The 131,975-nt window shown below is 38.9% G+C and overlaps 2 protein-coding genes, 1 long non-coding RNA gene, 1 other non-coding gene and 1 pseudogene across 6 annotated transcripts; 2 read left to right on the plus strand and 3 right to left on the minus strand.

The window, feature by feature from the left end:
- Nucleotides 1–8,905: 8,905 nt before the first annotated feature.
- Nucleotides 8,906–35,149, minus strand: Whamm (WASP homolog associated with actin, golgi membranes and microtubules). The gene is made up of 10 exons (XM_047535919.1): nucleotides 34,413–35,149; nucleotides 30,908–31,081; nucleotides 22,360–22,510; nucleotides 21,068–21,237; nucleotides 19,383–19,548; nucleotides 17,373–17,560; nucleotides 15,038–15,124; nucleotides 14,694–14,789; nucleotides 11,731–12,211; nucleotides 8,906–9,454 (listed from the first exon to the last, which is right to left on the minus strand). The coding sequence occupies exons 1-10, from the start codon at nucleotides 34,995–34,997 to the stop codon at nucleotides 9,162–9,164; spliced, it is 2,391 nt and encodes a 796-aa protein (XP_047391875.1). The 5' UTR covers nucleotides 34,998–35,149; the 3' UTR covers nucleotides 8,906–9,161.
- Nucleotides 27,907–28,257, plus strand: LOC124971928 (COMM domain-containing protein 6-like; annotated as a pseudogene).
- Nucleotides 35,150–40,048: 4,899 nt separating the features above from the next.
- Fsd2 (fibronectin type III and SPRY domain containing 2) lies at nucleotides 40,049–79,463 on the plus strand. Its single transcript, XM_047535931.1, has 13 exons — nucleotides 40,049–40,194; nucleotides 51,910–52,621; nucleotides 52,744–52,839; nucleotides 55,808–56,038; nucleotides 57,368–57,390; nucleotides 59,160–59,281; nucleotides 65,905–66,060; nucleotides 67,425–67,559; nucleotides 68,052–68,202; nucleotides 70,675–70,808; nucleotides 73,414–73,546; nucleotides 75,102–75,278; nucleotides 77,929–79,463. Exons 2-13 carry the CDS (start codon nucleotides 51,983–51,985, stop codon nucleotides 78,179–78,181), a joined length of 2,250 nt encoding a protein of 749 aa, XP_047391887.1. The 5' UTR covers nucleotides 40,049–40,194; nucleotides 51,910–51,982; the 3' UTR covers nucleotides 78,182–79,463.
- Nucleotides 42,257–87,055, minus strand: LOC124971932 (uncharacterized). 3 transcript variants are annotated; one of them, XR_007106402.1, is made up of 6 exons: nucleotides 87,014–87,055; nucleotides 82,756–82,875; nucleotides 80,501–80,536; nucleotides 79,815–79,870; nucleotides 44,774–44,877; nucleotides 42,257–43,715 (listed from the first exon to the last, which is right to left on the minus strand). It is a non-coding gene; the product is annotated as an uncharacterized LOC124971932 (long non-coding RNA). The 3 variants fall into 3 exon arrangements; XR_007106404.1 differs by having other exon boundaries at nucleotides 44,774–44,929; XR_007106403.1 differs by lacking the exons at nucleotides 42,257–43,715; nucleotides 44,774–44,877 and adding an exon at nucleotides 64,958–66,042.
- LOC124978519 (small Cajal body-specific RNA 15) lies at nucleotides 81,339–81,465 on the minus strand. The gene has a single exon (XR_007107499.1). It is a non-coding gene; the product is annotated as a small Cajal body-specific RNA 15 (non-coding RNA).
- Nucleotides 87,056–131,975: the final 44,920 nt, after the last annotated feature.

Raw genomic sequence — 131,975 nt, forward strand, 5'->3', positions numbered from 1 at the left:
CATGTATATTTTTAAAACTTTTAATATAAATTGCCTCAAATTGCCTCTTAAAGATGGTTCCAAATTATACTTCCACCATCTGTATGAGAATGTCCTAATCCCTCTTCAACACTGGGCGTATTGATTAGGATATGGGGGCGGGGAGCTAAAAGTTTAAAATTTTTGATTAAAATATGACCGTCTTTAGCAAAATATATAGGTGTATACATGTGTATTTGTATATATATCTATAGTCATATCCTCTGATCAGTCTTGTCATAAGGCATCTAGTAGTTTCACTGATTACTGAGAGGTTTTTTTTTTTAATAAGTAAAAAATTTTAAGTGATATGTATGGCTTTTAAAAAATGTTCAGACAAAAAGCTTTTTTGTCAAATATTTTCCTTTATAGTTGTTATCTTTGCTGTCATGCTTATGAAGGTCTTTCCTAGTCTAATTTCAAGATTATATAAATAGCCATCAATAATTTGTTCTTATACATTTATCAGTTCTTTTTAATCAGTTAAATCACTGACATATTTGAAATTTATTTTCTAAATTGCCCCAGCACTGCTTATTTGGAAATCTATCATTTCTCTATTGCTATGAAATCCCATTTTTACCATATATCCAGTCCTTTTGTTGGGTGCCTATAATATGCATTCTACCCTGAAATCTGCTTCTGAGCTTGCCCTTCTGGTTCCTTTCCACCTGTACACTCTAACACTGGTACCACATTGTTTTGATCATCATAATGTTAAACTAAATGTCCCCATTAGTTAAGCTTTGAAAAAAAATTCCCAGTACATTTTGCATAATAATATTTCCCAAAGATGTGTGGGATCATTTTGTAATGCTTAGAAGAGTTAGAAATTAGATTATATAAAATTTACATATTACCATAGGACTAACATCTTTTATATTTTCTCATACACTGAATTTATATTTTTTAATTTTGCATCTTTCAGTCTATTTTTTTTCTAATAAAGGTAATTTTTGTAGTTGTGGTTACTGTTGTCAGTTCGTCCATTGTATTTTCCAGCTGCTTATTGTTAGTATGTAATTACACCATTACTCTTTAATGAAAGTCAAATCCATTGATTTTCTAATATAAAACATTATATAAAAGTTATGTAGATTTAAAGATGAAAAACAATGTAGCAAATGAAAGTTCCCATAATTAAAATCTCTCTTCCCCAACATAAATAATCAACAATTGATACACAGCCCTCAAATTTTCACCCTAAAATATATTCTGTCATTTGCTGATATAATACAACCCTTCTGCTACTTGCATTTTTCACTTTGCAATAGATCATGGACATCTTCCTATGTCAGTAAGCATCAATCTACCTCATTTTGACCTCTGCATAAAGAGTAGTGTATGGTTGTATGCAAATTTATTTAACTTGGGAACTGGTTATTTTGTACCAGGCCAATTGCTAAATTCTTTTCATCTCATTGTTAATTCTTTTTGCCTTTTTCAGGTAGGTAAGTTCTGGTTAGTGATGATAGTTTGATTTCCATATATTTTCTTCTCTTAGAACATTGACCAACACTTTTAGAGGAGAGTTAAATAGTGCATATATAATTGTGCTGGTATTGTACACTCTTCTTCATATGTTTTTTCCTTGTGAGACTATTTCTAGTGTTTCTTCAAGAGTGTAAATTTAACTTTTGGTGTAAGACATTCTTAGTATTTGAATTAATATTTGTTTCTAATTTGCTAAAAATTTTATCAGTAATGGATGTTGGGATTTTAGTGACTTTTTCATATCTGTCAAGATGATCAAAAGACTTTTCTCTATTCTGACTTAAGATGAATAATTTTAATAGATTTGCTAATTGTTAAGCCCTCCCTGCATTTCTATAAAAACCTGATATCGTCATAAAACATTATTCTTTTAATATACATCTTCTTTCAATGTTAACAGTGGTTATTTATGATAGGTTGGTCCAGGGTGGATTTTTATTTTGTGTTTCTTTTCTGCATTTTCTGATTTTTCTACAGATACTGTGTATTATTTGTATAATTAAAAAACAAGAGCTTTACAATGAGAATATATTCTGGATTTGGTTTGCTCATTTTATTTTGGAAATTTTTGTATCTTAATAAGATGAACTGTTGGGATTTTTTTCTGCTGTCTTTGTCAGTTATTTTTATGTTCTTTAAAAAAAAAAAACTTGAGAAACTCTCTTTTTCTATGCCCTTAGAACAACTTAAATAAATATTTAGAATTTTTTGCTCTTTGAAGTTTTTATAACATATATAAAACTGTCCAAGTCTAGTGCCTTTTTAGAAAATAGTTCTTTGATAATTTTTTCAATTTTTTCCACATTTATTGTTTTCTTCAAACTGTCTTCCTGTTCTGTAAGTTTCTTGGTAATTTAATATTCCTAAGTAATGATTCTGTTAAGATTTTCAAATCTGTTGGATTGGAGTTGTTTCATTCTCCTTTCTCTCTCATTCATAATGTTGTGTTTGTGCTTTCCCTCTTTATTCTTATTAGTTTTTCCAGAACTGGTCTATTTTATTAGTCTTTCAGAAGATTCTGAGATTTATACCTGAATTTATCATTTTATGATTTTTATTTGGTTTTGCTTTTATTAATTCCTTCCTTAATTTTTTTTTATTTTTCTACCTCCTCATACTGATTGCCACTATAACTTTTTCTTGCCTAGTAGAAGACACAGTTACTAGCATTGTAAACCTATGACTTTTCCTCTATGTATTTATAGCTCTTAAATTTTTATGTATGGTGTTCTGTTATAAATAATTTCTCATTTCAGATTTAACTTTATTTTATACTGAAGAGTTATTTGAAATTATAGAATTCCAGATAGTCTGGTATTTGTTGTTGATGCTTTTAACATTTGTTACAACTTCTAGTTTTATTGCCTTGTCAAAGAGGGTATGACCTGTATAGTTTGTGCATTTTGGAATTGATTGGTGTTTTCCTAGGACTTCATAAATTCTTAGTTTTAATAAATATCCCCAGGAAACTGGAAAAGATATATTCTCTGAAGGGAACAAAATTCAATCTGTATATATTAATTTGACCTTATTAACTATAATGTTACAGACCTTTAATTTTTGCCTACTTTATTCTTTAAAGACTAAGAAAGATACATTGATTCTTGCTTCTATTGTATTCATCTATTTCTCTTGTGTATCTAACAATTTTTGCTTTATGTATTTCTCTTTCATGTTACTTGGCATAAGATCTTTTTATATTTAAGGGAAAAGTTACTTTCCTTTGAAGATTTGTGTATCTTTATAAGCTTTACCTGATTTTATTGTAATAGAGTTGTTTATGTAGAAATACATAGTTCAGTAAAACGTTTGTGTCTGTTTTTAAGCTGACAAAAATCTTTAAGGAGCCCTTTGTGCCTGAACAAGGTATTTCGGAAGTTCTTGATGTCCCCAAGTAGGCTGGTGTCCTCTGAGGCCACTTCCTGAGCCAAAGCAAGGGTGGCTGTGTGGGGTGAAGCATACTACTTGGGAACACAGTGAGGCTTTTTTGTTTTGTTTTGTTAGCATACCAGCATTTCTGGCTCAGTCTTTGGGCAGCCTCACACATGGGGTGCTTAGGGGATGCCTGCCCTTTGGCTGATCACATTCTGCCCCATTGAGACCACACTATAGCTTTTCTCAACCCAGGAGGTGGTTTCCTTGTTCAGAGGCCAGCATTCCGAGCAGAAGGCAGCAAGAGTGTATGCTTTTGTGCCTGACTGCAGGAGAAAAAGTGAATCTCAGAGCCTCATCTTACCAAAAGAGATTTTTCCTGTTTCAGCAGGTTATTCACATGGCAGAGTCTGTGCCAGGCACAGATCCACCTTTTCCCAGATGTGTGTAGGAAGTGTGAATGCATCTTTCATTCCTGTTCTGCTTGAGTGAAATAAATATGATCTGTATTTTTCCTCCATTTAGGTTAATTTCTGTTTTGATCCCTTGTCCCATTAGGTTCATGTAATTTGATTTGAATCCGTTCTCACATTTCTCCAGAAGTCTCTCTGAAGATTTTAGAGGGACTCACACAGTCCCAAGGTGTTCAGAGGGTGGAGCCCAAATCTGCTGAGATGTCCTTTGTTCCTGTCCCTATCCTGTTATACCTCTCCACTACCTCTTTATGTGGGAATTGTTCAGATTTCCTTTGCTGCAGAAATCTTCATGAAGTTACCCTCGGCCCTGACCATCTAGACTCTCTCTGCAGCCATCCCCTGCCTGAGGGCAGCAAATACTTCAGGTCAGGGGTCATTTAACAGAAAGGGATGAGGTAAACCAAGTGTGAATTTAGCTGGGAGACCAGATCATTGACAGAAATTATTCTGTGGCCATCACCAACACAGGCTGGCTCTCATTGCTCACTTGTGGACTCTCTGACTTTCCTCCCAGTTCTTATCTTGCCCCTATTCCTTCTCCTTCCCTTCCTCCTCCTGTTCAGTTTGCATTGGGATCTCCAAGCTCAGTCCTGGGCCATCTTCCTTGGTTCTTTTTCCCCTTGAGTATCAAGGCTTCTGCAGTCCACTGTCAACAACTGCTTGCACCTAGGGCATCCCATGTACATGCACCTGCTCATGGAGAGCTTCGCTGCCCCACCTCACCCACAGGTGTACATACTACCTCCCCTTTTCTCCAGTGCCCCTGCCTACCTGCCCGCCCTGATGGTGGCCCCACCACACCTCCTGGTGTTGATGCTATCTGCCCTTTTTCTTGCCTCTTACACAATGAGACACATGGTCTTATACTTTCCCCTTTGCCATCCCTATCTCCTTATTCCAACATTGCTACCCTCTTGGCATCATTCCTTCCCATTCTGGTCCCCTCACTCCAGTATCTCCAGCGTTTTCTGGTTGCTGTTAACAAAGCTGCCAGAGGCTTCTTCCAGTACCATGGGGCAGATCCTCTTGTGCCCAGGCCTGGCTGTTAGAATTATCTCTGTATTCTTGCTCATGTTGTTCCCACTGCCCAGAATCCTTTCTCTGTTCCAGACCCACTCCTCTTCCTAGGCCCAGGTCAAGTTCCTCCAGATGAAACTCAACCACTACCAGGGGACTTCTCATGCCTTCATATGGCTCTCTGATACTTAATAACTTTTCAATCATTAACTCCCATGTTCATTTCACAAATATTTATTGATCAGCTTTATGCCTCAGGCTCTGGAAGAACACAAAGGTGAAAAGACTTGGCTACTTTCCACATATTTGTTGTATCCCATTGGAGAGGGGAGGTGACCTATTGCAGGTGTTAATGGGACTTGGGAGGTTCCCCTCAAGACAGCTCTCATAGGCAGCCAAGAACCAGGACCAGAGCACACCCAGCTCTTCCAGGGCTGGAGCAACCCAGGTCCCTGGAGACTTCTTAACACATCAGGCCTCAGGGCTGCTGACCCTGGGAAGAACCTGCAGTGACAAGTGTGCCTGCTTCACTCTTCTCTCAGCACCAGCCCCTCAGCACCTCTCTGACTTGTGTGGGTGGTATTGTGTTTCTGAGGATGGTCTGTAGCCCAGCTGCTATTTGGATTTCCAGCCCATCTCAGAAAAACCTAGGTTAGGACCTTTGTTACGTGGGCCTGAAAGTCTGCCTTCCAGGAAATTGCCTTCTGCAATATACAAAACACTGACCTTCCTTCAAAGAGGTCCACATCCTAATCCCTGAAACCCTTGGCTCTGTCATCTTAAAAGGCAGAGGGGAAATTACCCTGAACTGTGTGAGTGGATCTGGTCTAATACTGGAGTTCTTAAAGGCAGAGGCCCTTCCTGGCAGGGGTCAGAAAAAGATGTAATGGTGGAAGAAGGGTTAGAGGACCATGGCTGTGCTTGGCTCTGAAGTCGGAGGAAGGGGCCACAAACTGATGAACACAGGCAGAGAAACAGCTTCTCCCTGGACCCCTGCAGACTGGAGTCTTGCTGAAACCTTGATTTTAGTCCCATGAAACCCATGTTGCACTTCTGACCTACAAAAATCTAAGAATAAATTTGTGTTGTTTTAAGCAACTGTGTAATGATTCATTATGGCAGCAGTATGCGCCTCATGTGAGTTCACATATTTAACGTTTTCAGAACCTCTGCTGTATAAATTCATTCTTCTACATGATTTCACATGATGTGTGGTCATTAATCAAAAACCTGATTCAACTGGACCCAGTGACACATGCCTCTAATCTCAACCAATTCAGGGGTCTGAGGCAGGAGGATCACAAGTTCAAGGCCAATTTCAGCAACTTAGCGAGACGCTGTCTCAAAAATAAATTAAAAAGTAGTGGGGGTGTAGCTCAGTGGTAAAGTGCCCCTGGGTCCAATCCCCAGTACAAAATAAAACCTTTTGAGTCTAGCTCCTGGCATGACCTGCTTGATTCCCAATTTAAATTCTGGAGAGGGAAGGAATGAATGAATGAATAAACAAATCTGGTTGACATGACTCATTGTTTTTGTTTTGTTTTTTAAAAATATTTTTAGTTGTGGATGGACACAATGCCTTTGTTTATTTAGTTTTTTTTATGTGGTGCTGGGGATCGAACCCAGTGCCTCACTGGGTGTTTTAGGCAAGTGCTGTACCACTGAGCTACAACCCCAGCCCAACTCATTGTTTTTTATTCCAGGACAATTCATAGGATGCTGCCAGTTATGGATTGACTGTATCCTATGACCAGATGCCAGTCCCCAATCCAGTCAGCGTGGGAAATAAACCACAGCTCCACTTGGCTGCCTTTGTAGCCAGGATTACAGATGAGGGAAGCAGCATGATTGGTGTCCAGGACAAGGTGCAGTGATCATGTAGGGGGAAGAGAGCAGGGGAGTCCTCAAAGAGGTGAAAGCTATGGGGCTTAGACCGAAGAATGGGTCTGGGTTTGCCAGGGCATGGAGGCAGAGGAGGCTGCCATTCTAGGCACTTAAATGCTTCAGAGAGCAGAACCATTAGGGGGCAGGCAGCAAACAGCTTGCTGTTGCTGGAGTAAAACCTACAGTGGATAAAGGGGACAATAGCCCTTTCCTGGACTTCCACACACCTCGCTGCGGGTCAGACCTTATTTTTTTCGATTGGTAAGCCAGGGAGGAACGTTGAGAGGCAAAGATGGATTGATTGGCAATACTTTGGAGGGTGGTTGAAGATGTTTGAAACTAGACAATAGAAAAAATTCTTGTTCCCTCCACCTTAGCTCTGAATTTTCTAAAGCCAGTAGCTGGATTTATTTCAGTACTTGGCTGCAAGAAGCAGGGAAAGGGAGAAATGAAGGAGGAAAGGTTCCAGAGGAGGAGGAGGCACTGAAGACACAAGTGAGCCAGGAACTTTAATTGAGAGAACTCTTTTGAGAATAATTTTTTTGATGGTTTCTCATCTTTGGCAGCCCTTCAAAAGCAAATCCTGAGAATTATTCAAATTGGATTGAACTCCTTGGTGTCTCATAATACTGAAATTATTCTATTTTATTTTATTAAAAACAATAACAAACATAATAAGAAAATCCCACAGAGTTCTGATTTTTGCCATTTTTAAATATCAAATTCTTTTTGGAAAATTATTTCTATTTTGGTGCTGAGGTGGGCCTGCTAGTGGTGGGAAAGGAGGCCTGGGGCAGAAGCACTGGACCTGCCTTGGAGATTTGCAAATGAAGCCTAGCAAGTCGCCAGCATGGAGCAATTCCCAGCGGAACATTCCTAGGAACCTATAAGGGAACAGCAGGTACCACGCCCGTGCAGAGCTAGGGCTTGGTTCATCAGACACCAGAGCCTTGTCAGGTTCAGTCTGGCAGAGAGGCACACTCATGCATAGGAGGTGAATTTGAATTCTAGGAACGTAGGACATATGACAGTCCCATGGACAACAAGGAAGCGGTCACATTGAAGGCTTTCTAATCAGGCACAGGAGGCAGGTCCAGGTTGCAGCTGCTGAATAAGGACTCAGATGCCTCCCAGCTGTTCTGAGGCCCCTCAGATTGGTATGGGCCAGAGTTAGTTAAGAAGAAACTGGAAGCAGGAAGACTTTTGGTGTGTAACAGGACTTTTCTCTAGAAACAAGGTGGTAGATTCATGTTATTCTGTGGAAACCCAGGGTTATAGTCACAAACACAAGTGTAGTGAGGTTAGCAGTTACACTTGGGCAGTTTGAGAAATGTATAGATTGCTTTGTGTGGGTTACTTCCCCTCTCCTATTTTTTTCTTTTTTTCAGGGCTGGAGATTGAATCCAGGAATGCTCTACTACTAAGCCACATCCCCAGCCCTTTTTATTTATTTATTTATTTTCAGATAGGGTCTCACTAAATTGTCCAGGCTGGCCTCAAACTTGTAATCCTCCAGCCTCAAGCCTTCTGAGTCTCTGAGATTACAGGCATACGCCACCATGCCCAGTGCCATCTAATTTTAACACAAAGCAGGGAGAAAAAGATTGTAGCCTAAGAGTTCAGCTCCTCAGGGGACCAACACTATTCCTGCACCCTTATTTGACACCCACCCAGGCAGGGAAGGCTTTGTTTTTACAGTGAAGAGACTGTTTTCATTTCCTCATGACAGACACTGATGGTTTATAAATAATTCTTTATTATGAGTTTACATAGTGCTTGACACACAAAATAGATTTCGTTTAAGTATTTAAAATAATTTCTGAATATAGAAGCAATTTATTCTTATTATTGCTAAAATAATATTCACATTCAAACCTTTGAAATGTGAGAAACCACTATATGCTGTATGCACAGAACACAGTCAGTAGTCTAATAGTGCTTTTTTACCAGAGTAGTGTAAACTTCTTTCAGAATCAAGGAATGATTCTAGATACCCACGGTGAAAAATAAGTACTATTCTTTTAGGCCAGTGACACTCACAATGGGTTTCACATCTACCTATGGGTGGGTGTGTAATGATCACATGTGTGTTTCCCTTTTCAGCTTTAAAAGCCATAACATCAAATCCAAGCTGCAATGTCTCACCCAAAACCCTGTTAATCTTTTTTTTTTTTTGGATCCCGGGGATTGACCCAGGGGTGCTCTGCTATGGAGATACATTCCTGACCCTTTTTACTTTGAGACAAGGTCTCTCCAAATTGCTGAGGCTGGCCTCAAAACTGCCATCCTCCTGCTTCAGCCTCCCGATTCACTGGGATTCCAGGAATGCACCACTGTGCCAGGCACCTTGCTGATCTTTGGGGGTGTTATGTGGCCCATCTACCTTCATCAGAGACATGCTTAACGGTCCCACTCACTGGGGCTTTGCTCATCACTGTCTTCCTCTGAGTCAGCACTCACTCTCTTGATTCTCTGGAGTGCAGCTTTGATGCTCCTCTCCAGGTCACTGGTTGGCTTGTTGCCAGGGCCTGAGCCCAAGTCTGGGTGGACTTTCCTCAGTTTCACCCCTTGTCTTATGGCAGCCAGAATATTCTCATTGACTGAGGCATGGGGAGCAGGAAAAGAGGGCACTTCCACCTTCTGGAGAGGGCTTCTGCCATGCCTTAAGGAGGCCAACACTTCATCCATAGATCCTGAAATTGAGCAAACAGAGCAAGTGCTGTTAAGTATCATGCTGCCAGAGCATTACTGTACTAAATCTAGGAAAATCAGTTAATGCCATGATTCACACAAATAATCGTCACTCCATTAGACAGCACTTTGGTTACCTGCTAGACAGATCATCCAGAAGCTCTCTGTTTGAATCCAGGATAGTTGTTTTGTTTTGTTTCTGTGATGCTGGGATGGAAACCAGGGACCTGCGCATACTTGGTGAGTGCTCTACCAACTGAGCTACCTCCCCAGCCCCAGGACAGCTTAATAGTATTTTTATCCTGACTACTTACTTTCCACTAATGTCTTCAAAGCCCTAGCAATTTTCAGGAACAGTCATATATACCTTTTGTTGGAATAACTGCTTTCAAGACACCCTAAAGAAAGTTATGGATGCCTGGGGTGGAAATAATCAGACCCACTGTGCCTGACTTAGATCCCTCTAAATTTATCTCCTCCATTTCCCTTTCCACTTAAAAAATATCTTTTTAAAAAAATGTACCCTGCTGTCTCTCTCTACCTTCAGTCTTGGAGATTAGTCATTGATGACTCATTCTGTGACAATGAAGTGAGTAGGTTTCCACACACAAAAAGGCTTGAGATAAAATTTTAATCGGTGGCTCAATGAACAGGGAGGGGGTGGCCCTGGCGCAGTTTTCTGCGTAATGCTTCATTCCACCCACATCACCCTGAGGTGGTTGCATGCTCTATTTTTAAGGGTGTGAAATACTGTCAAAACACACATTAGCTCAGAGTTTCCAGATACTGGAGAGAAGCTGTTTCTTACTCTAGCATCCTGAGACTCTGAGCAGGTAAAATATTTATTTCCTACTGGACACAGGGGCACGACATGGCCACTAAATTAGACAAGTTCCAGGTAGGCCTTCAAGATTCATAGTCATTTCTAGTTGGCTACCATGGGCCAACCTGTAACATTTACTGAAGTCCTGAGACTTAAACCTGTAACTGATGACAGTTCCCCTCTGGGAATAATAAGTTTCATAACCAAGGTTATTTTTTTGGCACTAATTCACACTTTCTTATTCTTTTTATCCTTCTTGGTGTATGTGAGCTGAATAGAGCCCCCAGAACTGTGTGGAGTAAGCCTGAGCTGGGAACAGGCACCCCCAACCATCTGCCTACACCCAGACTGGTGGAGGCACAGGCGCACGAGCTCTTTTTATTCATGTGATGTCATTGCAAACCTCAAGGAAAAGGGCCATTTGATCTCCACCTGAGAGGGTGACATTTTCATTTGTGCCTGGTGCTGGATATGTTGAAACCCTGAACTCAGAATAACCAGAATGCTCAATTAACCAGAACCGTGGTTTGGAACTGTTACATTTTTATCAATCCACTCCCTGCGGCAGTGACCCTGTATTATCTAGGTACAGCTGGCCCTGCGTATTTTAGAACTTAAGTGTACACAGCATTTTGCTAAGATTTATCAAACATACACAAACACACACACACACACCCTCCCAAAGCAGTAGGCTCCAAATTTGGGCAGGTTGAAGCCAGTCTCCTCAACGGTCTATGTCTAAAGCCATAATCAGAATTATGGAGGAGAACTATAGCCCTTTTAAACAAGTATTCAAATGTATTCAGTTTACTGTACTTGCTGACAAAAAGTGACCCACTTTCCCCCATCAGTCATTCTGCAAGGATAGCCGCCTTCTACATGTTGGCTAATACACAATACAATAGAATACAGAAGAATAATGTTCAAGCAATATCCTCCTTAAAATGCAACAATTTAATTCCGTGAAGGCCTCGAATGCAACAGAAAATCTATAGTAAAACAATACTGAAAAATTCAATGGCAGAAATCAAATAAATAATGAAGTGTTAAGAAAACTAAAATATATTGATCGTGTGTGTGTGTGTGTGTGTGTGTGTGTGTGTGTGTGTGTGTGTTGTGGTTCTAGGGATGAAACCCAGGGCCTTACACATTCTAGGCAACTGCTCTACCACTAAACTACATCTGCCACCCCTGAAATAGATTGATTCTTTAACAGCCTTGGAAATCCCGAGCCACACGATCAAGAGAGATGTTTTTTTCAGGCCGAGTTAGCATTTCAAACTCCAGCTGTACTAAGTGCAGTTAAAGATTAATATTCAAGGCAACAGATACTGAAATATTTTAAAAGACTAGAATTCTGAAAAATACTTATTTGAAGATAGTAGCTTCTAAAGCTAGAATGCTTCAACAGTTTAACAACACCCGGGGAATAGGGACAGAATTCCAGAGGGTTACCTGGGCATTGAAAACTTTCCAAGGAACTGGGTGGTCTCTCAGCAGGTGATCCACACACTAGAGAATGTGGCTGATCATCATTTACTGTAGTCCTGAGACCTAAGTTCCGATGATTGGCAGCTTGAGAAGAGGCCAGAGCAGGGAGAGGTGGTGGGAGAGGTGGGGGTGGTGGGGGTGGTGGAGGAGGAAGAGGAGGTTGTGGTGACAGTGACAACTCCTCACTGGATTCGAAGTGTGTTTGGTCACCAACTGGAACAAAAATCTGGACAGGGATATTTCGGTGATAGTCTTGATCCTCAGGGGTTTTCACAGTACTAACTTCAGGTAAGAGAGGCACACTTCGGGTCTTCTCAGAGGAGGGGGGAGCTACTGACACGAGCTGAGAAGCTGGTGAGGACCTCTGCTGGGGAAGGTCATCTGACCGGTTTGGAGCCCCAGGGTCTGAGCAGGATGCTTGTTGTACAGATGGAGCTAAATATTTCTGAAAATAAAAAACAATTGCAAGAAATCTGCCATAAATGTAGACCATCAACACGCTGAAACCAACTAAGAACAAACCTATAAACAAACGCTGGCATATGCATAGATGGTTCTAATTCATGGTGGCTCCCTGTTCTTTGTATAGCCACCCTCACTACTAAATCTATTCTTATGTGCTAAAAAAGAAGTATTTATATACTTTGACCAAGTATTACCTTCTCTGTAATAGAATGAAGATATGAAAGAAAAAAATATTCATAATATTCTTAGCATGAAAAATCGGGAGCTCTACATGCCAACAATAGGAAGTTAGTTGAAAATTATGGCAAATTTATTCAAAATACTAAGCAGTCATGAAAAACGGAAACAGTACAAAGCCTGTGAAACACCTGAAAAAAATCATGTGACACTGTATTAAATAAAAACAGGATATATATAATAGGTATGATTATAAACATGGAGAAAAAAAGGTCTATGAAAAACACGGACATAAAAGAGAACTGGATACTTCTTAACTTTCAGGCTTTAGAGTAAATTTCAAAATTAAAAAATTAAGTTTGGAAAGTTCTGGTATCTCAGGTATTCTTTTAATAAAGAAAAACAACACTACAAAGAACTATTTGGGGGGGAGGGGTTTCCCTAAGGAAGGCACAGACTTGCCAATAAAACAAAATATGTAATACCATGAAGCCATTAAAATGAACTAGAACTACATATATTAAACATGAATATATCTCAAACAGAATTGGCATTAAAGAAACTGGCAAAGAATGCATATGATATAACACTTTTATTTATTTGTTTTGGTACTGGGATTAAATGTAGGGGTTCTCTACCATTGAGCCACATCTCCAGTTCTTTATATTTTTTTAAGACAGGGTCTCGATGAGTTGCTGAGGCTATCTTCCAACTTGTAATCCTCCTGCCTCAGCCTCCAGAATCAATGAGGTTACAGTCATGTAGCCACTGTGCCCAACAACACTATTAATGTAAACTGAAAACACACACATTGTGCAATTCATGATAAACTCAGAGTACTTCCATCTTTCCCCACATTCATCTTTGTTTAGGACAAACAGCAAAGTAATGGCAACAACAACCTCACTCAGCTTTCATCACACAGTGACTCTATTAAGCTGAAGAAGACTAAATCTTTGAGGTTCTTTTCCTCTGCATTTAAGCCACTCAGATTCCTTCCTACCTCCATCTTATGCCAGTGTACATCTCCAGTATAGGCTGTTGAGAACTAAGAAAATGATCATTTATTCCATTTTGGTCAGCCTGTTAGATTTTAATTCACTGTTCCAGCCTGTTGGGAGTTTAGAAGGTCTGAGTCTGCCACTGTAATCTCTCTACCCCTCACATCTTTTTATCATTCACATTTTAAAGGTTGGTTTTCCATACTGCCATCCAACTTCCTGATCTGGTGGAGTCAGGGCTAAGCTGGACAGACTCACTGCCCGTGGATCCCTTCCTCCCTGCCGATTCCATTCCATTCGTCAGAACCCTCATGGTGGAAGGGACAACCAGCTTCTCTCCACCTCATTGACTTCACAACCATCTGGGATTCACGTAGTTCCCATCAATTCGTCCTTCCCACTGCGATGCAGGCCCTGATCTAGTATAATGTGAAGTGAGGGTCTTTCTGAAGGGCATCGGGACAATGAAAGCAAGTCTATTTTTAGAGTCAATGAATTCAATTATATATTAAATAAGTCCCTATTTTCTTTTTTAATTTAAAAAAAAAGTCATTCACTTTTGACAAAGCACTTTCATTGCTCTTATGTCATAATGCTTCCTTGGTGACATTTTTTTTTCTTTTTTTCTTTTTTTTTTGCAGTGCTGGGGATTGAACCCAGGGCCTTGTGCTTGCAAGGCAAGCAGTCTACCAACTGAGCTACACCCCCAGCCCCCTTGGTGACATTTTAAAGAATTCATTACAGCCAAGTGTGCTAGCACATGCCTGTAATCCCAGCAACTCGGGAAGCTGAGGCAGGAGGATAGCAAGTTTGAGGCCAGCCTGGGCGACCTAGTGAGGTCCTGAGATACTTAACAAGACTCTGTCTCAAAAAATCAAAAGGGCTGGGGATGTAGCTCAGTGGCAAAGGGCCCCTGGGTTTAATTTATTACAGATAAATAATAAGGGGAAAAGCCAGTTAAAATTGAGAGCAGTTAAATTATTTTCAATTTTCCTGCTAGTCTGAATAAACCCCAGTGGGCATGGCTAGCATCACCAGTGAGGACAGAGGAGTAGGAACCCCAGCATGCAGTGCTGCCAATACACCACGCTGGTTTGCAGTGTGGCTTCTGAAACACTGATATTCTAAGTCTTGTTCTCTGTTATGTCACAAATGATAATATTTCTGAAGCATTTCACATCCTGAGTTATCTGTTCATATTACTTTATACTTTTCTCCTAGGATGAGTGATCCTCATTTATTTTCCCAGAAAGAGTAGACAAGATAATTATTTCTAGAACTTACCTCTTTATAGGCTCTTAATCGCTGGAGTGTTTTCTGGCGTTCTCGGTTTATCCATTCTTTTTTCTTTTGCTCCTCTTCTTTTATTTTGTCTCTTTTCTATATTTAAACAAACATATTTTTAAGTTTCTCAGAATTCTGATTATATGTCTTGACACACAAGCAAGATGGGTCTTGACAAAGAAAGGGCCTGTGACTCAACATAACCCACGCACCATGTCTGCACCCAGCTGCAAGATGGGAGGAGGGAGAGTTGCACATCTAGGGCAACCAAGCCCTGGTTTCCACATGTGTAGGCCAGATTGTCATATTTTGCAAGTATAAAACATTTTCTTTCAGCTACTCACCATTTGAATACTATGGTGCTGATGAAAATATCTTGTACTTTCTTCAGCCTGTTGCAATCTGAGCCGATGGTTTTCTTTGCACTGATCCTAATGGAATAATATAAATCACCTACATGGTTTTTAATATTACCATGGCTGTGGCATAAAAAGTTTAAAGAAAAAAGCATTGCACTTGGACTACAGTGTAAGGCATTCATTAATATTAGTTTCTGGTCTGTCTCAATGGTATCACCACCCCTACTCATATGAGAAAAGCTGATTGGCTGCTTACACAAGTAATTTGTTCCCAGGAGCATGCCTTGAAAGATGAAAAAGTGATCCTCCAACAACAAGAGGATATACATACAAGCAGTTTCCACTTTTTTTTTGGTGCATTTATAATTGTACATAATAGTGAATTTTGTTGTTACATATTCATAAGTGCACATATGCACATATTTAATCAGTTTTGTTTTCTAGTACCTTCCCTTTTCCCTGGTTGCCTTCATCTAGTCTACTGGTTTCCCTTCTATTTCCATGAGATCCTTCACCAACTACCCTTTTTTCACGCTGTTCCTCTCTAGCTTCTACATAAGAGAGGAAATATTCAACCCTTTCTCATACTGGCTGTTTCACTTAGCATAATATTCTCCATTTCCATCCATTTACCACAAATACCATAATTTCACTCTTCTTCAAGGCTGAGTAAAACTCCACTGTGTATATACCACATTTTCTTTGTCCACTCATCTGTTGACTGGCACCTAGACTCGTTCCATTAACTTTGTTATTGTGAATTTTACTGCTATAAACATTGGTATGCAAGCATCCCTGTAGATTCTGACTTTAATCTTTCAGATTAATAATGAGGAGTAGGTTAGCTGGGTCATGTTAGCTGGTTACATTCCTAGTCTTTTGAGGAACTTCCATACTGATTTCCATAATGATTGTATCTAAAAATTATGTTAAAAACTATATCTCACCTATTTTTAACCACTCTTCATAACCCTTAATGCACATGTGGAAAATAATATAGTGATGATTCTAACATTTAATGAGTATTTTTTAGGTCCCAGCCTCAGTGCCAAGCACTTTATATGCCTTATAGCATTTTATTCTTATAATAACCATGAGGTTTGTATTATTATTATGATTTTCCTGCTAACAGATAAGAAGACTGAACTCAAAAGAGATTTAAGTAATTTTCCTAAGGTCACATGGCTACCAAGTGGCCAAGCTGTGATTTCAACTCAAGTTGGACTCTGGAGGCCGACCTCAGCTCCCATCCTGTTGACCCAATGCCTTCTAAACTCCAGCATTTCCAGAACCCAGTGGCAAGAGCTTCCTGACTGGGGCAGGGAAAGGGATAATCTGGAAGGTGAAGGTTAATGTTCCAAGTCTGGCTCAGAGAGCCACAGCTATCCTGCCAAGAGGTGGAGGCACATCTCCCTCTTGCCCCATAGTGCCATGAAGTGCTGAGAGACTACCCAGTGCCCTCGGGTTTTCTGAAATGTGGAGAAAAGGGCAAACACCTGTGAATCTTCAAATCATCTGAAGGACAGCTCCTAAATATAGAAGCCACAGTTCTTAAACACAGACCTGCGAAGGACACATTCCAGCCAAGTTTTTATATAAGTATTTGTATTTTCCTAAAGGAGTAATAGCACATTTTTTTGAAGACAGAAAAGATGGCACAATTTTCATGTTTTTTAAATTCCAATAAGAAAAGTATAAAATATATGAATAATTCTAGGAAATATGAGAGCTTTCTTTTCTGTTGGAAAAAGTAAACCTCTTTATGTTATCATTTTAATAATTATGCAGTTTTTTAAAATTAAGAAAAAACTACTCAGCAAATATAAGATCTATGAGCTGAATATTGCATGTGACTAATTTTTTGGTAATTCATAATTTATAATAAAATGTATTTTAGAATTTGCTACAGCTGATTACTAGAAATCTTATCTATTGTGATTTTAAAAACACCTGTGTATACAGTGGGCATTCAACAAATAATTGTTCAATGAATGAATGACAATCTGGAGATTACAATAAATGCTTAAATCCCAAAAGAAACAATTTTTAAAAAGAAGAATATTTAAAATATATTTAAAATGGTATGCCTTTACTCCATGTACAAACAGAGAAACAACATGTATCCCATTTGTTTACAATAAAAAAAAAAACCACACACAAAAAAATATATATATATTTAGTGGTAGCCTCTGTTATCTACATAAACACAAAAATCAACCACTGTGGGGGTAAAGAAAACCTTATTTTTCAATACCTCTCTCTCTTACATAAACTAAGAAATCCCTGGAAGAGAAGAGAAAAAGCTGCCTAGGGCACCTACCTTTTTGTTCCTGAGAGAGGCTCTCCTGGCACAGATCCTGCCCCGTTTGGCCTCCAGCTTCTGGCACTGCAGGCTGAGTTCTTTCACCTCCAAGTTCCCACCATCCTGCAGGTCGGCTATATGATCCATACCTTTAAGTTCCTCTGGACTTTCACATGGATCATAATAGACAACTTCATCCTGTTTCTCTAAAAATATATGATTTTCTTTAAACATATTTTGCTATAAAAAATGGTGCACAGCTTTGTAATGTAAGCAAAGATTACTTATAATTTTATTACCTGGGGAAAAATCACTATTACCATTTATGTACATATAGACACATACTACATGTAGTTAGACATGTCAACAGAGTTCTAAGAGAATATCTTCCATGTGTTAGAAAGAAACATTTAATGGCAACATAGTATTCTCTAGTTTGTTATTCTCTGTTGTAAGAACATTTTATTGTTCCATTATTATCCACTTCACTGTGATGAATGTCTCTGTGCATAAATCTTTGTGAATTACTTCCTTAATGGACAAATATTCAAAGCTCCTGATACCTATTGTCAAATTGCCCTCCAGAAAGGAAAGTTCTATTGGCAGCACATCATAAAGTTGCCTTATTGATATTTAATCTTGATTACATATTGATGTTTTAAAAATGAATGTTTATTATAACAAATCCAAACCCTACAGAAGTGCATAAAAGGTGATTTTTTTTCTTTTTCCCCAAACCTATTGAGTATCATTCCCAGATGAAGACATTATGTATAATTTAGTATACATCCTTCCAGATTAATATTTTGTAAATATTTTCAGTTGTCAATGGTTCTTTTACTTTATTTATTTATATGTGGTGCTGAGGATCAAACCCAGGGCCTGACATGCCAGGCTAGTGCTCAACCACTGAGCCACATCTCCAGCCCCCAGATTAATTTTGTAATAGATATTTTTCCTAAATATGTAAAATGCTTATAACTCGAAACAATTGCAAAATTTTTTGAATACCTAGGATTAAACTAAATGTTCAGAATCTACATGAAGAAAATTATTAAACTTGGGGGACCTTTAGGGGAAAAAGATTTTTTTTAAAATTTTTTTTAGTTGTAAATGGACACAATACCTTTATTTTATTTATTTATTTTTATGTAGTGGTAAGGATCAAACCCAGTGCCTCACACATGCTATCCACATGCCCTACCACTTCCCGTCTGCAAACATTGTTGTAGTGTTGTTGTAACAGAAATGTTTAAAAATATAAAATATACATTGTCCTTGACCCAATAATTCCATCTTTAGAAATTTATTTCTTGGAAATAATTTATCTACATACAAGGACATGTATAAAGGAAAAATTCTCTGCTACTCTGCTGTTTGAGACAGTGAAAAACTAGAAATCACAGTATATCTACACAATGGAATACTATGTAGCCATTAAAATTCTGATGTTTTTATTACTTCACGAGATGGAAAGATGGTTATTATGTGTTAAATGAAAAAGATGTTATGAATAGTATATGTAGTTTTGCCTTAAAAATTGATATTCACTTGTGTACATCAGACATATAAAAAGGCTACAAAGTTATACAGCTAATATACAACTAAGCAAATGGGCTTGGGGTTCTTGTTTTGCTCTGTGTTTAACAATGAATGTGTGTGTGTGTGTGTGTGTGTGTGTGTGTGTAATTTTTTTTTTTTTTTTTTTTTTTGTGGTACCAGGGATTGAACCTAGGGGCACTTAACCACTGATCCCCAGCCCTTTTTTGTATTTTATTTAGAGACAGGGTCTCACTGAGTTGCTTAGGGCCTCACTAAGTTGCTGAGGCTGGCTCTGAACTCGGGATCCTCCTGCCTCCGCCACATGAGCCGCTGGGATGAATATTTTAATAATAAAAACACTGAAGGGAAACTAAGAAATTTCAGCAGGTGATACAGAAAATTTATGAGAAGAAGTTGATACTATATTTTATATTCTTTCAAATGTATAATTTAAACATTTGATCTAACATAAAACACAAATTTTACCTTTTATAAGTCTTTTAATAGAGTCCAGCTGCGTAATAAGAAGTATTTCTTCATTTTTTAATATCTCAAATTTAACCTCATATAGTTCCAATTGAATTTCATAATACTGTATTTCTAATTCATCTACAACATCTATATTTTTTTCTTGTTCTGGAAGATCTTCCACCTTATTATGGAAAAAGGAAGAACAAGTTAAAATAATTAGTGCATTGAAAGCAAACTTTAGGTCTGGGGTTGTAGCTCAGTGGTAGAGAGCTTGTCTAGCACATGTGAAGCATTGGGTTTGATCCTCAGCACCACATAAAAATAAATAAATAAAATAAAGGTTTTGTGTCCATCTACAACTAAAAATATTTAAAAAAAACAAAAGCAAACTTTAGAGGCATTCCAGGTATTTTCTATCCCTTTTTCAGTACTAAAATGTAAAAAGCATAAAGGAAAAAGAAACATTTTTTGATTTCATCTAGTCAGGTAAAATTTTCTTATTCAACGTTTATTATAGACACTTTATCTCATCTTTGAAACATGAAAATGTTTAGATTCTGAGGAAAATAAATGGCAATGAGGCACTGTATGGACTGTCTTTCCATTCCCCTTTTGAATGTTTGTTGGTTAACTGTATATGGACACAATACCTTTATTTTATTTACATTCTTTTACATGGTCCTGAGGGTCAAACCCAGGGCCTCACATATACTAGGCAAGTGCTCTATCACTAAGCTACAACCCCAGTCCCCCATTTGTATGTTAAAGCTATAACCCCCAATGTGATGGGATTGGAGGCAGGGACTTTGGAGGTAATTAGGTTTAGATGAGGTCACCAGGGTGGTGCCCTTGTGGTGGGGTTAGTACTCTCATTAGTGCTTTCTCTCTCTTCCCACTGACACACACTGAGGAAAGGCCAAGTGACCACACAGCAAGGCAAGGGCTGCCCACAAGCCAGGAAGAGGGCCCTCACCAGACACTGAATCTGAAGGCACCTGACCTTGGATTTCCAGCCTCCAGAACTGTAAGAAATAAATGTATGTACTGTTGCCACCAGTCTATGGTATTTTCTATAGTAGCCTGAGCTGACTAAGGTATTTATGATGTTCTATTTTAAAGTCCTAAGATCACAGAAAAAACTTCATCCTCAGATGAAGCAATTCTTTAATTATTCTAAAGATATATTGGGATCAAGCGTGAAGGCACACACCTGTAATCCCAGCAACTCAGGAAGCTGAGACAGGAATGTTGCAGCTTCAGCAATTTAGCAAGACCTCATCTCAAAATAAAAAATAAAAAGGGCTGGGGTTGTAGCTCAGTGGTAGAATACCTGCTTAGCATGTGCAAAGCCCTGGGTCCAGTCACTAGCACTACCAAAAAAATTACACACACACACACACACACACACACACACACACACACACTGAAAATATTGCTGGGTTGATTTAGAGTATATTGCCCAGTTTAATACTGAAGTCAGTGTCATTATAAAGCAAATCTTACAATATAATATTTCAGAAACATTTTGACCAAAGAGAAAGTTTATGGTTGACCTTCCATAAGTCTCTAAAGTCTTATCTACTAGAATATGATATTGGAATAAGTGAAGAAAAGAACTGCATTACAATGCCCAGAAAGAAAGATGCTACCTAAAATAAAAGTGTATTTTAAAAACACAGTTATATTTATCTTTATCTTACCTTTCTCTGAATTTGAGCTCTTTTGTGATTTAAACACAGCTCTTTGGCTCTCATCAGTTGCAGGGTCTCTCGAGCTAGCATAAGCTTGAGTTTTTCTAATCTGGGAGTGGCTGTGGCCCAGGCAGCCTGGCCAAATCTCCTCCCATCCTGTTCCATTTGTTTCTGCATTCCTGTTGAATTATAATTAATAAATAAAATTATAATTCATTAAAAAGAGCAGAATTTATCCTGAGCTCTTTGTTTATTGTCTCCCATTATTATATCCAAACCATCCTTTTTAAAAGAAATTGTTTTAAATTTTTTTTATTATCACAAAAGTAATACATGGTCATTGATAGAAAAGTTCAGATAGTCCATTAAAAAGAAAAAAAAAAAAAAGTAACTCACAATCTACCTAGTTGAAGCAATTGCTTCTTATAATTTGGTACATATCTGTCCAGACTTTTTTTGTGTCTAGCTAGGCAAACAGGCTTATGTAGATAATCTGAATAAAAAACCTATAATCATCATTGTGCTTTATATCTTGCTTTCTTTCACCTAATATATAGGGGATTTTTGCAGTTTTAAAAATCGTGCTTAATAGCTATATAGTTCTGTTTTATAAACGTATTATATCTTTTTAAAACATTTTTTAGTTGTCAATGGACCTTTATTTTATTTTTATTTTTACGTGGTGCTAAGGATCAAACCCAGTGCCTCACACATGCTAGGCAAGCGCTCATATCATATCTTAACAGACACTGACAGACATGAGGTTGTTTCCTGTTTGGTGCTATCATTGACAACAGTGTAAGATTAGACAAAAGGTGTTCGCCCCACCCACCAGACCCTACACGGTCTGACCCTGCCTGCCGTAGCATTCTCCCTCGCTGCCATCCAGCCTGTGGGCTATATGTAAGCCCCTCAGATCTGCCAGGTGCCACTGAGCCAGAGAGCCTTTGCAAATGGTATTTCATCCAACACTCTTTTGCCCTCTCATCCCATGTGCCCTTCAGATGTCTGGGCATTCTTCACTTCTCAGGGGTCTTTGGTGACCACCCTGATCAAACCCAGTTTCTCTCCCATAGGTTCTCAAAGTCCTGTGTTTCTCTTCTTCATGTCTCTTATTGCCACTGCCATTTTTCATGCGCGGAAGGAACATAAAATGAAATGAACAGTGTCTGTTTATGATTATCTTATATAATTCCCAATACCTAGGAAACACAGAACCTAGTGAACCTAGTGCTTAGGAAGCACTCAAATGTTTTTTAACAATTTGAAAATTATCTTAGTATGGCATTTTTTATTATCACCTGTTAATGCTTTTACTGTTTCCTTAAAATAATTCACAGTGATATCTTGAATAGAGACAACAGCTTCTTCAGCACGTCTGGTCCATTCTTTGGCTTCCTTCTGCAGGGCAACTACCCTTTTAGGACCCAGATTATCCTCATCCAGGGATTTCTACAGAAAGCAGAGATAATAGTAATGTCCAGCCATTAGCAATTTAAAAGGAGACTTACTGTCTTACCTACTTTTATTATTATTACTTATCAATTAAATTTTCATTCATTCAGCAATCCTTTATTGAGGATAACCATGGCTCTAAGCTGGGCACCACCTGGAAGGCAAAGGGGTACTTGAGGCATAAAGGGGGAAAAAAAACCCACTTTCACTTTACATTACTAGGATAACTTTTCTTGTAGAGGAATGCTGTAAAGTTATGTTTCTCTCTATTAATAATAATGCACAGTTGCCTAACTGGAATCTGTATTAAGCACTCAGCATAGGGTCTGATCCACACACTCCAATGTTGGCTGTTTCTGTGGTTCCACTTAGGGACATGACAAGTAGTATTTCAGTACTATGGTTCTTTTCTATGAGAAAAATATGATCACCTAAAAAATAGTAAAATCTGCATATTCATGATTATGACATGTATTCCTGTGAACTGAATGTTTCTGTCCACCCCCAGATTTATATACTGAGGCCTAAATCCCCAAAGTGATGGTATTAGGAGGTGGGCCTATGGGAGGTAATTAGTCATGAAGATGGAGCACTCATGAACAGGATTAGTGCCCTTGTAAAAAGAATAGGACACAAGAAATCCCTCCCTCTCTCTATTCTGTTCACCATGTGAGGGTACAAGAAGACAGCCATCTACAAACTAGGAAGAAAGCTATTACTGCAAACCAGATCTGCCGGCACCTTGATTTTGGATTTTCCATCCTCTAGAACTGTGAGGGAAAAAATATCTGTTGTTTCTAAACCACCCAGTTTACAATATATTGTTACAACAGCGTGAACTAAGACATGTACTGGTATCCAGCATTCGATTTTTTGTCTACAAAGCATGATTTACTGATATCACATATACAGGTTAGCCATCAGGGAAATCCAAATCAAAGCTACAGGAAGGACCTAGGGATGTAGCTCAGTGTGGAGTGCCTGCCCTATGTATGTGAGGTCCTGAGTTTGATCCCCAGCACGACACACACATATGCGCACACACACACACAAACACACTATAATGAAATCAGTTTACACCTACTAGGATGGCTATAATCAGTGAGATGGTCAATAACAAGAATTGGTGATAATGTGAACACAGTGGGACCCTCACTTATGCTGGTGGGAATATAAAATGATACACTTGCTTTGGAAAAAGACTAGCAGTCCTTCGAAAGTTTAGACATTGAGTTATCATGTGACCCAGCAATTCCACTCCTCAGGATACACAAAAGAAATGAAAGCATATGTTCACACAGAAACGCGTACACAAATGTTCACTGCAGCATTATTCACAAACAAAAAAATATAAACAACTCAAATGTCCATCAAATGGATAAGTAAAATGTGGTATGTCCTTATAATGAATATTATTCACAATAAAAAGAAATGAAGTCCTGAGACATGCCACAGTGTGGTTGAACCTAGAGAACACTGTACTAGGTAAAGCAAGCCAGTCATGATCCGTCTCCAATGAAATGTATAGAATAGAAAAGCCCACAGCGACAGAAAGTAGATGCCTAGGGTTGGGGTGAAATGGGAATGACTGCTAGTGGAAATAGGGCTTGGGGGAGCAAAAAATGTTCTGGATTTAGTAGTGATGGTTATACAACTCTGAATGCACTAAAAACCACTGAACTGTACACTTTACAAGTATGATCTATGAATTATATCTTAACAATCCTGTTACCTAAAGAAAAAATACACACCCAATGGTAGTAAAGACTTTCCAAACGATAGACTTTCAAAATAATGAACAGAACAATTTTATCTTCAGGGTATAGTGGCATGAGTTTCATCTAAATTTGATACCATTTTTATAATAATAATAATAAAAAAAAAACTGGCAGAGGTCCTGAGAGTACAAGTGGAAAGATGGCCCGGTGCAGGGGACAGAAATCAAGAAAGCTCTCTGCTGTTTTCTGGTTCTAGCTGTTCAGACCCAAGGCAAGCTGCTTAACTCCTCTGGACTCTAGATTCTTTTTGCATCACTGGGATAATAACAATAATGTCTTTTCAAAATAGGGTCATACTTAGTGCAATCAGTGATGACAGTCTTTACTAAAGTTTAAGTTACTAAATTACAACCTAGAACCCTGCTGCTTAAATTTTTACCTTCTAAGAAATTTCTGGGTATCCTTAGAGGTGAAAAATAAGCTAAAGTAAATAAACATCATATCAAAAACAATAAATCAAACTAGACATGGTGGCAAGCACCATGTCCTAGCTAGTCAGAAGGCATAGTCCTAGCTAGTCAGAAGGCTTAGGCAGAAGGATCAATTGAGCCAGAAGTTCAAGGCCAACCTAAGTAGTACAGGGATAGCTCACCTCAAAAAATAAAATAAAATAAAAGCCAAGATATCAGCAGAAAAAGTGAATAACCCTTTAAAATTTACAGAATTTTTAAGGTGTTGAGAAGATGACCAAGGTAAATGTCTTCTTTTTTTTTTTTTTTAAATATTTTGTTCTTTTTAGTTATATGTGACAGTAGAATGAATTTTGACATATTATAATACATAGAGTATAACTTCCCTTTCTTGTGGTTGTACATGATGTGGAGTTACACTGGTCATGTACTCATATATGAACACAGGAAATTTATGTTTCTCACTACTGTCTTTCCCATTAAATGTCTTCATTTAAAAAAAAATTCCATAGATTTATCGAGGTAAAATAAAAGTACAATAAAATGCACATATTTGAAGTATGCAATTTGACATGTATGTAACCAATACAATCAATATAAAAAGCATTTCCATTACTTCTTTTAAAATTTGAAATTATGCAGACTGTGTTTCCTGCATGATTTATTACTTTAGAAATCAATCACCTTAAGATATATAGAATCCCATACCTATGTCAACTATTTCAAAATTAAATGGTGCACTTATAAATATCTCTGAGGTCAAGGAAGAAAGCAGTACAGCTAAAATTTGATAAAAATCAATCTAGTCTATATCAAGAAAAAAAGCAAAAACACAAAAATTAATATCAATGAAAAGGAAGCTATCAAAATAACCCTACAGATGCTAAAAATATATTAAGGTAATGTTACAATTATATGCCAACATATAATAGTTTAAATAACACCACACATATTAGAGAAGGATTGGATGCTGCTGAGAGGAAAGTGTATTCAGTCATTGAATTTAGTCTATATATGTCTGTTAAATCTAAATTATTGATTTATATTATTTAGTTCTATAGTTTGTTTCGTTTTGTTTGGAAGATCTACCCAGTAGTGAGAAAGGTATGTTAAAGTCATCCAGTATTATTGTGTTGTGGTCTATTTGATTCTTGAAGTTGAAAAGGGTTTCTTTGATGTACATAGATGCTCCATTGTTTGGGCACAAATATTTATGATTGTTATGTCCTGTTGATGTATAATTCCCTTAAGTACTATGAAAAGTCCTTCTTTTTGTCCCTTCTGATGAGCTTTGGCTTGAAGTTCACTTTATCTGCTATGAGGACAGAAACTCCTGCTTGTTTACACAACCCATGTGATACGTTTTTTTCCCATCCTTTCACCTTCAGTCTGTGGATGTCTTTGCCTATGAGGTGAATCTCTTTGAGACAGAATATTTTTGAGTCTTGTTTTTAAATCCAATCTGCCAGTCTGTCTTTTAATTGATGAGCTTAGACCACTTATGTTCAAGGTTATTATTGAGATAAGATTTGTGTTCCCAGTCATCGTGGTTTATTTCCAGTTTTTAATTTGAATTAGTTTCTCCTTTGATTGACTGTTCCGTTAGTATAGTTTCTCCCTTCGATGTTTTTTTTTTTCATTTCATCTTCATGAAATATTTTGTTGAGAATATTCTGGGGGACTAGGGTATAGCTCAGTTGGTAGAGTGCTTGCTTTGCAAGCACAAGGCCTGGGTTCAATCCCCAGCACCGAAAAAAAAAAAAAAAAAAAATGAGAATATTCTGAAGCACAGGCTTTCTGGTTGCGAATTATTTTAATTTTTGTTTATCATGGAAAGTTTTTATTTCATTTTCTAATCTGAAGCTTAATTTTGCATGATATAGGATTCTTGGTTGGCATTCATTTTCTTTTAGAGCTTGGTGTATGTTGAGGGTGTGGGTTGAGAAATCAGCTGAGAACCGTACTGATTTCCCCCTATATGTAACCTGATGTTTTTCTCTCATAGCCTTTAAAATTTGATCCTTATTCTGTATGCTAGCCATTTTCATTATAATGTGGCTTGATGTGGCTCTGTTGTAATTTTGCACATTTGGGGTCCTATAAGCCTCTTATATTTGATTTTCCATTTCATTCATTAGATTTGGGAAATTTTCTGATATTATTTCATTTAAATGATTGTGCATTCTTTTGGGTTGTATCTCTGCATCTTCTTCTTTCCCAATAAATCTTAAATTTGGTCTTTTCACTCTATCCCATAATTCTTGGAAGTTCTGTTCATGGTTTCTTAACACCTTCTCTCTGTGATCAACTCTATTTTCAAGATTATATATTTTGTCTTCATTGCCTAAGGTTGTGTCTTCCTAGTGGGTTTAGTCTGTTGGTGATACTTTCCATTGAATTTTTAATTTGGTATATTGTTTCCTTCAGTTCAAGGATTTGTTTGTTTATTTTTTTCTTCAGAATCTCTATCTCTTCATTGAAGTGATATTTTGCTACCTGTATTTGCTCTCTTACATCATCCTTTACTTCACAGATCAGTTTAACTATGTACATTCTAAACTCCTCTGACATTTCTTCCACTGTAGTATCTGTGGATTCTTTTATTAGAGTATCTTGATTGGCTTGGGTTGATTTGTTCCCTTGCTTTTTCATGTTGTTTGTATGTCTACCCATGTAACAGTATGGATCTGAGACAGTTGTTTCAACCCTGTGGACTTGTAGTATCCCTGAAGGTTTCTAGTACCTCACTGTTTAGGGGAGACAAATAATAACAACCAATACAAACAATATACAGAATTAAACCAAATAGTTCCTACTATTATGTCTAAAATGTTAATTATCACAATAAACAAATGATATGATCAGTTATTGCCTATAATAAAAATAGCAAGTTTGCAAAAAGGGTTTACATTTTCAGATTGTGAATAGGGAGAGAACAGAAGTGATATAGGATGTGATGATTATGAGGGAGAAGGAAAGAAGACAGAAGTAAAAGATTAAAGGAAGAGTGAAAGAGAGAACAACAGAGATTGGCTGCTACAGAGAAAGAAAGAATCAAGGGAAACAGGAGAGAAATATATACAAAGCAAAAATTTTAAAAATTAAAAATAAAAAGAATATAAAACAGAACTAAATATACTAATCAAAACTTCCTAGCAGAGGGAGCCTCTGCCTGAGGCTGCAGGTCGAACCCTTCGCTTTTGCAATGGAGGGATCTCTGTCTCAAGAGGTGATCCTGGATGCTAAATCGCAGGTCACCAACCAGCTTGTCAATTTTCAATGGAAAATGGATATGGCTGTGAGCTCCGATAGTTGCAGATCTCTTAAGTATCCTTATGTTGCATTGATGCTAAAAATGGCAGATCATTCTGGCCAAGTAAAGAACAAGTCCTTTGAAATGACAATTCCATAGTTTAAGAATTTCTACAGACAGTTCAAGGACATTGCTGCCATTATTGAAACTGTGTGAAAACATTATTTGGTTAATAAATTGCTACTATTGTCTAAAATAATGGATTTCATCTTCTGTAAACAAACTGCATAAGGATCAAATATTTATTGAATGAAAATTACACTTTCATTTTTTCATTTTTCTAAATAAAAAGTGAGATAAATAGGAATTAGTGTTAATTTTTAAAAAAATTTTTTTAGTTGTCATTGGACATTTATTTTATTAATTTATTTATATGTAGTGCTGAAGACTGAATCCAGGGCATCACACATGCCAGGCAAGTGCTCTACCACTGAGCCACAACCCCAGTCCAAGGAATTAGTGGTAATTGATGTACAAGTTTGCCAGTGTACTAGAAGCTACTAAATTGCACATTTTATGTTTTGTTTTGTTTTATGGTACCAGGGATTGAACGTAGGGTCACTTAACCACTAAGCCACATACCAGCCCTTTTTATTTTTTGAGACAGGGTCTGAGTTGCTTAGGGCCTTGATCAGTTGCTGAGGTTGACTTTGAATTTACCAATCCTCCTGCCTCAGCCACCTGAGTCACTGGGATTATAGGAGTGCACCACCATGCCCAGCTTAAACTGCACATTTTAAAAGGCATACTTGGTATGTGAATTAAATCTTTAAAAAGTCAAAGCAATTCAAGGCAGCAGAAGTTTATGTATTAGAAACTTACTGGCAATGGAAACCACTTTCTAAATAAAATCTTATTTGGAGTCATAAATAGGTATAAATTAGAAGTAGTATTTCATTAAGGTAACTTTTACAAATATAATTTCATAGCATTCACTTAGGCAATCAGAAGAGTAAGACTTCTTTTCTCCAACATTTGGAATTGGGTTAAGATTGACCATTTGTCTTTCACATTATCCTACATTCAGTTGATTCTGTGAGTATTTGTAGAAAGTCCACTGCAAATAATCTCTAGTTTTTGTAGTACAAAGCAGGATGTAACCTGGAGGCCCCTGTACATACCATGTCCACCTTCAGTCATCTTTCTGTCAAGCATGTGCAATGAGATGAAGGCTGCTCACATTTCTGGTCTATCCTAATTTCACACAAGTGCCTCACACTGGTGGAAAATGAGAACCATTTGACACAGGCATCTGATCAACTGAGTTTCTATGCACCTAGAGAGGAGCTTCAGAAAAGCAAGAATGTTGCTGAGTATTCTTGTTCTGTTGGGGATTATTATGGTCCTGTAAAATATTTGTATGTATGAATATATCCTTTGAAATATAATATTTGCCAAAAAAAAAAAAATCCTAGTTCACAAAAAACTCATCCATGTAAAATAACTGGCTTCAGAAATGCTAGCGATGGCAAGAAAAGAATAGGAAACTGTATAAACGTCCATTAAAGTCACAATTAAACAGTGAAAAGAATTTTAAAAAGAAAAGAAAAAATCTTGATGAAAAGTTAAAGAATTCTTTCCACTGGAGTTCAAAATATTCTCAACTTCTCTGCAGTTTTAGGTGGGGTCTTCTGGAGTGTCATGCCCCACCCTCTGGATTGCGGGAGTGAGAGAGGGAATCCCACAAGCGGAGTTCCTGGAGGCAGGGTTTAGGCTTAGGTGGGTTCCAAGTTTTTCAATGAATGCTAATTGGTCTGGAGATTTTTAACTCAGCACACCTCCAGCACCCAGTACTTGCTGGTCCACGCCAGAAAACTTGACCCCAGGAATCTCCCCTGGGTTCCACTCATGTAGTCCGGGAGCCAATTCTTAGTCCCCTCTCTCACCTGCAGACGCCACGTTTCCTAGTCTTGGGTTCAGTCTCCAATCAATCTCTCCCGCTCCTGCTTTTCAAAGTTCCCGGCCAGATGCATCTCTCCTAGTTGGTCCTGCAAGCAGCTGGGTTGGAGGGCGGGGTAGAGCCGGGTGGGTTTCCATGACCTGTGTAATCCTCTCTCCACTTTTGATTTTCTTCTGGTCACTTAAGCACACTTTATGTCATGCAGCATGTGTTTACTGGGCCTGTATTTGGGACCAAACTTGGGTTTGCCAGGAATCAGCCCCCTCAGCTGCTGCTCCCCACCCCCAGGGGGCAGCTGCAAAATGGTTCCTTTGTTCTCAGCTTGCCACCTGGAGAGATGGCGGCTTCTTTCTCCACACACGGATATTGTGCAGTGCATCTTTCAGGTTTGTTGGGCAACGTCCTTGATCTCTAAACACTCCATTCCCAGACATGCCTCGGGCCTCCCAAAAATGTGGGTTCCTTTAATTCCCTCATTCCTCCACTATGCTCACCAGGACCTCTCTGGCTGGAGCTTCTGGCCTGGCTGTGGCAGTGGCTGTGCCACTGGGATTTCTTCCTTATTTTATTATATTTAAACTCCTGAGTCCCCATTGAAAGTCCCGTTTTAAATTCCAGTAAAGTACCCCCACCTTTTTTTTGTTCATCCACCTTGCTGAGAAGCTGCCTGTCATGGGTTTTCTTGGTTTCAGTCCACGGAGCAGCCAATGACCTACTCTATTCCACCATCTTGAAAAAACTCCATAAGTCTTCATTTTTAATCAGTATTTTTCCTTTTTTTTTTTTTTGGTGCCAGAGAGCAAATCCAGAACTTCTGAGCTAAACCCCAGCCCCAGTTTTTAAAATCAATTTTAAATATAAATTCAATACATCTATAATATCATTAAACATAAAGATGAACTCAAAGAAAGTAAAATACAGACTGAACCTTAAGTGTAACTAAAAAAAAAACATAACAGAAATCTGATGAAATAAAAATATAAGGAAACATACCAAAATACCAAGCTTACATGAAGTTGCAACTTCCCGCATATCCCTGAATGGCTGCAGTAAATACTGGAAGAACATGGTTGCCACAGTAACCAATTCCTGATAAGCTTCATCTTCCTCTTGATAAATTTTCATCAATGCTACCATGTTGTTGGCTTTTTCATGTCCTTGAAGAATCTAGAAGCCAAAACATAAATAAAGTTCAAATCTGCACATAAATTTATAAAATCATACCAAACAAAACTAAATAAAGAAAGTTAAGAATACATCAATGTTTTTCTTTCTTTTTTTTTTTTTTTTTAAATATTGGGAATTGAACCTAGGGGTGCTTAAATACAGAGTCACATCCCAGTCATTTTTTATTTTTATTTTCAGACTTGATTTCCAGTGTCTAAGTTGCAAAGGGCCTTGCTAAGTTGCTGAGGCTGGCCTCAAACTTGTAATCTTCCTGTCTCAGCATCCTGAGCTGTTGGGATCACAGGCGTGGACTACTATGCCCAGCAATATATCAATTTTAAATACTGATTAAATATGAAAGTGTTATTGTTCTCCAATCAAAATGCCCAATAAAACAACAGTGGTTAAACAAATCATTGAATATCCACAGCAGAATATTACTACTGTAGTCTTTCAGCAATCTTTTTGAAGACTGCTTAGTAATCTGAGGACTTTTGTAATATTAAATGGGGGAAAAGCAAAACACAAATTTTTTTAAAAAACTTTTTTAGTTGTAGATGAACACAATACCATTTATTTATTTATTTATTTATTTATTTATTTATTTATTTATTTATGTTTATGTGGTGCTGAGGATCGAACCCAGTGCCTCACAGGTGCTAGGCAAGTGCTCTATCATTGAGCCACAACCCCAGTCCTTCAAAGCACAAAATTTTATCTGCACTATGTACCAAGTACAGAGAGAAAATGATTCCAAAGGGGCATCAAATGTTAATAGCAGTTATCTTCAAAACCAATATTATGGATATTTTTTTCATTTAACTCTTCTAACTAAAGGTTTTGTGAGGTTGTACTCCTTTTTTATAAGCTCATAAAGACATTCTAGAGATGTTATCACATACTTCCTCAGCCAAGTTGAGCCTCTAATTCCCCAAAGTAAATATTCCACCAAATCACCAGCATAGTAGATTTATATAGGGAGCCTCAACTATGGCTCTAGTCTTTGCTAAGCACTGTTTCTGAGGCAGGGCAGAAAATAAACCAAGCAGTTTATAATCCAGGTGAACTCATTTGGAAATTATCTTTCCCCAGAAAGAGAAGAATTAAATCAAGTAATTTTACAGATTTGTTTTCAACCAATACTTTTTTTTTTTTTTTTTTTAATCCAGGAGTTCAGGTTGGCCACTGAGCCACCTCCCCAGCTCCTCTTCATTTTTTGTTTTTTGTTTTTTGTTTTTTGTTTTTTGTTTTTCAGATAGGCTCTTGCTAAGTTACCAAGGGACCGGTTAAATTGCTGAAGCTGGCTTTGCAATCCTCCTGCCTCAGCCTCTAAAGCCACTGGAATTACAGGTATGCACCACCACACCAGCTCAACCAAAACATTCCTAAATTCTTCTGCTTCCATCCTTCTACTTAAGGATAATCTGACCTATTCTCAAGTTTTATCCAGGTAATAACAGTAACATTTTAAAAAAAAGTTTCCCTCATCAAGATTAAAACACATAGATGCAAAGATAAAAAGTCAACTGATATTTTTCAGCCTTGTTCCTTAGACTATTAGGGAAAAATTCCAGAGTCAAACATTCAGCTAAATTTTGTAGAAACTAGCAATATTAGCATCTGGTTTAATTCTAGAATTAATTGCTTTTCTATTCTAAATAAGATTATATACACTTCCATGGATATAGTAGGTTTTTAAATGCCACCCCCACCCCCCACAGGCTGTTTTTAAGTTTCTCCTAAACAGGTGCATTACAGGTGTCGGGTGAGCACCTAGCCCAAAAGTATGAACTACTAGTGCTATATCACATCCCTGAATAAACTTAAATTTGAGATAAGTATAACTTTTCCAATAATATCTACATAGCATATAAATGTTAGAATTTAAGGAGAAAACACTTCTGAGAAATCAATGTCTGAAAAACAAAACAATCAAGCTGAAGATCAAAAGCAAACTGGCCTGAAACTCCCCTGTGGTTTCCTCATATTACAATGTAGAATCAAGCTGGGTTTGGTGGCCCACACCTGTAATCTCAGTTACTCTAGAGGCTGAGGCAGGAAGATGCAAAGCTGGAGACCAGCCTGGACAATTTAGTGGACAGATCCTCCGCCACTTAATGAGATCCTGTCTCAAATTTAAAACAAAACAAAACAAAACAAAACAAAAATTAAAAAGGGCCGGAATACAGTTCAGTCGTAGAGTACCCCGGGGTTCAATCCCCAGTACTGGGGAGTGGAAAAAAAGTAAAATCAACACTAAAACCCTCAGATAAAATGTTCCCACTAAACTCCTTTTATAAAATCTTTTTAGTTTTGAAAGTTCATCATAAATTTAGCTTTAAAGAATACACAGTAAGATTTTACAACATGATGGAATTCTTCTCTTACACCTCCCCTTCCTCAAAGCAATGTACAGAAAAATCATCAGATTAATAATGTCCTATAATGAGAAAAGGTAAGAGAGGATGTCCAGGACACCAAACCTTGGCTTTCCTAATAAAGTGTTGCTATTTAAGTCATAATTTCTCCTGAACCATTTTATTCACTGAAATAACGAATTGTTCTGTCTCTCTAATTTTCTCTTTCGAGCTTAAAAAAAGCACTCCTGTAGTTACCATTTTAAACTGATGAATAAAATGCACTTCTCCTCTGGGTTTTCCACTTAATCATCTTTATTACTTAAAAAACAAAATACCTATTTCCTAAGTCTTTTTTATCCTCTAAAACACCTTGTCTCCATTCTTGGTGTTCCCTAGAGAATCTACAGTTGCTTATATTTAGTACACGTTATTATTTCCTACAGGTTATTTTCAGGTGTTGTTTGATTGTTTGTTTTGTACCGGGGCTTGAACCCAGAGACACTTAACCAGTGAGTCACATCCTCAGCCCTTTTAAAAAACATTTTATTTAGAGACAGCCCTCACTGAGTTGCTTAGGGCCTCGCTAAGTTGCTGAGGCCGGTTTTGAACTAGGGATCCTCCTGCCTCAGCCTTCCAAGGATAGCCGGCCACCGCCTATTTTCAGTTTTGCTTTCAGTATTTCCGGCCTTACCGAGTTACAACATCCTGCTCCGCCAGTATCTTCGGGAGAAAGGTTAAGGGCCTCCCCTAGCCCTAACTGCGAATAAACTCTGATCCAACACAATGAGCCATCTCTCTAGGCGTTCATGCGAGGTCCCTCCAACTTTCTCCTAGCTGCCCCGACACAGGCGCGGGTGAGCCTGCGTCTTTCTCTGCACGCACGTGGGGCCGTCTGTGCGTCCCCGCTTTGCGGGGCAAATCCTCTCTCTAAAAGGTCCCGCTCAGCCAACGCCGAGCCGCGACGCGCATACCTGGTGCAGCCGCGCTCCCGCCTCGGCCCGCCGCGCGCGCAGGGCCCGCTCCCGGAGCTCGTGAGGGCTCTCGCAGTCGGCAGCGCCGCCCTCGGCAGGGAAGAGCGCGTCGCGCACCGTGGCGCCGCCGCAGCCGTCGGCCGCCTCGGCCAGATAGCGCTCCAGCTGCCCGCAGAGCTCCTGCAGCGCCGCCTCTCCGGGGCCAACGCTTACCGGCCACACCAGCGCCCACAGCCCGCGGCTGCGGTCCCCAGCCCTGCAGCCAGCCGCGTCCAGCTCTGGCGGCAGCTGTGGGAAGCTGCGTTCCAGGGGCGGCCACAGCGCCGCCAGTTGCCGGTGCGCGCCGCGAAACCCCGCGGCCGAGAGCAGGCCGGCCCAGCTGGGCGCGGCCCCGGGTGGCTCCGGTGCGGTCCCTTCACGCCGCCGCCGCCGCTGCGCCGTGCGGTCGTGACAGGTCACAGCGAACTGGCCCTCCGCATCGTTCCAGGCCACCAGGAAGCGCAACTGGTGCCGTTCGGGCGCGCTGAAGAGGTCCTCGCGGAGTGGCACCCAGCCCTCCAGGCTGTCGGGCTGCTCGTCCTCCATGGTCCCGGCGGTCAGCGGCCCGAGAGCGCGGCTCGCCTGCGTCGGGCCTCGGTGCACCTCCGGCCGGGGGACCGTCGGGGCCGCAACATTCTCCACTACACTCTAATCCTCGTCAGCGTCCAGCTCTGCCCCGCCCCAGCAGCCGGCAACAGATTGTCTAGGCGTCCGGGATTGGTTGGGTGACATAAGGGAGGGTCTGCGACAACCAATGAGAAGGTCAGAACATCTACCTCCACCCCTGGCCGGCAGAAATCAATCAATCTCGCAACCTAGTCTGGAGCCTGGGAAATACCTCTTGCCTCACTTTCTCCACCTTTGCACTTACTGACGTTGGGAAAACGTTTATTAAATGGACAAGTTATGTCTTTACCCTCTACACCAAACCGCAAACTTCCCGAAGACAGAGACACTTTTGCTTCCGTCTTCTGTCATCAAGGCCTTTTGGAATACAGGGTCACAAATGTGTTGGGGAGCCCAAACATTCAGTTAAAATTCAGTTAGTTTTTTATTAAGCCTAGACGCCAAGCACTGGGTAGAAACCCAAAATTTATTTTTGTCAATTCAGTAAGACTTTCTCTGCTGTGTACTAGTATTTGGGGGAGGGATGGGGTTGGGGCGGATACAATAAGATATTTCTGCCTTCAAAGCATCCAGGCTCCCAGCCCAGCGTTTAAACAATCTGTGTTCCAGCTCTTCATTTTAGAGGTAAGGAAACAGACCTAGAAAATTAAACTCATCTTAAGATACAGAATACACTGGGACTAAACAAGATCAACTGACCACTGACAGCCTGTTTAAGGAGATATCAGGAATCTTGTTTACATGTGGAGGTGGAGTGTGGGTCAGAACTGAACGTGTTCATGCCACAGAGCAGAACACCCCTACTCTCTGCCTAGTATAGTACTTGGCAGCGCCCATCCATAAGTGCACTGAGAATGGTTGAGGAAGCTGGGCAGGGAGGAAATGATCAGGGAGCTGGGACCAGGAGCCTTTGGCCAAAAAAAGGTCTGAAAACTCCCTACTCTAGACTAGTGAAAGAGCATTTGAAGATTTTGAGCTGGGAAAGCCTAGAATCAGATTTGCCCTCGTTGTTATCCCCAAAGTTAAACTTCAGCAGGGAAACACCAAATGAAAAAAAACAAGAGCCAAGCTGGAGCTATGGTTTAGGGCATCTCTGCATCCTGAAATTGACCTCCACAATTCTATTTCCTGTGTGGAGGGCAACTTGAAGGTGGAAAGCTGCCTCTGTCTGAAGGAACCTGCCCTTGGAAACCTAGAGGACCATGGACCTTGCTCTCATACTCACCCAGTCCTCTTAAGAGAGAATCTTTTAGTTGAAGTGCTCTATTTTCCCCAAAACTACTTCTAATATATCGTTTAAGTTAATATTATCTATTTACTTGTTTTCTTTTTTGTAGTGCTGGGGATTCAATCCAGGGTCTCACACTTGCTCAGCAAGTGCTCTACCTCTGAGCTATATTTTTATATTAACTTATCCTTTCTAGTAGTTTCCTAAGTTATTTGTTTCTTCAAAATGAAACTACAAGTCTTTCTAGTTATAAAAGTAATTGCTAGTTTGTGAGAAGGGAATACCTTTGTTTATTTTTAGAAAAGAAATGTGAAAAAATATACATCAAACCTAATAGTGTTACCAGGATGCATGACTGATTTATATTTGCCTTTAGGGTTCTTTAGTAGTATTTAAATTTTTTTTCCTAAGCCAAATAACATGTCACTATTATAATAATAAAGAATTTCTATTTTAAAAATAAAATGTGACTATTATAAACAGACACTAGCAAAGTATAATAAATAAGGTAAAGTAACTTAAGAGAGAAACTGTTCCCTTTGTGTGTGTGTGTGTGTGTGTGTGTTGACTTATCCATTTGGGCTGCTATAACAGAATACCATAGACTGAGTAACTGATAAACAATAGATATTTATTTCTCACAGTTTTGGAAAATGAGAAGTCCAAGATCAAGTCACCCCAGATTTGGTATATGGTGAGGGCCTATTTCCTGATTCATAGTTACTTTCTTCTTACTTCATAAGGCGCAAGGGAGCTCTTTGACACTGCCTTCACAAGGGCACTAATCCTGCTCATGAGGGCTCCACCTTCATGACCTAATTATCTCCCAAAGGCCACAATTCCAGAAGTCATCTCATTTGAAGCTTAAATTTCAACATATTAGGTTTTGTGTGTTTGTTTTGGTACTGGGTATTGAACCCAGGGAGGCTTAACCACTGAACCACATCCCCAGCCCTTTTTATTTTTTATTTTGAGGCAGGGTCTCGTTAAGTTGCTTAGGGTCTCACTAAACTGCTGAGACTGACTTTGAACTTGTGATCATCCTGCCTTAGCCTCCCAAGCCGCTGGGATTACAGGCATGAGCCACCACACCTGGCTCAACACATTAGTTCTAGGGAGACATAAATATTCAATAGCATATATGTATGTATGTGTGACAGTTGATTTTTTTTCATTTTTATTCAACTTGATTGGGTCCCTGGGATGCCCAGATATTTGGTCAAACATTATTCTAGATGTCTCTGAAAGTGTTTCTGCATGAGATTAATATTGAATCTGGGGACTGACTAAATCACATGACCCTGCCTGATGTGGGTGGGCTTCATCCAGTGAAAGGTCTGATTAGCTGAAAAAGGCTAAAGGAGAATTCTTCCTGCCTGACGGTCCCAGGTTTTTTCCTGCCTTCAAAGTCAAACTGAAATGTTGGCTCTTCCTAGATCTTGAGCTTCGGCCTTCAGCCTGGAGATACCAGACTGCATGTACTACCTGCTCTCTGGGTCTTTGACTTGCCAACTGCAGAATGTGGGACTCCTCAGTCTCTGTAATCATGTGATCCAAGTCATGTGTGTTACTGGGGATTGAACTCAGGGGCCTGTCACTGAGTTACATTTTTGGCCTTTTTCTTTTTTTTTTAAATTTTAAGACAGTCTCACTAAGTTTCCCAGGCTATCCTCAAACTTGGGATCCTCTGCTTCAGCCTTCTGAGTCCTTGGGATTATAGGTATCTGCCACCTTAACCTTTGAGCCAATTCCTTACAATAAATCTTTTTCCTGTTGCTTGTTTCTCTAGAGAATCTGGATTAATATGTATATAAGTATGTGTCTGTAGTATTATACTAAATGATATTCTACACATTTTTTCCAGTTACAAATACATCATGGACATTTGTCATATTAAAATAATAGGTATGGAGTTTGGGGTATAGCTCAGTGGTAGAGTATGTGCTTAGCATGCACAAAACCCTAGGTTCAATCCCCAGCATCAAAAACAAAATCAGAATAGGCATCTACATCATTATTTTTAATGTTCAAAACTATTGGGTTGACTACTTTATGATTACTTAATGAATACTGTATTGGTAAACAGGTGATTTCCTTTTTCAGCACATATAAACGTTTCTATATTGGACTGGGGATGTAGCTCAGTGGTAGAGTACATGCTTAGCATGCTTATGGTCCTGGGTTCAATCCCCAGCACCATTAAAAAAGAAAAAGTAAAAAGAAAAAGAAAATGCTGTGGTGACTATTCTTGCACATCCATCTTTGCATAATTTTTCCTTAATTTTTTCTTTTGATATTTTATTTTGCTTCAAATTTTTTTATTTTACAAATACATAGCAGTAATGTATTTAAAATTATCTCAAAACAATAAATATAAATATAAAATTCCAAAATCAAATCACCATATACAGATTTTCAAAGGAAATGGTCCAGACCTGATTCATACTTCTGAGACCTCTTAGCTGATTGAGTAAATAAATAGGAGTCAGAGTAGAGAAAAGAGGTTATCTGAGACTAAGAGTGGTAGAGCAGTTTAGAGTGGAGAGAGCTGCTGTCAGGCTGGATGATTGACCATGCCATCCTCTAACCCTAAGCCCCAAGAGGGAGTCCTCAAAGGGATCCTTCAGAGAGCTTGATATGTTTCCTGAAGTTGGACCCATGATGGCCTGGGATGAGAGGATTGGCTGCTTTGGTGACACAGCCAGTGGGACTGACTGCATTGGGGTCACCTGCATCCCAGAGTTTGCTAGGACCATAGATGGGGCCTTTCATCTGAGTAACCTAGATCCTGCCCAAAAGAGCCACCTACATGGAAGAGGAGCCCTCAGCTGAGAGATTCTGATGGTGGTCCACCAGAGCCCTGAGGAGAAATAAAAAAGATTGCCAGGAAGAGAGGGGCTGTCAGCCTGGTGATGGGAACTTAAGGAGAGGGGTCTCTATAATAGGGATCCTTCAAGATGGATAAAAGATCCCCAAAAAAGATTCAGGGCTAAGCATCTCCCAGACCCCAGGAAACTAAAGTCAGCACCTGTTGTGGCATCTACTCAAATGGAACCCGAGTTTGTCATCCAACCAGCTGCTTAGGGAGGAATGTGGAAGGAGTGACCCACCTTACTCTCCCTCTCCCCAGACAGGTTTCTTGCTAAAGAGCCCCAAGTTGGAGAAGGGAGAAGATTTGGTACTAGCTAACAAATCAAGTTTGACTTTTCTGGTTCATATATTGAGCTGGATATTCAATTACTGAATTGACACTATGGCTTTGAGTGACCATAAGACTGTGTGTTAACTAAGAAGGAACAGAAAATCATAACTTCTTCTAGATTTTCATCCAGAGAGGAGAATAATCCCTACCTTGAGCATACTTTAAAAGAATGATAGGAGGAAAAGAAAAAAAAAACATAAAATAAATTGCATTTGATTACCTCCAGAGTTGTGCTTGTTCAGAACACTTTGGGAAAGCCCAGGAGGAAGGCCCACAGCCCAGGGGCTGTCAAACACCTCCTTCCTAGCCTTGCTGTGACAGTCCCACCCCTCTACATGTGGCCAGCCATCTGAGTCACAGGTCTTAAACGTCCACAGTAAATGAAGTAACTCAGACCATAGCATGTGACCCCTCTTGGTGACACTTGAGCAGTAAGAAGTGGCAGGTCTATATTTGGACTTTCATTCCCTGAGGGCCTGTTGCTATTTGCAGCCAGAGCCAGCTCATGTTACCATCCAGCTTTGGTGTCCCACTTGCAGAATCCTGGTGTAGAATAGGCAGGAGTAGCCTGCAGGGCATGCAGAGGTCATCAGGAAAGAAAACCTGCTGAACACGGAATCAACTTTCTAGCAGAAATCCAGATCCTCTGAATTAAAAGAAGCATTTATGGACCCTTAAATTAGCAGGCAAGTTTTGGGGTAGTCATATTCCAATGCAAGCCATATCATTAGAAACTCTCAACTTAATGTCACTCTGTATTATATCTTAATGCCAGTAGTACAATATCTTTCCTTTAGATGGAAAAAGATATCATGGTAAATCACAGATGTTTAAATTACACATAACAGTGCAAATGTTTCTGTGCCTTCTTGTAGCAGGAATTCACACTTACTGAATATGGAGTTGGTACCAAGTTGGAAAAGCTTTTATGGGTCAGGAGAGGCTGACTCTTGCAATGTCTTTAGCATGTTTTTAACGCAGGGCCCATTTGCTAGACAGGTTGGTATTAATATTATCTGGCTATATTATTGGGTTGATAAATACTTTTTAATTTTAATCAGCATGTGAATACTGGCAAGTCATAATTTCATTCTTTGATTCAAATACTGAAAGTAGAATTGTAGTTGCTTTTCACTTGTTGTGCAGAGAATCTCCTCACAGAGTATTTTCAGGTCTGTGTTGTACCCGAAAAGCTGATTTTAACCAGTTTGCCTTACTGTACAGCTAATGCTTTATAGCCAGTTTTCTTTACCTGTAGCTCAGGAATTGCTAGGGGCCACATGGATAAATTTCTATAATTATATGCAAAATCTGTTTTTAGGGACTCAAAGGTTTCAGAGGGTTCTTAGACAAACCCATAACCCACAAAAGGTTAAAAAATATATTGTTGGAATACTTTTCTAATGAAAACACAGAGACATTCTTTCCATATAAGACTTAAGAAAAAGATTTTTTTAACTGACACTACAGCAAAGAGATGTGGCAATCTGCCCAAATTTGATGTATTACTTTACTCTCTTAAGTTTTCATTTCACACTTTTAAAATGACAATTTATCATCAATGTTCCTTTCTTCCCAAATTCTGATTCTGGTAAGAAGCTGCAGGAGTATAGATGTTGAGAAAAAAATATATGTATTAACTGTGAGCTGTGTTGCAAAACTCCTGTTTTGAAGCTGAGCACACAGATCAGTTTGTGTTTATGTGTTCAAAAGGCAAACACAGGCATGGAAAAACATGTTCTTGCTAGCATGTGTGTTAAATGTTTTCCAGTCTCTTGCTTGTGTCTACCTCAACATTCAAAAAGAACTCCTAAGAGAGCTTCCTAAGAATTCAACTTGGTATTTCATCTCCCAGTTTCTATTTGAAAGGATTTCCTGTGATGGTTTATACATAATACAGAATTATGGTGATCTCTCTCTTGGTAGCACATGGAAATGTGTTATTTTTAGTGGGTTGCGCCTCATTCCATAGGCAGAGTGATTTAGTGGAAACCTGAGTTTGAATCCAAGCTCTTCATCTGCCTGACAGTGTGTCTAGTGCCAGCACAGGGCTAGATACAGAGTAGCTGGATGAATCCTTGTTATGTGAAATTGGCCATAAGCAAGTCCCTTGGCCTCACGGGAAGTCCATATTTGCCATTCTAAAATCTGGATATTGAATTAAGGACTCTCTGACCCTAGAATACCACATCTTTCCTAGGCCCCCTGGGAGCTGTTACTGTGGGGTGCAGGGTGCCCCCATAGCAGTGTCGGTGCCTGATCATGATAAGGCTGTTTTGCCAATCATCAACTGCTTTAAAGGGACAAATGTTCCCACAGCAGACACAGATGATGCCACACTGCTGTGACCACTGTGGACCTTTACTTCCCTTCCTGGTCCTCATCCCCCATGAGTAACAAGGTAGGAGACTTCTAAACTGGTTAGATGCTGGTCCAAGTAATAATAATAATAGTAAAAAAAAAAAAAACACAAACAATAACAGTAGCTAACATTTGCTGAGGATTTACTTCTTTTTAAATTTTACTTTATTTTTTATTTGTTCTTTTTAGATATACATGACAGTAGAGTGTATTTTGACATATTATATATACATGGAGTATAACTTATTCTAATTCCGATCCTGTTTTTGTGGTTGTTCATGATGTGGAGTTACACTGGTCATGTATTCATATATGAATATAGAAATGTTATGTCCGATTCATGCTGTTTTTCCTATTCCCATCTCCCTTCCCGTTCCTTCATTCCCCTTTGTCTAATCCAATGAACTTCTATTTGCCAGCCCCCCCCCCCCCTTAATGTGTGCTAGTATCCACCTATCAGAGAACATTCATCCTTTGGTGTTTGGGGGATCGGCTCATTTCACTTAGCACGATAGCTCAGGACTTACTTTGAGCCATACACTCTGCTAAGCATTTTACCTACTTATACCATTTCATCGAAATGCCAATCTATGAGGTAGACACTGTTAATAAACCTGCTTTATAGTCCATTAAAGTGAAGCCTGGGGAGGTGGTTTTGCTGAGGTCACGCTGCTAGGATGTAGCAAAGACAGAATGCATAGGACTGTGTGAATCCAGAGGGCAGTGGCATTGGGGAGGGATGAAGATGGAGGGAGGATGGATATTATCTAGAGATTCAGGACATAGAGCCAGAATCAGTACTAATTGCTCATTCTTTAGTTTGGGTGACATCAAAGACAAGCTTCTGGTCTCTGAATTGGGTACTGGAGGAGGGTGGGTGTCATGCTAATGGGCATCAGGAATGCAGTGGTCCTGTAGCGACTGTGGCAGGCATTTGACGGGGTAGGGGTTTAAGGAGCAGCAGTGATGGGAAGTGGGGGCTCTCAACAGGAGAGCCACTTCCACTTCCACCTGAGCAGAGCAACAGAGTGCTAGACCTTGTTCTTGGCAGGAACACTCAGAGGAAGAGCCAGAGGGCACACAGTCAGCAAACTGTGGAGACAGGTGTTTTTCAGGAAGATTTCTGCCTACAGGGTAGCATTCAGGTATGGTATTGGAGCCATAGAGAAACTGATTTTGGCCTATGTGACCAAAGCCTGTGCTTTAGGAAGGAGAGGAATCCTAGGTCCTAGGAAAGAGGGAGGGTAGTGTCTGAGAAGTTGTGCCCCATCCCTGGGTGGGGTAATTACCACTTACTCCCTTTTCTGGGGCCTCCTTGAGAGCAGAACATTTCTCATTCATTACACCACCAGCATCTAGCACCATCCTGTTCTCTTTAATCCATTCCTTACAAGGCCCATGAACAGTCATACTAGTGCTACAGTCTCTGCATGCAATAGGGTCATCCAGAGTCAGAGAAGTACCCCAGGTTTCCCCAGATGACTCCTATGTGGGTTCAGACTTCCCAGGTCACTCCATGTTCCCGATAGCAGTAGGCACCAGAATTTCAGAAATTGTAGAATGACCAGATGAAGCCTATAGTGCCCAGAGCAGCAGAGGCTGCTGCTGGAGCCCAGGTGGAGTGAAGATAGGACAGTTGCTCCTGAGCCCAGGAGACCTGTTGCTGGCTAATAAGAGACCTCCAGAGAAGAAGCATGAACCTCCCATCTTCTCAGGTTCTATTTCCAGATTACTTGCTCTCCATTTCATCCCTTTTCTCCTCTGCTTCCTTCTCCTCCTCTTCCTGTTATTGGCAGCCAAAGCAGGGATTCTGCCTGGATCCCAGCTGACTGAATTCGACCACGTGCTGGCATAAGAAATAAACAAATGATGTAAAAAAGAAAAATGAATTCTATGCAGTCTGATCAAACTGGGGAGAAGCAGTTAGATGGTTTCTAAAAGAAGCAGTTAGAATTTAGAAAAACAAGAGCCAGGGGCTGGGGAGATAGCTCAGTCGGTAGAGTGCTTGCCTTGCAAGCACAAGGCCCTGAGTTCGACTCCCAGCACCGCAAAAAAAAAAAAAAAAAAAAAAACAAGAGCCAGTAGATATACATATGTAGAATTAGCTAGGCTGTGTCAACCAGAGAATAGGTCAGTTTTAGCTCCCTTGATGCCTGTACAGGCCAGTGGGTAGTTTTTTGTTTCCATTCTCAGCATGAGGAAAATCTGGAGCTAAAACTGTTTGGAGCATTTAATCTCAAAGTCTGTTTCACTCCCCCTTCCAAGTAATGCCAAGTCTGAGCTCATAGCAGACATTAGTAGTAAGATGTTATTTCTGCTCAATGGGAATAATCGTGATTAGCTGGAGAATCAGACATACTAGAGTGTGAAGGCAGGGCCCAGAACCTCTTAGGACAGAAGGTTCTGAGGGTTTTGTTGAGAATCCTCCATTAAATAAGGGACTTAAGGACCTAGGATGGATCATGGTGAGAGGAGACAAAGTAGTTATTTGGTAGTTGAAAGGTAACGTTGACCTTGGGAACCACTGAAGGGAGACATGGGCTAAGGTGTAGGTGATGTGCATGGTAGCCTGGAGGAGCTAGCAATCCCTTGGGTCTGGCACGCATGGTTGGGAGACTTCCAGGTTCAGATTGGCATTAGTTATTCAGGATTTCAGACCTTTTGTGAGGAGATATGCCCTGGCACAATTGAGACCACAATTGTCCAGCCCTGTGAACAGACTGTACTAGTATGGATGAGTAGAACTGCCCTAGGCAGGGTCTAATGGTGGGCAGGGTTCTTAGGAGTAACCCCTAAAAACACCCAGGTTATAGAACTTTCATAAATCACAGATGCTCTAGAGGCAAAGTACAGACCTTGGGCCTGGCAGTCACTTGCTTTGTGATGCTGCCTCTAGAAGCCTACCTTCATTCATCACTTCTTCTCACCCAGGCAGTGGACCAGGTTCTGTTGGTGGTGCAGGTTGGTGTGGATCTGGACATGTTGCAGCTGGTACCTTGTGCATCAGTCTGACATGATGAAAGTGTTATATAATTGGATAGTGATAGTAGTTGCTCAGCTCTGTGAATACACCAAAAACTACTAAAGGCTATACTTTAAAAGGGTGAACATTATGGTATGTAAATTAAATCTTAATAAAGCTATCATTTTAAAAATTATAAAATAGTTGGAAAAAGAGTTTCTGGCATATCATAAATATTCATGTTTTCAAATAAAACCATTTTATAACCCTTTTAAAGTTATTCAACATATGCTTAAATACTATGGACATTTGATATTCTTCATCAAGTATCTTAAAAATGTAAAAACAAACTTCTGTAATATTAGAAATTTTACATTGTTCCTTTTTCTCCTTGAACTTGGATTTCCATTTTCAACAGAATTTTGTCCTGATATTTAGCTAAACTTAGTCATTTATTGATCATCTATGATATTCTCTACAAAAGTACACATGTATGACTTGAGATTTAATTTTTTTTCTTATTTTCCTGGAATCATATATATATAAATAGTAAGCTCTTTTTCCTTCTGAATTGTTACCAATATAATTTTATAGTCATACATAAGAAAATAGCATATGCCCATTACAAATTTTGATAAGTAATTATTAAACAAAAATAAAACTGAGCTGGGCACAGTGGCACATACCTATAACCCTAGCAACTTGGGAGACTGAGGAAGGAGGATTGCAAGTTCAAGGCCAGCCTCAGCAACTTAGCAAGACCTTAAACTTAGCAAGACCCTGTCTTAAAATAAAAAACAAAAAGGGTGATATGGTGATATGGCTCAGTAGTTAAGCATTGGGTTCAATCTCCCAGTTATGTTGGACACTCAACATAACAGCAATATACCTATCACCCTAGCAACTTGGGAGACTGAGGAAGGAGGATTGCAAGTTCAAGGCCAGTCTCAGCAACTTAGCAAGACCTTAAACTTAGCAAGACCCTGTCTTAAAATAAAAAACAAAAAGGGTGATATGGTGATATGGCTCAGTAGTTAAGCACTGGGTTCAATCTCCCAGTTATGTTGGACACTCAACATAACAGCAATATAGGAATACTTAATTTATTTAAAATTTAGACAGCTGAGAACAGAATGTACGTCTTAATGAGGTGGATAGGAATTTTCTTTTCTTTTTTAGTTCTTGTGTTCATGAATGAAAATCACCTATTCTAGAATGCAACAGAAATTATAGTGACTTGTCTTCCTGTTTTCACTTTGTTGACGTAAGCACAGAGTGACCTTGCTCACTTGCATAAGTAGGTGGAAATGTAAGCAAGTTATAGTAATGTCATTCAACTCTTTGAACTCTTTTTGAAATGTATGCTGAAATTATATAGTGATCTATCATGAAAAATTTTTAATAATATATCAGCTGACAACTTGATTAGATCCTCTTTCAATTTTGTTGGAAACAAAGAACTAGAAACTACTTAGCTTGAAAATTTTTTTCTTACCCATTCATTAATGTCACTTGCTCTCTCAAAATTGCTACCAATACTTCAAATTGTCCTTTCATTTAGTCCCCTGGAGGTTTTTTAAATTTCCAAGCAATGAAATCTTACAGTGCAATGTAATATTCAGGATAAGTGAAGGATATAGTTTTACTGTTATAATAAAGAGAAGAAGGGCTATTGTGCCAAGAGAATCCACATGAAGCCTCAATACTCACTGATTCTCAGGCAAAGCATCTCTGAGAAAGATTAAATGTGTGGTTGAGCATCTGGAAAGTGAAAATTCTTAAAACCACCCATGCTTGTGTACCCCTTGGAAAGTTTCATTAACACATGACATAGTCTGAAGACCAGTGGGACAAATGCTACTCTCTGGAAGAGCCTGAATGTGAACAAATGAGAGAAAGAATGGTATTAAGAGTGGAAAGCCAGGTGGAAAGAAGGTTATTTTTATGCTGGGATAATGTATATCATCTATAATGATCTGTTGCAGAACAGATTATTCTAGAACTTGATAGCTTAAAAGAAATATTTATTATCTTGTAAGGTTTATGAGGGTCAAGAATTAAGAATAAACAGGCACAGTGTAGGTTGAGGCAGGGTGATTACAAGTTCAAAGCTACCTCAGCAACTTAGCAAGACTCTATCTCAAAATATAAAATAAAGAGGATTAGAGATGAAGTTCAGTGGTAGAGTACTCCTGGGTTCCAGCCCCAGTACTGAAAAAAATAAAATAAAGAGAGAGAGAGAGAGAGTAGAGAATAGCTTATTGGGGATGGTTATGATTCAGGATCTCTCATGAGGCCTTGAGACCACTTTCCTTCGATTCCTAGCCAGCCTTGGTTTACCTATACCTCTGTGCTTGTGGACTGACTCTGACCAGGACAACTCAGTGAATTTGTTTGCCATGACATGGGTTGCAATCACAACTTATTCAATGAGATCTGAACCTCTATCAAGTTTATCCTTTGTTAAGAATTTCCCTCAGCCTCAAGGTGTCCTTTAGAGTTCTCCAACTTTATAGTTACTCTCCTACTATAGCTTAATCCTTTATGGTAAGTTGTCTTCTTTCCATGTTGTATGTGCAGTTCTTAGCAGAGTTGTAGATGTCAATCTTCTTTCCAAACTCTGATTTACTATCCTACTAAAAAGTTGAGGACGAGAAAGTTAACTATCAGGTTAACTAACAGTCTTTAACCTGAATGTTAACATGTCAGGACTTTTCTTTTGGCGTGTCATATATTATTTTGTAGGAAATACCATTTTGTTGCATGGAAAAAGACACAATAACTTGACAACTCAAACAAATCATTGTCATTTAGAAGTTCTAAGGAGGCTTGTCATAATGAGTAGATATGGAATATTAATAATTAAGATATCCAACTATACGCTGTACATAGGAGACACACTTTAGAATCAAAGATACAAATAGATTGAAACTAAAAGGATGGAAAAGATATGTTATGTAAACAACATTTGCTAGACAGCTGGAGTGACTATACTGACATCAGAAGAAGCAGACTAAAATTTTTAAAAATTCCTAGAGGAAAAGAGGGACATTTTAAACATATAAGAGTCAGTATATCTGAAATACTTAATAATTATGTATGTATATGCACCTAACAACAGCAAGAAGAAAACAATAACATAAATGAAAAAAAAAAAACGACATACATAAATGAAAAAAAAACTGTCATCAATCATTGGAAACTTCAATACTTTACTTCCAATAATGGTTAAAACAACTAAGTAGAAGATCAACAAGGAAATGGAAGACTTGAACATTACTGTAAACCAAATGGACCCAACAGACTCTACACAATCTACACAATAACATCAGAATACACATTCTTCTAAAGAGCATACAGAACATATTTTAAGCCCACAAAACGTTATTATGCTAGCCCATTTTTTATGGTAGCTCATAAAATAAACCTCAGTAATTATAAAAGGATATAAATAATACAAAATATGTTCTCTGGCCATAATAGAATGCAATTAAAATCAATAACAAAGAAGTTGGGAAATTCACAAATATGTGGAAATTAAACACCACCACCCCTAAATAACCAATGTGTCCAAGAAGAAACTTAAAGGGAAATTAGAAGGTACTTAATAAAAAAGTGAAGATAAAACACAAAACCTTGTGGGATGCAACAAAAGTTATGCTTAGAGGAAGAATTACAGCTGTAAATGCCTATATAAAAAGAAGAAAGATCCCAAATCAATACCTGAAGATACTGGAAAAAGAACAGCAAGCCAAACAAAAAAAGGAAAAGGAAGGAAATAATAAATATTAGAGTGAAAATAAAAATACAAAAGCAATGGGAGAAATCAAAGAACAACAACAACAAAAAAAACACAATGATTCTTTGAAGTGATCAACAAACTGACATATCTTTAGATAAACTGACCCAGGAAAAAAAGAAGACCCAAATTACTAGAATCAGAAATGATGGAGGGGACATTATTACCAAGCTTACAGAAACAAACAAAAGACTAAAAAGAAATAGTATGAGCAACTGTATTTCAATATATTAGATAGCTTGAATAAAATAGGCATTTCATGGAAAGACACAAACCACCAAACTGACCTAACAAGAAATAGATAATCTGAATAGGTCTATAACAAGAAAAGATATTGAATTAGTAATCAAAATCTACCCACAAGAAAAGCCCAGGACCATATGACTTCACTAATAAATTCTATCAAACATTTAAAGAAAAATTAATAGCAATTCTCCACAAACTCTTTCAAGAAAGAGAAGAAAAGGAACATTTCCCAACTCATTCTCTGAGCTATGTTGCTAAAACCTGAGAAAGATCATAAGAAAAATAAAAGCCTACAAAAAATTTTAACATTAGGACCAAGTGGGATTTATCCCAGGAAAGCAAGATTTGGCAATAGGTTCTTAGATATGACACCATAAACACAAACAACAAAAAGAAAAAAAAAAAGTAAATTAGACTTCCCCAAAATTAATTTTTTGCATGTTTCAAGTAACATCAACAAGAAAATTAAAAGGCAACCTAAGAATGGGGGGAAATATTTGTAAATGAAGAATCCAGTAATAGACTAAGATCCAGAATATTTGAAAAACTGGTGTGTGTGTGTGTGTGTGTGCGTGTGATGCTGATATGTGTGTGCTACAACATGGATGAACCTTGAAAACATTTTGCTAAGTGAAAAAAGTCAGTCACAGAATATGCTTAGATACATTATAGCTAAGCTATACTATATATATATATATATTATATATATGCTATATATATTATATATGCTATATATTATATATATATTATATATATGCTATATATATTATATTTAAATACCCCATGCTGATTGCACTACTGGAGTGCTCGGGATCATATATTATATAATTCTGTTCATATAAAATGGCCAAACAGGAAAATCAATAGGGACAGAAAATAGATTAGTGTTTGCTTAAGGGTTAAGGAAATATAGAGGAGATAGCTAAAGGGTACAGGGTTTCTATTTGCGGTGATGAAAATGTTCTAAAATTGACAGTAGTAATCACTGCACACACAAGAACATGCTAAAAACCGCTGATTTATATACTTTGTCATTGGATGGCAGCTGTCTGTGAGAAGTATGTCCTCTGTGCAATGTGGCAATTGGTTTTAGCAAGCAAATGAAACCTCTGGTTAATTATGTGCCCTGTAGTTGGACATCTGTCTTCTGGCTGCCACACAGACTAAGGCTGAAATCCTGGTTCAACGACTTACTGTGTGCCCTTGCCTGAGATCCTCTTTTGGAGCCACAGTCTCCTCTTGTATAAAATGGGATAATACAGGCCCTACCACATAGGGTTGATGGGAGGAGTTATATCATATATATAAACTGCATAGCACAGAAAGAGCACGTAGGAAATGCTTAATAAGTAGTTGCTAGTAATAGTGTATTTACTATTACTATTATTGTGTTGTTTTGCTTTGGTTTGGTTTTGGTACTGGTAATCACTGAGCTATATCCCCAACCCTTTTAACTTTTTGTTTTGAGACAAGGTCTTGCTAAATTGTTCAGGGCCTCACTAGGTTGATGAGGCTGGCTTTGAACTTGTGATCAAAGTGCCTCGCCCTACAGAGTTGCTGGGATATAGGTGTGTGCCACTGCTCCCAACACCATCATTATTGTTATTATTTTTCTAGACTTTGTGTACTTCCATTAAAATAGTGGGTATATTTTACATATAATGAAATTTTTATTCATTTTATTTAACATAATACTTTTAAGTCTTTTTCTAAGTTATTATTTGTTATCTGTAAATGTTTTAAAGGATGATTTGTAATCTGTACAGTGTATATATCCTAGTATACTTAACTGTTCTCCTAACCATTAAGATTTGAAAAAAACTTTTTTTTTTTTTTTTTTTTTTGGTGCTGGGGATTGAACTCAGGGCCTTGTGCTTGCAAGGCAAGCACTCTACCAACTGAGCTATATCCCCAACCCCAAAAAAACTTTTTTGTTGTGGACTTTTATGTCTATAAATAAATGTTTTCTCTGTGTTTAGGGTTTCCCCTCCAGTTCCAAAAGAGGATTGCTAGGTTAAAAAATATGACTGTTGCCAAATTTGAGTTCCAAAAATGTGGGACATTCTAACCAGTAGCACGTTACAGTGTTCACCTCATCATACTCTCACCCAGCTTCAGGTATCTTTTTTTTTTTGGTAGTGGGAATTGAACTCAGGGGCACTTGACCACTGATCCACATTCCCAGTCCTATTTTGTATTTTATTTAGAGACAGAGTCTCACTGAGTTGCTTAGCACTTTGCTCTTGCTGAGGCTGGCTTTGAACTTGCAATCCTCCTCAGCTTCCCAAGCCACTGGGATTACAGGCATGTACTGCTGCACCCAGCTCAGGTATCATTTTTATATTTTAAAATATTTGTAAACTGGAAAGGCAAAATGACTTCTTATTTATTTGCTCTCTGTTACTCATAAGTATGGACATTTTTCATATGTTTTTATAGCTAATATATAAAAGTAGTAATCTTGTGAATGATCCTTGTACATTCATCTATTTAGATCTTAATTTTTCAATGAATTATACACATTTTAAAAAATAATAAATAGCTGGCTGTGGTGGTGCACCTCTGTAATCCCAGGGACTCAGGAGGCTGAGGCAGGAGGATCACAAGTGTGAGGCCAGCCTCAGTAACTTAGTGAGACCCTATTTCAAAATAAAAAACAAAAAGGGCTAGGGATGTGGCTCAGTGGTAAAGCACCCTGGGGTTCAAATCCCTAGTACCATAAAATAAAATAATATTCTGAAACTCTTCCCATTATTCTGTCTTTTAAGTTTTGGGCTTTTTTTTAAAAGTATAGGAGTCTTTAGTTAGTCAAATCTATTGACATTTCTCTTGAAATTTCTTCTCTTTAAAAGCTTAGAAAGTCCACCCTCCCAGAGAAATCATACCTTTCTTTACAGGTGGTTCCGAGCAAAGCCACAACTGAGCTGCTCAGATGACTTTAAAAAAAATTTTTTTTTTTTTTTTGGTGGAGTAGTAGAACCCAATCTTATGACCTTCCCAGGCACTGATTTTTCCCATCTTTTTGTGTTGCAGGAACTAAGATATTCACTATTAACTGTCCAGGAAGGATTGTTCAAAGGTGCTTCCTAGGGCTTCCAGAGTAACAATGGAGGAGGAAGCTGGGGAGGAACCTGTGCTGGACAGGACTACTGCCTCAAAGGACTTCCACTTTTATCACATGGATCTGTATGACTCTGAAGACAGACTGCAGATCATTCCAGAAGAAAACACCAGCATGAGGAGAGAAGTCGTCCAAGCTGAAATGACTAAGGATCCAAGAGGGGCAGGGGAAAGGAAGGTCCAAAGAGATCTTCAAGAGGATGTGGATGATCTTGTCCATTTATATGGACTTGAAGATGAACATGAGTTAGGGGATGAGTTTGTTGAGGAAAGCAGAATGGGGGTTTCTGGATATCTTCCTTATGGAATGAAGAGGAGAGACCCAGCTAGGGAGCAGAGAGACTGGAGACTTGGAGGAGAGGTAGCTGAGGCTGAGGACCTGGGCTACGGAGGGTGGGGCCTGGCTGGCCAGTGCCAGGACTTGCGGGAAGCCTACAGGTATACCCACGGTCGTGCCAGCGAAGAGTATGAATGCTATGTCATCCCGGAGGAGGAAGATGAGGAAGAAGCCGAGGATGTTTTTTGTGTCACTTGCAAAATTCCTATCAGAGCTGTTGAGAAAGCTTTTGATGAACACAAGGAGCATGAAGTGACCCCACTCAACAAAGCACTGGAGAGTGCCAAGGTAAATAGATCTCCTGAGTCCTCTGTAGGAGGTAGGCAGGGAGTAAATTTAAAATGCCTTCTCCAAGAGAGATGGAGAACAGATGTAGCATTAACACCTTCTTTGTGATGCTTGTTGGACAGGATGAAATTCACAAAAACATGTACAAATTGGAAAAGCAGATTATTGAGATGGAAAATTTTGCAAGTCACTTGGAAGAGGTTTTCATCACTGTGGAGGTAAGAGTGTGGCTGATGACCTTGGCAGACACATATGGCTTCCATCAGTGACCAATGGGGCAAGCAACTGTTTCTAGTAGAAGTTAAGAGTCTTTTCTTAAAATGTGAGGTGTCACTACTGCCCGTTCCCCTCACCCTTCCTCTGACCTCCCCTAGCACCAAGGCATATACCTGGTGGCTCTGATTACCAGTTAGCATTCTCTCCTGAGCTGTGTGCTCTGGGTGGGGAGGCTGGGTCTTCTGCCTCTGCTCATCCCCAGTCCCACTCCAAGGTATGTTTCAAAGCAGGCACTTTATATGTTTGTTGTGTGACTAAATGAGGGAGGAGTGTTCCTATCACAGTCCTTCCCAGGTTCTTTTTTCTCCCTGTGTCTCTTAACCCTAATTGCCAATTGCAAGTGGATTAGACCTCTCTTACTTTAACAAAGACTTTGTAGTGGTGGTCAGCCTGCTGGTGACACATAAACATTTGCAGTTAGGTGGCAAAGAAGTGAACAGCTTTCTTTTGCCCTTGTTTTTTCTGCTTGTTTGTTGTTCTTGTTATAGTGTCCTTCTCCTCCTCCTCCCACTCCTTCCCCTTTTCCTTACTCTTTCTCTTCCTTCATCTCCTCCTCCTCTTCCTCCTCTTCCTTCTTCTTCTCTTTCTCCTCCTCACGCAGAAAATCCCTTGTGCTACCTGATGCACTGGCTGTGAAACCAGACACTGTGTGTGGCGGGAGGGGGTGTTCCATATTGTTCCCTTGTTCTTGGGGATTGTTACTTATAGGTCTTTGGGTGCCTATAATGTTAACCACATAAAGTTAGGTGAGGACTGTTGCACAGTTTTTAGTTGTTTCATGAGATAATATACCCATTCTGCCAGTTATTGCTGCTCAAACACAGCAATAAAATAAGTTTATATGTTGTCTCTTTCTAGTTAGCTATTATGTAGGCTTCCTTCAGAAATTAAGAATTTAGAATTCTGAGGTGGGAGGGGACTTCCCATCCTTTAAGGCCCTCTCCTTGCCCATTCTGAAATGGGGAAGACTGTGGGCTCTCGATCCAGGAGCCAAGACTATTGAGCTAGAAGCTGATGCTCTGTAACTCTGCCCATGGATCAGATTAGCCCCTAGAGCTAGAACAAGGTTATCCCTTCTTTCCTAGGCCATCCTCAACAGACCATTGCAATACACCTATCCTGTCTTTGATAAGTGTTTTTTTTCGCCTTATTTGCTATCTACTTCTCATAAGATTGCTGCTTCCCTGGGTACTCCCTAGTAGGTACATGGCATATCAGTGTAATACCAGAGCCTGACCCACTCTTCCTGCCAAGGTAGACCAGGATTGAGGACTATAGGACTCTCCCTCTCCTTTTCATGTGGATTCTCTACTTCCATTAATGCAGCATCAGATAATATCAACAGGATCACCTCACATGTATTAAGAGGGTCCCATGAAGTTAGAACTTTTCACCCTCAACCTTAAAATGGAAGACAGCTATTGCCTTAATCCCCTGTGGAAGACACAAGGGGCAAAGGCTTCTCCTTCAAAGCAGAGGATGGTAGTGGGAGAGGTATGAGGACAAAACTCATTATACATTGTTCTGCCAGCTTATTCTCAGATCAGAGTATCTTCTTTGGCAGTGAGGACTTGAGGTCATCTTTTATAATCCACACTGGGGAGTCATCTATTGCTTTTCTCTCACCCTTTTAGTAAGTGTTATGCACACAGTAGGTGCTCATTAATGACTCTGAACTGTTGCTAAGAGCTTCTTCAGAAATGTCCTCATCATCTGACAAGAATGGCATCAGTCAAAACCCACGAGCTCTTCTGGGTTTCCAAGACAAGTAATGGGGACCAGGAGTCAATATGCTTTACTTAATATTTTTCATCTATTGTGCTCCTGGATTAAATGCTGTAGGTACCTTATCTTCTGCTTCTTACATTTTCTCATCTATCAGGGAGTGCCACCTAGCCACAGTGCTTGATCCTCTTTGCCTTCCTCTTTTCCCTAGTTGTATGATCCCAGTTGTTGGAATCCCAGTGTTTGTATGATTCAATTATCAGGAAGTGAAGATGAGCATCATGATATATGGAGAGCTCAGGAGGAAATGATATGTGGGGATCTTTCAGGGCAAACATTTCCACCTTTAGGTCAGAGTTTCCAATAACAGGCTGATTTATCATTGATCTTCCTGGCTGGTTGTCAAGGTGTCAGGAGATAGCTGAAACTGGGAAAGGATTAAAAAAATGCTGCCAGGGCTCAATTCACAATAGCTAAACTATGGAACCAACCTAGATGCCCTTCAACAGATGAATGGATAAAGAAATTGTGGTACATATACACAATGGATTATTACTCAACTTTAAAGAAGAATGAAATTATGGCATTTGCAGGTAAATGAATGGAACTAGAGAATATCATGCTAAGTGAAATAAGCCAATCCCAAAAAACCAAAGGCCAAATGTTTTCTCTGATATGCAGATGATGATCCATAGTGCGGAGGGTTAGGAAAGAATGAAGAAACTTTGGGTTATGCAGAGGGGAGTGAGGGGAGGGGCAGGGCGGTGGGAATGGGAAGGACAGTAGAATGAGACAGACATTATTACCCTATATGCATGTATAATTACACTACTGGTGTGACTTAGCACTACGTATAGCCAGAGGAATGAGAAGTTATGCTCCATTTGTGTACAATGTGTCAAAATGCATTCTACTATCAAGTATAATTAATTATAATGAATTTTTAAAATGGAGAAAAAATGCTTCCAGGAAAGACAGCAGTGCCTTTTGTAAGATTATTCTTGAGAATCTAGGATGGAGACCTCCCACACCAGCATCCACCTCAGCATCATGGCAAAAGATAAGATGAAGCAGAGGGACAGAAGGACTAAAATAGCTCTGAAAGGATGTATTTTCCTGCCCCTAATGACTCTAGTCAACATATCACATGTCCTGCAATGATGGCTGAGGCCAATTGTCTTATAGGAGAATTTTGGAAGACAAGAACAAAACTTTGAGTTACATTACAATGAGATCCTGGAAACACTTGCTCAAAAATATGAAGAAAAAATACAAACTCTAGGGCAGAAAAAGAAAGAGAAGCTGGAAGCCTTATATGGACAACTGGTCAGCTGTGGAGAGAACCTTGATACCTGTAAAGAACTGATGGAAACAATAGAGGAGATGTGTCATGAAGAGAAGGTTGATTTCTTAAAGGTCAGTAATGAAATGAAACATAGAGGAAAGAAACAAAATCATGTCAGGCTGTCCTCTCTCCATCTGGAGGTGTTGGAGTTGACTTTTATGGTCAGCATTCATTTGATTCCTTTGGGTATTCATGATGGGAAAGTAATCACTCCATCTCTCTGCGTAGCTTTGCCAGGATGGCCAAGCAGGCTCATATACAACTGACCCTTCCCCTCTACCATTGTTGAAGTAGCACCAGTCTTTGTTCCTCTGTCCTGGTTACCCAGAGATCTGTCCCCTCATCCTGGAGCTGAGAAAAAATAGTGTGCTGAGAGTTTTCTGGTCACCTCAGATGGCCTCTTGGAGCTCTGGGGAAAAAGTTGTCCAGGATAAAAAGTTAACCTTAAATTTCCATTACAAGGGTAGCAACTATAAATTTTACTTCATAAACTCAGACATGCACCAAAAGAATCCATTTCTTAATTTTCTTCCAATTGAATTAAACTTGACCTGAAACCCATGTAGGGCTGTGGGAATTTCAATGTCAGTCAGAGCTAGGGTCCCATTTCTTCATAAGGCCCCACAGGACTGCGGGATAGATGTTGTATCCAGGATGTGGTGAAGGGATCTCCAGCTTCTGAGTTACTGAGTGTGTTCCCCCACATCATCCAAGCCCAGAGTTGCCCCTCAAAGCTGAGTCATACCTCCTTCCTTCTAGACTTGGGCCCATCAATAAAGCCAGAGAGCAATTTGCAGGCCCCATGGGAGTCACCAACACTTAATATCTTTTGAATCAATGGTCCCACAGTGCCACTGTATCTCAAAGATACAATCTAGAATGTGGAGGGTGATACACATGAAATTATTTTTCTCGTCACTATGATGGTAAAAAATTGGAAGCAACCAAAATGTCCAACAAGAGAGGACCAGGGGGCTGGGGTTGTAGCTCAGTGGTGGAGTGCTTGTCTTGTACACATGAGGCACTGGGTTCGATCCTCAGCACCACATAAAGATAAACAAATTAGTTATGTCTATCTACAACTAAACATATTTTTAAAATAGAAGAACAGTTAATAAATGATGGAGTTTCTGTGCAACAAATTGTTTACAGTCTCTCAAATCAATGGTCCAAAAGACCATTTGTGACATGAAAGGTGTTTACATACTATTGCTGGGTAGAAGCAGTAGCTTAAAGGAAAACACACAGGCCTAAGTGTGATTTTGTTAGAATGTGGGTATGGCTGATTTTTTCCTTTTCCTAATTTCCAAGTTTTTAAAAAAGATATATTGATACAATTTGAAAATGAAATTTATTTCCAAAGTCCAGTTAATATTTTTTCCTTTTCCCTTCCTTTTTAGGATGCAGTAGCTATGGCTGACAGGTAATACTTTTGTTCTTCTATTTTTGTTTTCTGTTCCTTTCACCTCTAGACTCAGTTCCACTAGGTTATATGCTTCCAATTTTAGTTTCTGTGCCTGATCTTACGGGTAAAATAGCACTGGCCTCAGAATGATGCTGTGGGGTCATGAGGGCCCTCTAGTATTAAATCTCAGAATCTCAGAACTGGAAGGAGAATGTATGTTGAGGCCCAGACAGCTCATCTCTGATCAGATCACCTCCACAAACCTCTCATTTTACCAGGGGGAACTGAGATCCGAAGAGTACATTCATCATTTCCAGCTGTTCTAGGACAGACTGTGAGGCTTCAGAATGCATACATGTTAGAATCAGACATGAGAATTCAGGCCCTCCTATGCCATGACCATGGGCAGGTCCAACCAGTCTAAAGACTGACTTTCCTTATGTACAAACAGAGATGGTTTTGTGAGAACCTAATAAGACAATATTTATAATGCAATATGAATATAAAAACCTAATAATGTCAGGGTTATGCACAGAGTTTTGACAAAAAACAGACCTGGTTTAAAATTCTGGCTTTGCCACTTAAAAATCTGTGACTGCCAGGAAGTAGGTTGAGAAGACCCCAAATCCCAAGATTAGCAACTTGAGGGTATTTGGCCAAGTGGAGAGGAAGCACCTAGGGTCTGAACCCTCTGTGCCTTTGGGGGCCTGGGGTGATGTAGGCATAGAGGTTTCCAGGTTAGCTTCTGACAGCATCTCATCCACAGATGTTCTCTCACATCACAGAAAATCCTATATTTTCTCATTCCCCTTGGATGCACAGACCAATCCTATCCTGTTATGGTTTGGATGTGAGGTGTCCCCAAAAAACTGACATGTGAGACAATGCAAGAAAGAAGGTTCAGAGAAGAAATAATTGAGTTATGAGAACCTTAACCCAATCAATTTTAATCACCTGATGGGATTGAGTGGTAACTGAAGGCAGGTGGAGCATTGAGGGCATGGCTTTGGGGTATATATTTGTATCTGCAAAGTGGAGATTTCTCTCTGCTTTCTGATCATCATGTAAGCTGCTTGCTTGGTGGGGGGCTCTCTGCCACTCTGCCACGTCCCGCGTGGATGAGAAAAGTAAGTATATCACTTAATTATCCAAAAATTTATCTACTCAATAAACACACAAGAGTCAATACTCTTTTTAAATAAGAGGGGGTATGACAAGTCTGGCCATACCAGCTCTGGCCTCTTAACAACAATGACCTGGAGTAGCCCAACTCTCTTTTATTTATAGACAGACAGGTAAAGGTGGAAAGACCAGGAGGAGCTTCTTCTGTGATGGACAAGATAGGGTGGAGTTAGGGGAGCCATTTTCTAAGGGAAACTAGACAGGGAACCATCTAATTCCGCTAGATAAGGATGGCTTCCCACAGCTTGCCTTTGCCACACTCTTCTGCCGTGATGTTCAACCTCACCTTGATCCCTGAGAAATGGAGTCTGCTGTCTATGGATTGAGACCTATAAAACTGTGAGTCTCCAAATAAACTTTTCCTCCTCTGCAGTTGTTCTGGTTGGGTCTATTAAGTCACAGCAGTGAAAAAGCTGAGTAAAACACCCATTCTCACTGGTGACCTCCTAGGGCAATCACCCAGATAGTTAAAGGTAGCCAGGAGCATGTTAAGAAATGAAAATTCAGCAGAGTCCCTTTGGTTTATTACTAGGAACCAGCACTATAGGTTCACTCTAAGGAGAATTCCCCTCCATTCTTGTGTGCATGTCTTTTTATACCAACAGACTTGGGAAATTCCTAAAAACCAAAACAGATGTGGAAATCTCTGCACAGCCTGATTTTGAAGACCAGACCTTGGACTTCTCTGATGTGGAGCAGTTGATGGGATCCATTAACACCATTCCAGGTATATATCTCTCCTGTATATATACTTCACAGCAAGCTCAGATTTCTAGGACAGTGTGTATGTTGAGAACAGTTAGCATCATATTGAAATCAGTATGGAGGTTCCTCAGAAGACTAGGAATGGAACCACCAAATGACCTTGCTATACCACCCTTATTTATCCTAAAAAAATAAAGTTAGCATACTGTAATGATATATGCATACCCATGTTTATAATCACACAATTTATAATAGCCAACCAGTGTAGGTGTCCAGCGACAGATGAACAGATAAAGAAAATATGGTGTATACACCCAATGAAGTTTTATTCAGCCATAGAGAAGAATGAAATTATGTCATCTTCATGAAAATGGATGGAACTTGAGAGCATTATGTTGAGCAAAATATACCAGACTCAGAAAGCCAAGGTCACATATGTTTCTCTCATGTGTGGGAACTAGAGAGGAAAAAAGAAAAGAAAGGTAGGGGTGGGCAGAGATCTCATGAAAATTAAAGGGAGACCAGTAGAATAGAGGAAGAGGGAGAAGGGGAGTGAAAGGGAAGGTAATAGGGAAAAACAGTGACCAAATTATATTGTTATGTTGTGTGCATATGTGAATATGTATCAATGAATCCCACTATTATAATGTACCAATAAAAATATGGATAAAAGTACATTTAACATCAGATCTACCCTCAACATATGTCAGAGTGCACAATGCCGTATTGTGAACTGTAAATCCTATGTTGGACAGCACATATTTAGAACATATTCATCTTATATAGTTGAAGCTTAATAGCTGCTGAGTAACAATTCTCCATTTCTCCTTCTACCATTCCTTGGCAAGCACCATTCTATTCTCTGCTTCTATGAGTTTGACTACTTTAGATACTCTATATAAGTGGAATCATGTAGTTATATGTCCTTCTGGCTTATTTTACTTAGCATGCTGTCCTCTAGGTTCATCCATGTTGTCACAAATGGTAGGACTTTTTTCTTTTTTAAGGCTGAATAATACTCCATTGTGTATAATTACTACACTTTTTTTTATCCATTCATCTATTAATGGACATTTAGGTTGTTTCCATATCTTGGCTACTGTGAACATGGGTGTGCAAATATGTCTTCAAGATCCTGATTTCAATTTTTTGTATCCATACCCAAATCATCTGAATTATCTGGAAATTGTTTTTGTTTGTTTTGTTTATGAGACAAGGTTTTATTATGTTGCCAAGGTTGGTTTTAAATTCCTGAGTTCAAGTGATCCTCCAGCCTTAGCCTCCCAAATAGCCAGGACCACAGACAGTTCTATTTTTAATTTTTTTATAGAACCAACCTACTGTTTTTTTTTAATAGTGGCTGCACTAATTTAAATTCCCACCAACAATATATAAGGATTCCAATTTGCTGGGTGCAGTGACACACACCTGTAATTCCAACAACTTGGGAGGCTGAGGCAGGAGGATCACAAATTCCAGGTCAGCATGGGCAATTTAGCAAGGCCATAGGCAAATAAACCAGACTCTGTCTTGAAACAAAAAATAAAAAGGGCTGGGGATATGGCTCAGTGGTAAAGTGCCCCTGGGTTCAATCTCTAGTACAAAAAGAAATAAGTAAACAAGTAAGTAAGTAAAAAATAAATAAATAAATAAATAAATCTCTGTATCCTTGCCAACACTTGTTATCTTTTGTGTTTTGCATTTTGAAAATAGCCATCCTAGCAGGAATGAGGTGACTGATATCTCACTATGATTTTGATCAGCTTTTCCCTGATGATTAGTGATGTTGAACACCTGTTTGTGTACTTGGTGGCCATTTGTATGTCTTTGGAGAAATGTCTATACATTTCCTTTGCTCACTTTTATTGGAGTTATTTGGGGTTTTAGTTGTTTGTTTATTGCAGTGCTGCGGATAACCCAGGAACATTCTACCTCTGAGCTATATTGCCAGCTCTTTAAAAAAATTTTTTTTTTGTTTTGAGACAGGGTCTCACTAAGTTGCCCAGGCTGGCCTCGAACTTGCAATCCTCCTGCCTCAGACTCCCAAATCACTGGGATTACAGGTGTGCGCCACCTCATCTGGGTTATTTTTGTTTGTTTGTTTGTTTGTTTGCTATTGAGTTGTAGGAGATTCTTACATAGTTTGGGTATTAGACTATTATCAGATAAATGCTGTGCAAATAGTTTATCTCATTCCGTAGATTGTCTTTTCACTGTGTTGATTGCTTCCTTTGCTGTGCAGCCTGGCATTTGTCTTTTTTTTTTTTTTTTTTTTTGCTTTATTGTATGTGTTTTTGATGTCAAAACCAAGAATTCATTCTAAGACCAATGTCAAGGAATTTTCCCCTTGTTTTTTTTTTGAGAACCTTTACAGTTTTTGGTCTGATATTCAAGTCTTTAATATATGTTGAGTTAAATTTGTATATGGTGTAATGCAGGGGCAAAAATTCATTCTTTTTGCATGTGTATACTCACAAATATGTAGAAATTAAACAACTCACTTCTCAACAACCAACAGGTCAAAGAAGAAACCAAAAAGGACATTAAAAAACCTGATACAAATGAAAATGAAACACAGCATATCAAAACTTATGGGATGCAGCAAAAGCAATAGTACAAAGGGAATTTATGGCAGTGAATGCCAGCATTAAAAATGAAGAATCTCAAATAAACAACCTAAATTTTAATCCTCAAAGAACTAGAAAAAGAATAATCTAAGCCAAATGTAACAGAAGGAAAGAAATAATGACTAGAGCCAAAATTAATGGAATGGAGAGTAGAAAAGCGATAGAAAAAATTTAATGACAGAGTTGCTTGGTTGAATTGATACACAAAATTGATTAAAAAGAAATAATGCAAATAAACACAATTAGAAATAAAAGAGAAGACATTATAAATGAGGTAACAGAAATGCAACAGGTTATATGAGAAAATTATGGAGATTTCTACACCAGTAAATTGAATAACCTATAAGAAATTGATAAACTCTTAGAAACATAAAAACTGGCAAGACTAAATCATGAAGAAATAGCAAATCTGGAGACTGGGGATATAGCTCAGAGGTAGAAGTGCCTGATTAGCATCTTCACAATCCTCAGCACTGCCAAAAAAAAATGGAGGGGCTGGGGAGATAGCTCAGTCGGTAGAGTGCTTGCCTTGTAAGCACAAGGCCCTGGGTTCAATCCCCAGCACCCAAAAAAAAAAGGAAGTGGAAAATCTGTACAGAATAATAACAAGTAAGGAGATTAGATCATTAATCAAAACCTCCCAATGAAGAAAAGCTCATGACCAGAGGGCTTCACTGGTAAATTTTACCAAGCATTTAAAGAAGAATCAATATCAATTCTCAAACTCTTCCAAAAAACTGAAGAGAGAGAAACACTTTGAAATTCATTTATGAGGACAGCATTACCGAACTATTACCAAAACCAAAGACACTGTGAGGGAGGGAAAAATTACACACCTGTTTCTCTGATGAACACATATAAAAAAAAATTCTCAGTAAAACTGTAGCAAATTGATGGGGCTGGTGTTGTAGCTCAGTGATAACTTGCCTATCATGTGTGAGGCACTGAGTTGGATCTTCAGCATCACATATAAATAAATAAAGGCCCATCAACAACTAAAAAAATTTTTTAAATTGTAGCAAATTTAAAGGATCATACGCCAGGTATAGTAGTGCATGCCTGTAACCCCAGTGGCTTAGGGGGCTGAGGCAGGAAGATAGTGAGTTCAAAGCCAGCCTCAACGACTTAGTGAGGCCCTAAGCAACTTAGTAAGACCCTGTATCTAAATAAAAATGTAAAAAGGACTGGGAATATGGCTCAGAGGTTAAGTGCAAATCCTGGTTGAAGAAAGGAAGGAAGGGAGGGAGGGAGGGAGGAAGGGAAGGGAAAAGAAAGGGTCATACACCATGATCAAGTGGGTTTATCTCTGAGATGGAAAATGGTTCAACATATGCAAATCAATGAACATGAGAGACCACATTAACAGAATGAAGGATAAAAATCACAGGATCATGTCAGTACAGACAAAGAAAGCATTTGACATTTTACTCTTTTGTGATAAAAAGGTCAACAAATTAGGAGTGTGCCACAACATAATAAAGGCCACTTGTGACAAGCCCACAGCTAACTTCATACTTAAAAATGAAAAACAGCCTTTTGTCTCTGATGTGGAACAAGGCAAGGATGCCCAGCTTCAACATTCCTATTCAACATAGTACTAGAAGGCCTAGACAGAGAATTTGGGTAAGAAAAATAAATAAAAGCATCTATGTTGGAAAGGATTGTTTTGTAGATCTTATTGTAGAAAACCCTAATGACTCCTTGAACTTTGAATGAGAAACTTTGATGTCTACAAAAGTCAGAGATTTAGAAACAAGTATGTTTTCCCTCCAACTTCCTGCTTCTGTCTTTACAGCATGTAAGTGTGAAAAGAGAGGCTAACCTTATCCAAGGTGCCAACAACTGGCTCTAGGAACCTTGAAGTATTTCCTGTTTAAAGTCTGCCTCACTTTCTAAACATCTGCCTTCCTGCTTAATTTAGATCAAGTGAGAAGTCTGGATTTAATATCCTTAAATGTTGTGTTTATTTTGTTCCTGGGCAGCTGTTTTTAGCAGAGTGGCTAAAAGATGAACTTTGGAATTCTATAGAGCTGGTGAGAATCCCAGTCAGTACTTCCTAGCTGTGTGACTCTGGATAATTTACCTAACCTCTCTGAGTCATCTTGGTTTCTTCATCTGTAAAATGCACATCATCATGCTTATAAGAATATGGTGAGGGCTGGGGATATAGCTCAGTTGGTATAATGCTTGCCTTGTAAGCACAAGGCCCTGGGTTCAATCCCCAGCACTGTGAAAAAAAAGAAAAAAAGAAAAGAATATGGTGAGAATTAAGTAAAGTAATGTACATGTAACACATTATAAGGTGCCAAGTAGCTCTCAAATATATTATTGCAATATTTATTTCTAAAGATAATACTAGAATTTGGCTTTTTTTTTTTTTTTACTTCCTACCCTCCCTTTGTCACCAACATCCAACAACATGATTGTGAACAATGCTGTATATATCATTTTAGGGTTTGATTTGCAGATTTTTTTTTTTATAAAAATGAAGATTCTTTTCTGTAATCTCCTTTTTTTTTAAAGTAAAATAATTATGATGGGTATTTTTTCACATAGATTGTTCCTGAACATCATTTTAATGGCTGTGTATCTTACTTTTTTTTTTTTTTTTTTTACTTAGTCCTCAATTGCTGGGGACTAGAATGTTTCTAGGATTTACCATTATAAATCATACTGTGATGAACTTTTTTTTTTTTTTTTTTGGGTGCTGGGGATCAAACCCAGGGCCTTATGCTTACAAGGCAAGCACTCTACCAACTGAGCTATCTCCCCAGCCCTATGATGAACATTTTTAACAACACATCTTGGGTTCATTCTTAGAACCACTGGGTCAAGAGAAAATTTTACTAAGTTATGATGTTCACTGGATGGTCCTTTCTCTTGTCTAAGGATGGTGCAGCCCAAATAATCAGGATTAGTCACTTGGAAGAAAAGACACAAAGGTACAAGTTAGCACTTCAGAGGCACTGACACTTTCCTCACCTAGTATCTAGCTCCCATGGAGACAACTAACCTCCCAAATCATCCCTCCTTTTACCCTGCTTTCTTGGTTGGGCTTTCTTTTTTTTTTTTTTTTTTTTTTTTTTGCGGTGCTGGGGATCGAACCCAGGGCTTTGTGTTTGCAAGGCAAACACTCTACCAACTGAGCTATCTTCCCAGCCTGGTTGGGCTTTCTTGACAGTGTAGAGAAGGATATCTTCTGGGACCCTGGACTTTGGAATGCAGGTTCTCTCTCTCCCTCCTCACCCCCTGTCACTTTGTGGTCTCCCAGTCTTTGAACAGAAAGGAAAGGATGAGCTAGGTAAGCTCCTTTAAGGTTAATTGTGCCCTTATCGGCATTGTTCAATTTCAAGTTCTGAAACTAAGAGCATCCTTAAAAGCCTGGGCTGAAGGGAGGTGCTGCTATGGAAGAAGAACAAAGAAAAAGCATTACTTGGTTTTCTTTTAATTTGCATGTGTTTCTTTTTATTTATGTTGGGGTGGAGGTGGAAGGAGGATTAACAGAGAGGATGGACTCTAAAGAAATTTGTTCTGAAAAGTACAATATGACCAGTCCAATCTTCTCTGATTATCATATGGGAAATGGTCATAGGAGCCCCACCTCCAGAAAAGCAGAGCAACTCTGAATTCTTTCCCTCTGTTCACTCCAGGGATAAGGACAGCAGTGCTTGTGAGCCTGGATGTCCTGTCTTTTTAGATGCCACAGAAGAGCCAGAGGACCTACAAACTGAGGATATGCAAACTGTACCCCAGCTTGAGACCCTATTACTGACCTCTGCTCCCCGAACTCATCTGCATTTATCCAAAATGGGTACCCTGGTTGTTCTTGCAGGCTCATGGTCGAAAGGCTTTGTGTCCCCATCCTTTTCCACTTTGGGTTGCCTTCTCCACTCCCAAAGACCATGGATGTGTTGGGGGATTGATGATCAGCGATCCTATAAAAGGGCCCCTCCCATCCCACACCTCTACCTAAGCTTCCTCATTTTTTTGTTGTTTTCTCTTTTTTTCCTTTTTCTAGCTCCTTCTGCTCCAGTGATAAATCCGCAGGCCCCCAACTCAGCTACAGGTTCCTCAGTCCGGGTGTGCTGGAGCTTATACTCTGATGACACTGTGGAGAGTTATCAGCTGTCCTACCGGCCAGTGCAAGACAGCTCACCTGGAAAGAACCAAGAAGGTGAGGCTCTATGAGGAATCAGCTTACACCCATGGGAATGGTTCAGACCCCTCAGAGGACCAGACACTGCCTTCCTGGCAGCTGGGAAGGTGAAGAAGAGAGGAGTCTGTATGTGGAGCATCTGGGGATGCCCAGAGGATGGGATGCAGGCAGATGAGCATGGCAGAAAGGGCTAGAAAGGCAAGTTGGGGCCTGACTAAAGAAGATCATGAAGCCATTGGGTCAGAATTGTCCTTGGGATCAATCTGTGCCTGCTTTGGGTGCAGGAAAGGCCAGGGATGCCCCTTGTTAAGAATAACCAGCTGGACTGAATTCTAATATGTCCTGGCAGGTAAAAGTAGGACTGGCTCTTTTCACAGTAACCTGTGCTACAGGAAAAACTGAAGGATCCATTTGCAGATCCCATGTAAGGTGAGGGAGCCTGTGTAACCTGTAAGGAATGCTGCTGATTAGATCCACACCTCAGATGGAGACCACTCCTGGGAGTGGCCACCTACCTCCCCTGTTGGCAGCTCTTGGCCCATCCTTTACCCAGGGAAAAGAACTAGAGAGGACTTTAAGGGAAAAGAAAAGGGAGGATGGGGATCAAGAAGTCAAACCTGAATAATCACAATTTTTGCTACTGATTAACCATGCTGGCATCCTCTGCAGACATGCAGAGGCTACTGTGTGGGGGCTATGTCATGGAAATCTATGAAGGTCTTTTAAATGGACCATGCTGTCATAAAAGAACTGGTATCAAAGGGTAGATTTGAGTTATCGCTGCCTTGCAGGTTTCTGAGGAGGTATGGAGTTGTATCAGTCCATTTTTGTTGCATAATAATAGATCCCCCTAGCTGCAACCTGGTGGCTTGAAATAACAAATATTTATGATTTCCTATAACTCTATGGGTTGACTGGGCAATTCTGGTGTGAGCCACCTTGAGTAGGACTGGGTTGTCTAGGGTGGCCTCACTAATCTAGTGCCTCAGTTGGGATGGCTGTAATGGTGCTGGGGCTGTTCCATGTTGTCTCACAACCTCTGAGAGACTGGCTTGGACTTATTCCCATGTAGTGGAAGCATTCCTAACAGCCCCTGTGCACCTGCACTTGCCAAGCCTCTGTATATATTGTATTTATCATTGCCTCATCATCCAATCAAGTCACAGAAGCAAGTCAAATAGGTAAGTCCAGCTTTAAATAACAGCAAGAAAAATGGAACCTCTTAAAAGAAGGAGCAGCAAAGTCACATTGCAGTGAGCCATGCATACAGGGATGGGGGTAATTTGCAGTAGATTTTGTAATCTACTACAATGGGATTCAGTACAACGAACTTGGAGCCACTTGGCGTATATTAAAAGTTGAATTCTTTTTTTCCCCCACAGAGTTTACAGTGACCATCAAAGAAACATATTGCTCAGTGGTAAACCTTGAACCAAATACTCAGTATGAATTTTGGGTCATTGCTCAGAACAGAGCTGGCCCCAGTCCCTCCAGTGAGCATGCAGTATACATGACAGGTAATGGGGACCACTTGTTTAATGTAGCAGGGTTTTTATTTCAGGGGACACAAGGGTACAGGTTCCTACATGTAGCAGGGCTCTTGATTTCATTTGAAATGACAGAAAGAGCTGTGTGATTTTTTGTTTTGTTTTGTTTAAGCACCAAATCTATGTGCCTGGTACAGCAGGGACATTTTCTCATGGTTGATCTAAAAAAATGTTATACTTGGTCACACTGACATTTGAACATTGAGACATTCTCTACTCCAGGAACACTGAAAGGGATTTCCTGGTGCTGTTTGTGTAGAGTGCTGAGGATGAAACCCAGGGCCTCATGCATGCTAGGCAAGTGCTCTACCACTGAGCTACACACCCAACCCCTCCTTGGTGCTTTTTATTGCACTGAATCTTTTCTGTGGGAGGAAGAGGATGATCGTGATATTTGTCCATGGCTCTGAACAAAATGACCAGAAAATGAACATGTTTATTTCTTCTTCCTCCTGCATTTAGCTCCATCTCCTCCCATTATAAAAAGCAAAGAGATAAGGAGCTGTGAAGAGGCTGCACTTATTTGCTGGGAGTCTGGGAACCTGAATCCTGTGGATTCATACACAGTGGAACTGACCCAAGCAGAGACACCAGAAGCCTCAGGAGTAACTGAGTGAGTCATGAGGGCCTTTGTTGGGCTACTTAGAAAATGTGTGGAGTATGGAGAGAAGGTGAGAACTTGTGACACACAGGACTCTTAATTTTAGATTGCTTGGTTTTCTTGAGAAGTAGCTGAAATGCTATTATTGAAGGTGAATGATGACCAAGTAAGTACATAAATGGTTAAACCTCATGTTTACTTTTCCCCCCACCCCAAGTATGGTTTTCCATTCGTTCATTCAACAAGTATGGAGAGCCTAGGTGGTACCAGGCACTGGGAGAGGGGGACACTGGGAAATTAGAAAGACCACTCCCTGCCCTTAGGTTAGTCAAAAGGAGGAAATCAACCAAAAAAACCTGAAAACACCAATGTGTAAAATACACAGTGCTCTGAAGCATTCAAATGCTAGGAAGAAAAAAGAAATGTAATGAAACTAGAGGATGGAGGTGGACATGGAGACCTCCTTTGGGTATAGCAGACATTTAAACTGAGAGCAGAACAGATGGGAGGAACTGAGCTGGAGAGTAGCTGGCATAGGAGTGCTCCCTCCTGGAACAGGGGATAAACACAGGCCCCAGGGCAGGAGTGAGCTGGAAGTGGAGGCACTAAGAGATCCATCTGGCTGGAATTCAGGGAAGGGGGCGTGGAATGAGGAAAGACAAGGTATTGTAACTCAATGTACAAAGATACTGTCTATTGTAGAGGGTTGTCTGGAGGCTCATGTTCACCCTGCTTTTCAGAGCAGGAGGCATTCACAAGTAGACTAGGGCTAGACTCCATGACCATCAGGGCTTGCAGATCTGATAAGTCAGTGTATAGCAGAGGAAACACGGATGTTCCTTTGTCTTGCAACCAGGAGTCCAAAAGCTTGTGGAAGGGGAACAAACCCAGTAGGCAGCCCAGCACAAGCACTGCATGCAGGACAGACTGCTATGGTGCATAGGGTGCATGGAGCTGGACCTGGAGAAATGCAGGAGTATGGAGTCAGCTGTAAGGGAAGCAGATTCTTTTGTGCTAAATTTTGGCGTTGGAATCTGACCATTTATCCCATCTTGCTCTTCTAGGTGGAGTCTATATGTCCATAGCCACATTAAGGCTGACCTTGGTTTTCTATTTCTACAGATACTCAGGAGTCAGGCAGAGGGGTCCAGTGGTTCTAGTCACCCTAGTGGTTTAAGTTTTCCTTTGCGATTTGTGCTGATACATTCAGAGTCACCAGATACCTGGAACAAACTCATAATGATGGGGTCCTCAGAGGGCTTGTCAGTGGCCTGGGTGATCTGGGTGGTATTTACTCTCCCAGTACAAATATAGCTTTGGCCTCCCATTGCTGAAGGAAAGGCAGAATTCCTTCACAGGCTCTGGACCCTTCTGCCTCTCCAGCTCATCCCACACTAGCTCTTCCTCCCTCTTCAGCTCCAGTCACATAGGTCATACTCTTACTTTCCTTGCTCCTTCATGCCACATGGTCTTTGCACATGCTTTGCCTTCTATGTAGGAGATGCTTCTACTCCCTTTTCACCCAGTTACTTCCTAGTCATTTTTCAGAACTCAACCCTCTACCCAGACACTCTACAGCACACTGTAAACTTGTCATGGTTACCACAGTGGTTACTTGAAGAACATCTTTCTTCCCATATAGACTGTAAACTCGAGAAGGGCAGGGACTGCATTTCGTTTTTCCCAAGGCGTCCCTAACAGTGTCTGGAACCTAAGGTACTTAGTTAATACCTACTGAAAGAATAAGCAAAAGTGCCTCTCCAGCCTGAAGTGCATTCTCCAAGATGGTGTGAACCTCCTGGCCTTGTCTGGGTAAGGGCATTTTATCTGAAGATGAACATGGCTTTGAAGACTTCTCTTGCTCACTGGTCTGAAATGTGGTTGGTAACCACAGGAATACAGACAGTGGCAATTATGAGCTTATATTTTTGAATAGTACAATTGGAATGAATTGGATTATTTCCACTAGGCAGTTGTCCTCAAGGGGGGCAGGTAACAGGATGGATTTCAGAGGACCCTTTCAGTTCTGATCAGAGTCATTTGTTCATAGACACATACTGAGAACTTTCTATGGGTCCAGCATGGTACTGCAGTGAGTAGTACACAGTCACTGCCCTCAGAGAGGTCATGATCCTAACAGCCAGATGAAGGTACACTGGATTTTACTGCATGCATGCTCCATGATGCTGCATTTACCAAGCATGGTGCTGGGTACTTAGGAGACTTGGGTGAGGAGATTGAAAGGGAAACAGGTTCAGGCACAAGTAAGAAAGTGGACCACAGATTATCTGAGGGCACAATGAGGACGAGCCAGAACTTCTGGCTATGCTACTGCAGGTCAAAAGATGGTGGAAGGAAGAATGAGTGGTTTTTTTTTTTTTTTTTTTTTTTTTTTTTTTAAATCCCAGTCTTGAAAGGGACATCTGGCACTTGGGCCTGGATCCCCTGGCCTCATGCTGACTGCATCTCTGCTTCTTTGCCCAGGTCTGTTGTGGGCATCCCAACCTGTGAATCTCTGATACAGCTGCAGCCCAAGCAGTGCTATACGATCTACGTGAGAGCCCTCAATGTGGGGGGCCCCAGCACCAGAAGCGAGCCTGCCACAGTCCACACCACAGGTCTGTGCCCTGGACCACACATTCTGTGATCTAAGGTGGCCACTTTGTGGCAGACCCAGTGCTTCTATGACTTAAAAAAGAAAACAGATGAATATGACATGGCAAGTCAGGACTGGAAGGAGTTGATGGGCAATCAAAGCCCTCTGCTCTCATTCAACAGATGAAAGACTGAAGGTCCAAGACACAGCAATTTTGTGGCTGAGTGAGCATTAGAATTCAAGGTTTTTCTTCAGGCCCAAGTTGGACCAGAGGCTTGTCCCACTGGATCTGGGTGGTTCAGACATATCATATCTTACACAGGTTGAATACTTCCCTTGAGATCAGGTCTTTATGAAATTACAAGAAGTCAATGGCCTCTGCTTACCTCCCTGTTCCGGCTGTGGGTCCAAGCTATCTCATCGGCTCAAGGTCAGCTTAAAAGTCAGTCTCCTCTCTGGCCCTAGAGTGTACTCACATTCCTTCTCATTTGCCATCATTCTGTCAGAGAACTGTCACATCTCATATCCAAGCCTTGAGTTAGTTGAGACCTCACTAGAAATACCCACACATCTCCTATTATCCTGGCTCTGCTCTCTGAGATTTGCCAAGGTACACACAGAAGCCAGGTGGGTCTCCCTACACCTCAGAGCAGAAACAGTCAAGCCAGCTGAGTGGGCAACTTATAGGTAAGCAGCAGAGGCTAGGAACCTAGCTCCAGGCTCCAGGCCATTCTCTTAACTGGGATTTTTCACTGAGACACATTGTGTTATTTTCTCCATTACCAAATGCTAGGAGGTCTGTGATTAACCCCCATTTATATTCCTTCCACATAGATGGGAAAAACAAATTCAAGGGCCACCTAAGGTCACAGAGCTGGAAAGGATTACTGCTAGTATTAAGATTTGGGTTTTTCTTTTACCTAGTGCTGGGCCTTCCTTCAGTTGTCTGGCACTTCTGATTTTTTGTGCCAACTTGGTATTTTGAAATACTGAATACTGTTTCAATAAGAGAATGGAGAGCAAAAGTATAGCCAGCTCTTGATTATTCAGTCATCTCTAATTTGTTTAAATAATTTTTTAGCATGCACATTATTAATGAAAAACTTAAATGAATATGAATCAGGGTTGGGGTTGTAGCTCAGTAGTAGAGCACTTGCCTAGTAATGTGTGGGGCACTGGGTTCGATCCTCAGCACCACATAAAAATAAAGGTACAGTGTCCACCTACAACAAAAAAATATTTTAAAGAATGAATATGAATCAGCAAAAATATAAATATATATATCTACACACATATATTATGTATGTATGTTTGGGACCAGAAAGCAGCCAATAAGGGCCACACATTATTAGTTGTGAGGTAGAAACATGCCTTCCCCACTAGTCAGCTAGTAAATGAAGTTCCCAAAGGCATCAGATTGTAGAAAATAATCATTAACAGTTTAGTGGTGATGCTTGACCTCAACTAAGACAATCAGAAGTGACAAAATGGCACCTAAGAAAAGCTAGACTAAGGGACAGTAAAATGGAAAATGAGTTAACATGTTCCCAAAATAATGGACTTTTTTTTTTTTTTTTACTGATTTTTAATTAGATCTATTCTGTACTACTTTTTAAATTTTTTTTAGTTGTCAATGGACTTTATTTATATGTGGTGTGGAGAACTGAACCTAGTGCCTCACACACACTAGACAAGCACACTACACTGAGTCAAAACCCCAGCCCTATTCTGTACCACATTTTTTTTTTGTGGTGCTGGGGATTGAACCCAGGTCCTTGTCCGTAAGAGGCAAGCACTCTACCAACTGAGCCTATACCCAGACCTGTACCACTTTTTGATTAGCTTTCTTTTCATCATGACTTGGGGATGACTAATCTCCTGCCCTAAATGCAAAGTGAACTTTTGATTTTGCTAACCTTTGTCAAATGGAACATTAAGAATTCACTCAAAGCTTGGCATGTAGCACACCATAATTCTAGCTATTCCAGAGGCTAGGGCAGGAGGATTGCAAATTTGAGGTCAGTTTCTGTGACTTAGTGGGACCCTGTCTCAAAACAAAATGTAAAAAGGGCTGGTGGGGATGTAGCTCAGTGTAAAGCACCCCTAGGTTCACTCCCTGGAATGGCAAGAGTAGGGGGCAGGGACACATTCCTTCAATTCCTGTTTCTTTTGGTAAATAAGTTGGAAATTCTTATTTAAGTGCAGGTATTTACATTTTACAAATTAAAAGCACAGCCTCTAGATCAGATATGGGGTTCAAATCTGAGTTCTAGCATGTGCCAGCCAATTTCTTAATCATTTGGTGCCTTAGTATCTTCATCTACAGAATAGAACTAGTAACACCTGTTTCTAAGTATAATCATGAGGACTGAAAGAGATGAGACTTGCAAATTGCTTAGGGCTGTGCTACGCACACAAGAAATGCCCCACACATGGTAAATGTCATCCTGAACTCATAGAATGGCTGTAAATACAGAGGCAGGCTTAAGCAGATCCCGGCTTAAGCAGATCCCACAGGAAGCTAGTCACACCAAGCTGTGGAGAAAGCAGTGAAATAACTGGCTACAGGGGTGGGTTGCGGATGGATATGGGGAGGGAAATCATCTGGGTATTTCCTTCCCCAATAGGAAGCTACTTTCACCTGAACAAGGACACCTGCCATCCCTGGCTGACCATTTCTAAAGATGGGTTTACAGTGGTTCGAAGTGAAAGAAAAATCCTTGCAAAGGAGCCGCTACCCAGCAAGACCCAGTTTACAAGGTACTTTATTGACTGCTCACTAGAACATTGTGTGAAATTCCCTAATGACACTGTTAGTCAGGGAGAATTGGATTATGATAAACAGATACAGCCTAGAAAGAGGAAAAGAGGTAGGAGCCTGGTGGGGTGGAGGATGAGGGAATGGTATGGGCAGGAGAGGCCTGGACTGGACGCAGAGTTCATGGCACCACAAGATGTGGGTTAGGCTGTTAGGCTGTGCAAGAGCACACACACCACTTAGGTCTCCTACTACTTAGCCCAGCATGCATCCTTCTACACTGTGGTACCTTATACGAAAACTCCTATGGGATATTGGCAATAGAGTGGCTGGTCTTGAAGCTCATCATTGAGCTTGTGTGTGACCTGGGTGAGGGTTTTCACCAAAGATGCTGGTTGGCTATTTAGTTCTCTTGCTACTTCCAGAGCCTGGTACTCAATATTGAAGTGACTTATTTATACTATCCTCCTTCCCAAAGATGCATAAAAGGGGCAAACTGAGATATAAACATCAAAGCAATAGGAGAATACGAACGCAGATTGGTTAACTTCAAGGGCTAATTCAGTTTCCATTAAACATGGCCTCTCAAGTTGGTTTTGATGGTACATGCCTATAATCCCAGCAACCTGGAAGGCTGAGGCAGGAAGATTCAAGTTCAAGGCCAGTTTCAAGCAATTTAGTGGGGCCCTATCTCAAAATAACATGAAAAAGTTTGCTGATGTAACCCAGTGACAGAGGGCTTCTCCTAGCATGCACAAGACCCTGGATTTGATCCCCAGAACTCCTCCCTCCCCGCCACAATAAAGTTGGGGATTACCTTATCCACCTTATAGGATCGTATCAAGGAACCAATAAGCCACTGCTTACCAGATATTCGTGGCTGAGGTTTTTGGACTTGGGAGGAGTGGCCTGCCTGGGTCCAGATCTCACTCAGGTTTTCCTTTGAAAATACTGGTGTGGTCTGACTTTCAGTGACAACCTTCCTCCATTGAGTACTCTATTGTTATGGAACATGTATCTCTGACCTTTGTCAGTAAAATGTCAGTGGAATTTTGGAGGTAGAGTTGGATGCTTTGTGAGGTATGTGTTATCTTGCTCTTCGTGGATCAGTCTCTGAATCCTTATCTTCTCCCTGGAGTCATCCCTAACATAGGGTTACCTCAGAGTCCCTCCATGTTTGTTTTGTACCATAAACAAGTGCTGGCTAGTTCATGAACTTCAAGCGTATTGTTCCCTTGGCTGCATTCTACTGAGTTTTCAATCCCTTTTATAATGAATAAATTAATCTAACCTTCATTATTAGAAAAGTCCCAACCATGTTTAAGAGCAAACAGAACCTGTTTTGGGGGATGTCTCCTCCAAGCAGTGTAATGCTCCTCTTACAACCTTCAGCATCAGTCACTAAGTTTGACAGCTTCACAAGTGAGTGTCCAGAAGCACCTACATCCACATTCACAGACCACCTACTTACTTACTGACACCAGGAGATGGTGTCACTCATCTGCACAGTCAGACCTGGACCCTCAAATCAGACATGCTTCCACTTTCTAAAACCAGGTGTGTTGCTGTCATGGGAAATCTAATTCCAGTCCGAGGGCACCACTACTGGGAGGTGGAGGTGGATGAGTGTTTGGACTACACGGTTGGTGTGGCCTTTGAAGATGTCCCTAAGCAGGAAGACCTGGGAGCAAACTGCTCCTCCTGGTGCATGAGGCACACATTTGCATCATCAAGGTAAAGTAAAAGCTGAATACTGGAGATTAAAATTTAAATTTGGGTGAGGTTTTCACTAGCAATAATTAAGGCTCACATTATGTTTTATAAAATATTCTCATTCAGGAGTTGTTGTCATCCACTTTCCTTAAAGTCCAAATGAGAAAAGAGAAACTTTTCTCCAAAAATAACATAGCTAAAAATGCACAGAGAGCTCACTGGGTGCCCACACTGATCTATCCTCTTACATGATTATCTTTACTTTTCACAATTTTATTACTCCATTTAAAAAAATAAGGCTGCACCTCATAGGTGTTAGATAAGTCTACCCAACACAGACTGAGCCTGAATTCAAACCCAGGCAGTCTGGCTTCACCATCTGCATTCTTAATCACTAAGTGATTGCTTTTTCATTTATGTTCATCATCAGTGTTATTAAGTGGCTACAGTGTGATCTGAAGCCTCAATTCCATCTTTTTAAGTAAATGTGGGCAAGAGGCTTAGTGACTACAGCTTTGGCAGCTGAGCTCTTTTCACATGAATAGTTCAATATTGCTGGAGGAAAAAAATCCCATGGAATTTAGGCCCATAGACAAAATTTTCAGACTTAAGGGGCTATGTTATAGGCTTCCTTAGCTTCAAAACTTGAAAACACACACACAAAAAAACCACATCAGTGGGCTGGGGATATAGCTCAGTTGGTACAGTGCTTGCCTCGCAAGCACGAGGCCCTGGGTTCAATCCCCAGCACCAAAAAAAAAAAAAGGAAAAAAAAGAAAAAAAATCCACATCAATAACAATAAAAACCCACATTGCTTTCCCAGCACCTCTTGTAATATGGGGCCTCTAACCCTCCTTGGCTTGATGAATCTTAATGTTCATCCAGTGTTCTCTGCTACTCTCCATTGTGATTACTTAAAACCTTATTGTTATGCCCAAACATAAATGGCAAGACTAGCTTTCCCCCATAAGATTTAGACTATATTGGACTCTACTAAATCTTAGAACCGGTTTGAGGAATGTTTTTTTCAGCTACTTTGCCCATGATCAAGAGAACTGACAAGAACAATTTTAGAGGAGGAAGTTTATTTGGGGCTCACGGTTTCAGAGGTCTGTCCTGGGCAGCCAACTCTCCATTGCTCTGGGCCCAAAGTGAGGCAAAATATCAAGGGGAAAGTGTGTGGTGGAGGAAGGCAACTCAGTACATGTCATCAGGAAGCAGAGAGTTCTGCTCTCCAGGAACAAAATATATACCCCAAAGGTAGGCCCCCAACAACTCCTCTCCTACCTGCTTACAGTTACCACCCAGTTAATCCCACAGCAGATGAATGCACTGATTAGGTCAAAGCTCTTGTAACTCAATCATTTCACCTCTACACTTTCTTGCATTGTCTGACACAAGAGCTTTGGGGAGATACCTCGTATCTAAATTGTAACAGGGAGTCAAGAATTACTATGCACTGAGCCAGATATGGGGATACTGCCTGAAGTAAGAATAAAGTTCAAAGTCTTACCTTTAGAAAGGTAAGAACAAGGGGTACTCTGGGTATGGTGGTGAACACCTCTAATCTCAACTACTGGGAAGGCTGAGGCAGGAGGATCATGAGTTCCAGGCCCACCTGAGCAACTTAGTAAGACTGTCTCAAAACAAAATTTCAAAAGTGTTGGGGGTATAGTTCAGTGGTAGAGGGCTTGCCTAGAATGTGTGAGGCCTTGGGTTCAATCTCCACTATGGGAGGTGGGGACAAGGGGAAATGAAATGGAAGGAGCATAAAAGAAACAGGTGTGTATAATGGGAGGGGTGTGGAGATGAGAAGATAGGAGTGGCAATGAGAGAGCATGACGAAGGAGGGCAAAAGCAAGGCCTGCAGTTTGAGCAGAGTGGAGAATGAGGGTAAGTGTCCCAATGGGATATATTTTTTGGTTCATGGTCTTAGATTCCATTGGTGGTGAGAGGAAAGGTATAGAAAGGACTCATTTAGCTTTTGGTAGCTGTTTAGTTGAGAAAAGAAGGCAAGATAAGGTGAACTAGGATGAAGACAGGCTGGCTTGCTCTGACACATTTAGATCATATTCCAAGCATATATTCCCATGAGTCTGGACTTGCAGACTCCTCTTCAGATGTCTGCAGGTTGTAGGACTAGGACATACCTGTGGTTGATTTGAGTTTCAGCCAATTCCCAAAGCACACAGGAAACAGAGCATGAATAAAGGGTGATGGTGCTACCTAACACCAAATACTAACAGTCCTAGTGACAGTAGATGCCCTGCTTAGTTTAAGAACTAGATGCCTCAAGAACCTGTCTACTGTGCTATAGACCTTTAGCACATGGAAGACCACAGAGTTCCATTCAAATGTCTTTTTTATGATCTACACATTTAGCCTTGAGATCCAAATGTTTCAAATGTGTTCTATTTCTGTGCTGTGATGCAGTATGAGTTCATGATTTTGTATGTTTCTTAGTTAAGAGGTTGCTCAATAATAGTTTGAAAATGTGTCTTAGGATGTATGTCTGAAGAGTATAGCTTTGGGAATGACCTATTACTTTGGTAGTCATTTAATAAAAGAAATAGCAAAAATACAGAAGTATTATTAAGTTAATGAGATATTTCATAAATATCTCACATGGAGAATTTCTGAAACTTTGTTGTATCAACATTTAATTTTCAGGCATAAGTATGAATTTCTGCACAACAGGACAACTCCAGATATAAGAATAACAGTTTCCCCAAAGAAGATTGGCATTCTATTAGACTATGAAAATTCAAAGTTGTCATTTTTCAATGTAGACATTTCTCAACATCTGTACACATTCAATTGTCAGCTTCACCAATTTGTGCATCCCTGTTTTTCTTTGGAAAAGCCAGGGTGTCTCAAGATACATAATGGCATTTCAATGCCAATGCATGTCACTTTCTATTAGACCCTCTGATGTCATTTCCTGTCTCTCTTCTGTATTTACCCTTCTCAGTCACTCATCCTCTGCTGGCTGAACTTGGCATTCAAGCACCATGCACTCAGCAAAATTTGTGGCTCATGTTATTATCTGGCAGACTGGTGTGCTGCCATCATCTCACCTGACTTGGATTCTAGTCCTGAGCACAGTATTAGGATGCTAGGGCCATCACTGCCAGGCCCGCTATGAAATGAGGGATTGCACTAAATGAACTCTAAGGGCTTTCAAGTAGTCAAACTACATTTGTCAATTTGTGTATGTGCAAACTGTCATGAATCTCTAAGGCCTACAGAGCTTGGCAGGGAGGAAAGTCTCCATGTCTTCAGCAGCCTCTCCATATTCATCACATTTCATTAGTATGAAGAACAGACTTGAGAAGACAAGAAGCAGACCAAAGAAAGCAAGGGAAACTACATGCCTTTCTCAATTAAAATCTCCATTTTTTAACAGCAGCATTGTGGTGAGGTTCCGACCACTGTACACTTTATGTAACACCTTGTGTTCTCCTTCACGGTGCTGACACAACTAACTTTGAATTTACCTGTATAATGAGTAATTCTATGAAGATAGGCATGCAAAAGGGTCTGTCTTGTTCATCACCTGATCCTCAAAGGCTAATGTGTAATAGGTGCACACCAAATACTTGTTGAGTAAATGAATATCTTCCTTCAACTAACCACTGCTCTTTGGCTTCTCACTGCTCTCCATGTGAGGACTGGCAGGCCTCTTTCAAAAATATAGCAAAGGACCTACAGCCAGGGGATAAGCAAAACCCGAAGGGAAACTTTAAAAAAGAACAAAAGGGTATCTACGTCTGGGTGGCAAGGCAGGGAAAAATAGGGCACTACTTACTATTACATGCCAACTACAAACATGCAGCAAATGTGCTTTCATGGTGTGTATATGTGCTTAAGTAGAAAACCGAGGGGATAGACGGGAATAAATTAGAAAACATTACTTGCAACTGATTCTAGGAACTGTCTTGTAATATAAAGAGCCAGATTTGAAAACAGGAAGACCTGGGTTTGATCGCTACTTTGCTGCTACTTCACCTTATGACCTGGAAAAAAGTCATCTTATCCAGACTTTCTATATCCCTTCAAAGGGAAAAATAATACTTGTTTCACAGAAATGGATGACTTAATAACGAAGCCAGTCTAACAATAAGTGGCACACAGCAAATATACAATTAAAAAAAAAAAAAACCTGCCACAGAGCAAAGCTGGGTACTGGCAGGAAGAGTGGTGTGCAGTCAGTGGCTCTAGGGCATCCTGCCTCGTGGCCCCAGTGTCATTCAGTAACCTTGGTGCCCTGCTCTGTCAGTGCATTGTTCTCCAGTTCCAGTTTCTAGTTGCCATTTAAGCTCTGCACACACAGCATTTCAAAGCTTGAGTCAAGCTGCAGAGTAACAACTTCGGATGCCCAAGATATGCCCCACTCTCTTCACTTACGGATTTGTAAAGGAAAAACAAATCTTTCACTTTGAAACTTCACATTTGCCAGCACACTCAAAATTGGACACACCGAACACCTCTCATTTCCTACTGAACTCTGCCTACTCGTAAAAAGAGCAGCTCAGATTCCTGAATTAACCACTTACCATGATGACAGCTCTTCATAGATACACACCTGCCCTGTCAAGCTCTATCACTTACTCTGAAATAAGAAAGGTATAGCAGATGTAAGCTCAGAAATGGTTCAAGTTATAAACAATTAAAATAGGTGTATATTCAAAGATGTTCTCAGCTACTGAAATAGAAACAACCAAGTAGGAGGTATGATATTACAGATTGGGCAAATTTGAATTCAGAGTTCTAATAGGCTTTATGGATGGAGTACTTCACATGTAATATGAACATGGGTGAATGGATAAAATGATAAAAACTTGACACCTATCATGTTTTAATAAAATTTTATTTGACCAAGAAAAAACTGTCTAGAATTATCTTTGACTTTTAAAAACCACTTAAACAAGGGAGATAACCAATTTCAAGCATTACAATTATGCAGCATAAGGATAATTTGTTTAAGGGCTAGGCATATGGCTCAGTGGTAGAGCATTTTCCTGAATCTGAGGCCCTGGGTTTCATTCCCAGTATGATACACACACAGAGAAACACAAAAGAAAAAAATAACTTTTGTTTAAGTATTGTTCTCATCTTCTACTAGAAAAAAAAAAAAATTCTAGAATAAAGTCGAACAAAACTGCTTTTTCTAAGACTCAGTTCCTTAAAATAACACTGAACAATCTGCTAAAACTAATTTTAAACAAGGGGTAGAGTTTACCTCATGGCCATGTTCACCTGCAACCTGCTGATAAATCTGTTAGAAACAAAACAGAAAAAAAGAGTCTTAAAAAATTAGACCATTGTAGTCACAATCCCTAATTATCGGGCAGTTAAAAAAAAATCAAAATCTTTTCTTTCTTAGCTTTACCTGTACCATTCTGTAACTCCTAAACAAGTCATTACATAAGCTTTAGCTTCCCTAGTTTAATGAAGGGGAAAGAGAATATGTAAAACAACCACAGAATCCTGGTGACATCTACCAAGGGTTTAGTAATCAGAATATTCAGAATTTAAAATACCCTCACTAGATGGAATTGGAAAGTTGATTAGCAGCTTGGGACATTAAATGACATTGGTTCCTGATAAAATTAAATTGCCTTCTATTGATCAAAGTGCAGGTTTAATAATTGACTTCCTGCTGGTTCAAATGATACATAATCACTTGTACATATCCAGTAAAATATTTCTGAAGCATGTACTTTGTCAGGATTGTAAAGCAGAGTAAATGAATGGGCAGTGGGGCCTTATTAATACTTCTCATCCTCCAAAATTTACAACTCACACCCTGAAAACTGCCCCAGCACTGTTCACTGTGTTGTGGCATTCTATAAATAATACTGAATTCACCTCCATCCAAGGAGGTTCAGGTACCAGAAAACTTTCTGAACTCTCCACTATGAGAAAACATCCTCTCCTCAACTTGCCAACACCATTCTCCAATTTCTAGTAAGCTTCCTATCAATTAGTAGAGTTAAAAGACTCTTCTGTGTTCCTTATGCCTTTCTCCACCTTTCTCATCTAATATTTCAGTTTTTTTCTACATAACAATATATAACTGATGTTGGTAGATAAGTAGGTCTTGAATTTATTTTGCAAACAAGACCTGTTCTATCTACCTTTTCATTTAGGAGGCTAAAAGCAGAGTCAGCTTGACTTCAAGGACTCTATTTTCTTAGTCTCCAGAATATGATCAAGCCCAGCATTTAAAATACTGCCCTTTAACATGTCAAGGTATTAAAGGAAAGATAATTTATAACTTCAAGGGTTTTAAAAATTTTTTTTGAAGTTGTAAATGTACAGAATGCCTTTGTTTATTTTTATGTGGTGCTAAGGATCAAACCCAGTGCCTTGCACATGCTAGGCAAGCATTCTACCACTGAGCTACAGCCCCAGCCCTATAACTTCAAGTTTTAAGAGCACTGAACTCTTTACATATGTTGATGTCACCGCAACTAATGGTTGATTAATCTAAATGCAAGATAATTGCTATTTAGAAAGAAGACCCCAGTTAGTTGGCATCTTTTTTGTCAGTAGGAAGTCCACTAGAAGGAACATGACTATGACCTGGGCACAGCAACTGCCCCTGAGGTAGAGGTGATTTTATTGGAGTTGATACTGCACAGGTGCTGGTTCTTGCCAAATACATCAAGTTCAACTGCTTTGCTGCTTGTTTTCTGCTATTATCAATCCCAGAAAACACTAAGCCCAATTCACAGATGGACAGCCCATTTTTCATTTCATTTTCATTTTTCTTTCATTTTCTGACTTTGTCAGAATCAGGGTTTTCTGTGTCATTTTTACTTACTCAAATCCTGGCGGAATTAAAATTTCATTGATTTGAAATGTACAAATTAAACAGCCTGTAGCTGATCAAACAACATGCAGTAACTCAGATAGTAAATAAAAATGTTTTTGCAGCAAGAACTTGAATCCTAGTCTCACTGTCTCCCCCAGTCTCATTCCTAAGCTAAAATGGGAATCTTTTTCCCTGAAAGGACTTTAAGAGATGCTCTTAAATTCAAGTAGATCTGATTGGAGACAAGAGTATAATACTTTCAATAGGAAAGTAACCAACCAACAGAATTGCATTTTAATAAAGCAGGAACATAGTTTTTAGAGATGGATTTCCATTACTTCTTGGTAAATTTATTATTCTGCCACCCAGATTCCTACGCTTCTACTTCTTTCCATATTGCAAACATCCTTCTAATTAAGGGGTAGGGAGGTAGAAACAGAGAAGGAAAAAAACAAGCAGCATTATCCAGAAGAAGAACACTCTGAAAAAGGTGTTAAAATACTTGATTACTATTCTTTGTACTACTTACAATTTATAAACTAGTTACAATTCCTAGGCACTCAAAATGGAACTCCCCGTCCTTGTCTACTTCATGCCTGTATAACTCAAAAATCACCTCTGGGAAATACTGCCTAATTCCTCCCTCTCCCAAACTGAGTTGAGTACCAAATACTCACCTACTTTTGAATACTTAAGTGGGAGCTGGATGCAATGGTGCATGCCGGTAATCCCAGTGGCTCAGGACAGAGGCAAAAGCATTGCAAGTTCAAGGCCAGCCTCGAAAATTTAGCAAGACCCTGTGTCAAAATAAAATAAAAAGGGTTGGGGATGTAGCCCAGCAGTATACCACTTGCCTAGCATGTGCAAAGCCTTGGGTTCAATTCCTAGTACCACCAACACAAAAACAAACAAAAAACTTAAGTGGCTCCATTGTAGCCACTGGCTTCTCTGCTCCATTTGACTATAAGCAGTTCAAAGGCAGGGGCTGTGCCTTTATGATCTCTGAATTATAAGAATAGGGAAACAGTCAGCAGTGGCACACATTGTAAGTTCAAAGCCAGCCTCAGCAAAAGCGAGGTGCTAAGCAATTCAGTGAGACCCTTTCTCTAAATAAAATACAAAATAGGGCTGGGGATGTGGCTCAGTGGTCAAGTGCCCCTGAGTTCAATCCCTGGTACCAAGAAGAGGGAAAGAAAAAAAAAAAAAAGAATACGGAAACAACTGTTTTCAGCTTTCAGAGAGAGCTTATATACCTGAAAAGAAAGGAGACATCAAAGTTTGTTTCAGATCAAAGGAAAAGACTCTTCATCAGAAGGCAAAGCAGCCTTCAAATCTGTGTGTGGTTGGGGGTAGAGAGTGAAGTTAACAACATTAAAAACAGTCATTTTCAACCTTCTGTCTCAATACATCTGAGACATCAGACACAAAAGTCCCATCAGTAAGTGCACATTGTGGTGACTTTGAATCTGGGAAGACAGGGAAGGGGCACAGAAGAATCTGGCGAGTGGGAAAGATGCATGTAGTTTAGAACATTCGTCCCACTGCTGTAAGAAAAACTGAGAACTCACATTTAATCTTTATTATAGTTTTAACTATTCTAAGAGAGTCCAAAGATCTGCAACATGTGTATTTTAGATGTTCTGAATCAAACATTTGGCTCATAATCCCTGGAGGTTGGTGCACAGAAGTTGCCCCCTTGGTCACTAAGTTTAATTGTCCACAATTATGTGACTCTAGGCTACTTGCAGAATCTAAGAATTTTATAGAGAAAATTATACCCTGTAAAGGTAATAACAAACTTAGGTATTTATAAAGATCAAAGCTGATTCCTTCTCAAATGTCAAGTGTCTTTAAAACTCATTTTATGGGAGAGACTCCTTCACAAATGATACAAAGCAACAATTAAAGTAGCTCAGTACCAGCCAGATGCAGTGGTGTATACCTGTATTCCCAGCAACTTGGACGGCTAAGCCAGAAGGATTCGAGTTCTAGGCCAGTCTTAGTAACTTAGTGAGACTCTGTATTAATTTTAAAAAATAAAAAAATAATAAAATTTCAGTGGCAAAGCACCCCTGGGTTTAAGTGTTTAATCCCCAGTCTGGGGAAAAAAAGAAAAGATGTACCTTAGCACCTAACAAACAGTCCTTCTCTAAACACCTTTGGCCAAATTCATACATTTTCTGTAGAGTAGAAATCAAATGGAGGCATTATTAAAATCTCATCCTTTTCTAAAAAGGGGATGGATGTCTAAAATTTTCAGTTAGTAGGATCCTATGATCCATTATTTAAAATCAGAAATATACATTATCAGCTTTTCAAAGGACCATAACTATCTATCCAGGATTTCTGTGTAATATATAGTTTTGTTTTTTGGCTGAGGAAAAAAACCTAGAGCCTTGCCCATGTTAGGCAAGCACTCTCCCGCTGAGCTACATCTCCAGCCTAACATCCAGATATTTTAAATACCATTTACCTAATACACAACAATCATACTCAGTGATGAATATATTTCTGTGCAGTTAACTTATCTATTGAAAAATCAGAGTTCTGGAATGGAGAATAAGAACATGGAAGATGGAGGCTGTAATCAACTGCTGGTTACTGGCAAGGAAAGGTGAGCAAGAGTTAACTGGCCAAGGGAATGAGCAAAAATAAAAAATGCCTACGGCTTGTTCATATCCAAATCCAATAAATTAGAATCTTCTCTTCTTAGCCCTTGATTCTCTAGGAGTTGGTCTCAACCATTGTCTGAAGCCATATTAGAAAAGCAGTAAAGGCTTAGGGTAAAGCTCAGTGGTAGAGTGCCTGCCTAGCTTGTGCAAGGCCCTGGGTTCGACCTCCTTCACTACCCCCAACAAAAGCCAATAGGATAAAAAGAACACAAAATGTACACCTATCTGTGTTTCTTGTGCCTGGAATTATACAGCTTCTGGAGACACAAGACTGCTTGTTATTGCATTTTTAGATGATACTTCTGTTCATGTCATAATCACAACTGCAATCATTTATGTACATAACCTAAAACATTTTGAAACATTTGCATAAAGCAGTTTTCTTAAAATATGTCCCTATGAGGACCTCTGAAAGTCCTTCAGGTGTTAAGTCAAAACTGTTTTCATAATAATATTAAGACATTATTTGCCCTTTTCCCTCTCATTCTATGAATGACAGTACAGTTTAACTATCTGATGAGTGAGAATATCCATCACTGACAACTATTGAAGTGTGTGCTTCCGTGTTCTTGTGTTTAAACATTTTTCGTCTTTTATTTTCTAATGCCATAAATATAGATAGAAATAACTCACAAAAACAAAAGCTCTTTGGACTCAATAATTTTTAAAGGTATCTTAAGACCAAAAAGGTTGAAATTATTTGTATAAAGTATCCATGTCTCTCCCACGATGAACATCAAGTTGAATTAATTCATTAGTAGTTGTGATTTCCCATATGCTAAGAGTTTTTTAAATATTTGCTTAAAGTACAATTAGTTTTCTGGAATTCTTAGGCGTCCTTACTTTCTTCACGAGTTTGTCACTTTCCTACAGCACATTTACATTTCATAACATGAGAAAGATAACAGCAATAATGCAAAAATACATTTGAACTGCACAAGGACCAGATGTCAAATTACTTTAAAAAATAGCAGAGGTTTGAGTGTAGTGTACTCTACGGCACCTCAGTTGGACTTGTGAATAACTTACAACTTCCTTAGAGTTGGTATCATTCACATAGAATTGTGGGTAAACTTCTACAGGCAGCTTTAAGCAAATAGTCATAATGAAAGCACAGACAAGTGGTCAGCTATAAATCTTCTAGGGTGAAAACATATCTTGTTGATCTCCAGGCAAAGGTCTGAAACAAGTAATGAAAGTTCCATCTTCACATTATTACTACATATATATTGCTAAATGGGACATGACAGAAGTGACATGACATATTCATCTCCATCCATAGAATATTAAAAAGATGGATGATTACAGTTCTCCTGACACAAACCGACTTATTTAATTCCTTGGATGGATTCATACTGTATCTAAACATACATCACCATCTTCACCCCTCACCTTCCACCCCTCACCAAAAGACAAATCATTAGCAATTCAGAATACAGTGAAGAAAAGGATTCTGGATTGGAAATGAAGAAAATGTACTTTCAGACCTGGCTCTGATATGAACAAGTGTGACTTTCCATCTGTGTCCTGTCATTATGCTTCATTTTATGCTTTATTTTAAGGTGAAATATCGGGGATAATCAAAATGGCTTTGTTCCACCTCTAACATCAAACGACTTTGCTGCCAGATTTAGGAAGCTCAAAAACTCAACTCTTGCTAAGTGCTTAAAATTAACCCAACAGGTACTGCTGCTTCAAGCAGGAGTCACTCACTACCTGGGAATGCCTGAGTTTCTACAGGCCCATATGCAACACCTATACGAAAACTGATTTTTTTCTTTTTTTTTTAAATTGCTATTATTATAGCTATTATTTTGCGGGTACCAGGGAATGAACTCAGGGCCTCGCATACGCTGGGCAAGGAATCTATCACTGAACTACGTCCCCAGCCTATTTTAAAAATCTGAGACAGGGTTTCGCTGAGGCTGGCCTCGATCTTCCTGCCTCAGTCTACCAAGTAGCTAGGAATACAAGCGTGCAACACCGCGAACGGCTTGAACTATTTTTCCTAAAATTTATTCTGTGTGAGTACGTATTCTCCCTCCCACACCTATTCCCATCACAGTTCCAACCTCATTTTTCAAAAGGAGGAGAGAAAAACCTCACCCGGCGACAGATACCCAGACTCCTCACCGCTCTTTCCGTTCCCTGCCACATCCCCCAAAACCCGATAAGCCGGCCTGCCTGTTGGGACGCCACGGTCACGCGCCTCGCCGATGGCCAGAGACCCGCCTTACTCCACGCTACAGTTGCAGCCACCCACCCGCTGTCGGGTCTCGATAGTCACTCCTCTCTTCATCCGGCGGAAAATCTTTTTCCGGTTTCCGGGGCGTGGGCCGGAAATCCCGCCCCACGCGACAGCACGACGCCACGTAGCGGCGGGAGTTCTGCGCGCGGGCTCCGAACGAATCGGAGTGTTCAAGTTCTGTCGGAGGCCATAGGGGCTGTAGGGGCGACTCCGGAGACCTGAACCTGCGCTCGTACTTCTCTGTCCACAGCCATAGGGAATGGAGGGAGTGCCTGAAACTTTCCGTGGTGTCTCAGAGAGCGGCATGAACTCCCTTGTGACCCCGCGGGCGTCCACTCTAATTGGGGCTCTCCAACCTCAGCTATACTTCTTTCCTCGCTTTGCTCCACCTGCCTCCTGTATGTAATTTCTTGTTTATCCTTTAGTCCCATAAAGTGACCACCTTAAACTGAGCATTGACTTTCCCTCATCTCAGTAGAAACTCATAAGCGTCTGGTAATTCTTAACTACTGGCGCAGCCATTTATTTACCATAGGAGGGATTGAGCATGCATCAACGTGGACTACTCTCTGGACCTGGTATTTCCGGGGCTAGAAAAATAAGTAGAAGTAAGAATTGCCTCTTTACTAGTTTTCTGGGACTGCCATAAGAAAGTACCACATACTGAATGACTTAATGTATTTGTTCTCTGACTTTCTGGAGTCTTGGAGTCTGGAATCAAGGCATAAATACGGTCATGCTTTCTCTGAGATTCTGAGTAGATTCCTTTGTTCCTTCCCAGCTCCTAGTGATAGCCAGCAATCATTTTGTGTTCTGTTTTTTAAAATATTTTTTTAGATGTTGATAGACCTTTATTTTTATTTATTTATTTATATGCAGTGCTAAGAATCGAAACCAATGCTTCCCACATGCAAGGCAAGCGCTGTACCACTGAGCTACGACCCCAGCCCCCTTTTGTGTTCTTTGACTTGTAGGTGCAACACTCCACTCTCCTTCTGGTCAGGTGCCTCTGGTTCTGTGTCTTATAAGGACCTTAGCCCTACTGGATAGTGGGCCCACTTTACTCCAGTTTAACCTGATCATAACTACTTATATTTGCAGTGACCCTATTTTCAAATAAGGAGTCCTAGGAAGGACATGAATTTTAGAGGTGACACTAACCAATCTAGTACAGCTGTCTAAATTCTTAAGAAGTGGGCAAACCAAGAGCTAACAATAAACAGCTGCAGTTCAAATGAATGTAAACGTAGTTCATTTGGATCTGAGACGGTTGCATAAGTATTTGGGCCTTGAAAGGTGGGTAGGATTTGGATGTCCCATCATAGACTGTCATAGACAGTATTCTAGGCAAAAGAAACGTTACAGACAACGGAGCACAGGTTGCACTGTAAAACACAACATTAAAGCAGGAAGGATTTGAATGCTAGAATTTGGATTCTAGTGTCTATAAAATTCAGAGTAAATTTAAATGTTTTGGTAGAAGAATTGTACTTTGAAGATTAATTTGTTATCAATTTAACCTATTTGTTTATTATTCCAGTTTAAGAATATGTAAATCTAGGCAGGGGTTGTGGCTTAGTGGTAAAGTGTGTGCCTAGCACGTGTGAGGCACTGGGTTCAATTCTCAGCACCACGTTTAAAAAAAATAAAGATATCGTGCATCTACAACTAAAAATATTTTTAAAAGAATATTTAAATCCTGTTCTGTAGGCATAACCTGTGCTTTTTTTCATCCTGGTTCTCTGCGTATGCTATCTCCTCTACCTGGAATGCTGCCATCAAGCCGCACAATTTTCATTTGCCTATTTTGCTATCATGGTTTTTATATTTTAGCATGGGGAGGGGTGTTCAACTGATTTACAGTGTTGGTATCTTCCTAATACCAAAACTTGACAAAGATAGCAAAAAAAGAGAAAACTATACCAAACTCAGGTAGAAAAAAGCTCTCAAATAAAATATTATAGTATTTTCAATCCTAAATAGAACAAGAAAAGGTTTGTCCCAGAAATGATTTAACATCAGAAAACCTATTACTGCTGGACACTGTCGTACCCACTCATATCCCAACAACTTGGGAGGCTAACACAGGTGGATCATAAGTTCAAGGCTAGCCTCAGCAACTTAGTGAGACCTTGTCATAAAATAAAACCTAAAAAAATCTGGGGATGTAGCTCAGCTGAAAAGCATCCCTGGGTTTAATACCCAGTATCAAACAAACAAACAACAAAAAAGAAAATCAATTACTGTAAGTCATTGTGTTAGTTTTCTGTCACTGTGACAAAATGAGAAAAACAAAGATTGGCTCATGGTTTCAGAGGTTTTAGTTCATAGTCATTTGGCTGGCCCCGTTGCTGTGGACTTGTACTGGAGCAGAACATATTGGTGGAAGTGAATGATGGAGTAAAACTGCTCACCTCATGGCTGCCAGCAGTGAGGTGCTGGCAATGCCAATACCAAAAAAAAAAAAAAAAAGATATGACAAACTATTAGATGGCACAGCAAGGTGCTAAGCAGATTAACATATAAATACATTTTTCTTCTATGTCAGTAATAAGAAAAAAAAGGAATGCGTACAAAGGTGCCAAAATGAAGTACTTAGATATATGTGACTTATAGGAAAATGTGAAATATCGAAAGACATTAAAATCTTCACAAGTGACTTGAGATTTGATGTTCCAGGATGGGAGAACCCAGTGTTGTAAAGATATCAGTCTAGGGGCTGGGGAGATAGCTCAGTCGGTAGAGTGCTTGCCTTGTAAGCACAAGGCCCTGGGTTTGATCCCCAGCACCCAAATATCAGTCTATTGTAAATTAATAAAAAGTTTTTGATAAAATGTCTATTAAAATATTAATATGATTTGCTTCATCAAATAACTGATGAAAGTATATTCTTTTGATACCCTATTAGGTTCCATTTATTGATATTTTATTTAGAATTTTTGATCTCTTACGAGTGAGTGGTATGAGGTTTTTTTCCCACTACTGTATTCTCTGTATCGTTCCAATTTTAGTATATGTGCTGCCGAAGTGAGCACCCCTTACTGTATTAATCAGATATTTATATTTAAAGTTATACTAGATTCCTCAAAATAAATTAGGGAGCATTTCATATTTTTCTATGATCTGAAATAATTTAAGTAACTTTAGAATTTATCTCTTCTTTTAAAGCTGAATAGATCATTCAACTGTGAAACTTTTATTATATGATGTAGTATTATATGATTGATTTATAATCATGTCTATTGTTTGATAATTGGAGTATTCAACTTTTCTACTTTTTCTAGGTTCAGTTATGGTAATTTGTATTTACTTGGAAGTCACCCATTTCAAAGTTCTTCAAATTAGTCGTTATTGTAGAATGCCCTTGTAATTCTTTAATCTGGTCTTTTCATCTGATTGTTTTCTGTCTCATTTCTAATCTTACATATTTTGCTTTATTTTGTCCTAAATCAGGCTCACAGGAATTTATTATTATTTTTTATCTCTTCAAAGAAGCAGCTTTAAGCTTTCTACTATTTAATGTCTTCTGTTTCACAATTTTGTTTTTGTAATATTTACTCTTCCTATATTGTTTCGTTTTTTTCTAACTTCTTAATATGCATCTAAGATCCTTTATTTTAATGTCTCATTTTTAGTGAAGACATTTTAAGGTTGTAAAATTGCCTTTGAATGTAGTTTGTATTGTGTTCCATACATTTAAGTGCAAAGTGTTCTTTCTCATTACTCTTTACATAGGTTATAATTACCTTAAAAAAAAAAGGGACTTTATTTTTAGAGCACTTTTGGCTTCACTTGAGAATTGAGAGAATGGTATAGAGATATCCCATATATCCTGTACCCCGCATGTGCATATCTTCCTCATTATCACCGTCTTCCATAACATTTGTTACAGTTGATCAACCTGCATTGATGCATTATCACTAAAAGCCCATAGTTTATGATAGTATTCACTCTTGGTGTTGTACATTCTATGGGTTTGTATAAATGTATAGTAACATGGACAATTATAGTACGATACAGTGTTTTCACTGCCTCTCAAATTCTTTGTGCTCTCTTTACCCCAACATTACCCCCAACCCTTTATAATGTTGCCATAATTTCGTCTTTTCCAGATGTCATAGTCAGAATCATATAATATGCAACCTTATTTCAGATGGATTTCTTTCACTCAGTAATACACATGGCTTCACAGTGCATTTCTTTTTAGCACTGAATAATATTGCATTGTGTGAATGTGTTATGGTTTATATATCCCTTTGCCTACTGAAAGAAATCTTGGTTGCTTATAAGCTTTGGCAGTTGTGAATAAAGCTTTCATATACCTTCATGTTCGGGTTTTTGTGTGAACATTATTTTCAACTCCTCTGTGAAATTATTAAGAAGAATAGTTGCTAGATTATGTGGTAGGAATATGACAAACTGTCTTCCAACCTGGTTGTATAATCTTGTCGTCCCAACAATGTATCAGAGTTCCTGTTGCTTCAAATGCTTATCAGCATTTGGTGGTGTCAGTTGTTGGGACTAATGACACGTTAACTAACTCAGGCTGACTGACTCCTTACTCCCTGGCGAGTGAGGAAGATCAAGGCTCAAAGGCAGTTTCAAAGGTTCATGGCGATAAACCGGACCACCGTCAGGGATTGGTTAACAACAGTTCCGCGAATGTGATCAGCTCGTGCTTGCCATATAGTCCAATGGGACTCTTGCCTGCTGTGAACCCCCCTGCCTTGCTGACCTTTAAGCTGATTGGTTCCCGCCTAGCCCCCACTCTACATAAAAACTGTGTGACTTCCTCAATAAACGAGTTCCTGCTGTGACGGGTCTCCCTGACCCATCTGATTGTCCTCCACCTGGAGGGCTGGGAGCGGGCAGTCAGCCGGCCCTACCTATCCCGGTCTGACCTTGTTGGGGAGTGTCCCCTTCCCTTGCCGCTGGTTGAGAAGGGCAAGGGGGCTTAAGACCCCGACAGTCAGTGTTCTGGATTTTAGCTGTTCGAATAGGTACGTAGTGACTTCTCCTTGTTTTAATTTGCATTTCCCTGATGACATGTAATGTACATCATTTTATATGCTTATTTGTCATACAAATACATCTTCCTTGGGGAGTTATCTGTTAATGACTTTGACCCATTTTTGTTGTTTAGTTTTACAGTTCTTTATATGTTTTGAATAACAGTCATTTGTCATGTGTGTCTTTTGCAAATATTTTTCTTCCAGTCTGTGCCTTGTCTTTTCAGTCTCTTGAAAATCTTTCACAGAGCAAAAGTTTTAATCATAATGAAGTGCAGATTATGAATTCTTTCTTCCATCAGTCTTGTCTTTGGAGTCACATCAAAGATTTTCTCCTATGTTATCTTATACGAATTTTATTCTAGGAATTTTTGTGTTTTGTATTTAGGCCTGTGATCCATTTTTAATTAATTTTGTGAAGCGTGTAAGATCTACGTTTTTTTTTTTTGCATATGGATGTCCAGTTGTTCCAGCACATATTTTGGAAAAGATTGTCTTTTCTCCATTGTATTGCTTTTGTTCCTTTGTCAAATATCATTCTAATGTGAATTTATTTCTGAGCTATAGTTTGTGATCCAGTGATCTACTTGTCTGTTGTTTTGCCAGTGCTGTACTATCTCTATTAATGTAGGTTTAGAGTAATCTTGAAGTCAGGTGGTTTCCATCATTCAATTTCATTCTCTCCTTTGATACTGTGTTGTTTATTCTGGTTCTTTTATTCCTTCACATACACTTTAGAATCAGTTTGTCAATATCTACAAAATGACCTGCTGGAATTTTTTTGGGGGGCAGGGGGTCCTGGGGATTGAACCCAGGGGCACTTAACCACTGAGCCACATCCTCAGCCCTTTTAAATATTTTATTTAGAGACAAGGTTTCCCTAAGTTGCTTAGGGCCTTGCTAAGTTGCTGAGGATGGCTTTGAACTTGCAATCCTCCTGCCTTAACCTCTCAAGCTGCTGGGATTACAGGAGTGTACCACTATGCCCAGAACCTGCTGGAATTTTGATTGGGATTGCGTTGAATCTATAGATCAAGCTGAGAAGAACTGATATCTTGACTATTGAGTATTTCCTATTCACGAATTGGGCTATCTCTCCATTTTTTAGCTCTTTGATTTCTTTCATCAGCATTTTGTAGTTTTCCTCATGTAGATCTTACACATATTTTGTTAGATTTCTTTTTGGAGAGTGCTAGTGTAAATGGCTTTCCCTGCCCCAGTATTGAATCCAGGGATACTCTATCCCTGAGCTACATCCCTAACCATTTTCATTTTTTGAGACAAGGTCTTGCTAAGTTGCTGAGGCTGACCTCAAACTTGCAATGCTCCTTAGTAGCTGGGGTTACAGGTGTTTGCATGGTACCTGGCTGGTGGTGGTGGTGTTTTTCTTTCTTCCTTTCTTTTTTTTTTTTTTCTTTTTATGGTGCTGGGGATTGAATTTAGAGTCTCATGTATGCTAGGCAAGTGCTGTACCACTAAACTCCATCTCCAGTGCTGGTCGTGTGTTTTTAATTTCAAATTGTACTTTTTCATTGCTGGCAAATAGGAAAAAAATTGACATTTGTATATTAACCCTGTATCCAACTACCTTGTTATAATCACTTATCAGTTCCAAGACAGTTTTTATTGTTGTTGAATTTTTTGGATTTTCTTGATAGATAATCATGTCATCTGGTAACAAAGATCAATTGTTTTATTTATTCCTTCTCAATCTCTATAGTTTTTATTTCTATATAATCTCTATAGTTTTTAGTTACATTAAGTTAGGCTTCCAGTATGATGTTGAAAAGGAGTGGTAAAAGGAGACATCCTAGCCTTGTTCCTTATCTTAGTGGGAAATCTTCAGGTTCATCACCCATAAGTATAATGTTAGCTATAGGGTTTGGGGAGATATTCTCTATCAATTAAGGTGGTTTCCCTTTATTGGTAGTTTGCTGAGGTGCTTTTGTTTGTTTTTTTTACTGGGAATTTAATCCAGGGGTGTTTAACCACTGAACCATATTCTAGCCCTTTTAAAATATTTTATTTAGAGACAGGGCCTTGCTAAGTTGATGACGCTAACTTTGAACTCACGATTCTCCTGCCTTTGCCTCCTGAGCCACTGGAATTACAGGCACACACCACCATGCCCGGCTTACTAAGATTTTTTAAAAATCATGAGTGGGGGTTAGATTTTGTCAAGTGCTTTTTTCTGTGTCTACCAATATGACAATGTGATTTTTTTCTGCTCTAGTGTATTGGTGCCATCAGTTACTTAAATTGAAGTTTGAATGTTGAACTATCCTTGCATACTTGGGATAAATCCCACTTGGTTTTGATGTATAATTCTTTCTCTACATTGTCGGATTTGTTTTGATAATACTTTATTGAGGATTTTTGAATCTGTATTCATGAGCAATATGTGGCCTATCATTTTCTTTTCTTGTAATGTTTCTGATTTTAGTATGGGGGTGATACTGGCCTCCCAGAATAAGTTAAGAAATATTCTCTCTGCTTCTATCTTTTGAAATATATTGTAAATGTTTGGTATGATTTCTTCCTTGAATGTTGGGCAGAATTCACCACTGAATCCATCTGGGCCTGGTGCTTTCTGTTTTGGAAAGTTATCAATTATTGATTTGATTTCTTTAATAAAATTCTATTAAGATTGTTTTTTTTCTTGTGTGAATTTTAGCAGATTGTGTCTTTCAAGGAATTGCTCTGTTTTATCTAGGTTACCAAATATGTGAGCATAGAGGTGTTTATAATATTTCTTTAGTACCTCTTTGATGTGCATGGAATCAATACTGATATTCCCTCTTTCATTTGTTGTCAGTAATATGTTTCCTTTTTATTTTTTCTCCATTAGCCTGCATAGAGATTTATTGGTGTCACTGATTTTCTGTTTCCTGTTTTCAATTTCATTGATTTATGCTCTAATTTTTTAAATTTTTTGTGCTTATTTTGTGTTTAATTTTTCTTCTTTTTCTGTTTTTCTAAGGTGTAAGCTAAGATGATTTGATAAGTTTTATTTTTATTAGCTTAAAATATTTTAAAATTTTTCTTGATTTTTTTTTTTTTTCCCCCTTTGGCTCATGTATTAATTAGAAGTTTTGTTGTAAGTGTTGGTGGTATTCTCTCCCTTCTGTGGTTGGGCTGGGAGTATAGCTCAGTGGTAGAGTGCTTATTTTCCTTGAAGGAAGTCCTCAATTCAATCCTCACCACTGTAAAAACAAAAGAAAAAGCATTTTCAATAATTTAAAAACTCAGCCATTTTCAGTGCTAGGGTTTAAACCCAGAGCCTTATGCATGCTAGGCTCTATCATTGAACTATACCCCTAGCCTAGATATATGTTTTTTAATCTCTGTGTATTTGGGAATTATTTAATTTCATTCTGTGGTCTATCTTGGTGACTCTTCCATTTGAGTTTGAGAAGAATATGTACTCTGCAGGTGTTAAAAGAAGTAATCTATAGATGTCATTTTTACCCAGTTGATGGATGAATAATATCATTGAATTCAACTGATTTTCTGTACATTTTGGATAGAGGGGTATTGTAGTCTCTAAGACAGTGGATTTATTTCCCTTTGCAGTTCTATCGGTTTTTGCTTCACATATTTTGATGCTCTATTTCTATATATATATCTATATATTAGTTGTCAGTGGATCTTTTATTTTATTTATTTATATGTGGTACTGAGTATTGAACCCAGGACCTCACACATTCCAGGCAAGTGCTCTACCACTGAACCACAACTGCAGCCCTGATGCTTTGTATTTAAATACCTATACTTTAGAATCATTATGTTTTCCTAGAGAAATAACCCCTTCATCATTATGCAATGCTACTTTTTACTCCTAATACATTTCCTCTCTTTGAAGTTTGTTTCATTTGAAGCAAATATAGCTATTCCCACTTTCTTTCATTTAGTGTTAGCTTAGTATATATTTCTCTACCCATTTACTCTTAATTTGTATGTATCCTTACATTTAGAGTGGGTTTTTTTTGTAGACAATATATAGTTGAATCTTATTTTTTGATGCACCCTGACAATCACTATCTTTTAAATGTTGCATTTAGACCATTGACAAAGTGATTATTGAAGTAGTTTGATTAACATATACCATATTTGTTAGTTTTCTATTTTTGGACCTCGTTCTTTATTTTAATTTTTTAATTTTTAGGGGGGTGCTGGGGATTGAACAAAGGAACACTTAACTCCTGAGCCACATCTCCAGTGACATTTTTTATTTTATTTAGAGACAGGGTCTCAATGAGTTGCTTAGTGCTGCGCTTTTGCTGAAGCTAGCTTTGAATTCACAATCCTCCTGCCTCAGCCTTCGGAGCCTCTGGGATTACAGGCATACACCACCATGCTGGCCTTTATTTTTATTTTTGCCTTTCACTCTCTTTGTGCCTTTTGTGGTCTTAACTGAGTATTTTATATGTTCTATTTTCATCCATTTCTTAGCATATTTCATATACTTTTTTTTACATTTTTTTTAGAGGTTGCCCTAGAGTTTCAGTGTACATTTACAACTGATCCAAGCCCACTTTCAGATAACACTATGCCATTTCATGTGGGATTTGATAATTAAATAACCCTAACACCTCCCTCCCGTTCTTTGTATCCTTTCTTATCATTCATGTTACTTATATATGAGCATATACAAGTAAGTATACATATATGTATTGTATGTAGAAGCATACATGACTGGATATACTGTTCTGTTATTTTTAACAAACTCTTTTCTGTTATGTCAGTTAATAATAAAAAATTTTACAGTAAAAATGTTTTTTTTTTTAACTTTGGAAGTGGTATAAAGGAAATATTTTTGAGTTTTATTCATTTTATTTGGTTATTTCTTAACAGTTGGTACCAAATTCAACAATGAAGCTCATGTCAGCCCTTAGAAAAGAATGGAAATTTTAATAGTATACTAGTGCAAATTGCTAAACCTTCAGTGCGTTGAAATTGTTCCTTAATTTATGATCCTCTACCTCAATGAGAGTCAGTTCTTTGGCCCACTATAGTTTGGATTTCATTTTCTATGCTTTTAACTCTAGGAAGGTTTCGTGTATGTGGCTGTTGTCACCTTCCTCTACTCTTTACTTCCTGGTACTATACGTGCTGGTAACTTGGACAGAAGAGAAAAAGAATGCTTCCTGAAATCTTACATTTCCATTGATATCCTCTTTAATTGGTAGACCCAGGATGTACAGGTATTTCTTCAGTCAGGCCACTATGTTTCTCATTGGTTACTGCCCAAGCTGTGCATGGTTGGTAGGTGCCTTGCCAAGGTTTAATATGGTAAACAAATGGAATACATGATGTTTCTGTTTGTACATGTCCTTCCTTCCTCCATTCTTGTCCCCCTCCCTAACCCTAACTCTAACCCTAACACTAACCCCTCCCACCCCCCATTATGTGTCATCATCCACTTATTAGCGATATCATTCGTCCTTTGTTTTTTTGAGATTGACTTATCTCACTTAGCATGATATTCTCCAATTTCATCCATTTGCCTGCAAATGCCATAATTTTGTCATTCTTTATGGCTGAGTAATATTCCATTGTATATATATACCACAGTTTCTTTATCCATTCATCAATTGAAGGACATCTAGGTTGGTTCCACAGTCTGGCTATTGTGAATTGAGCAGCTATGAACATTGATGTGGCTGTATCTCTGTAGTATGCTGATTTTAAGTCCTTTGGGTATAGGCCGAGGAGTAGGATAGCTGGGTCAAATGGTGGGTCTATTCCAAGTTTTCTAAGGAAACTCCACACTGCTTTCCAGAGTGGCTGCACTAATTTGCAGCGGTGGGGCATTTTTATAACTAGAAATATAACACTGATTTTCACAGGCTGAACGAGGGATGTCTGGTGCCAAGAAAGAGCTAAGGTATGATTAATACTACCAATCCTCTAGAAAGTAATTAGTGGCAGCTATTCTCGGGGTGAGGAAGTTTCTTGCTGGATTTCATGGCCAATAAGTAAGTCAAAGTACTTCATTTTTAATTTGCATATTTCTACTAGAGGCCTTTGATTGGAAAATTAGTTATTTTGCATGTTTGTCAATTGTATCTATATTCAGTAGAAAAGAAAAACATATGTTTTTTAAAAAAATTTCCTAAGTTTTTTTGTGTGTTAATATATAAGTTTCGGTGAAGGAGAGAAACCATTTCAAAAATCAGTCTTTGTGTTCTAAAATCTGATCGTAACTTCAGATAGAGCACTACTCTCCAGGATATATAAAGAACTGAAAAAACACACACACACACAAAAACAAGTAACCCAATCATTAAATGGACTAAGGAACTGAACAGACACTTCATAGAAGAAATACAATCAATCAACAAACATATGAAAAAATATTCATCATCTCCTGTAATTGGAGAAATGCAAATCAAAACTACTCTAAGATTTCATCACACTCCAGTCAGAATGGCAATGATCAAGAATACAAGCAATAATAAGTGTTGGCAAGGATGTGGGAAAAAGGTACACTCATACTTTGTTGGTGGGGTTGCAAATTGGTGCAACCACTTTGGAAAGCAGTATAGAGATTCCTAAGAAAACTTGGAGTGGAACCACCATTTGACGTAGCTATCCCATTCCTTGGTTTATACTCAAAAGACTTAAAATCAGCCTACTACAATGACTCGACCACATCAATGTTTATAGCAGTTAAATTCACGATAGCTAAACCATGGAATCAACCTAGATGCCCTTCAACAAATAAATGGATAAAGAAACTGTGGTACATATACACAATGGAATATTACTCAGCCTTAAAGAAGAATGAAATTATGGCATTTGCAGGTAAATGGATGGAATTAGAGAATATCATGCTAAGTGAAATAAGCCAATCCCAAAAAACTAAAGACCAAATGTTTTCTCTCATAAGGGGTGATGATCCATAGTGGGGGGGGTAGGTAAGGAAGAATGAAGGAACTTTGGGTTGTGCAGAGGGGAGTGTGAGGGGGTGGGAATGGGAAGGATGGTAGAATGAGACAGACATTACCCTATATATGTGTATGAAAAAAATTTTAAAAATATATTTCCTGGTTTTAATTATCTATAGTTACTATGATGTATCTTTTGGAGGAAGTTGAATGAACAGTACATGAGATTATCCCATATTATTTGTACAACTTTGTGTAAATCTATAATTATTTCAAAATAAAAAGTTAAAAAGCAAAAAAAAAAAGGTCCCCCAATATTCTTTCTTATTACAAATGTAAAAATGTCTCTGCTTCTGGGCAGGTAAGCCAGTATCTGCAAAGCATGGGCTGTTGCCCACATTTTCCACCTCTACTCCTCACTTCTCTGCCTTGGGTGAAGAATGTTTTTTAGCAAAAGTCAATTTTTATAATGTACTGTGGACACCACACATGCAAAGAAAAATATTACATGAAATAACTAAGAGAATAAATTCACATATGGAGAAAAAAAATCTGCTTATGAAACCATGATCCCATTTTACATTGATATTAAAAAATTTTAACAGTGGAAAAAACTAAGAAAAAGTTTTAAATCTTTACTTAGTCCTTTGATGTAGTTTATGAGATCCAAGTTTCTGACCTATATTATTTTCATTCCTGAAAAAAAACTTCTTTTAACATTTATTGTCATTCCCAAAAAATTCCATTAATTTTTGTTTGATTTGGATTCTTTCTTTTTCCCCCCTCTCAGCATGTTCAATCTGTCAATCAATCAATAGCTCCCTCCCCCTCCCCGTCTCCCTTTTGACTCGGGGTGCACAAATACTAGGCAAGTGCTATTGGCATGAGATCTGCCATTTTCCTGCTGCCGGTATTCTGCCCCCCCACACCATTTTACAACCCAGATTGTTAGCCCTCGAACTTCCTAGTCAGTCATTGGTCCAGATTGTTAGCCCTCGAACTTCCTAGTCAGTCATTGGTCCAGATTGTTAGCCCTCGAAATTCCTAGTCAGTCATTGGTCCAGATTGTTAGCCTGAGAACTTCCTAGTCAGTCACTGGTCCAGATTGTTAGCCTGAGAACTTCCTAGTCAGTCACTGGTCCAGATTGTTAGCCTGAGAACTTCCCAGTCAGTCACTGGTCCAGATTGTTAGCCTGAGAACTTCCTAGTCAGTCATTGGTCCAATTGTTATTAGCCCACAAATTTCCACTATGTAAGAATAGCTCTACTGCCAGCCATTCTCTCTCACGCTCTCTCTCTCTTTCGCACCCTGTGGGCAGACACTGCCTGTTCACTTAATAAAATCTTTTGTGTGAGTTTCCACATCCGGAGTGGTTTCTGGGTGCTTTGAAGTGCTCTACCACTGAGCCACATCCCTTATCCCCCTTTTTATTCTTTTATTTTTATTTTGAAACAGTGTTTCACTAACTTGCCTGGGCTTGTCTTGAACTTGGAATCCTTCTGCCTCAGCCTCCCAGGTAGCCGCGAATATAGGCGTGTGCCACCCTGTCCAGCTCAACCCTCTGGCTTCTTTCAGTAATTTTTTTCTTTTTTTAAAAAAAATTTAGGGGCTGGGGAGATAGCTCAGTTGGTAGATTGCTTGCCTTGCAAGCACAAGGCCCTGGGTTCGATCCCCAGCACCCCAAAAAAAAAAAAAATTAGTTGTCAATGTATCTTTTTATTTTATTTATTTATATGTAGTGCTGAGTATCAAATCCAGGGCCTCACACATACCAGGAAAGCGTTCCACCACTGAGCCACAACTCTAGCCCCAGTAATTTTTTTTCTTTTTATTTGTTTTTCTGTTGTTTGAAATGATATTCCTAATTACAGGTTTGTTTGCTTTGGTATTTATCCTATTAGTGTCTCTGAGCTTCCCAGAACCATAGTCTGGTGCTTGACATTAATTTGGAGGAAATCATCCAGTCATTGTTTCAAACAATAGGAATGATTTCTCCTGTTTCTTTCTCTATATATATATAGGTTGTACCTTTTGATAATATATATGTTATATCTTTTGATACACATGACAAAAATTGTACATGTGAATGGAGTATTGTGATGTTAAATACATGTTACATTGTATAATCGAGCTGAACATATCTCATTTATCAATTCTTTATGGCAAAAAAAAAAACATTTAATAACCTTTTAGATTTTTGAGATATTCAGTCACAATTGCTATCTGTAGTCACACCATTATGCAATAGCACAATAAAACTTTTTACCCCTATCTAACTACTGTTTAGTACCCTTTTACCAATATTTCCCAGTCTTTCTTTTCCTCCTATTCTCCCATCCTCTATTCCGGTTTTTGTGTTTGTTGTTTTTTATTTGTTCACTTTGGTCTTTATTATTTAATTTTCATTTTGGAGGTTTCTGTTGATGCATCATGAAACCCAGAGATTCTGTATCCTTTCTACTAATTAGCCCATCAAAATTTAGCCCATCAAAGGCATTCTTCCTTTCTATTAACAGCAGTTTGTATATGTAGCATTTATTTTTATTTTTTCTTAGGATTTCCATTTGGTGGAGGGTTGAATCCAGGGGCCCCTTTCCCTTGAGCTACATCCCCAGTCCTTTTTAGTTTTTATTTTGAGGCAGGGTATCACTGAGTTGCTGAAGCTGGCCTGGAACTTGGAATCCTACCTCAGTCTCCTAAATCATTGGCATTACAGGTGTGTACCACCATACCTAGCTCAGGGGTTTTATCTTTGCTTACATTAATCATTGTTCTTTCATACTGTTTCTTTATCTGTTAAAGCCCTTAGCATATTAATCAAAGTTGTTTTAAATTCCCTGTCTGATAATTTCAATATCCCTTCTATGTCTGGTTCTGATACTTGTTTTGTCTCTTCAAACTGTGCTATTTTCCTTTTAGTATGCCTTGTCATTTTTTCTTCTTACCTGGACATTATGTACTGGGTTAAAAATAAAAACTATTATAAATATGCCTTTAGCAATTTAGTGGTAAGATGTGGAGGGAGAAGTTTTCCTTACAGTCCTTTGATTAGGTCTATCTTTTAATGAGCCCATGCCTCTGGGCTATGAACTTATGTGTGGCTCAGTTTTCTCACCCCCAGAAGGGAAGGGATGGCTAGAATTGGGCATGTCCCTACTCCCAGGTCATAGATGTAATAAAACCCTGCAATTTAGGCTCTGATTATGTAATTTTTCCTAAGGACAGACTTTGTTAAGAAATGTTTCAAAATGGTTCCTTTCTCTGTCCTCCTCCTGAAAACTTGGGTGATTCTTCTCCAAGTCTTTATTATGAGAACCTGGTCAAACTTCCAGAGGTAAAACAACATAGGCATGGCAATCTCCCTATTTCTGCTTCCTCCTGGAGTTTTTAACTCTCAGACTTGTCCTCATTGAGCCTCCAGCAATTCGTCAATTACAGTTCAGGTTTTCCTACCCTGGAATTTTTTCCCATGGAGATTTCTTTCAGGGTATATTGTGATCTTGTGCCCACCTGTATGAATCTCCAGTTTTGTAGGTAGTTTATCCTGTGATCTCATTTTTGCTATCACTAAGAAATTTGTTGTTCTTTCAGTTTAGCTTTTACTTGTTGTTAGAACAGAGTGATTCTTAAGTTCCTTAGGTAAGGAACAGGAAACTATAAGTCCCATAAGTTATCATTTTACTTGTAATTTTCTCTTTGATCCAAGAATTATCTAAGAGAGAGTTATTTTTTTTTACCTATTTGTTTTTTATTTTATTTTTTCTAACTTCATTTTATTATTGTAAGGAAAATCCCACGAAACCACGCTGGACACGGGAAATCACATAAGGGAGTTTATTAAGCAAACAGAGTGTCTCCCTGCAGGGTAAGAGAGAAAATGAGAGGAAAAGAGAAAGGAAAGAGAAAGTGCGCGCTAGAGAGAGTGGAAAGTGCAGGAGGAGGAAAAGCAAGTGTGTAGGACAGAGAAGCAAGAGAGAGGAAAGATGGTGGTTGAATTCCACCAGGCTAACAGGACCAATATTGGAGAAGGATACTTGCAAGCTGACTGATGAACCAATAGCTAGCTAGGATGTTCACAGATTGACAAGTGGTTGGGAGGCGGGGAAAATGACTGCAACGGAATGGGCAGGGGAGCATCTTTATACATTACATTGTAGTCAACCGTTCTATACTTTTAAATTAAGATTATCTTCTCTGTCAAGTACATGATCGATGTGTACAAATTCCATGGTTATAAAAAATGTATATTTTCTATTTATAATTCAAATTTTCTGTGCCTCTGAAGCCAGAACTGGGGACAGGCAGTTAGTGTAGAAATAGGGGATCAGGTCAAATTGAGGAAGTGAATGGGGTCCATGAAAGTCATCTGTCTCTGGAAGTTGGAGACTGCCCCTGGGAGAATGGAATGTCAAGGCTCTCTGGAGCCCATTGATTACCAAGTTTTCCTGCCCTTATCAAGGACTGCAGGCAAGGAGCTGCTAATTAATGCCCCCTGGGCCCTTGCCTGGCTGAATCACTTTGGCCTCCCCCGCCCATCTGCTTCTCACTTTATGCATCTCACCTGCAAAACCAGTCCTAGTCACATAGGCAGGAAAGAGAGATGAGGGGGGAAAGAACTGGAGAACAAAAGAGACCTTAACCTATAAAATATTTAGGGCATGCTCACTTCTTGGGATTCTAGAATATCAGCCATGGCCCCTTCTCCCTCCCGGGAGAAGTCTGTAGTATTACTACTTTTAAATAAAACCTGCTTAATATGCTTGCCTTGGCATACTTCTCTAGTTTTCAAACTTCAACATTAGAGGAAGCAGAACTCGTCACTTGTAAATGGCAGTATCAACACCAACTCTGCTCAACCTACACTTTAAGCCTTTCCAGAAGCCGTCCCTATGTGGGAGGCCATAACACAGACCTATTAGTGATTCTCCCAAAGAAAACGAGGGAATAACAATACTTTTGGACCTGCCATCTCTTTCTACTCCCTATTAGACATTTTTCTCTTCCCTAACATGATGATTTTTAATAATGACTTTCATACTTTCCCATTTGTTCCCAGGATGATTCACATCCTGGCAGGACAGAGCAGAATAGTGTACTATTTCCTCATGTTGTGCAGAAAGCATGTAATTTAAAACTTACGAGTTGTTCACTTCTGGAATTTTCCATGTAATATTTTCAGATTGCTGCTAACTATAGATAACTGAAACTAGAACTCAAAACTGCAGGTAAGGGAGAAGTACTATACAATGCCGAGGCAGCAAGGAAAAAGATAAAGAGTACATCTTTTTATATCTTATATTTTTAATATGTGGATACTAGATATTGAAAGGACTAAGAGACCAGAATATTATATTGGCACCAAAAATTTTGAAGTAGCTACTGAAGGTTGAACACAGAATCAAGCAAACAGAGGTGCTATACATCATGAAATGTCAAATAGGAATCAAGCTCTGAAACTCCCTCAGTGGCCTAAGCAGTGGGAGTTATAGACCAATCTTGAGTGACCAACTGGGTGCTCCAGTCTTCTGTAGGGAACTGCTGGATAGGCACGAAGGGTACCTTCTTGCCTACAAACCAGTCTGACCTCAGGTTGAGTAGCAATGGACACAAGAACTGGCACAGTCCATTCACCATAATATTCATCCTCAATTCAGATGCATTTTCTAAGAGGAAAAGAAGAGTCTCAAGCTACACATGCAGGTCATACAGAAAGAACTGCTAACTGGGATTCCCTGTGACTCAAACAGCTGCATGTGAGTATCCTTCAGCATCATACTAGCACAGGTACTCCTGATAAACTGACTGGACATCCTTTTCTTCCCCTACATGAGGGCTCATTGCCTTCAATGAACTCTCACAGTAAACTAATTGCCTCCCCCTATTTCATTCCTTTCCAAATGTACCCATGAGTGAACACATCTAAACTCAGGCACTGTGATCCCTGAAGGCAAAGATCTGGTTTCCCCTCTCTACTAGATGATTTCCATCAGTTTATGGGTAGTTTGTAATAACTGCTATTATATTTTTTTAAACCTCCCTTGACCCAATATTGTATTGCAGTCATCACTCTATACTTTTGTCTACAGAAATTCGTTTTTTTTTTTAAGTTTAATTTATTTTTAAATTTTTTAAAAATTTTACAGACTGCATTTTGGTTCATTATACACAAATGGGATATAACTCTTCATTTCTGTGGTTGTACACAATGAAGATTCACATCATTCATGTAATCATACATATACATGGGATAATACTGAGATATACATGGGAGATACTGAGATTGGTTTCCCTCTGAATGGAACATGTTTTTCTCTGGAAGCATTTAAAATTCTATCCTTATTAAGTATGTTAGGCATTTTCATAATAATGTGCCTTGATGTAGGCCTATTGTAATTTTGTATGTTTAGGGTCCTGTAAGCCTCCTATATTTGATTTTCCATGTCATTCCTTAGGTTTGGGAAGTTTTCTGATATTATTTCATTGAAAAGATTGAACATTCCAAGCTTTCATCTATACCAATAAATCTTAAATTGGGTCTCTTCAGGTTATTCCCTATTTCTTGGAATTTTTGTTCATAATCTCTTAATATCTTTCTACATGGTCAATTTTATTTTCAAGATTATATATTTTGTCTTTGTTGCCTGAAACTCTTTCTTCCAAGTGGTCTAGTCTGTTGGTGATGCTTTCCATTGAATTTTTAATTTGGTGTTTTGATTCCTTCATTTTGAGGATTTATGTTTGTTTTTATTTTCAGAATCCCTATCTCTTTATTGATCCTTCACTTCCTGTATTTTCTTTCTCATTTCATTCCTTACTTTGTCCTTTAGCTCAGATCAGTTTGACTATGTGCAATCTAAATTTCTTCTCTGACATTTCTTCCACTATGGTGTCATTGGATTCTGTTATTGAAGTATCTTGGTTTGTTTGGGGAGATTTGTTCCCTTGCTTTTTCATGTTGTTTGTGTGTCTACCCATCTAGCAGTATGAATCTGAGGTAGTAGAGTTACTACCCTGTAGTGTCTCTGAAGATTGCTGGTATCTCAACATTTAGGAGGAGACAAATAATAACAACAACCAATGCAAATGGCATACAGCATTAAGCCAAATAGTTCCTGCGATGACATCTACAATGCTAATTGCCAGAACAAACAAATGATACAATCAGTTATTGCCCACAGTAAAAACAGTAAATTTGCAAAAGAGTTTATAATTCAAATGGTGGACTGGGAGAGAACTGAAGTGATGTAGGATGTGATGATTATGCGGGAGAAGGATAGAAGATAGAAGTAAAAAATTGAAGAGTGAAAGAGAGAACAATAGAAATTGGCTCATAGCAGAAGAAAAGTGAAAAAGAATGAAGGGAAACAGATAAGTTAGAGAAAAAATATATAAAGTAAAAATTTCAAAAAAATAAAAGAATACAAAACAAAACTGAAATATACTAATCAAATATCATACTCCTCAAAATACTGATCCATGAAAAATAACTGACTTCAAAAATGCTAGAAATGAGAAAAAAATATGAATATGTATAAATGTCCATGAACCATTAAGGTCACAATTAAACAGAGAAAAGAAAAAAGGAGGAAAAAAAAGATCTTGATTAAAAGTTAAAGAATTGTGTCTATTGGAGTTCAAAAGATTCTCAGTTTCCCTTCTCAGCAGTGGGGTTGTTAGGGTAAGAGAGGTAATCCCATAGGTGGAACTCCTGGAGGCATCATTTAAGCTTAGGTGGGCTCCAGGTTCTTCACAGAATGCCAACTGGTCTGGAGACTTCAAATCAGCACATCTCCAGGGCCCATCAATTGCCAGTTCACACTGGAAGACTGCACCACAGAGATCTCTCCTGGGTTCCACTTGTGTGGTTCAGGAGCCAATTCCTTGTCCACTATGTCACTTGCAGATCCCATGTTTCCTGGTCTTGGGTTCAGTCTCCAAATTCAATCTCTTCCCATTCTGACCCTTTCAAATTCCTGACCAGGCACATCTCTCCCAGCCAGTCCTGCAAGCAGCTTGGTTGGAGGGGGAGGGAGAGAGCCAGGTGGGTTTGCATGATCAATTGTCCCCTGTGTAAACATGTCTCCACAGTTGATTTTCTCTTGGTCACTTAGGTACACTCTATGACAAGCAGTGTGGGTTTACCAAGCCTGTATTTCAGGCCAACATAGGTTTTCCAGGAATCAGCTCCCCTAACTGCTGCCCCACCTCCCACCCTGCACTGTAGCTGCAAAATGTTTCCTTCCTCTGTCCTCTGCATGAAGCCTGGAGAGATGGTGGCTTCTTTCCCACACAAGGATATTGTGCACCACTCCTTTCAGTTTAGTCCAGTAGTGTCTTTGATCTCTAAACTCTCCATACCCAGACACACCTCAGGCCTCCTAAAAATGCATGTTCCTTTAATTCCCTTATCACTCCACTTTGCTCATGGAGGGGCTGCTCTGGCTGGTATATCTGGCCACAGCAGTGGCTGTGGCACTGGGGATTTCTTCCTTATTATATCCAACCTCCTGAGTCCTGGATCTGTTTTGAATGTCCAGTTTTAAATTAGAGTTAAGTCCCCCACCTAATTTTTTGTTGTCGTTGTTCACCTACCTTGCTATGGAACAGCCAAATAAGCAACCTTCTGTATTCCACCATCTTGAATCTCCCAATCATAATTTTTAAAAAAATGTTATTCTTTTTAGTTATACATAACACTAGAACGTATTTTGACATATCATACATACACAATCATACTAAATTTAAACACACACACATCTGTGCACATCCTTGCAAGATTTTGGAAGGTTAAAGATAAAGGAAGAGCCCAAAAACTTTCAAGGAAGAAAAACAGGTTACCTAAGAAGGTATGAGAATTGGATTGGCATCTTTTTCTCTGTGTGTACTGGGGATTGAAGCCAGGGGCACTTAATCACTGAGCTACATCCCCAGACCTTTTTTTAATGTTTTATTTTTGAGACAGGATCTCACTAAGCTGCTTAGGGATTCACTAAATTGCTGAAGTTGGATTTGAACTCATGATCCTCCTGAGTTGCTGGGATTACAGGCATGGGACACCTGGCTGGTATCTGTTTTATTATTAGCCAAAATGTATATGAGAAGACATTGAAACAGTATCTTCAAAGGTGAGTAGAAAGTTTTTTGAGTCTAGAATTTGACACCCAATACAGAAATAGAAGAGTAAAATAGATATTTCATACATGCAAAAATTCATGTTTATTTTACTGCATTTTTTCTAAAAAAGTACTTAAGAATATACTGTGGAAAAAATGAAATGTGAGCTAGGTAAAAGAACCCATCCTAGGAAAAGCAATGCAGCAAGACTGAAAAATAATGAATCCACATTCAAGAGGATGCCAGAGGGTTAGAAGAATGCCTTGAAACAAAAAAGTAGATTCCAGTTAACAAGCTAAAATTAAGAAGTTGGGTGATCATCACAAAATATATAGTGGTGTATGCTTCATTTTGTCAAATGACAAAGGTTAGTAAAAACACTAAGGAAAGCTTGAAGTATATGTTTGCGATTGCCTTAAAGTTTTGTAAGAGCACAATAGTTGAAATACAAAAACTAAAATGCAGCATGATTGTTAGAGCTGCTTGAGTATAAGAGAAGATTTGATTTGACCTTGACCATTGAATTGGCGTAGTTTTAGTAATAAAAGATTACATTTCCTATTCTATGAGTTCAAACTAATTCTTTGATTCTATAATAAATTATATTTATAGAAATATAAGCTCATACACACTAGATACTGATTTTGAACTTTTTAGAATCAACCTATGTATACAGGAAACAATTAAAATGACTAAACTTACAGGGAAGGGTAAGGCTTTGCAATGACCATAGAAGAGAAAACCTCCAGAGTCCTAGAGAAGCCCAAATACTGAAGCAGTTGGTGGCAGGAGTATGACCTAGAAATGTGGGCCTCTCTGACCTTTGTAACTAACCATTGGTGGCAGTGGTGGTCTCAGAAAAGAGTAGGAAATACTTCTGAAAAATCAGTGTGAACCCCCAGCTGGAGTGAATCTTCTCCTGAGTTTTCTCATTCCAGAATGATAATCCTTAGGTGAGAAAGGTCTTTAATAGTGACTTATGGTATAGTACAAGGGTTATACCTGGGACCAAGAATCAGTTTGGCAAAGAAGTCACAGATCTTTCTTCAAAATTTAAGTTGTTACTACCAGAATAAAAATACCTCAACTTCACAGGGCAATCAGAAAATGTAGGAAACATTGTCCACAGTTGCTGAGAACAGAAATACATACTCATGAGCAGGTACTGAAACCAGTCCTGACCTCTGCCTAGGGTCCTTGGTAGGGTAATGTCCAGAATATAGAGAAGAGGCATCAGTTGTGCTGGGAAAATTGAAGAGATGTTTTGAATAAAGGACAAGTCACAGATGGTCTAATGAGAATGAAAATGAGGACTTGGCTCACCCCCAAAATGTTCTAGAGATGCCGAATTATGTAGAAAGAGTTTCTGTAGAACCATAACATCTTTGCAATAAGTAGTAAAAGCTTTAGTTATGGTAAGTCATTACATAGCACCAGAGAGTCCACAGTGAAGAGAACATCTTTGAGATCAGTAAGCTTTGAAAGGCTTTTATTTTAGTGAGTTATTCCTTTCCCATCAAGAGATCTACTACAAGGAAAAATGTTTACAAGAATAAAGAAGGCAGATTGCTCCCTGTCAGGCACCTATCATCTGCCATTTGCCTGCCTCTGGCCTGTCCATTGCCTGCCTTACACCTATCCATCACCCAACACACAAGGTTCACCTCCCGATCGTCGAACAACAGTCAGCAAATTGATCGCCGACTGCCAGTGGAGCACCAGCTGCCTGCTGTTGCCTGGAAGTTCACTGTTACAGTACCTGCAGGTTTGATTACACATGGCTGCCGCCATTTTGAGACAAGAGCCAGGCCCCATAGTCCCCCTGGGCAGACTGACTGAGCCCCGTCTCTAGGATCCCTCAGCCCAACTGATCACTCCCTGCCTCTGGGGCTCTCACATCAACTGACTGCTCCCTGCCGCCAGGACCCCCAGACCAACTGACTGCGCCCTATCACCGGGACCCCAGACCAACTAATTGCACCTGGCTTCCAGGATCCCGCAACCACACCAAACACACCCGACCTCCAGGACCCCTGCCTGACCAACTGCATCCCGCCTCCAGGACCTCCAGCTGACCACATCCACACCCTGAACTGCAGCTCTCCATTTGCCAACACATTTGGAAGCCAGAGCGGCCATCTTGAATAATCCTGGAAGCCATAGCTCTGATCTTTAGGTGGGGCAAATCCCATCCTGAGATGCCTGCTAGAGACTTGAAGCTCATTGTCAGGTACCTATCATGCATCAGGCTACTGAAGACTAGGAGGTTTCATTACTATATGACTGTTATACTGTAGATTTTCTTTTTTCTCCTTATTGAAAACTTTTAAGTTTTTATTTCTTTACTTTTCTTGCTCTCTTTTCCTTTTGTTTACCTGTTCCCTCAGAGTCTCTTTCTCCCATTTTTGCATGCTAACATCCAATTTCTTTTGATTACACTCTCACCCTTTCCATTATCTAGAACTTCTGTATATTCTTTTCTTATCCCATTAACAGCCACATTCTACATCCCTCTGCATCCTCTTTGTTCTCCATTTGAAACTGTAGACCTTATTGAAAATCTGTTTGTTTTACTGAAGATAATATTTGAACTCATTCTGTTTATTATGACAATTTTGTTATTGCCCTCATAGGGGCTATTTGGTCTAGGATTGCATAGTGTCTGAATTGGGCACTGCTAATATTGATCGCCCCTTAAAGAAAGGGTTTTGGAAACCTATAGGGCCACTATAAGCCTATAGGGGGAAATCTGCAATACCCCAGATCTGCACAGCTAGAAGGGAAGATACATGAACAACATGAAAAAACAAGGGAAGAAAATGATCCAAACAAATCTAGATTCTATATTAATAGAATCCAATGACAGTATGTTAGAAGAAATGTCAGAAAAGGACTTCAGATTATACATGGATGATTCACGAAGCAAAGGATGAGATAAGAGAGCAAATGCAGGCAATGAATGATAATACCAATAAGCAGTTGAAATAGCAACTGCAGGAAGCAAAGATCATTTCAACAAAGAGATAGAGATTCTCAAAAAAAAAAAAAAAAGCCAAACAGAAATCCTTGAAATGAAGGAAATAATAAACCAAATAAAAAACTCAATGGAAAGCATCACCAAAAGACTAGACCACTTGGAAGACAGAACCTCAGACAATGAAGACAAAATATTTAATCTTGAAAATAAAGTTGCCCAAACAGAGAAGATGGTAAGAAATCATGAACAGAATCTCCAAGAACTATGGGACATCATGAAAAGACCAAATTTAAGAATTATTGGGATTGAGGAAGGCACAGAGATACAAACCAAAGGAATGAACAACCTATTCAATGAAATAATATCAGAAAATTTCCCAAACCTGAAGAATGAAATAGAAAATCAAATACAAGAGGGTTACAGAACACAAATGCACAAAATCACAACAGATTCACACCAAGGCACATTATAATGAAAATGCCTAATGTTCAAAATAAAGACAGAATTTTGAAGGCCATGAGAGAAAAGCATCAGATTACACATAGGGGGAAACCAATATGGATAGCAACAGGCTTCTCAACTCAGACTCTAAAAGCTAGAAGGGCCTGGAACAACATATTTCAAGCTCTGAAAGAACATGGTTGCCAACCAAGAATCCTATACCCAGCAAAACTAAGAATAAAGAATGTAGGAAAACTCTTAGCTATAGTGGCCTTATATGACATCAAAGAATTGACATATGTACAACCTAGAAATGAAAAGTTGTAATCCATTTGTGTACAATGAATCAAAATGCAGTCTGTAAAAATAAAAAAAAAATTAAAAAAGAATCAACATGCATCAATGTGGTAACTATGAGGAGGACTTTGCTTAGCAAGGAATCCTTACAGAACCCTGGAGAAAGAATGTAAGAATACGTTCACCCAAAGTCAAGAGGGGAGAGATTTTATAAACAAGAATGTTGAAATACTTTTTATGGAATCACCAGCCTTCTTCAACATTGGAAAATTTATACTGCAGAAAAACCCTTGAAGTATAATTAGCATGGAGAAGTCTTCAGACAGAGTTTTGACCTTGGAAAACACCAGTGAACTCATATTAGAGAGTATTATAAAAAGTTGTATGGGCAGAGGTCAAACCTCAACAAGAGAGTCTCCACAATGCTGAAAAGTTAATGTAATTAATGTAAGTGGGCAAATTGTATAGGGAATGAGTAGTCTAAATTGCTCATTTTAGCCAGTAAAGTCATTAGATGAATGTCTCAGATAAAAAAAGAAGGAAAAAGAAAAAAATACTAAACTGAGAATTAAGTTTAAAATGTGGCAAATTGAATGAATAAAAGAGATGCAGAAAGTTGGGGGATAATTTCCTCATATTGAACACAGTAGACCTACCCAGAGTAAACAGATCAATACCTAAGGAACTGTAAGAGAAATTAAAACAATGTAACATATTAGGGCAGATAAGAATAGGCACTGTCAGTGAGTTAACTTCATTTTTCATAGAATTAAATATTTCTTTTTTTATTTTTACAGACTGCATTTTGATTCATTGTACAAAAATGGGGTACAACTTTTCATTTCTATGGTTGTGCATGATGTTGATTCATACCATTTGATTACAATAAAAATTAGGACTGGGGTATAATTGAATGGTAGAGCACTTGCCTAGCATGTGTGAGGCACAGAGTTCAATTTCCTACATAAGAAAAAATAGATATTTACAAGTTTTGTGGAACTTAATAGTTAAAATGTATATAGAAGAGCAAAGCACCAAGAATAGACAAGACAATCTTGAAGAATAAAGTTGGAGGAATTATCCTGCCAGCTACCTGGCCTTATCATAAAGCTATAGTAATTAAAATAATGTGGTACTAGTGCAATATTAGGCAAAATGACCAACAGAAAAGGAGGTCCCAGAAACACCCACACATAAGCACACCTAGTATGACAGGGGGGACATTGAAGACCAGTGGAGAAAAGAGAAGTTATTAAATGGACCTGTGATAAAATGATTATCAAATATCAGGAGGAAATGAAATTAGGTTCCTATCTCATCACATCCTATTCTATATGCAACTAAAACTAGTCTAAAATTTTAATAAGAAAAATGCAAGAGAAAATCTTACTTAGGGAGATTTTGAAATGAAATACAAAATGCCAAGTTATACAGAAAAGATGGGTAAATTTGTATTATTAATTGGTGGTTTATGAAATCACCAAATAGCACCCTAAAGAAAATGAAAGTAAGCCACATACTAGGAGATTGCAACACATACAATCAATAGATATATTAAATCTCCTCCAAGGTAGTAAGAAAAAGCAAGTAATATATTTCATTAGATCCAAGATACTATCAACTGTAAAATGCACCATTATTTTATATACCATCAAAAAAGAAACAAATTGATATGTTTTCTCATCACTTCTTTTAAGAGAGCTTGTAAGAAAATTCAACAATTCCTCTTCCTAAATGCTGAGCTGTTTGTAAAACATTTTTTTAAAATCATTATCCTTTTTCCATTGAAAATGTTTCCACTGAAAGCATACTTATTGTAGATGGAATTAATCCTCTTATTTTAGCCCACTTACATTTCATTCATTCATTTACCAAACACTTATCAAAATTTCCTTTGCATTAAAAACCCAGGATATAAAGATCAATGAGCTCATCTCTGTTATAGCTGGGAATGATTACAATGTTCTGTGAACATGTTCCAACTGAGATATGCTCAAAGAGATGAAAAGACTATTGAAAACTACATATTTGACTCTGAACTTTGAAAGATGAATGAAGACTAGACACTGAAAAGAAACAAAGATCAAAAGTCAGAAAAAACATAGGTTGAGTGAAGAACAGTGAGTACATTATGATGCTAGTGAATCATGACATATGAGGGAAGGAGCAGGAGCCAGCAACAGGAAGATGGAGAAATTTCAACATGATGCATGATAAAGTCATTTTAGGCTTTAAAACTGTTGACAGTTGGAACCTCTCATGTTTCTAAATGCAGGAGAATGATTTTGTAGAAAGAATTCTGGATGTTGTAGGAAGTAGACAGGTTGATTTGAATCTTAAGTCATGCTTTTATACAGAAGTTTGTTCTAGTGTTCACACTTTTGAATCTGCTTTTGCCCAGCTCTCTATCACTGATGAGGCTAAAGTGTACTGGGTGTCATGGGTCAGAGTTCACTCTTAGTCAAGATCCTTCCCTCAAGGTCTCTAGCTCATTCTTCAGATTCCCATATAAATATCTCCCTTTGACACCTACTTGGAGTAAACTAATACCTTTATGTAATCTCTAGTAGCATTTATACAGAGATATTTGTAATAGTTTCCTTATGGGCTATTTGTTATATTATATATCCTGAAACGAAAGCTACCTTTGATCTTCATAGTCAAATGCCAGGAACATAGAACATATTGTTGAGTGAAGAATTATAATAAATGTGAACTTTGACTTCCAGCCAAGATGGAGTACCAGGAACTGGATTTACCCTGCTGCCTGAAACAACAACAATAAAAGAAAAAGGTGTATAAACAACAGATTTCAAGGTACTGACATCAGATAACAAAGGACAGTAATCTCTGAAAGATGAAGATATGGGATGAGCCCTATGATTGTCCCAGTTTACTGTCTTGAAAGTTTCCAAACAACAGTTAAAAGTGGGAGAACACAGGCAGAGCAGAATAGGCTCATTGAATTGAAGAGATGAAGTTGAGAGTGCAGGATAATCAAGGCAGTTAAGAGTTTTCAGGACCATATACCAGACAGGAGAGAAACAGAGATCTGCCAAGGTTTCACCGTAAGAATTCAGCAGAGTACTAATCAGTGCTTGTGTACAAGACAAATTACCTTATACCATGAAAAGAACCACCTGAAAGGATTAGAGCAAACAGTACCAGTGCTCACAGAGGACCAAGAATAGTGCCTATTTCCCAGCAAGAAAAATTCATAATTCATTGGATATCAGGGAGATTGCTAAAAAAAATAATAAATCTGGCTTTGGTAGTGAGTAATAATCATTACTAGACAAAACACATAATTCTAGTTCCATATAACACATTTTAAAAGCAAGATCTAAAATGTTTAAGCTGTTTCCAGGACTGGAGTTGTGGCTCAGTAGTAGAGCGCTTGACTGGCACGTGTGAGGCCCTGTGTTTGATACTCAGTACTACATATAAACAAATCAAATAATGTTATTTAAAAAAAAAGATCCATTGACAACTAAAAAATTTTTTAAAAATATATGTATTTTTTAAAAAGTTTCCAAGTAATTTAACTTTATATTCAAAGCTCCAAAAGCTCTGTAACAATTAAAAATAACCAGCAATTAAAAATATGAAATCACAATGTTTATCATCCAATTAAATTATCAGGCATGCAAAGAAACTACAAGCCATAATGAAGTGAATGATAATTCAATTGAATTCATGTAGGAAAATATAATCCGTAATGTGGTAAGTAATAAATAAGACCAACCCAGAACTAACAAAGATATTAGAATTAGTTGAAAAGATTAGAAGTTACTGTTACTGTATTTTGTATGTTCAAAAAATTAAGCAGGAGGCTGGGGAGATAGCTCAGTCGGTAGAGTGCTTGCCTTGCAAGCACAAGGCCCTGGGTTCCATCCCCAGCACCACAAAAAAAAAAAAAAAAATTAAGTAGGGAAATGGAAAACAAAAATATCCGGTTGAACTTTTTTTTTTTTTTTTTTTTTGGGGGGGTGCTGGGGATCAAACCCAGGGCCTTGTGCTTACAAGGCAAGCACTCTACCGACTGAGCTATCTCCCCAGCCCCCCGGTTGAACTTTTTGATATGAAAAATACTAAGATTAAGTTTAAACTTGGATTAATGACAGATTAGACATTACCGAAGATTAGTGAATTTGAAGTATAGTAATTGAAACTATCCAACGTGAGGCATGGAGTGGGAGTAAATAATTTTGGAAAATGAACAGAGGACCAGTGAGCTATAGACAACTCCAAATGGCCTAATATGATTGGAATTCCTGAAGGACATGAGAAAGGGGAGGACAGAAAAAAAAATTTTAAAAATAGTGACCAGGGGCTGGGGTTGTGGCTCAGTGGTAGAACACTTGCCTAGCATGTGTGAGGTACTGGGTTTGATTCTCAGTACCACATATAAATAAATGAATAAAATAAAGGTCTATCAACATCTAAAAAGAAAAAAAAGAAAAAGAAATAGTGACCCAAAATTTTCCGCAATGGATAAATGCTGTAAAGCCACAGATGGAAGAAGCTCAGTGAGCACCAAGAACAACAAGCATAAAGAAAACTAGACAAAGGCATGTCATAATCAAATTTCTCTAAACCAATGAAAGAGAAAAATATAAAAGCAACCAGAGGGAAAAGAAAACAGTACATACAGGGAATGAAGATACGTTGACAATAGATAGTTCAATGGAAATAACCCCAAGAGAAAAGACTGTGGAGAAATACCTTTGAAGGTGGGGGGATAAAGAGTTGAGGGGAACCTTGCAAATTAGAATTCTATACCAATTTATTACTTCTTTCAAAATGAAGGTGAAATGAAAACTTTTTAAAGACATAAAAAAGCTAAAAGAGGGGCTGGGGATATTGCTCAGTGGTAGTACTTGCCTAGCTAGCATGTATGAGGTCCTGGGTTCAATTCCCAGCACCAAAAAAAAACTAAACTAAACTAAAAGAATATCACCAGCAGACTCACCCACCCACCCTGTAAGAAATTTCCACGGAACCACGCCGGACACGGGAAATCACATAAGGGAATTTATTAAGCAAACAGTGTCTCCCTGCAGGGTAAGAGAGAAAATGAGAGGAAAAGAGAAAGGAAAGAGAAAGGGCGCCTGCTAGAGGGAGTGGAAAGCCAGGAGGATAGAGAAAAGTGTGTAGGACAGACAGAAGAAAGGAAAAAGATGGCGGGGAAGCTACAGTAAAACAGTTGAATTCTGCTGGGCTAACACGGGACCAATATGGGACCAATATGCAAGCTGACTGATGAACCAAGAGCTAGCTAGGATGTTCACAGATTGACAAGTGGTTGGGAGGCGGGCAAAATGGCTGTACCTGATGGGTGGGGGAGCAGCTTCATACATTATACACCCTACAAAAACTACTAAAGGATACCACTCAGGAGGGAAAATAACAATAGGGACTCTGAATCTACCTAAAGAAATGAAGAACACCAGCAATTACAATGCCAGGATGGTATATGTTTTTTCCCAAACAGAAAAACCTATGATTTCTTACTAAGAGTTAGTCTATTCTTATGACACTTACGAAACGTTAAGATGACATTTTTCCCAATTTCTGTTTGGAATAAAATATAGATCATTGCATCCTATAGTATCACTTCTGTGATGGAACAAAAGCACTTGAAAAGTTATTTCTGTGACTTTAGCCTCCTAGGCCAGAGGCCTGACTCTAGAGCACCTAACAAATCAGATCTAGCTACTCACCCCAAAAACCAAACAGAAAAGTAAGGATGAAAAAGCAGGAAAGGAGTGCAGTTACATAGGGAAAAGAGGGAGACCTACATCCTTAGTTCTGCCTTCAGGGGTATTGATAAGAGTTTCCGGATTAGACAAGGGGACCAGAAATATGCATAGACAAGCAGTCTTGGTCAAACTGTGGTCTGGTTGATCATTAGGATTGGTTAGGTAGGGCCTTATTGAGGTGAGAAAGTTGCTGTTGCTTGGGGAGTAGTTTCAAGTCATTACAAGATGTTTATTCATCAGTCCTCTTCCTGGAATCCAAGGTAACTCACAGCAAAAGAGACATATAAAATGGAGGCAGAGATGCTGAATTTTTTATCCTGCTTTTAGTTACCCATTGGACATTTTCAGGACCAACAAAGAGTCTCAGTCCTTGTTTTTGTTTCATGAACCTGGAAAAAAACAATAGTGGTAGGAGGCGGGTTTTTTTCCTTAATTTTTCTTCAGTGTTTTACCTAACTTTTTTCTATGGTTATAAAGTGAACAAATTATTTCTTCTCTCTGATATGTGAAATTTAAAACATTAGGAAGCCCAAAATTTAAAAATAAAGATCAACGTGTGATTTGTGAATTGCATAAGGATCAACTTTATATTTTTCAAGGTTTTCACAGGGTTTTCCATTTCAGCCTTACATGTGATTTTACTGCTTACTTTCAAAACTTTGGTTTGGGACATTTGTCATCTATGTGTGTATTCCTCATGAGTTTCAGGGATGGTTTTCACTCTGATTGTTGTGAGGATCTTGTCTCTGTTCTTATTACAAACAGCATTCTGACAACTCAAACCTGAGCCAGAATACCTAACCCAGAATACCTTGGAACATGTATCACAGCTTGTATCCTGCATGTGCTCAGGTTAAATCTGGTAGTTTTCTCAGGAGACCATTTCCACTGGAAATGGAGTTAAAATCTGTTCCCCACTCAGGTCATGCTGACCTTGTCCTGTGGCATTTGCGCTGCATCACTTCCCTTCCTTTTCCTCTGCTTCTTCCTCCAGGAGGTTGGCTAGTGATGCCAGGTCAATAACAAAGAAATAATGGGTCATTTGTAGATGAGATGAACTTATTAAGTAAAAAAGTATGCCTCTCAGACCCCAGAATCTTTTTATTCCTTTCACTTAAATCCCTAAATATCCTAAATATGAATGTTCAGATAGCCTATACGTGTGTGGGGATAAGATCCAAAATGGGATCAGTTCTCTATTTTTCCTACAGGGATCTCAACCCCACAAATAAAAGCAAATACAGAATTACACAGATGCACCTTAAAGGTTTTCCCAATTTCAACACAGATGACCCAATCCAGGCACATGTACATTCAGGGTTACATGCAAGATGAAAACTCATGAAGAGTATGTGATGGCAATAACCTCTAAGATATTACATTAAAGGAAAGTTGGTTCTTAATTACTTGGAGCCTTCTCCTTGGTTGGTTCTGGAGGTCCCTAGCCTTCAACTGGAGGCAGGAATCAAACATGGGGTAAGACTGATACAATCAACACCATTGGGAGCAGGGATAGACTGTGGAAGGTGAAAAACCAGTTTTGCCTGGATGCTTTAAGAGAAGTCCCAACTATTAAGGCTATTGAGGAAGATTGGACACAGGCAGAAAAGATATTGTGATGAACTTCTCTATTTGAAAACTTCTGAATGTATTCCCTCAGAATGATCCTGAACAGAGTTGAGAAATGAGTTTTTTCTGTACCAGGCCAAGAGTGAAACTCCATGAAGATGTATGTTTTGTTCTCTCAATAACACTAACAACAAAACAGACTGTAGTTCCTATTGTTACCCATCCAGTTCTACTCACAGAATATCTCAAATAAATCAGTATTATAGCACTCTTTTTTTTTTTTTTTTTTTTTTTTTTTTTGGTACTGGAGATTGAACCCATGGCGTTATGCTTGCGAGGCAAGCACTCTACCAACTGAGCTATCTCCCCAGCCCAGTATTATAGCACTCTGAGAGAGGATAAAGTGGTATTATTTACCAGTGGACATGAATCAAGGACCAGGGTGGAAAAAACCTTAGTCTTAACCTATTTCAGTTAGGAAGAGAGACTGAAATATCTGGGGATAACCCAATCAAAAGGATTCTCAAACGTCAATCACCTCAATCTCTTTTATGTTCCCTTTTATTCTTCCTACCACTGCCTTAGTTAACACATTTATTGTTAACTTATTCATTTGCCCTTATTTGGCCTCCCTAAAACAACAACAAAACACCCTGCCTACCTGGTTTCCATTATCTTTTACACTGACCACTCATTATTCCTTAAAATATGTATCTTAACTACACATTTTCTAGGCTTAGAAACCTTCACTGGCTTATTAGGGGATGACAGTGTGATCAAACTTTCCATGGTATGTAAAGTCCCTTCCCTTAGATTTCAACTTTATAAACTGCTTTATAAAAATCAAATATTAACATATAATGGATGCAGTCATTATAGACAAAACCATGTAAAAGAATAAGACCTCATTAAATAATCAAGTCTGTTACCAGTAAAAAAAAAAAAAAAAAAAAAAAAAAAAAAAAAAAAAAAAAAGGAGACCAATAATACAAGATCTAGCTGGGTGCAGTAGCGCACGCCTAGGAGGCTGAGGCAGGAGGATCTTGAGTTCAAGTCCAGCCTCAGCATAAGAGAAGCACTAAGCCACTAATTGAGACCCTGTCTCTAAATAAAATACAAAATAGGGATAGGGTTGGAGATGTGGCTCAGTGGTTGAGTCCCTCTGAGTTCAATCCCCAGTACCAATAAATTAAATAAATAAATAAACAAATAAAAAAAATCAAATTCTAGAATTATATTATCTCAGTTCAAGTCTTGGTTTTTACCACCCAGCTGAGTTTAGAGACCTTGGGCAGTTAGATAACATTTCCTGATAATTTCTTCATCTATAAAATGTGAAAACATGTATTTAATAGGTATCTTTCCAGATCATGTCCAAACTCATAAGAAATTTATAACAAAAATGTATAATAGCTTAGCACAGCTGAATCAATAGTACTGGGCCTCCCCATAGCATAACCTGAGGCAAAGAAAAAATGTGCACCAAATGCATGTCTTAATGTATTTTTATAATGATTAATTTTTCTTCAGTACATTAAAGTAGTTAAAAAATATTGAAGAACTAAAAAGTAAGTGTATTAGAATTCAGAATGTTCAAGTTTACCTATTTTACTTATAGTAAAACAGAATTTATTAGTTTTAAATAAAAATTAAGAGCTTCACATAATCAAGAAAAATTATCAAACATGACAATTTTCTCTATTGAAATGAGAGAAGTAAAGTATATCTTGAAAATACTAATGAGTTTACTTCCAGTTGGCATGGTGGCACATACCTATAATCACAGCCACTTGGGAGGCTAAGGCAGGAGGATCACAAGTTGGAGGCCAGTCTCAACGACTTAGTGAAATCCTATCTCAAAATAAAATAAGATGGGTTGGGGATGTAGCTCAGTGGTAGAGTATCCCTGGGTTCAGTCCCCAGTACAGAAAGAATATATATGATGGGTTCAGGGGCATGCTTTTTGTTCTTTTGCCTCAGGCTCCAATATGGTTCTGTATCACGCTGGGCTTTGTTTGTCTGTTTTGGTACTGGGGATTGAACCCAGGGGCACTCAACCACTGAGCCACATCCCCAGCCCTTTTTATATTTTATGTAGAGATAGGGTCTTGCTAAGTTGTTGAGGCTGGTTTTGAACTTGAGATCCTCCTGCCTCAGCCTCCTGAGCCGCTGGGATTACAGGTGTGTGCCACCGTACCCAGCTATAGCACTGGTCTTTATTTTAAATTATACTATTTTGTTCATCATGGGTTGATTTGCATTAATTTTGATATTTTAAATGTACATGAAAGTATTATTTATCTTGACTATTGGAATTTTTGGCACTCCTTAAATTTGTGTCCAAGACAAATACTTAATTTGCCTTATCCAGTCCTGGCCTGTCAATTAACTCCCTCCCTTTTTTCCAGGCAAAATCCCTGGAGGAGAGAACAGAAGCTTTACTGATTTGGTCTATGTGTCCTATATGTCTCCTATGTCACTATGGGTTGAACCTACTATGACCAGATAGTCATTAAAGAACAGAGGTTTTGAAATCAAGCAGTCCTGGGTTATTTGACTGGAACTAGTAACATCATCCATTTCTCAGACTCCATCTGTAAAATGGAACATCAAGTTTATATGGGACTTGTATCTAGAATTATAATTCTGAATATCAAGTATCATTTATTTTTTCCAAAAATAAGTGTTATGCTTTACTAGTGTACTATAGTAATAAATAATATATACTTAACTTTGACATATTCAAAGATGCATTTAAAAATTTGCTCCATTTCAATCCCCAGGACTTTCCCTTTCCCTCTGCTCCTCATTCCTTTGCTCTCCTTCTTCTACTCTACTGGTATTCCTTCCATTTATTAATTGTTTTTTTAATTGGTGCATTATGGTTATACATAAAACTGGAATTCATTGCTATGTATTCATACATGCACAAAACATACTTTGATCAATTTAATTCCTTAGTTCCTCCCCTTTATCATCCCTCTTCTTTCACTCAATCCCCTTCCTCTACTATACTGTTTTCCCTTCTATTTTCATGAGATCATCCTTTTTATTTTATTTTAGTTTAGTTCTGGTTCTTTTTTTATTGTAAACAATGGAGTACAACTTGTTTCTCTGGTTGTACGTGAAGTAGAGGCACACCATTTGTGTAATCATACATTTACATAGGGAAATGGTGTTTGATTCATTCTGTTATTTTTTCCTTCCCTGCCACCTCTCCCACGCCTCTTTTCCCTCTATAGAGATCCCCCTTTTTAAATTCCTCATTTCTCTCTAGCTTCTGCATATGAGATAAAACATTATACCCTTGACTTTCAACTTGGTCATGATTTTTTATACATTTCTAGATTCATTTTGCTAATATTTCAGAAGATAGTTTTGTCTCCATGTACTATGCTTTTCTATTATGTTACTACAATGGCCTCATACAATGAGTTAAGGACTTTAACAGTTTAGAGTAATGTGACAGTACTAGTTGTTTCCGTTTGGGATGATGGAAAAATTCTGAAGATAAATGGTGATAGTTACACAACAATGTAAATTTACTTAAGACCATTGAACTATATACTTAGAAATTATTAAAATGATAAATTCTATGTTATGTAAAATTTATGATGGGTTTGTTTTTATTAAAATCAGGGCACACTTTTTTTCTTTTGCCTCAGGCTCCAACAGAGCTCTGAACAGCTATACAGAGCTAACATCATTAAGTTATGAAAATACTAATACACATAACCCAGAGCTAACATCATACTTGATGAAAGACTAAAAGCTTCCCATATAACATCAGGAATACTACAAGGATGTCTGCCCTTGTTACCCCCAATTCAACATGAATCAAAGTCTCTAATAAGGGCATTAGGCAAGAAAAATAAACAGCATCCATATTGGAAAGGATGTAAAATTGTTTCTATTTGAAGATGCATGATCTTATATGTAAATAACCTTAGGGATTCACATTCACACAAAAGCTAATAGAACTGGTACACAAGTATAGCAGTGTTGGAGAATATAAGATCAGCACACGAAAAATATGCTACTAATGAACAACTTGAAAATTAAACACAGAAAACAATTCCATTTACAATAGTATCTCCCAGAATACTTAAGACTGAAGGTCTGGCTCAGTGGTAGAGGGCTTGCCTAGCATTGATGAGGCTCTGATTCAGTCCCTCACACACATCACGTGCACACATGCACATGTGAGTCATACAGAGAACTACACTGAACACTACAAAATATTTTTGAAAGAAATTAAAGAAGACCTAAATAATGTGAAGATGTCCCCTATTTCTTGGACTGGAAGACAACAGTAAGATGCCAAAACTCCCTACAATGATGTGTGGTTCAATGCAACCCCAATGAAAATTCCAACTGCCTTTTCCAGAAACAGAAAAGCTTATCCTAAAAAATTCTAGTATCATTAGAATTGCAAGTGATCCTAGATGGACAAAACAATCTTGAAAAAGAAGAACAATATTGGAGAATTCATATTGCCAAAATTTAAGCTTATTACAAATCTATAATAATCAAGATAGTGTGGTACTATCATAAGTGTACACATATAGATCAATGGAATAGAATTGAAAATCCAAAACAAGCCCATGTATCTATGGTCAATTGATTCTTAGGGATGGGGATATAGCTCAGTGTTAGTGAGCTTGCTTGGCACGTGCTGGGCTGTAGGTTTAATCCCCAGGACCACAACAAAACAAAACAACAACCAAAAACCCGAACAAATTGATTCTTAACTAGAGTCCCAAGATCACTCAGAGAAGAAAAGACTATTTCTACAAATGGTGCTGCAAAACCTTAATAACCACATGCAAAAGAATGAAGTTGGGGGACTGGGGAGATAGCTCAGTCGGTTAGAGTGCTTGGCTTGCAGGCATGAGGCCCTGGGTTCGATCCCCAGCACTGCCAAAAAAAAAAAGAATGACCCTTACCTCATTCTTTACAAAATTAACTCAAAATGGATCAAAGGCCTAAACTAGAAAACTCTTAGGAAAAACAGGTATAAATTTTTGTGACCTTAAGGGCTGGGAATGTAGTTCAGTGGTAGAGCACTTGCCTAGCATGTGAGAGGCCTTGGGTTCCACCTTTAGCACCACACACATAAAAAAAAGTGTGACCTTGAATTAGGCAATAGTTCTTTAGATATGGCACGAAAAGCATAAGCAAACTCCTCCCACACACACACAAAACTGGAGTACTTCCAACTAAAAAACTTGTTTATCAATGGATGCCATACAAAGAGAGTGAAAAGACAACCCACAGAATGGGAGAAAATATTGCAAACCATACATATGGTAAATGTATAGTATCCAGAACATATAAAGAACTCTTACAAGTTAACAATAAAAAGCAACCCAATTAAAAATAGTAAGATCTCCAAAGAAGATACATAAAAGGTCAATGAGCATATGAAAAGATGCACAGCATCAGCAGTCATCTGGAAAATACAGATCAAAACCACAGTGTAATATCACTTCATACTTGCTAGGATGGCTATAATATTTTTTTAAAGTGATGGTGAAAATATGGCAAAACTGAAACACTGCTAATGGAAACATAAACAGTGTAGATGCTTTGGAAAGCAGTTGGGTATGTCCTCAATAAATTAACATAGACTTGTCATATGACCCAGAAATTTTACTCCTAAGTATATTTTCAAAAGAATTGAAAATACATGTTCAAACACATGTGAATGGTCATAGCAGTATTATTTATAATATTCAAATTTGGAAACAACCCAAATGTCTATCAACTGATAATTGGATAAACAAAATGAAGTATCTCCATACAATGAAATATTATTCAGTCATAAAAAGGAATGGAAGCTAGGCATGGTGGTGCATGCCTGTAATCGCAGCAGCTCAGGAGACTGAGGCAGGAGGACTGTGAGTTCAAAGCCAGCCTCATCTACTTAGTGAGGCCCTAAGCAACTGGAAGAGACCCTATCTCTAAATAAAATATAAAAAAGGGCTGGGGATATTGTTCAGTGGTTAAGTACCCCTGGATTCAATCCCCAGTAAAAAAAAAAAAAGGAATGAAATAGTGATAAATGCTGCAACATGGATGAATCTGAAAATATGCTAGGTAAAAGAACAGAGCGTAAAAGGTAATAAAATAACCAGAAGACCTATATTTATAGAGACAAAACAGATTGGGGGTTATTAGGAGGAGAGAATGGGGAGTGAAATGAGATATTTTATGGGGTTGGTTGTATGAGAATATTCTAGAATTAGATGGTTGTGACAGTTGCACCAGCTTGTAAACATGACAAAAAAAATCACTGAATTATACATTTTTAGATGATAGATTGTGATGGTGTGTGAATTAGATCTCAAATAGAAAAGCGGGCAAAAGACTTGAACAAGTGCTTCACCAAAGAGATTATACAGATAGAAAATAAGCACATGAAAATGTGTTCAATAAATTAAAATCAGGGTGACAAGAGGAACCTAAGGAGAAATGATGACTAAATATAATATGGTATCAGGGATGGAATCTTGGAACAAAAAAAGGTATTTAGGGGACATGATGGAATATGTGCTTAGTGTGCATGAGGTCCTGGGTTCAATCTCCAGCACCAAAAGAAAACAACAAAAACAACATCAAAAATGAATTTTAACCTGAACTAAGGAAAACTGAATGAAGTACAGACCTTAGTTAATTAATACTATATTAATGTTAATTTGTTATTTGTGACAAATGGATCAGACCATTCTAAGACATTAAAAAAGATTAGTTTTTTAATATGGTGGAACTATTCAATATCTTGATTATGATTAATCTATACATGTATAAAATTCACAGAAAGGTATAACAAAAATAGTTTTACTGAACATCAACTTAAAACATAAAATTTTAAAAAATGATTTGGAGGAATTGGAGAGTAATCCAGAGCCAGCAGAACCTGGAGAGTTAGCCCTTTAAAGAACAGAACTGCACTGAATGAGATCGTATTTCCAAAGCTTTCCTCGGGACTCCCCAGTCTGCACAGTGGCTAATAGGGTGGCAAACACTTAATCCAGAAAGCCACAGACTTCTTGTTTTAAGATACCAGTGGAGAAAGTTCATAGTTTTTAGAGAAACTTTAAACATTTTTTTAACCATTCCAGATATTTAATTTTTTTAATTTTTTTACAAGCAAGAGTTTGTTAGCCAGGGTGAGAAATTAGCAAGACATGCAGCATAGAGACTGCATGGACCAAATGTCCAAGCTGGGCATGGTGGCACACACCTATAATCCCAGCAGCTCGGGAGGCAGAGGCAGGAGGATCTAGAGTTCAGAGCCAGCTTCAGCAAAAATGAGGTGCTAAGCAACTCAGTGAAACCCTGTCTCTAAATAAAATAAAAAATAGGGCTGGGGATGTGACTCAGTAGTTTAGTGCCCCGGAGTTCAATCCTCCATACCCCCCAAAAAAGAGTGAGCTTAATAGTAAATTTGGGGTGTCATAATAAAGCATCAATGAAATCAAATAAGTATTTTTTTATTTTATTTTTTGTTGTTGTTGGCAATGGACCTTTATTTTCTTTGTTTTTATGTGGTGCTGAGAATCGAACCCAGTGCCTTGCACATGCTACGGAAGTGTTCTGCCACTAAGCCACAACCCCAGCCCCATCAAATAAGTATTAAGACATAACTGTCTGTGAAAAAAAATTTATCAAACAGTATTAAGGTGACAGTATTAACTGGAATTCTAGAAGAAGAGAAAGTAGAGCAGGAAAAAATGCAAAGTAATAACGGCAAAAAATTGGTGAAACACAAAATTTTATAGATTAAAAAATTCCAGGGAACCATATGATAAATATGAAGAAAACCACTCTGAGGTTTTAAAGCAGTCAGAGATGACACATTATAATGTGGAGAACAACAATTTGAGTTGTTGATTTCTCACCTGGAACCATGAAGCTCAGACATTAATAGAGAAAAAACTTTGAAGAGACATAAGAAAAAGAATATTAATATAGAACATTGTGTCCAACAGGATGAATGAAGATAAAATAAAGGTGTTTTCAAATAAAACTAAAGAATTCAGCCGCAGCAGATCTAAACCACAAGAAATGCTGAAGAAAATTCTTTGGTCTGAAGGGAAATAAGATCAGAGAAAAATCAGACCTTCAAAAAGGAATGAGGAGGATCAGAAATGGTAAATATCTGAATAAATATCAATGCCTTTTTTCTTCTCGCTTTCTTTAAAACAGTTTAAAGCAAAAATAACTCTTGTGAAGTGTAAAATGTATGTAGTTAAAATCCATATGACAAACATAGTATAAAAGATGGTCAGGAGATAGTGGTAAATCAACCTATATTGTCATGAGGCTACATTTGACATGAAATTGTACAATATCATTTCTAGGTAGGCTGTGAAAAGTTAAGCAGTTATATTGTAATCCTCAGAGAAAACAGGTATAAAACAGGTATTTTTCAATAGATAATTAAAATGGAATTCTTTAAAATCTCCAAATAAGTCATAAAAAGATAAGAATGGGAGAACAAAGAAACAAAAATCAGAACAAAAAGATAGAAAACAAACAAATAATGGTATACCTAAATATTACCATATCAATTATTACATTAACTATCTAAGGACTAAACAGAATAATAGGCAGAGAATGCCAATATGAATTTAAAAAGCAAGACTCGACACAATGCACTTTAAATATTAAGACATAGGGGCTGGGGTTGTGGCTCAGAGGTAAAGCGCTTGCCTAGCATGTGTGAAGCCCTGGGTTTGATTTTCAGCACCACATATAAATGAATAAAATAAAGGTCCATCAACATCTAATACATATATACATATATATAAAACATCATATATATGTATGTTTTAGAATATATATATATATATATATAGAAAAAAAATTTAAGATATAAAGCCAGACACAATGGTGCATGCCTGTAGTCCCAGATACTGAGTAGGCTGAGAAGTGAAAGATCACTAGGAACCAGAAGTTCCAGACTAGCCTGGGCAACATAGTGAGATACCAGTTCAAAAATGAAAACCAATTTAAAGATAAATAGATTGAAAGTAAATGACTGGTAAATGATATAGATGTAAATAATGAACATACTATCAGATAAAATAGACTTCAGATCAGAAAGCATTACCCAAGGTACAGAGAAACATTCATAATGATAAAAATTCAATTCATCAGAAAGATTTAATAATCATAAAATGTTTATATACCTAATAATAAAATTTCAAAATCCAGAATGAAATTTGACAGAATTAAAGGGAGAAATATAAGATCCTGTAATCATGGTTAGAAGTCTTGACACCCCTCTCAACTGACAGAAAAACTGAACAAAATACCCCAATAAAGTCATAGATGATCTAAACATTATCAACCACCTTGGCCTAATTGAGGTCTATAAAATACTATACCCTGATCTGCAAAATACATACTTGCAAGTGTGCATATTATTTCCACCAGTATAGACCATATGTAATCCATAAAATAAACCTCAATAAAACTAAAGGAATTGAAATCAGACATTCTCCTCTGACCATAGTAGGATAGGTATGAAGCATCTGAGCACCCCGGAGGTCAGTGAAAGGTGAACAGCTGCTACTGAGAGCAGGTGCAAGTGGCAGTGACGGCACAAGCAGGGCTTGCATAGGGTTGAATAGCAGGAGGAGGGAAAAGAGGACACCAGTTACCCACCTTGTACCCAGCCTCAGTCTCTGGCTTCTCACCTACCCCCAGAGTTGTAGGAGGAGGGGTTGCTATTGTCAGACTGGCTGGGGCACTGATATCAGAACAGGGCCCCAGGGCTTCCTGCTTGGCCCCTTTATCTGCCCAAGGGATGAACAGCTTTTCCTCTCTGCTCTGGCCACAGAAGAAGAAGATTCTACAAGGTGTGGTGCGTGGCCACTACGAGGTGAGCTGCTTGAATTGGGGGCTTATTTCAGGTAGGATCACTGTGTGCCAAGAGGGGACTGGTAACCAAAGTCTCTCGTGGAAAAAAAAAAAAAAAAAAGGTCACAGTAGGAGCTCTAACCTTGTTCTGGCTAAAAGATGGCTGGCTGGGAGCAGTAACCCCACAGCCTTGCCTTCCACAGAGGTACTCTTGCCCAGGGCTAGACTGAAGAGTGAGGGCAGGGGCTGGAAGTTCAGGCCAAATCATGGCCCAGGCCTGATATATTGCCTCCACTGGGTTGAGGTCCTGTAAAGGCCTGGTTCTGTGAGAAAGGCAGGGTCCTGTGCCACAAAGAGAATGTCACCCTGTGCCCAGTCACAGGTACCCCCACTACTCTGTTCCCCTGAAAGCCTTAGCCAAGGTGAGAGGAGGGGAAGCTCAAACCCCAAGCAAGGAACCTCAGTGGGGTGGGCTGTGTTGTCAGGCCAAGTGCCCCAAAATTGGAATGCTTTGTCCCCTCTGCTCTTATAGCTCCAGGGCCTAGCTCCTTTTCCTTTCTTACAAAGGAACAGATGACTCAGCCAAATGAAAGTCAAGTGGAAGGGTGACTGTTTTACCAGGTCAGGAAGGATATAGGGGGTGAGTCTTCCTGGTGTAGAATCTGGGGAAGGGAGACCCCTGTGCTAAGATTATGAGAGAGGGAGTCCTCCACAGTGGTTAAGGACACAGAAGCTAAGCCAGATCATCTCAACTTGAATCCTGATTCTGCCACTTTCTATCTTGTAACCTTAGCAAATTCCCCAAACTTCAGTTTCCTCATATATAAAATAACAATGAGGACAATATCTCCTTCATGACATTGTTGTTAGGCCTTAGCACAATTTCTGGCAATAAATGCTATTATCGTTATGAATTGAGAACCATGCATAGACCTAGATTCCCTACTGAAGGGGCATGTTGTGATCCAGACTCTAACTTAAAGTCCAGGAGCCCAGATGACAGTGGCCAAAGTGCCTCCCTGCCAAACCCCAGTGGGAACTTTTAGAGGTAAAGTCAGAGGTGGGGCCCTGCTCTGTAGGGCCTTTCCAGCTGGGTGATTCCCTTTGAGCTCTGGGGCAGGGGTCACAGGGAGGCCACCAGCCTCTGAAGGCCCATTGTTCTTCTCCTCTGAGCTGAGAAAGATGTATTCTCCCCACCCTCCTCTTGGCACCCAAATCTGCATACTCAGGAGCAGACCTTAGATAAACCAACCCTGCCCTGCCCTCCTGCCTTGTCCAGTGCTTCACAATAGCTCTCTGACGTCTATCCCTCCAACTTTATTGTCCCCAGTTCACAGATGAGGAAGTTGAGGTCCAGAGAGAGGAAGTGGCTTATTTTATGTCCCACATAGAAAGGTAACATTGCCAGTACTAGGTTTCAGTCACAGACAGCATTCTAGCACAGACTCTTAGGCACACCAAATGCACAACCACGCACCAACACACAAACTCACTGATGCAGTGCACAGTTTTAAGGGGACAACAGAGGCAGAGAGTCAGGCAGTGACGGCTGTTTTTTTGTTTTGTTTTGTTTTTCTCCCTAGATGAGCTTCACATCCCAGGTAACTGAAACAGAAATCCTTGGCTCATCTTGTCTTCTTCCAGGCAGGTGCCTACTGCCTCAACAGTGGGAAGGACAGCTCATCTTCTTCCACAGCTGTAACCTCTGTTTGGCCCAGTAGGTTTTGAGGGAGAATGAAGAAGGAAGAAAGGTGCACTCCCTATGTTGGGAGAGCATGACCCAAGACCAAAGTGTTGTTCACATAAGTTTCTCCCTGTGGTCTTTTGAGGTCAAGGGTAACCAAATGTCCAAGTTTTCCTGGGTTCCTGGGATGGAAGACTTTCAACTTTACAATATGCAAAGTCAGACAGACTGGGATGAGTTGGTTACCTGAATTGTCCACAGTTCCCAGTCAGAAAATGAGGCTCACTCAGCAATAAGCAGAGGATATTCTAGGCTGTGGCCAGGAGAGAAAGGAAGGGTCAAGGGAGACACATGGTAAACCATATAATGGCTAGTATTATGCAGCATGGTCTTGGACAGCTTCTCATTTAAATATGAGTCCTTCCTATCCAAGTCAGATATGCTGGAGTCAACCCTTTCTTTCTTCACAAAGATGCCCAGAGACCTGGTATAATGGGTCACTTCCTGTTCCCAGTTCTTCTGTTAGCCTGGGGGAGCTTAGTATACTAGGCCCTACCTTCACTCCCTTTCCCAGTCTCTGAGGCCAAAGCTTAGGCATAGCTCATGCAATAGAGCCATCCTCCCAAGTCCCCAAAACCCTCTGTTCCCAGTAGAGATAGGAAAAACCTGAACTAAACTGCATTTCTCATTTTATCTTGTGGAGGAAGAACATGTGACTGATGTTTAGTACAAGGGACACAGGACACAAAATTATGCAGGCATATGTTAGCTGTGTGCACTCTGGTAAAGTTTGTGAACCTCAGTTTCTTTATCCTAAAAATAGTGATATTAGCCAGATATGGTGGTGTAACCTGTAATCCCAGCAACTTGGGAGGCTGGGGCAGCAGGATTGTCAAGTTCAAGGCCAGCCCAGGCAATTTAGTGAGACCCTGTCTCAAAATATAAAGGACCGGGGATGTAACTCAGTGGCAGTGATTGCCTAGCATGTGCGAGGCCCTGGATTTGATCCCCAGCAACACAACACACACACACACACGCACACACACACACACACACACACACACACACACACACACATGGATACTTTACCCATCTTGTATTAAGGATCCAGTGAGCCACTACTCAATAGATATTTGCTGCCAAGGTTGCTGGACTTGGGAGGAGGGACCTGTCCTGGGTCCAGATCTCACTTAGGTTTTCCTCTTTCTTCAGGTCTCCTGCTCAGTACAGGTACCAGCTGATATCCAGTCCCCAGTGTTGCTTCCAGGAATGGCAAGATGGGAGATGGTTGGGGAAAGGGATCCAGGGGCAGGGGAAGAGAATAGAATGACCAAATTTTGAGATGAGAAGACAAAGGTGGATG

This window comes from Sciurus carolinensis, chromosome 2 (genome assembly GCF_902686445.1).
Source record: "Sciurus carolinensis chromosome 2, mSciCar1.2, whole genome shotgun sequence".
NCBI lineage: Eukaryota > Metazoa > Chordata > Mammalia > Rodentia > Sciuridae > Sciurus > Sciurus carolinensis.

Coding starts and splice junctions, on each gene's coding strand:
- Whamm (XM_047535919.1), bottom strand. CDS start 34,997: ATGGAGGACGAGCAGCCCGACAGCCTGGAGGGCTGGGTGCCACTCCGC. Junction 31,082..34,412: donor CGGGAGCGCGGCTGCACCAG/GTATGCGCGTCG, acceptor TTTGGCTTCTAG/ATTCTTCAAGGACATGAAAA. Junction 21,238..22,359: donor AACAGTAAAAGCATTAACAG/GTGATAATAAAA, acceptor ATAATTCAACAG/GAATGCAGAAACAAATGGAA.
- Fsd2 (XM_047535931.1), top strand. CDS start 51,983: ATGGAGGAGGAAGCTGGGGAGGAACCTGTGCTGGACAGGACTACTGCC. Junction 66,061..67,424: donor ACCTGGAAAGAACCAAGAAG/GTGAGGCTCTAT, acceptor TTTCCCCCACAG/AGTTTACAGTGACCATCAAA. Junction 68,203..70,674: donor GAAGCCTCAGGAGTAACTGA/GTGAGTCATGAG, acceptor TTCTTTGCCCAG/GTCTGTTGTGGGCATCCCAA.